This window comes from Balaenoptera acutorostrata, chromosome 6 (genome assembly GCF_949987535.1).
Source record: "Balaenoptera acutorostrata chromosome 6, mBalAcu1.1, whole genome shotgun sequence".
In the NCBI taxonomy this organism is placed as follows: Eukaryota; Metazoa; Chordata; class Mammalia; order Artiodactyla; family Balaenopteridae; genus Balaenoptera; species Balaenoptera acutorostrata.
The window spans coordinates 12,571,057-12,715,235 of NC_080069.1; the positions used below are offsets into that span (position 1 = coordinate 12,571,057).

At 39.6% G+C, this 144,179-nt stretch overlaps 1 protein-coding gene and 1 non-coding gene across 4 annotated transcripts; one reads left to right on the forward strand and one right to left on the reverse strand.

Annotated features, from left to right (window-relative positions):
* Positions 1-6,348: 6,348 nt before the first annotated feature.
* PPP2R2A (protein phosphatase 2 regulatory subunit Balpha) lies at positions 6,349-93,093 on the reverse strand. 3 transcript variants are annotated; one of them, XM_057547903.1, is made up of 10 exons: positions 92,782-93,093; positions 90,851-90,925; positions 38,082-38,176; positions 23,363-23,528; positions 16,795-16,907; positions 15,895-16,072; positions 13,582-13,746; positions 12,489-12,658; positions 9,919-10,010; positions 6,349-7,346 (listed from the first exon to the last, which is right to left on the reverse strand). In XM_057547903.1, exons 1-10 carry the CDS (start codon positions 92,786-92,788, stop codon positions 7,067-7,069), a joined length of 1,341 nt encoding a protein of 446 aa, XP_057403886.1. In that variant the 5' UTR covers positions 92,789-93,093; the 3' UTR covers positions 6,349-7,066. The 3 variants fall into 3 exon arrangements, with proteins under 3 accessions (XP_057403886.1, XP_007192822.1, XP_007192823.1); XM_007192760.2 differs by having other exon boundaries at positions 38,082-38,179; XM_007192761.3 differs by lacking the exons at positions 90,851-90,925; positions 92,782-93,093 and adding an exon at positions 54,122-54,260 and having other exon boundaries at positions 38,082-38,179.
* Positions 93,094-136,737: 43,644 nt separating this feature from the next.
* Positions 136,738-136,844, forward strand: LOC114239207 (U6 spliceosomal RNA). The gene has a single exon (XR_003624393.1). It is a non-coding gene; the product is annotated as a U6 spliceosomal RNA (small nuclear RNA).
* The last annotated feature ends 7,335 nt before the right edge of the window (positions 136,845-144,179 follow it).

Consider the following 144,179-nt stretch of genomic DNA (forward strand, 5'->3'; position numbering starts at 1 on the left):
AATTAACATTTTTGAAGATACTGTGAGGAAGCAAAATGTCACTTGCAAAACTTCAAATTATGGTGCTTCATTCCGCGGACTCTGCTGAGAGATTCAGAGAATAATAAAATAATAATACATTTCAATTCTCAAAAGGGACATATATTACAGTTCTCTTTGTAGAGTGACTCACAGCTAATGTAACCCTTGACAGAACAATTTTATATTGTGTCATCTTTCAAATGAGGAGTTTGGTTTAATGACATTTGAGGTCCCTTTAAGCAATAAAGTAGTTCTTTATTGATGTATATAGATCAAGATTAATTAATGCTAATGGGGCACATTATTTGGTATTTTGGAATGAATACTTCACCTATAACAATTTTTACCTCTTATAACCTTCATGGAGTTCAGGATTAGAACATCACTAATAGAAATGAAAATACAATGAAGGAATAAAATGATTCATAATAAAACCATCAAACATAATAATGAACATAAAATAACTTTTTCTCATTTTAAGTTGGAGAAGGACTTTCTAACCATAAATAACTCTTTGGTTTGACTATGAAATCATAAATGAAAACCCAGTTTATGGTATTTTGTTAAAGTAGTCTGAGCAGACTAAGACAAAGGATAAGAGAATGTTATGAATAACTGTGCTCATAAATGTGACAGCTTAGGTAAAATGGACAGTTTCCTTGAAGGGCAAACTGCCAAAACTCATTTAAGAAGTGATAGATAATTTGTGTAATTTTATGTCTTCAAAACAATTGAATTCAGATAACAACCTTTCAATAAGGAGGCCCAAGTGGCATCACTGGTGAATTCTACCCAACATTTAAGGAAGAAATTATATGAATTCTACCTACAATCTTCAATAATATAGGTGAGGAGAGAAACATTTTATGAGGTCAGTATCACACTGACCAATGACATTAAAAAGTAAGGAAACTATAGATCAATATCTCTCATGAACCCTGAAGCAAAAATACTGGTTCCACAATTAAAAATCAGTGTAGGGCTTCCCTGGTGGCGCAGTGGTTGAGAATCTGCCTGCTAATGCAGGGGACGCGGGTTCGAGCCCTGGGCTGGGAAGATCCCACATGCCGCGGAGCAACTGGGCCCGTGAGCCACAACTGCTGAGCCTGCGCGTCTGGAGCCTGTGCCCCCACAACGGGAGGGGCCGCGATAGTGAGAGGCCCGCGCACCGCGATGAAGAGTGGCCCCCGCTTGCCGCAACTAGAGAAAGCCCTCGCACGAAACGAAGACCCAACACAGCTAAAAATAAATAAATAAATAAAGTAGCTATTAATTTAAAAAAAAAAAAAAATCAGTGTAATTCACCATGTCAACATTATGAAGAATGATCATTTTAATAGATGCAGAAAAAAACATCTGACAAAATCCAACATACATTCATGATTAAGAACTCTCAGAAAACTAGGAGTAAAAGGGAATTTCCTCAACCTGATAAAGACCATCTACAAAAATCTACAACTGATACACTTAATGGTGAAAGACTGCATGCTTGCCCCCTAATATTGGTGACAAGGCAAGGATGTGTCTGATATCACCACTCCTTTCACCATCATACTGGAAAGTCTAACCAGTGCAGCAAGACAAGAAAAAGAAATAAAAGGCGTTGGAAAGGAAAACTGGAAAGACTGGAAAAAAATAAAACATTTATTATAAATAATAATAATCTGCAGACATGACTACGTAGAAAACTTTTAAAAAATCTACATAAGTGAATCTGGCAAGGTGTCAGGATACAAGGTCAAAATACAAAAATCAATCGTATTTCTAGATATTAGCAATGAACATTTTGGAAATTGAAAATTTTTGAAGTACCATTTACAAAAGCACACACACAAAAACCCATGAAGTACTACTAACAATATATGTGCAAGATCTGTATGCTAAAATCTAAAATCACTGATAAAAGAAATCAAAGACCTATATAAATGGAGCAACATGCTGCATTCATGGATTGGAGGACAAATATTAAGACGTCCACTCTCCCTGAACTGGTCTATGGATTCAATGCAATCATTATCAAAATCCAAGCAGGTGGTTTTGTTCTTATCAACAGGCTGATCCTAAAATGTACATAGCAAGGCAAAGGAACTAAAATTAGCAAAACAGTTTTCAAAAAGAACATAGTTGCATTACTTATGCAAAGCTACAGTGATCACGCAATGTAGTATGGGTGAAAGCTCAGACGTATAAACTAATGGAATAGTTCAGAAATAGACTAATGCTGTGTCAACTGATTTTCAACAAAGGTGCAAAGAAAAATGAACCTCTATATATGGTACATATATAATTTTTATATGTAAACAAATACAAAAACCAACTCAAATCAGACGTAAATATAAAAACTGAAAACTATTAAGCTTCTAAAAATATTAAAAATTTTTGTCACATTAAGTTAGGCAGATTTCTTAGATATGACACCAAAAGCATAACCCATTAAAGAAAAAGTTGAAAAAGTGGACTTCTGTGAAAATTAAGAATTTCTGCTCTTCAAAAAGCTGTGAAAAGACAAGCCTCATACTGGAGAAAATATTTATAAAGCACATGTGATAAAGTCTGGTATCCAAATTATAGAAAATAATATCTGACTAGAAATATGTAAACACAAATTGGGTTACCATTTTTGACTTTTTCTGATTGACCAAGTAAAACACGAGGTTCTTGTTCATTATTCAGAGTGTGAAGATAGGGGTGTATTTGTGATGGAACTTCCATTTTTGGAACGGAGATTTGACAATATGTACCAAATCTTAAATACACCCATATCGTTTAAATACAGTAATTACAGTTCTAGGAACGTATCCTAAAAATCTTACACACCAAGGCTGGTATGTATGGTCACTATTCCAATACTTCCACTTGCAAAAATGAAAATAAAAATCAATCTTGATAACAGGCACTAGTTAAATAAATAAAGGATCAGCCACAGATTATGAGGCTATGCAGAGGGGAAATCTGGCTTAAAGTATGCCCAGAAGAGAGAGAACAAAAGAAATTCATACAAATGTGAATGGGAGTTTTCTCTGCATGATTAACTGCTGGGGTATTTTTTCTTTTTTTGGTCTATCTGAAGAACATGTATTCAGAAGGCAGAAGTTACCTTTTTTTAAAAGGAATTTAGACATTCCAGAGTTTAATCAGCATAAACGTGCAACATGAAATTCCTGGTCTCCTTGTAAAGGAGAAATCTAACATGGTACATAAGGATCTGATTTTGCAAGGGGAAGGGGGCAGACTGAGTAATCTATGACTGAGAGGGCAGTTCATAATTCTCTTTCAGTTTCATTTTTGCTACTTCTCCCATAAGGTATGACCATGACAGCATAGTTGATATTTGGGTTCCCCCTCCATCACTCACTCCAGGATCATGAATAGCGGTTTTATTTGGGCATAAATACACTTCAGACTTTCCCTTTATCTGGTTCCCAATTTGGTTTCTAATAATGAAGCTCTTTCAATATAGAAACAGAATCTCATTTATGCATTCATTCCCAAAAATACAAAAATTGTGTTGGTCAAGGCTTAACTGGTGTCCCCTAGTGGGAAAGTCCTCAAATAATTGGCTGCTGTTCATGTAAGTGTAGAACATTTTAAAAAGGTAAATAAATACTAGCTTTCTCCCTTTAGGCCAGTTTAATTATGTTTGCCAAATTCCTCCTTTTGCAGGAAACTAAATTTTGTAGTGCCTTCCTTTTTATAGGTACGTGCTAAGGTGGGCCGTTTCATACGTATTAACTTTAAGCCTGCAAGGTGGGTGTTCCTTTCTTACACAGTAGGTCACAAAGTTCAATATCATTATGCAATAACATGTCAAGGAGACAAAACTCAATTTACCATTACACTTAAAACCAGCATCTGAGAACCTCAAGACTTTGCAAATTCTCTAAGCTTTTGATTAATACCAAAGAATGAGACATAATGTCTTGACCTTATATGCGTAGTTACAAGATGAAGCGGAACGAGTTTCCAAGGCTTTCTGGAGAGGAGGGGTGTATAGAAAACCTCTTTTAACCATGGTCTCTCTCACACACACACAAAGCTTTAATTATCAACCGTCTCAACAGACAAATATCTAAAATAGTAGTGCTCTCAAATACTACAGTAAAATTGACTTGATTCTTGATTACCTAGCATATACCTGGTCTTTTCTTTCTTTTTTGGGGGGTAGTGGTTGGGCTTGGCTTTGTTCTTCCAGAAGTGCACATTATTATCTCCCCTTGAATTTTTATGTGGCAGAGAGAAGATGCTGAAGCAGTGTTCCCCAACAAGGTAATGGTTTAAATTTCACTAAAATACTTTCATCAGTAACTGTTTAGCTTTCACAAATAATTTTCCAAGAATAAACACGTTACTTGTATAAATACTGTTACAAACTAAAAGAACCTGTTTTATTATTTTTAGTTTTCCTTAGGAATGCCTGTGAACAGAATAATTCTCACATTGAAGGTTTTTTTGTTTTTGTTTTTAATCCTCACTTAATTTGAAAGGAAAAAGACTGTGTGAATGTGCTTTTCTGTTCCAAAAAGTCTCAGGGCTTCACAGAAGAAAGCTTAATATCCAATAGTTAAGTTATATAAACATGAGTTTATACAGATACAGATTTATATAACTATTGCCCAGCCACTAAATAAAGATCAAGAGATTAACAGAATGAAAGTTCTTTTTCCTACCATAACTTTTCAAAAAGGTTAAGACAGGGGGATAGAATATGTATATATTTGTAGGTGTCAAGAGAATAGGAGAATACAAGCAACTTGACAAGACTAAGTTTATTCTATAAAAGATTAACCACGACCATGAGTAGCTGGGCTTATAGTTTGCTACACCAAAGAAATTAAAAATTGATACTTGAGAATACTGTTACAATAATTTATAATAGCATTCCTTTATATTCCTATATAGAAGCGATGCTTCTCTCTTAAATATATAAAACTAACCCTTAGTGTCATGGATGAGAATCATCAGAGCTACTGCTAAATGAAAGAACAATTTCCAAGAGCTGTTCGATGGTGTTATTTCAATACCTACACCCAAACTTTAGGGAAACAATCTCCCAAAAAGATCTTCTGGAAAACTGCCTGATCAGAGAGAAAGAGTATCAGTGTCTGCTCATGGCAGGGGAGTAGCCCACTTCCAAGTCAAGCATGAAGAAAAACACAAATTATGAATGTACCCAAGATCCCCAAATAAATTAGTAAAAGTGCCATTATTTTAAGAATTATCAGACATATAATCAAAGTGTTTAAATACAAATTCAAATTTGTTAAGTCCAAAAGATACAGTAATTTTATTACATATAATTTCTCCTGTGTGCTAAAAATGTTAACTTACAAGACATAATATCTGTATAAGTGTAGAGGGAATAACGGTGGAATTCTTTAATCATTTTTCATTGGTGAGAAGAGAACAATAAGGTAGTGGACAAATAAGAAGCACTCAGAGTCCTCTAAAATTCAAGGCTGTATATTACTGCTCGACCAAAACATACTACCATTCTCTAATATAAATGCCTACTCATTTATCTTTTAAAAATAAAGGTCATTCTTTCTCCATTAAAGCTTCTGCAAGATTGACACAAAGGTTCATTCTACCTATTAAAAATAGGGGTACTCTTCATCTTTGGATAAGGTATCACCCATTTAGGGAAAATTAGTCATATACATATTACTAAATTTTTATTTGAGGCAGCTGTTGGAATCCATTAAGCACTTTTGGAACACTGTACCTTTAAAGTTTGTCTTTAACATTAATAGCTTTGGAAAACCAAAAATAAAAGAAAAACATCTATGACAAAGTACATTTCATTCAGATTTGATAGCAGTAAAATACAAAAAAAAAAATTTAGTGCAGTGTCAACTTTATGTAAATCACTTGAGGATAGTTTTATGTTAACGGTTTATGACTGATAAAAAAAGTTTTAACTTGTTTAAAAAGTTTAAGACTTTGACTTAGTAATGCAAAAATGAAATTAAGCACTGTAAAGTCTTTAAAAATGAAGTTCTACAAATTTGGTTCCCATTTACAACAGTTTCATTAACAGATAATGAACTAAGTGTAGATACAATGTATCCAATACCCTTATAACTACAGTAAAAAAAAAAATCTCTAGTAGCATGTATAGATCATGATATCCTTAGTAATATCAATATATAGTCAAAACATGTTCATACAAAACCAATACCTCTCCTCCTCCATGTAAAAGAACACTTATTAAAAATAAACAAAAATAACCCATAAAACAATGGAACCTCATTTCATTTCACTGCACCCAAAGCTATGACACAAAATATTGGCTTAAAGAGGTAGATTAAAAAGAAAAAGAAAACCAGATTCTCCATTCTTTGTCACTTTTATTCAGTAGTAGTTTTTTTTTCCTTATTTTCAGTGCCAGACACGGCAAGGAGTGATTACAGCCAACTGTTATTAAAACATTTGTTCGCAACATATACCCCCTTTACCACTGACCCCAAACTGACTCGTTTTGTGTGCTTTCGTTCTTTCCTTTTTTATACCACCACCAAGACTGGGTGGAGGGGCAAGGGTAAGAGAGATGAAGGGGAAGAGTCCAGGAGGCCAGAAGAGGAGGAATGCTACAAGCCACAGTAAGAATGAGCTGTATTTAATTTAAAAAAGGGGGGAGGGGTGTACCCCACAAATGATACAGTAATGAGGATACACAATTAAATCCCATAAGCATGACTGAAGGCTTTCACTGTGTTTGACGTCATCACAATGGAAGGCATAAAAAGTGGAGTAAATCAATGTTGACACAGTCCAATCTAGTCCATTAGGCAAGATGGTGCAAGAAGTCATTTAAATTAAAAGTGCCCTGCCCTCACCTAGATGGCTAGCAGACATGGAGACCGCCACAGGGAGGAGCCCCCAGAGCTCTCTCCGCGCAGCTGTTAAAAACGTGTTGTCGGATGGCACATTGTCAAACACTGGAAAAGGGGCGCCGCAATGGACCTCTCTCTCTTTTAAGTATGAATGCTAGATTCAACTATCTCAACTAAGCAGGAAGTGGGCTCTTCTGCTAGGAATGCCAACCCTAATTCACTTTGTCTTGAAATATATACAGATTGTTTGTAGTAGCTACAGCAATGATATTTTCCTTGGGGTGCCAGGCTGTATGAAGTATTTTCTTGTTGAAGTCTAGGCTGTCAACGCTTATTTCATCTTTCTTTCGCTTGCCACTTGCACACACTTTGCGTGGCTTCAGAACTGTGCGAGGTTTATTGTTTTCCCGTGATGCTTCTAGGGTTATGTCTCGCTTTGTGTTCCGGTCAAACATTCTGAAGAAATTATTGTAAGATCCAGTCATGACAACACTGTAAAAGTAGACAGAGCACTCAGTCAAATAATGAACATTAGTTTTCATTGGTGAAACCTTGCCTAGTACTCCAAAGAAAGAGCTACATCAAGCAGATGTGGATTTAGGGAGGGGCGGCTGACACCAACCCAGGGGACAATCCCTGGAATAAACTAGGAATACAGTATTAGTAAACTTGATTTTCTATTAATGGCTCTTTTTCACGACTACCAAAACTGTCACCAAAGTTGAAGGCATCCTCAGGTAAAGCTTATAAGTAGTACTGAATTATCTTAGTTGAATATTTTTGCAACTTCAGTCTCTGCAACCAACCAGACCAGCCAGCTTCTACCAACCAACCAACAACAAAAAAACAAAACAAAACTATGGTATACAGCTTTCTGTAAGAAACCAATGCTTTATTTTATGATTTACGTTATAAGCTATTTATGTTCCCAGGACACTGTCTGGTTCAGACAGTAACGTCTTATGTATGCTTACAAGAAATCTGCTTCAGAGTATAGAAAGAAAGTAGCATATACAACTTTTATTAACAGAAAATCGTTTAACCTATATAACACTAAATATATTTTAAGCAAGTATTTTTTGACAAATATTTTTAATAGTATCAGTTTGCAGGGGCACCACATTCTTGCCCTGCCTAAGACAATTTCTCTGTCAGTCCTACTCGCCATCCATCACGGCTCAACATCTGCTAAGCAGCCGAATGAGCAAAACTTCACATGTTTGAAACCATTAATAAAGTACTTACATCCTTCCCACATGGTTTAAATTATTATTGTAAATAAGATTATAGGACACCGGGAACTGTTTAAAGTAATGCTTGAAAACATCTCTGAATATTTACAAATATTATACATTATACAGGGTCACATATTAAATACAAATGATTATGACCTATTCATTAATGTCAATTCTCCCAAAGGACACTTCACAACATTTTAACCAAACTCAGGTCGGTGCATATACCTGAAAGTAATAAAACTGTATTTCTTTTAAAATAATTTGTGTAGTTTAGACAGGCATCCCCATGTTAGCTGAATTTGTGAGGTTTTTAATGGATTAGGGCACCTAATCTATGCTATTTTAAAAGGTGTTGTTAGGCAGCATTTCTGTGGTATTCTTGCCAAAAATGTATAACTGGAATCTAATCACGAGAGAATATTAGACAACACTCAAATTAAGGAAAATTCTACAAAATAAATTGCCTGTGGTTTTCAAAAAAGCCAAGGTCATGAAAGACAAGGGAAGAATGAAGAACTTTTCCAGATTAAAGGAGACTAATGAGATGTGACAAATGAAACATACACTTTTGGATTGGATACCAGACTGTTTTTCTCTGCTAGAAAGGACATCATTGAGAGAACTTGTGTTATTTATGGGGATCTGTGGATTAGATGGCAGTACTGCATCAATGCGAATTTTTCTGCTTTTAGATGCCAGTACTGTCATTATATAGGAGAGAGTCTTCCAAAAAAATTTTTTTATGTTAAGGGAAATAATTTTTCCTGACAATGGAACACGACGCTTAAAACACTACGAGGACGAGCTGGCCGTAGCACTGCGCCATATCCTACTCCATCAGTGTCGCCTTCCCTTTCCTGTCTCCTTGATGCCTCAGGGTGAGCAGTGGCGTTCAAAGACGCAGCCTGCTTGCTCCTACTCCAGGTGTGCTGTGGCCAGCCTATAGGGCCTCATATTATAATCAGATAAAAACAATTTAAAAAATCAGACAAAAGATGAATTATCCAAGTTCTACTATCTTCAACAGCACCATGAAACCTGACTCATATCAAGCTTCAGTGATAAAACTATTGTTGAATAAAATACTCTAATGAGTGAGTACCTTGAAAGCAAGTTTAATAATTCCAGAATTATGTTTTTACTATTGTCTGTTCTATTGGAACATAATAAATGATAAATAAATACTGACATTTAAAAATGGAATGATTAAGACTTATTTATCCTTCGAAATAATGGTACACATTTTGATGACATAGTAAAAAGCAATCATACTGTGGCAAAGTTGTGGATTATAAAAAGCTTAATTACTCATGGTAATATGGTTAAAATAATACATGGTAATTACCTCTTCTCTTCTATGAGGTATTAATGTAGTACCTGGAAAAACCAGTGTGTAACGCTGCAAATGAAGTATCTACTGCCTAAATATTTCTAAAATCAATTTAATAGCAAAGTAACAACCAAACTGAAATTTCACCATTTTAACCACTGACATGTCAAAAATGTGATTGATCTGGTTCATAAAAGGGAAAAGTTTAAAATTTATATCATAATTTATTATGTCTACAATTTTTTGGTATACTTTCACATTTACTAGTGAAACATAATGTTTAATTTTTATCTGCCCATACTGCTGTAAGATTACTAAATTTATTTCAAGGAGACCCTAGGGAAAATGAAGTTGGGAAATGTAATTTATGTCAGTTTAAAAACACGCTGGCCGTTAGTAAATGTAGCAACCATACTAGGAGTGAAATAGTAAATTTCTCTCCTCTAATGAAATTCAATTTGAATAAGAGGTTCAGTTCAAATTAAAATCAATTTACCTGTCAGATCCATTCCAACAACATTCAAATTTGTCAAATATGCAGTCATTTTCATATAGTGAACAAAGTTTACTTCTGAGGTATTCATGCACCTGGGGAAAAAACAAATATATATGTATACTTAGCTTACACCTTAAGATCTGCTGCTCTTGAAATTAGAAAATGGTTTAACAAGTCTATATTTTTTTAAGGCATATACAAACACGTATACATACCTTTTAATCTCATTAAAACTCAATTCTCAAAACAAACAAACTCAATTCTCTGAGAAACAGTAAAGGTATTTTATCCTTTCACGGACATCTGGTCCCCCTTCCATGAACACACATTTTCCTCTCATACAATAGAGAAAAATACCCTTCTGGGCACAGCACATGTACTCTTTACAAGCTCGACTGAAATATTTAGGCCAGAAAACATTTAAAACTCGTACAGATAAGAGACTAATTAAAGAATATTATAGCAATATTTGAATTTGCTAACACTTGATTTTCAGCCCATTAATTGTTGATAAAAAACATGCAATACTGTGGCTTTACTTCCTTTTTAACTACCATTTTTGGGGCATAAATAACTGAAGCCTACAATATCTTATTAAGTGCATATGTTATGCATTGCATGACCCTGCCCTAGTTTGGTGATAAATTATATGGTTATTCTAGGTATGTATTATGGAAATATTTGATATACTTGTTATTACCTATACAATATCCAAAGCTAATGATAATGTAGCTCTGTTTTTTGAAGTATAATTCTATGTTTACTCACTAGTATTTCACAAAGGGATCAACTAGAAAATAAATTAGTTACATAAAAAGTATTCTGAGAAATGATACAATTCTATATTAATATTACTAAATTACAAAGGACAGTTCCAAAGTATTTGTTGTGATCATAAGGGAAAAAAAACAAGTTTCTATCTCACTATTCTTCTTTACTTAAAGAGAACCTTAGAAAGAAGTAATGATAGAAAAGTACTGTAGGTACCTTGGGACTTCCCTGGTGGCACAGTGGTTAAGAATCCGCCTGCCAATGCAGGGGACATGGGTTCAAGCCCTGGTCCGGGAAGATCCCACATGCCGCGGAGCAACTAAGCCCGTGCGCCACAACTACTGAGCCTGCGCTCTAGAGCCCATGTGCCACAACTACTGAAGCCTGCGTGCCTAGAGCCTATGCTCTGCAACAAGAGAAGCCACCGCAATGAGAAGCCCACGCACCGCAACAAAGAGGAGCCCCCGCTCGCCTCAACTAGAGGAAGCCCGCGCGCAGCAACGAAGACCCAATGCAGCCAAAAATACATAAATAAATAAATAAATAAAGAGTAGGTACCTTCTCAATGCTTAGAATTCTCTATGAAACAACCTAAAGTCATTTTAAGTGCCCATTTCAATTATACATATTCAATAATAGCTGAATCTGCATATGCTACATTTGAGAATGATGTGACTCTACTCCCAATCACTAATCTAGTTCAGCATAGGTAGAAAAACTGCAAATCAGGTAAAATTAGGTAAATCATGATAATTCAGCCAAGTTTTAGAGTGCACATACAGGGTTTCTCACCAAACAATGTAAGAGAATGAAGGTAAGGTTCAGATCAATTATTCTCAATGGGAATGGGGTGGTGGTGTGATAGTGAGGGTGGTGAGGATCACTAGGAGATAGAATCTTGGCAGTTACACAAATGTAATTTAAAGACAAAGCAATATTGTATCCCTTTGTTGTTGTTTCAATGTAGCATTTATTTTGAAATTTCAAATACCATTAAGGAGACTCTTAAGTGGTTCATGTTTGTCAAAGAGGATTAAAAAGTTTGAGAAGCATCCTTCTAATTTTACTGAGAACATACAATGTAAAGAAGGTACCATTTATAAATTCTGTGTTCCTAAAGCAGTGTTAAATGTTTTCTACACTGCAGCTTAGGGCATAACACAGGTTTCTACTGGCCCCCCGACCCTGCTCCCAGCTGTGCACATCTTCATTCTCTTCTCCAGAAGAAAGGGATCCACGGTAGCGGCTTGGCTGACAAGAAGAGAATCCAGAGCTGACATCCTACAACAGAAAGGCAGCTCCTAAAGCTGTCTGCTGGGTTCTCACAAGCCCTTCTCCTTTAGGTTAAAGACAACAGTTATTAGCCAGAAGGAGAATGCCAGTTCACCTGACTGGGTACACCAAAGCTAAGCTCTAGTTCAACTAGCACGATCCAGACTCCATCCGGGACACCTCGACTAGGACTGACCATTCTCCCCAGTCCTCTTCCCCCAGACCTTGATAGAGACCGTAATTCCATCCTCACTTTAAATGTAGATAACAGGGAAAAAAAGTTATTACCGAACCAAATTGGTAGCTTTACACTTTAAAACTGAATAGACAACACAACCTATAAAAGTATATATAAATTTAACATAAGGAAAGGCAGTGTACTAATGGATCTCTGAAGGAAAAAAACCTAATGGTGAACATACACTGCACTGTACTGGGATTAACACATAGTACAAAATCCTTCTCTATAAACACTTAAAAGTAAGTAAACAGGTTATATACTCACTGAAAGAAAAAATTGCAAATACCTGGTATGTTTCCACAGGCCTGTTTTCCATATTTAAGTCCCAAATTTTGACTGACAAATAGTCTCTAGTCATCATATATCGACCACTATGGCTGAATTTTACATCAGAAATTGAAGAGATGATTTCAGAAAAAAAGGACCTGTTACTCGGATCTTCAGGTTCTTCAAACACTAAAAACAAGCAAAATAGGAGGGCTGAGGGCAATTTGTAAATATTCTGGCTTGGACAAAGCATTTACTCAAAACACCATTCATCAACTTCCTCAGAGTGAGCTAAAAATGGCAGGGTGATAAAGAACCGAAAAACATCTCTCTAGCTATAAGAACATACCCTCCCTGAGAGTTTAAGAGAATCAGAGCGACTTAGTACTGAAGTTGAAGATGCAGAAGGACGTATGCAGCACAGCACCTTCCAGAGTCATTCAGCTAATTCAGCAGAACCAGACTGACTCAAGATGTCTGGCTTCAGTGCACCAATCTGAGGTCCTGCATATACCTCACTGACTTTGCCTGTACTGTCACCATGAGAAGCACACCATCCTCACCATTCCAACTCATACCCGCACTTTATTTTTTTTAGTGGCCTGGTAAAATTATTTTGATAAGCAGCATGTACCTATCTTCATGAGTTTTTAAAATCTTCAACAACTTGAAGGTAAGAATAATGCAATCCTTTAATTTTTTTAACCTGGTACTTTTCAAACTTGTTTAAGCCAAAGAAACCTCATCTCAGAAGAAATCTTCCTAGGAAGCTCAAAACAGAAAGGAAGAAAGGACGGGAGGGAGCAAAAGAGAGAAGGGAGGCAGGGAAGAAAGGAACTGCTCTACTTGAATACAGGACTGGAGAACCCAACCCAAGTTCCCAAAGAATAGCATTCCATTAAAAATACATCCACTGGGACTCAACAGACATGCCCCCAAGAGAGCCTTCTGTGCTCTTCCAGTAGAATAACCTATAATCCCTCATGTTGAGTCAGGCAGCGTACCAAAGGGAACAGGAGGTTTAAGACTTGCAAACCTATGTAAATGTTGTTACCATGTCTGAAGACAAACAGAAAATGTTATCATTTGAAAACAAGATGCAATTAACTTACGTTTAGAATGCCTATCACAGAGGGCGGATGCCCTCATGTCACATAACCGAATAGTTCCTTTACTGCTGCTGTATACAAATGTGTTACAACTGTTTGGATGGAATTCTGCTGCTGTAATCACCTCTGTCAGCTCCTCCATATTGGCAGGCTTGATATCCACAATATCTGGACAGCATTTTATTAAGGAATTTCCACTTAGAAAAAAGGTCAAGCATAATTTTATATTTTTCAAATCTAAAATTCATTCATAGACTTAAGCACAACTATTAATTCTAAACTGCATATTACTACTTACATGAGTATAAATCCCAGAGGGATCAAAACTCTTAATGCTTGGAAAAAAAGTCTGAGACGAAAACACGGGCGAATTTTAAATCACCTTAGAATGTAGAAGGTCTTTTTTTTCTGAGTATGATACAAACCTCAGAAGCCATAAAAAAAAGACTGACACACCATCTTCCTAAATATTAAGAAGATATTCCTAAATATTAGTGTATACTTCAAACAAAAGGAAAAATCTGAAAGGCGGCAAAAAAGGGAAACTGTTTGCACACAAAGAATGGAGCTGATTTACTTGATGTCAAAAAGGTGCTTTAAAAACAAAGAAATTCCAATAGGAATATATGTAAATCCAACGAAAAATATGGAAAAGAACAAAAAGAAATATAAATGGTTGAAAAATATGAAAACATGCTCAAATCTACTCAGGATGAAAGAAGCGAATCAAAACAACGACAGAAGTTTTCACTAACTAGACTGCTAAAGGTATAGGAAAACAGGCTCTTTTATACACTATAAGCATACCTCGTTTCATTGTGCTTCGCTTTTATTGAGCGTCACAGATACTGCATTTTTTTATAAATTGAAGTTTTGTAGCAACCCTGCATCTAGTAAGTCTATCAGCGCCATTCTTCCAACAGCATTTGTTCACTTTGTGTCTCTGTCACATTTTGGTTATTATCACAATACTTCAAACTTTTACATTATTATTACATTCGTTACGGTGATCTGTGATCAGTGATCTTTGATGTCACTACTGTAATTGTTTTGGGCTGCCATGAACTGTGCCCACAGGATGGTGAATTTAGTCAACTGTTGAAAGGACAACCAAGGGCTTAGAACATTACATAAACTTAGTTGATAAAGCAGCAGCAAGGTTTGAGGGTACTGACTCCAGTTCTGAAGGGAAGTTCTACTGTGGGTGAAATGCCGTCAAACAGCCCTGCAGACTACAGAGAAATCATTCATGAAAGGAAGAGTCAAAACTGACGTGGCGGGCTTCCCTGGTGGCGCAGTGGTTGAGAATCTGCCTGCCAATGCAGGGGACACACGGGTTCGAGCCCCGGTCTGGGAAGATCCCACATGCCGCGGAGCAGCTGGGCCCGTGAGCCACCACTACTGAGCCTGCGCGTCTGGAGCCTGTGCTCCGCGACAAGAGAGACCGCGATAGTGAGAGGCCCGCGCACCACGATGAAGAGTGGCCCGCGCTCGCTGCAACTAGAGAAAGCCCTCGCACAGAAACGAAGACCCAACACAGCCAAAAATAAATAAATACATAAATAAATTTATAAAAAAAAAAAAAAAAACTGACGTGGCAAACTTCGCTGTTGTCTTATTTCAAAGAAGGTGCCACAGCTCCTCCACCCTTCAGCAACCACCACTACAGGGATGCTTGTATTGGTAGAGTATGAATAATAGTAGAGTGTTAATTTTTCAAATGATACCTATTTGGAAAGACATACATTAATACTAGTTATAATAACTAACATTTATCAAGAACTTAAATACTTAAAAACAAACATATATACATTTCTATATTTATATGTATATAGTATATGTGTGTGTATATATCTCATATATCACACACTTGATTATGCACAGAAAAATTTCAGGAGGATAACAAACAATGAAAATGAGGATTGGGAAAGTATTTATACTGTCATGCATCATGACTTGTATGAATTTCTTTTTCCAATCTTATTTTTATAATTAAAAACATTTTTTAAGGATAATACTCCACATATTTGTTTCTGTTACAAGAAACAGCTATTTAAAAAGTTTTCTATTTTCATAGGTACAAACAGATGAATTCCTTAAAATTCTAAGAATCCAATTTTTAAATTGATACATTATGCTTTTTATCAAATAACTTCAGCCAGTGTTTAATCACTTAAACACAAAGAAAAAATGGTATAAAGTGAGAAGCTACTATAAAAAGAATCAAAACACACTAAGGAGAGATGAAAATAAATCCAGTATGGGCACAACATGCATTCTTTACCAAACACCGAAAAAAAGAAACCAAATGGATACTAAAACTCCTGTCTGTAATTTCCAGGTGCCAAAGATTAATCCGCAAATCATCTGCAGATAAATACGTTTCATAATCACTATTAATAGAAATTGAGTTGATGTGATATGTATGAGCATTGGCAAATATTCGTCGTGGACTGGCTTCAACCATTAGATCCATGGGCCTAAAGACCGGCACCTGTCAATAAGACACATGAAAAACCGTGATTACAAAATGTTTATTGTTTACAAGAGCACTGAAGGTCCAGAACACTTCATTACTCCAATTTTTGAGGGAACATAAAACAGTATAATATTACACAGATTTAGTTTTATAAAGCAACTGATGTTGACTGCTTATTTAAAGTGTTAAAATGGGAAGAAAAATAAAAAATCTGGAAAATTTACCTCCTTTTACAGATAGCAGTACTATGAGAATTTGCAGTTTTTCCCAGTTTCAATCTTTTGCTTGAAAGACTTGCAAAGCTAGTAAATGTTTATAATTTAAAGTGGCTAAAAAGGAAATTAGCCCAAAGCATCTAATTCTTGGTATTTTTTTAATTGCAACTAGAAGATTTAGTCCATTTCTACTTTTTTGATCTCCAAAGAAAGTTAACCTTGAAACTTAACCTTCTAACAGCTGGCAAACCATGAGCGCAAAAGAGAGCATGGCGGCACGTATACAACACAGGCTTGTGCTGAGTCCTGGTTCAGCCCCTGACCACAGTGAAACCTCTCTGTAGATCAGGGTCTGTTTAAAATTTGAGTTATTAATGTTCTATCTGGTTACCGAATCTTGGGAAGAAGCAGACTGTAATTATTCCTATTCATGTTCTGCTGAGTATCTATAATATATAACAGGAATACAAAACACTATTCATCAGAATTAGAACCTTTTTTTTTTTTTTTAAATGTACTTACACGTAGTGTAGTGACTGTAGTAGGATCTCTATACCTTCCATCTTCCTCTTTCAAGTTATACCCTTCTGGTCTTTTGTCCCTTTCACTGATTTTCCATAATTTTATTGTTTTATCTGGGGAGAAAATAAAGAAAGTCCTCAAAAAAAAGATTAAAACTGATAGAAGAAGAACATTTTAAGATATATTTAAACACACCATTTCGTATCCCAAGAATAAAATCCCTGATCTGACTTAATGGAAAACAAATTTCCTACCACCAGATGAATAAAAACATCCATACATAGAAAAACAGTACAGAAATCGCACATTTATGTTAATGGCACTCGTAAAATTCCATTTGATATTAAAATCAAGTCAGAGCCAGGTCCTTATCCTTCAAAAATAATTAAAGCTAGAGGGAAAAAATTGTATATTTATGTACATATAAACACATATATGTCTGTACATATATACAAACATATACATATATAATGCTTAATATTTAATTTTTACACAGAGTCGTTAAAATAGCCTACTATTTAGAATAAAAATATCATAAAGAACATCTATCTCCCTTGGTCCCACACTTCCTAGCAGATGCTATCAAACACTCCATAAATTTCTTCATGGGTCTGGAAGGATCTGTTTTTAAAATCTTTCTTTTCCTCTGTTGCATTAGGGATTCAATTCAAGTAAGTAACAGGGCCTGAAAATAATTTACCAATTAAAAGCATACATCCCCAAGTCCTTAGATCCCTGGTCTGGGAAGATCCCACATGCTATGGAGCAACTATGCCTGTGTGCCACAAATACTGAAGCCCGCACACCTAGAGCCCGTGCTCCACAACAAGAGAAGCCGCTGCAATTAGAAGACCTCGCACCGCAACTAGAGAAAAAGCCCACGCGCAGCAACAAAGACCCAACACAGCCGTAAATGAATGAATGAATGAATGAATGAATGAATGTTAAAAGAAAAAAGAGAATATATAGTGTTTTTAAAAACAAGCTTTAATTTTGAAGTAAGTTTTAGAGTTACAGAGAAGTTGCAAAGAGTGTTTCCATATACCCTTCACCCAGTTTTTTCTAATGTCAGCATCTTATGCAACCTCAGTACATTTGTTAAAACCAAGAAATTAACATTCTACATTACCATTAACTAAACTCCAGACTTGAGTCTGATTTCACCAGGTTTTCCACTAATACCTTTTTCCTGTTCCAGGATCCAAATAACACCGTATTAGTTGTCAAGCTTCCTTAGTCTCTCTGACTTTACCAATTTCTCAGACTTTCCTTAGTTTTCTTCATCCTGACAGTTCTGAGAAGCAGTGGCGAGGTATTGTGTAGAATGTCCCTGAACTGGGTATGTCTGCTCTTTCCTCATGATCAGACTGGGATCATGGGTTTTTAGGAAGAGCCCAGAGACGAAGCGAGTGTATACATAGTACCAACGTGACTTTTCCGCTGGTGATGTTAGATGTGATCACTTGGTTAAGGCAGTAACTGCCAGGTTTCTCTCCTTCCCCCCTGCCATACTCTGTTCTCTGGAAGTGAGTCACTAAGTCCAGTCTACACTTAAAAGGACAACGCAGGGGCTTCCCTGGTGGCGCAGTGGTTGAGAATCTGCCTGCCAATGCAGCGGACACGGGTTCGAGCCCTGGTCTGGGAAGATCCCACATGCCGCGGAGCAACTGGGCCCGTGAGCCGCAATTACTGAGCCTGCGCGTCTGGAGCCTGTGCTCCGCAACAAGAGAGGCCGTGACAGTGAGAGGCCCGCGCATCGCGATGAAGAGTGGCCCCCGCTTGCCGCAACTAGAGAAAGCCCTCGCACACAAGGGCTTTATTTATTCAGTCAACCATTTGTATCACTATGGACTCAAGCACGTTTATTTAATATTATACTTTGTGTTACAATCCTGAAACTACACTTATAAAAGTATCACATTCTTAATGGCCCTTCTAAGCAAATGGGTATAACACAGCTGGAAAAAGCAGTGCATAAAGGCACCGTAGAACTCTGTGGTAGAGAGGTAGCAGGGACTCCTCCAGCCTGGCCACCCCTCTCTGCCTGGTGTGGAAGAGCACGCTAAGCTGCCCCTGTGGGCGCCCTTTGCCGAGATGAAGTGCACACAGAGAGAAACTGCTCACTTTACTAACTTGTAACCTAGTGCTTCACCTGAACCCTCTGTAATCTCGTTTTTCAGTTATATTGCAGTTAAGTTATATGTGTTTTCTATGTGCTATTTAGTTTATATATATTTATATAATTTAGGTAAAGAGTGATATATTTTAGAATATTTAACCTGTCCCCAAATCTGTAATATAAATGAGCCAAGGCCTGAATTCTACATTTCGGGAGAAATTATCATCTAAATATGATAAGGATGAACACCCCGCCCCCCGCACATACACACCCCCATGATTATCTTATGGCCTGTTCAAATTTTTCATCCTTACTAAAGATCCAAATAAAGAAATCATGATATACTTATCAAACATTTCAAATAAGACATAATCAGTGTTTGTGGTTCCTAGTAGTGTTATAAGAAGAAAATTCTAAAAAAAAAAAAGAAAAAACTTGGGTAAACAGATTTTTAAAACAAATTAAACTTCAAAACAAAAATTTTAAAGTGATAAAATTTGTAACTTAAGAGACTTTTTAAAACTTTTAATGGCATAAACAAAGGATCCAGAAGTACTACACAATTTTAGTGCGGTGCCTGGGAACAAGGCAGGTCAGGAATTTTTAAAAAATCAAAATTCTTATGCTCTACAGTAGTGACCTTTTTATCTGGAGTTTTTGGTCCATAGTTGGAGGTACATGAGAATAATCAAATTCCATAAAACTGCATGCAAGATTATGTGAATATACTCGTTTTCTGTGAAGGGGATTATTAGATTCCTCAAAGAGAACTGTTGCTTCCAAAAAGTTAAGAACCACTGCTCTCCAGTGTTTCCCTCCACTGTGAGCACTGATAACTAAACAAGCGTTCCCCAAGTCCAAATCCCGGTGCTCCCCTCACCACAGAGGGTCAGAACAGGGAAATCCATGCTACCAACTCTCCTTTGTGGGTATGTAGCTTTTATATAAAATCCAAAAGGCTTCTTAGTAATAAGCTGTTAAAACAACCTGTTTACAAGTGAACTTTGTATTATTCATATATTCAAAGACCCAGGGTCAGCAGATTAGAGTCGGATGTTTTTGCAATGTAGAGAAACTGAGGAGAATTCAGAGAAAGGCAAAAGAAGGTTAAAGAGAAAGAGAATGAAACCACTTGAAGAAACATTAAGTGAATAAAGTTATAAGAAGGTGACTATGAAGTTATTTAAGTATAAACAATCTGGGAAACACTGAACAGTTTGTGATGATCGTGGAAAGCCAATACAAAGGTGAAAATAAGATTAATTTTGGTTATTCAAAGCTGGAACGTTTGGTCCTATTTTCCACCGCTCTCCCCAGTAGTTTCTAATCTTTTTGTGAGTATAAAGACCCATTACGTGTGGGGGGAAAAGGTACTATTATGCTCTATCTCAGAGAGAAAACTATACGAAATAACAGAAAGATACTGCTCAGATTTAACAGAAGTTGACATTTTTTCCATATTTGCTTTCTCTCTTTTGAAAGAATAAAGCTTTTCAGATACAGATTTTTAAGTCCTACTCCTCTCATCCTTTTTCCTATCTCACCATACCCAGGTAGAGCAGTTTGTAAAATGTCCATACTTGTTCTAGCCTTCCACAATGGACTCTATTTTTAGCACAAAAAATACAGCCCCCACCCCAAAATTTGTATTTTACTTAGTATTAATTAACAACAAAAAGACAAAAACCTACAATGCATTGTGTAGTGTCCTTTAAAATAATTTGTATTATTAATCAATGATTTTTCAAATTTACACAGTAATCCTATTTGGGAAACACTGTTGATTCTGTACACAGAAAAATATTACATAGATTCACATAACCCCTGACCCAACCACTGCAATTTCCAGTGGTTTCTCCTTCCACTGAACTTTTGTAGAGTTTAGTGTCTAGAAAGGCTCGTCTGGTTAAATGATGCCTTATCTCAAATCACAGAGGAGCACATGGAAACCTGCATGGAAGACACGTGTGGATATAAATAAGAACTGAAAGAGATTTAAGATTTAATCCATAAGTGAACTGAAATGGGATTTGCTTCCAAATAATACTGAGAAGGAGGGGGAGGAGAAGTACCTGAGAAACACAACTAGTGATGAACTGAGAACTGTTGAAGCTGGGTGTTGGGTATACGGGGCTTCATTATTCTGCTTCAGCTTGTACTTTAAAAATTCCCCTCTATAAAAAGTAAAATGATTTAGCCTATAAGAAGTGAACTGGGACTTCCCTGGTGGCGCAGAGGTTAAGAATCCGCCTGCCAGTGCAGGGGACACGGGTTCGAGCCCTGGTCCAGGAAGATCCCACATGCCACGGAGCAACTAAGCCCGTGTGCCACAACTACTGAGTCCGTGAGCCACAACTACTGAGCCTGCGTGTCTAGAGCCCATGCTCTGCAACAAGAGAAGCCACCGCAATGAGAAGCCCGCACACTGCAATGAAGAGTAGCCCCTGCTCGCCGCAACTAGAGAAAGCCCATGTACAGCAACGAAGACCCAATGCAGCCAAAAATAAATTAATTAATTAATTATTTAAAAAAGTGAACCGCCAAAATTACTAAGAGCAAACACACTTCCTGGGACATTTACTTACAAAGTAGAAACTACGTAAATGGTATAATTACATATTATTTGTGTCAAAGAGCAGTATCTGAAGTGCTATTTGAAATAACTTAGTTACCTATGTAAATTAAAACTGAACCAAGATTAGAAGCCAACATGTGACATGAGTAAACATATACCCTTCATCTAGGATGCTCTAAGTTACAAGCTTTAAATCATTATTTCTATTTATTTTTCTTTCAGTAAGAAGAGAGGGGAATGCAGTTTATGTAAAAAGAGAGGGGGTAGATGGTACAGATTTCAATGGACTTGTTAGGGAGAGCTTTGACAATCAGAAAAATCGGCATCTAAGAGGAAGCAAACATTTATGTTGTCAGCTAGTGGCATCATTCTGGGGAATGCATTTCCAATAACTGGATACAATGGGTGATAAGGCCTAAGGTGGATGAGGGCAGCACTTAATACTGTCTACTGGGTCACCCCCGAAGTCACTTGAGTTTACATTCTGCAAGTGCTAAAGAATGGTGAGGTCTAGGTGCTAAAATCTGATTTTATTAACACCGAGGGGATGAGAAAATGAGAGGTTTTCCCCTATCCTTGTGCCAGCCTCAAAAAACTTTTAATCTGGGGCTTCCCTGGTGGCGCAGTGGTTGAGAATCTGCCTGCTAATGCGGGGGACACGGGTTCGAGCCCTGGTCTGGGAAGATCCCACATGCCACGGAGCAGCTGGGCCCGTGAGCCACAATTGCTGAGCCTGCGCGTCTGGAGCCTGTGCCCCGCGACGGGAGGGGCCGCGATAGAGAAAGGCCCGCGCACCGCGATGAAGAGCGGTCCCCGCACCGCGATGAAGAGTGGCCCCCGCTTGCCGCAACTGGAGAAAGCCCTCGCATGAACCGAAGACCCAACACAGCCAAAAATAAATAAATAAATAAATAAATAAATAAGAAAATCCTTAAAAAAAAAAAAAAAAAAAAAAAAACTTTTAATCTAAATATTTACAGACTATGGCTACCCAGAACACCTGGACGTACCCCTCAGTCACTCTAATGCTTCTCTTTAGACTCAAATCCACAGGGATAAACCAGGTCACAACAACTCATGTGAAAAAAATTTAGAAGAACAAAAGAAATGACCCACTTCTTAACCTGTCATAAAGGACTTTAAATTCTGGTAGAGTGATTATACAATTCTAAACCTCACTTAATAACGTTTCCTGAACAAACAAAACAGTATAAGAAGCATCTTCTTACAGCCATAAGGCTCGCTGGGAAGAAGGCAATGAGTCAACTCCGGTTTGTGTCCTTCTTGGATGAGGATCAAGTAGGAAGAGCGCTCTCCTAGAGAGTATCCTGGAATGGGGGCCATCCTTTGACAGAGTGTTTTGTATTTACAGTTTGAAATACTCTTTGGAGAGTTAGGCACACTTAAAAAGGAAGAGGAAAGGAAATCAATATTTACTGAGCACTCACTATGTACACTAGGAGTCATCACATTTACTCCTCACAACCGTACTGTAACACAGATATTACCATCTCCAGTTTGCAGATGAGGGAAACTTGATTCAGTGTTAGTAAGCTGCCCAAGGTGACTAAGCCAAGAAGTGGCAGAAACAGGATCTGACCCAAACCCAGTGGTAAAGCTCATTCTTTTCACTACAAACCGTGTGGACTAAAAGAAGTGGACACCTGAGGATCTCTTTCATAGAATTTAAAAACTAAAAGACAATAAAAAAGGGAAGACAAAATAGAAGAGTTTACATTCTATATGGGGAAAAAATATTTCCAAATGTCTATTTGCGGAGATCTCTTAACAACTACTCCTCTTTGAAAAGGGGAAAGCATCCTACAGGATATGTGTACATAGTGGGCATATGAAAAGAAAAAATTTACACTTACCATTGGTAGACAATAAAAACTGAGCAGCATTTTTCTGGGGTAACCACCTAATTTTGTTGATCTTTTCTTCTATTTCTAAACTTTTCAAGTAGTCAAACTCTGGTTCATGGCTCTGAAAGGTGCTGTAAACATTATATTCTCCTCTGCTATGAGACTGGATTTTGTTCTAAAATGGAAACAAAAATATTTGGACCAGTTGAGAAATATTTCAAATTAATCAAACATATAGTCAATTCCAACAGATCCTGAATCTTATATACAATTATATTGTTTTTTATATTTAAAGGCTTTCAAGGAATAAATACAAATGCTTAAAAGAAAAAAAAGGAAAAGCTAAATAAAGCCTAATAATTAGGCCCAATTCATGAGGAAAAGTGTTATTAAAATACGGATCATTCTGCTGATTACTTTACCATTATATATGACATAGTACAGAGGACTACTGAGCATACCGTAACAAAAAGTAAAGATTAAATAAGAAAAGCTCATCAGGAACAGCTGGCTGAGGCACACCTTCTTTCTCTGCCCACTGTCTTAAGGATCAGTTCTCTATCCGTTACTTAACATGATGTATTGTCCTCTTCCTTTCCCTTTCTCATGCCTGCCTTTAGGTCATTTCACTGCTGAAAAACTCTTTAAGAGAAGAGCTCTCATGAATGCAACAGCACATCTGACCCCGACCTCCCCCACCCAAGACCACAGTTACAGGGCTCTATTACCCACCGAGCCCACATTCAGCAATACCCAGCAGGCCTCACCCCATCAACAACTGCGTACCCTCCTTGAATTGTCTTTCTTATATTATGAGCCTAGCACGCACCAACGATTTATTTCACTTAGTATCAGTGTGAGTGAATATAATTTAAGCGATTGGATAAAGAGACTACCTGTGAACTTCTTCAGTTAACACGACCTTAGCAAAAATGAGAATTACAACCATGTTCAGGATTTTACCTTTTAATCCATCATCACATAATCAAAAACCTTTCCACTAAAGACATTAAATGTCTAGTTCAAAAAACCAATGGAAAAATAGTTTAAAAGAAAGATATTATTTATAATCAACTGTTTTAAGTAAAAGTGAATTAGCAAATGAAATGTTTAAGATTACTTGATAATAAGAATGACCCGTTAGTCATTATTATTATTTCTCCTTATAAAAAGAAAACTTTATTGAATCATCATCTTGTAAGTGTATGTTTTGGGTTGTTTTTTTCCAGTAGCTTGATTACCTGGATTGATCATTCATGGTTACAGTTGTATGTGGGTCCTCTGACAGTAGTATCAATTATTACTGAGTGGCTTTGCCAATACTGAGAATGCAAAGCATACCACAGAACATAATCCACACTGGGGATATGGAAAGGGTAAAAATCAAACTCAGAACCTTGGTCTCATTACCATACTCTTACACCAAATCTGATAACCTAACCCATTTAATGTGTACACGCTAATATCTCACCAGAAGAAATTCCGTAAGTCTTCCATTGAAAGTTACTCAGTTTCTAAACGTTTGTCATGTTACTCTCCAAAAAAAGCTACAATAAGTGTTTTAACTTAAGCAAGAGACTACAATACTATGTACACTAGGTCCCAGAGGTATAGAGAAATTTAATAACACAGAATCTCTGCCTTCCAGTAACTTGTGTGTGTGAAACTTTAGTCAAAAGTAGAAATTAAGGTCCATATAATTCAGATAAGCAAAACAAAGAGCCAAGGTAAGCAGGGCCAAGGTATATGCAGAAACTAGGTCTATCAGGGTCACGCTGTATTTGATGATAAGGAAAAGAAAAGCACAACCATATAAAAATATTTTCTACAACAGAAAAATAACATCATCCTTAAGACTCAAGAATAACTACATGGGTCTAAACATGATCTATTACATGATTCAGAAACAAAATCATTGGAGGTGTTTGGTCGTCTCAATGGATTGCCAAGAAGCACTGTTTCTTTCCGACAGGGAAAAAAAAAAAAAATATATATATATATATATACACACATATATATATATGTACACACACACACACACACACACACCCCACACAAGGAGAAAGTTACAGCTGACAAGTTAAAGATACATGAGGCATGTGCACTCTCTCCTGAAACTGCTAAAATTACAGTGAATTTTTAAAGACAAGGATAAGAACAAAAAAATAACAGCAGAGATGACAGCAGCAGTAACAAATGAAAGATGTCATAAAACAGATGCCATAAAACAATGACCGACTTAACGAACTACAGAGAGCCGGACCCTAGCAGACAGTGGGATTTTCCCTAAAACGTGGGGAGGGATGTTTACATTATAATGGTCATGACAGCACTGTTCTCTGCATGCACTAAGTACACTGAGCAAACAAAAAAAAGGAACATAATCCCATGTCTTCAACACTGTGCCACTCGAACAAGAACGCATCAAAGTCAAAGAAGGCTATTTTATTTTCGTTTTAAAAACTCTCCTACAATCAGAGAGAATCATGATACATTCCAGAATGCCTCATATTTGGGTTTTTCTTGTACAGCTTTCCAGAATCTATTTTCTTAACCACACAATCTATTTATGTGAAATCTTCTTAATGAATTTAGAAACGCTTCATCCCAACACCTGTAATAGTATCTGGCATATAACAGGCATTCAATAAAAATTTTCTAAATGAACAAAAATAAAAGCAAAAAGAATGAATAAAAGGTGGCACTAGTATGGTAAAGGGAAGCTGGAATTAACCTGGCAAATGGAGTATGGTGCAGAAATTAGGAAGAATGGGTTAGATGCACACACAGCAAGACAGAAGGTTCTGGAAAACACAGCTCTTAGTGATAAAGTAGGGCACAGAATGAGGTGCAAGACATAGTATTCTTCACATACATTAAAAAACACAGTCCACAAAAACAAAATCACATACTTCAACATGGACACAAACAGAAGCCACAAATACATAAAGGATGCTGTATCATGACCAAGTTTTAAAGCCACAATGAAGACAGTGTGGTACTCACACGAGAACTGACAAATATACCAATGGAAGAGAACAGATGGCCCAGAAACAGGCCTGAATTTGGACAAAAGTGGCACTGCTGAGCCAGGATGGTCTTCTCACTAAATAGTTTTTGGTTAATTGGCTATTCATATATAATAAAACAAACCCTGACCCCTACTACACCTCAAGCCACTCATGTAAACTGATTCCAGGTGAATCAGAAATATAAATGTGAATATGTCTAGTACAACACTGTCCAAGAGAGCTTTCTGCAAATAGTCTGTATCTGTGCTGTCCAATATGGTAGCCACCAGCCACATGTGGTTACTGAGCACCTGAAATGTAGCTACTGTGACTAAGGAAGTGAACTTTAAATTTTACTTAATTTTAATTAATTAAAATTTAAATAGCCACAGGGATCTACTAACTACCATACTAGAGAGCACAGATCTAAAAGATAACAGAAATGTGTATCTTCCTGGACCTTGGGGTAGAGAAGTATGTCTTATACAGGACAGAAAAAGCAGTTAAGTCTAGAGAAAACATTGATATACTGAATTATATTAATATTAATAACCTCTATTGGTCAAAAGATACCATTTAGAAAAAATGAAAAGGTAAGTCGCAGAATGGAAGATAGATACTTCCAATAAATACAACTGACAAAGGGTTCATATATTCAAAAAGTGCAAAAAGCCCACAAATCAATAAGAAAAATGACAGACAACCCAGCAGAAAACAAGTGCAAGAGATTTTAGTAGGCACTTCACAAAAGATGATATCCAATGGCCAATAAACACATAAAAAGATGCTGAACCTTGGCGTTAATCAAGAAAGTACAAATTAAAACCACCATAAGGGCTTCCCTCGTGGCGCAGTGGTTGAGAATCTGCCTGCCAATGCAGGGGACATGGGTTGGAGCCCTGGTCTGGGAAGACCCCACATGCCGCGGAGCAACTAAGCCTGTGAGCCACAACTACTGAGCCTGCGCGTCTGGAGCCTGTGCTCCGCAACAAGAGAGGCCGTGATAGTGAGAGGCCCGCGCACCGCAATGAAGAGTGGCCCCCGCTCGCAGCAACTAGAGAAAGCCCTCGCACAGAAACGAAGACCCAACACAGCCAAAAATAAATAAATAAATTAAATAAAATAAAAAAAGATGACCTGAAAAACACTTGCTCATTTAAAAAACAAAAACAAAAAACCACCATAAGATACCCTCATAACCTCCAAATATTTAAATTTTAAAATTACTGACAATACAAAACATTGGAAAAGATGTGGAACAGCCAGAATTTTCATGAGAATAAAATTGGCAGAACCACTTTTTACTGTGTTGACTACTAAAACTAAATGCCTACCCCCATGACATGATAATTTCAAGCATGACAATGTGCACCAGAAAATGTGATCAAGAATGTTCACAGCAGCATTATTAATCCATGAACTGAAACAACCAAAATGTCTGCATCTATTTATAACAGAATGGACAAATTGTGGTACAGTTTTACAAAAGAACATTATATAGCAATGAAAGTGAGCAAATTATTACACAAACATAAACTGAGCAAAAAGGCCAGACATAAAATACTTACTGTAGATTCCATTTATAAAAAGTTCTATAACTACAAGCCAAACTAAGTGTTAGAAGACAGGCTTACAAGGGGAGGAAAGAGAAAGGAATGACTGGGAAGGGGAATGAGAAGGGTTAAAGGAAGGATGGGAAGTTCTGTGTGTGATAATCCACTAGTGTTCTGTGCACTTTTCTGTGTATCTTTCAATAGAGCTTTTTAAAAAATGCAGCATACAAACTGTGCAGCCACTTTGAAAACTGTATGGGTGTTCCTCAAAAAAATAAAAAATAGGGTTTCGCTGGTGACGCAGTGGTTAAGAATCCGCCTGCCAATGCAGGGGACATGGGTTCGAGTGCTGGTCCGGGAAGATCCCACATGCTGCGGAGCAACTAAGCCCGTGCACCACAACTACTGAGCCTACGTGCCACAACTACTGAGCCCTCATGCCACAACTACTGAAGCCCGTGCGCCTAGAGCCCGTGCTCCGCAACAAGAGAAGCCACCGCGATGAGACGCCTGCGCACCGCAACAAAGAGTAGCTCCCGCTTGCCGCAAGTAGAGAAAGCCCGCACGCAGCAACAAAGACCCAATGCAGCCAAAAGTTAATTAATTAATTTTTTTAAAAAAAGGGGGGACTTCCCTACTAGCGTTCCAGTGGTTAAGACTCCACACTTCCACTGCAGGGGGCACAGGTTTGATCCCCTGTCAGGGAACTAAGATCCTGCATACCACGAGGCACAGATGGGGGGGAAAAAAAAAAAAAAAGAACTACCATATGATCCAGCAATCTGGTATATATCCAAAATAATTGAAAACAGAATCTCAAATGAGATTATTCACAATAGCTAAGAAGTGGAAACAACCTAAATGTCCATCGACTGCTAAATGAATAAAGAAAATGTGGGGGGGGGGTGTGTATAATACACATTTAATGGAATATTATTCAGCCTTTAAAAAAAAGGAACTCCTGTCATAGGCTACAACATGGATGAACCTTAGGGACATTATGCCAAGTGAAATAAGCCAGTCAAAAATGACAAGTACTGCATAACTCCACTTATACGGGGTATCTAAAGTAGTCAACCTCATAGAAACAGAAAGGAGAAGGGTGACTGCCGGGGAGTGGAGGGAGGAAGAAGGAAGTTGCTGTTCGGTAGGTACAGAGTTTCAGTTATGCAGAACTGGGGGGTTCTGTTGCATAACAATGTATATGTGGTTAAAACTGTATTGTACACATGGAAATTGTTGGGAGGTTGAATGTTACATGATATTTTGCCACAATTAAACAACAGCACACAATAACAAAATACAAATTATAAGAACACATTCAAATGGTTATCTATGAAGGGAGAGGTGCATGGGAGAATGGCAGCACATTATGCAAATAAAAGTTAATGTACGTGTGACTACACACGTGCGTGCACGTGTTTGTTTACTTAAAGAAAGGGCCTCGCCATGATCTATAATGGTAGTTTCATGAACTCAAGTATGCCCCTGAGGTTCAAACAAACCAAAACAGAATATAAAACAGCAGTAAAATCCAATGATGTTTGAGCCAAACAAACATTTGGAAAGAGAATTAGAACTTCATTTCTTACACAAAAATAAATTCCAGAGGGAATAATTAAATATTTAAAAGTAAATAAAGGCAGCCAAAAGAAAGTACAATGGCAAATTTCTATATAATTCTGAAGTGAAAAAGAGCTAAGTATAAAAATGAAAGCAAAGAGCAGAGAAAGGTGGACGTCTGTCTGACTAGGTAGGAATATTTAAAGGTTAAAAAACAGTATACTGGGGAGAAAAGTGCATCTTAAGACAACAGTTACTATCTTTCATGTGTAAAAGGTCCTTAAAAATAATTAGGAAAAATATTAACACCCTCCTCTGAAAGATGAAAAGGTCATTTACCTAAAAAATGATCAGCAAATATATGTATAACTACTCATCATCATTAGTATTCAAAATTAAGGAATAATGTTTTGCCTTTAACCTGATGAAGAATAAAAAAAACATGATAATGACCACAGTTTTAATGATGAGAATATGGACAAAGTCATACACTACTGGGAGAAGTATAAATTTACACAGCTTTTCTGGAGGATAATTTGTCCATACTTATTGAAAGCCTTAAAAAGGTACTCAACAATTCCACTTCAAAGTATAACCTAATGAAAAACAATGTATGCAAAGATGTATGAACAACTTAATGCATAAACAGCCTAAGTCAAGTAAATTATGAAATGCTATAGAGCCAATTAAATTCATATGGAGATCAATGTTTCTCAACCATGTTAATTTATGTGCAATGCTTCCTTGCTAATACCTTCTGCAGATCCCACAAGGTACATGTTTGTTAAACTGTGTCATTTAAGTTATAAAGACAGACTATGTTCTTCCAAATGACACATGCATTTCTTTCCACTCAGGGTTTGCAATAGTCTCTTCACTTCCCTGACTGAGACTGAGATTAATCGGAGAAAACATTAGAAGTTACAGGGGCTTCCCTGGTGGCGCAGTGGTTGAGAATCTGCCTGCCAATGCAGGGGACACAGGTTCGAGCCCTGGTCCGGGAAGATCCCACATGCCACGGAGCAACTAGGCCCGTGAGCCACAACTACTGAGCCTGCGCGTCTGGAGCCTGTGCTCCGCAACAAGAGAGGCCGCGATAGTGAGAGGCCCGCGCATCGCGATGAAGAGTGGCCCCCGCTTGCCGCAACTAGAGAAAGCCCTCGCACAGAAACGAAGACCCAACACAGCCAAAAATAAATAAATAAATAAATAAGTAAAATTTTAAAAAGTTACAGAATGATACATACAACATGATACTTTTTCTACAAAACAAAATAGAGCCCCAGAATAAACACAGATACATAAATTGATCTTTATTCATGTGATGGGATGATTTTGGATTTTTATCTTATTCTTTGTGGAAATGATACACAGTTTTCATATTTTCCACGATAAACATATTAAGAATAATCAAGAGTTAAAAATGACTTCTTTGAAGTAACATCACTTGACGTTCTATAACAGCTAATTAATTCTAAATATATAAAAAACTGCCTTGTGTTTTTACTAACTTCCTCTGCCTTAAATGAAACTGTGAAAATACAGAAAATATTTACTTTGCTCCTAGACCAAAACATAAAAAATTTTAGAAAACATTAACTGTATTTTCCTTTGATCACATAAAAATGAGAAAAAAAAATGGACATTTTTTAAGTTTCCAAATAGAACACTACGAAAACTTAGTTACTGTTTTTTAATGCTCCTTTAATCCTATTACTTGTTAGAGACAACCATTTGTTTTATATTTCAAAATATAGTTGACCCTTGAACAACATGGGGGTCATGGGTGCCAGGTCTCCCTGCGCAGTGGTAAGCCCACATACAGCTCGGACTTGGCGCTCTGTACCGTGTCTCCACAGCTGTGGATTCAGCCAGCCGGGAACCCTGTAGCGCTGCGGTGTTTACCACTGAAAATAGCCCACGTGTAAGTGGGCCCACGCAGTTCGAACCTGTGTTATTCAAGGGTCACCTGCAGTTAGTGTAAAGAGTTTTTGAGTTTTGTGAAACAGCAATTCAGGGACAGGGACAGAAATGGTACAAAACAAAATCAATTCATATCAGATAACAAACCATTATCAATGCAGTCAGCAACCTAGGGGAATTTTCTAGAATAAAGCAAAATACAAGATGGGGTAAACATAAAACAAACAAAAAAATTTCTAACGTTTTCCAAGCTGATCACAGTGATGGTAGTTGAAATACTTGAAGATTTTACAGGATCCTATTAAATTATATCCAATAGTAATAAGCTAATGCTCATTCACTGAGTTCTTATTATGTACTATGCTAATCAATATGTAATCTAGAAGAATATCAGTCATAATTTCCTGTTTACAAAACTACAACATAGTGGGAGAGATAAAAAGGATACCTGGTTGAATCAATTAGAAAATCAAATCAAGTGGTATTATTCTTTACCTATGATATTCAAATAAAATTTAAAGAAAATGTGTTAAGTTACAATTAATAAACAGTTGATCCTTGAACAACGCGGGTTTGAACCGTGTAGGACCACTCTTACATGGATATTTTTCAATAGTAAATATGACAGTACCACAGATCAGCAGATGTGGAGGGCTGACCATAAATTATATAGGGATTAACCCCATGTAGTTCAAGGGTTAACTGTAACGCTTTAAAATGTTATAAAATCTAAAATAGTTAATGTGCTATTATTCAGATTATCTAACTACCCAGAATAATTTATTTCTAAACCATGACACAGAATAAGAGCGGGGCATAGAGCAAATAATTTTAATTACTGGGAATATTAAGAGGTAAACTGAAACTAGAAATCTGGATAATAGATGGCTGAACAAGAGGGGTGGCTGGATGAATGAATAAATACAAATGAGGACTAGAACCCAGGTCTTTAAACTCTCAGGGTTTTCAAACTCATTCCAACTTTTCCCTCTCTAAGCCTCTACAGAGAAAAACATCATACCTTAATGGCTACTATTAAAAAGTCTGATGATCAAGTACTTTTCTCATTACTATAAAGTTAATGAAACTGATTTTCTTGTGTGATTTATACCACTTAAGCTCATTACTTAGAAGCGTAAGATTTTTTTTCATTGTGGATATTCATCCCAATTTATACAGGATTAGCTTTTTTTTTTTACCCACTTGACTAGCTGTGTGATCTTAGAGAAGACATTTATCTTCGCTAAATCTCAATTCATTTATAAATCTGTAATAAATTGAGACATAGTAAGTGTGCATAACATCTTCGTTATTTTACTGTGAAGATTAATAAGATTTAGGGAGCTTGGCAGAGGGTCTGGCATATAAACTGTTGTTGCTATACCCATGTCAGAATGGGAAAAGCAACGGACAGGGAATCGGGATATAAGGGTTCACTTCTTTGTTAACTGTATGACTTTCCACGAGTAAACCTGCTGTCTGAGCCCCCCAGTTTCTTTATTGGTAAAAAGAGATTGCATTACCAGAGGTTACAAATTTGGGGCCCACAGACTACTCAACTCCCAAGGGTCCATGGGATTTTATAAACTTGGATGTGGTAGAAATTTACATGTTATTTTTACTAATCTCTAGCTGAAATTCAGCATTTCTTTCAATTATGGATGTAAGCAGCAGGCCACAGTATTAGCAATACCATGACTTTGTCACTATAGAAATGACATGTTTTAAAATCACACTTCAGCTGTTAGTCACAAAAAAACACATACTGCTCAAAAATAAGTGTTTTTAATAAATTGAAAAATATATTTCAATAGTTTCCTTCACAATCCTATGTATTTTATGCAATTAAAACATTCTTGAAAAGTCCACAGACTTTACCAGGCTACTGAAGGAAGCTACATCACAGAAAGGGTTAAGAAGCCCTGCAAACCCTATAAATTTTAGCTCTTAATTTCTATGAACACACCATATACATATAAAGTTCAAAACAGGCAAAACAAATTCACAGTTAGTTCGGGATAGGGGGGTAGTAGTGACAGGATAGAGAGGCTTCTGGAGTGCCAGTAATATCCCATTTCTTGACCCAGATGATAGTTACACAAATGTATTTGTTGTGAAAATTCATAGAACTGTACACATATAATTCTATGCATTTTTCTATATGCATGATCTATCTTGGAAGAACGGTTTAAACATATTTTTAGATAAGATAAACTTGAAGCTGTATTTTGGAGCTTTTATCATTATCCTGGTATTGGAATGCAGTCAATTTTAATTTTAATTTTCTATCAGGTTAAGTCCCCAAAGGAGTTTATAATTAATAAATAAATAAATGAATGAATGAATGAATGAAAAGTGATGGTGTCTCTGGCTTCCAGAAATTCTGATTTGGTGGTTTTTTTTTTTTTTTTTAACTTTGGGTTTATTTTATTTATTTATTTATTTATTTATGGCTGTGTTGGGTCTTCGTTTCTGTGCTAGGGCTTTCTCTAGTTGCGGCAAGTGGGGGCCACTCTTCATCGCGGTGCGCGGGCCTCTCACTCTCGCGGCCTCTCTTGTTGCGGAGCACAGGCTCCAGACGCGCAGGCTCAGTAATTGCGGCTCACGGGCCTAGTTGCTCCGTGGCATGTGGGATCTTCCCAGACCAGGGCTCGAACCCGTGTCCTCCGCACTGGCAGGCAGACTCTCAACCACTGCGCCACCAGGGAAGCCCTGATTTGGTGGTTTTGAAGTGCAATCTAGGAATCTGCATTTTAACATTCTGGTTAAAATTTTTAGGTGGTTAGGTGCATTTTTAGGTGATTCTAACATTTTGTACTCTGAAAGCACAACCTTAGATTTAAAAATTGAATGAAAAATGAAGACAGTTAAAGCCTGGTAGCTTAGAAAAGGAAGCTTATTTTATAGATATTTTGATTTGTAAGAAACCACAGTGGTAGTATTTTCTTGAACTTCTCATATTCTTTCCACAATATTCCTGACAGATGGGCATCCAATTCTTGTGTACTTATTTCCACACACAAAATAAACTAACCTCTTCTTCCACATGAATCCCTAAGTTACAAGACTCTTCGTCGTCTCTTCTTCTCCTGGCTTTGCAGCCTTAGTCCCTTCAGCCGTTCCTCTCCAGTGTTTCTACATCTGCTGCTCTGCTTGGCACACGGAAAGTACTACGCTAAGTGACCAGTGCCACAGCACTCTACAACAGTAGGATCTGTCCCTTCACTTAACAACAAACTAAACCAAGCCCTTCGTATAAATGATACTGAATTCTGTTAAACCACATCTTGATTTTGAGTCCCATTCCAGTCTTTTGCTTTCTTCTATACTCTGTTAAGGAGTTTTGGGAATACCACATTAAGAACAAAAAAATGAGAAAGAAATCCTAGAAAGTAACCAGCAGTCATAGAAAACAGAAAACAAATGCTGCATAACAATCTAGAAAGAAATCAGAAAGGAACCACCTCTCTGCTCACTTTTCTCCTTAACTGTCCCTTAAAAATATCAACCCTCCCCCAACACTTTAGCTTATCATGTATATCAGAAAGCCTCAGAGAAACCTGAAGAAGTTCTGAGCAATCCAAAGCTAACAGGAAACCAACTACTTCAACAACTGCTGATCATTTAACATGAGCACCCATAGAAACAAAGATCCCTTAAAAACTACGGAACACCACAATGTAACAGCTGCTTGGAATCTCCCTCCAAATTATCATTATCAGAAGGAATGTATCGCACCATCCACTCTGTTGTCAAAAGCCATTATATACAAGCTGTGAAAATTAGTAAGACGGGTCAGTTGTTTCAGGACATGCTATAAAGAACACTGGATTAGACTCAAAATTTTGGACTCTGACCATGTGATGCATATGATGCCTCATGGAAATCGATTTACCCTTGTGCCTCAATTTCCCTACACGCCCTGCTTCCATCACAGAGATTCTGTCAAATAGAAAACTATTCAAACGTGTTAGTTATAAAAATACTATTAAATAACAGCAGAAAATGTTACAGGAACACCAGGCTGAAATATACTCTGAATAAATACTCTGAATATACTCAGGCTGAAATAAACTGAATGAAGACCCTGTTTATTGACCACCCAGTTTCTCTGCCTGGGAAACAGAGGGACAGGCAGCAAAGTGTGCCCGACAGGATGACAGGAAGGGGACCTGCCACACCTGAAGGGTAAAAGTGAGACAGAAAGGTGGGTTAAAGATGTCAAAGTTTGATGTGCAAGGTTCACTGCTGCTACAGTATGATCTTTTCTTCTTAATTAAGGGCAAAGAAAAAGTGAGTGGAAATATGTAAATCTCCAGTCAAGTGAATTTTAGCAAGGAACCCTGACACTGTAGACACTGTAGTTCAAACATCATTGTGTTTTGCAGAGAGAGCTAGCATCATCATCAGGGTCTAAGAAATGCTCACTTGTTAAGCGCCAGTGTACCTTGGAATGTATGTATAATAGCTGTGGTTGTTAGAAAAAGCTGGATTAAAATTTAGAGATCCAAGTTCTAATCCCAGAGCTTTGCTATTAAACTAAGCAATATAACTTTGTTATGTAAACTTTTGTTAGGAAAAGACTATCTCTAAACATTAGGAAAAGACTATCTCTAAGTTCTCTTCCAGTTTTTAAATTGTAACACTATTTTACAGACGTATAGCTGTGAACTCATAAAATCTAACCTAAGTATGTTAGGTATTGATATAAATGTAAGGTACATACATTTATAATCAACGACATAGACACTGAATGTCCTGAAGACAGCATTATATTAGAAGCTCCAGTATAAGACAGGGCTTAAAAATGTGGAAAATATATTAGGTAAAATGCATCAGATTAATATTAACAAGATCAAGTTTCAAGAGGGAAAGCCGATAATTTACCATCTTTGTTATTTAATCTATCCCTTAAAAAATACACTGATATTTACACTAAGTAATTTTCAAAAGACACGCTACTAATCTGAGTTTCTAGATAATTAATTTTTGTCTTTAACTCTTAAATGCAGTTAAGAATGACAGACAACTTACACCTTTAAATAACACAAAGCCCCCATTTGAAATGTAGGCTCTCTCAGAAACCCTCAATGTAAAGCCCTTCAAGATGGAAGTGCTTAGGAAGCAAACTTAATTTTAAATGCTTTTCTCCAAACACCCTTCTTTAAAACAAAAGTGTAGACTGCCATTAATTTTCAGTTAAAAAAAAATACACGTAAGGGCAGAAAATGCCTACGGGAAAGCCAGCTCTAATTTCTGAATAACAAAATTAACACTCACATTTTGGTTACCTAACATGAAAGACATTAGAGCGCACTGAGAGAGAACATGTTGGAAGTTCTGGGTTCTGGTTGTTAGCTCTGCCATGAAGAAATCAAGTGATCTCTTAATAGCCTGGCTTTCTCACTTGTAAATAAAGGGAAACGGTAATGACCTGTAAGGTTCCATTTCGACTCTTAAGTATTTCAAAATTCTTATGGTCACATTTTTAGCTGCTTGAATACAGGAAGAAAAACTGATTTTGCCCCCCTTCCCACAAGATCATTCTCTGTCAAGAAAAGCCTGAGTCTTATTTTCATATTTTCTTCCAACCAAAAAAATAATAATAAATAAAAGGAGACATATTTAGTGTTTGTGCATCTTCGAATCAGACACTGTTAATCATTTCTTTTAAAATTAAATTACCTACCTCACTGGGTGTTGTGAGGATTAATTCATTAGTGTTTGTATAGCACTTTGAGATCCTCAGGTCAAAGGCGCTATAGAAGTGCAAAGTAGTAGTATTATTACTAGATTCTTGCTTATTTAAGGAATTTCACAATCCTTTAAAAGCTAACTCTGTGTTATGATTTAGACATCTATTTGTAAAACCCTGCATTTTATCCACATTACTTTTAACTCTTCTTGAATATCTTATAGATAGACAGGGGCAGAATGTTTGGAAACAAATGATAAAGGTTTAACTTTGATCTACAAATGGAGGGAGAGACTAAGGGAAAATCCATTGTGACAAATTTTGTTCAGCATAAAATTTTAGTGAGAAATCTTGTCAATCAGATTTAGAAGTGTGCCTAAGTTGTACCCAAAACAAAACCAAACCCTACTTTAATCACAGATTCTGCAGTGAGAAATTCCTTTCTTCAAAGAGAAAAGGAAACAATTTTCAAATCGACTCCACTTTAAGAGGGGTACTGAGCTTATAAATTACGTTACATGCGTATACATGCAACTGTCATTTAAAACCTTTATACTTAAATCCCAGTAATAGTATTAGTATAAACTGATGTCAAAATAATTGAGCAGCTTTTTCTTTAAACTACGCTCCCACCCGCAATTACACAAAGCAAACTATGCACTGAAAAGAGGTCAAAGCAATTTTAGTTTATGGAATTTTAAGAAAAAAAAAGAGGGCCAAGGCTTTTAAAACCAGTTAAAATCTTTTATTCCACACTTCCCACCCCTTTCTCTAACCAAATCTTCTCACAATTAAAACAACACACACACGTACACATACACACACACAGAGCTAAGAAAACCAGAGCCATCTATACATTGGATACTCTGCTCGATAAACACACTTCTTTAAAAATCTGCCAACATCCTCTGATGAGATTCTCCAGCATAAGCTCCAGTCCCAAGAGCAAACTGAAATTTAGATATTAAACTTTAAATACTTACCTCCTGCTCCTGTTGAAAGATGACGACTCTACCACCTTTATCTCCGGTTGCTAGTAATTCTCCAGAATGATTAAATTCTACTGTAGAAATTATATCTGCTGTATAATTGAAACAAAAATGAAAAAAAAGACATTAGTTCTTCTTTCCCAACTCACTACAGAGTTTCTTAATGAGAACTTAGCATGTTTCTCCTAATATATTCCAAGTCTATATATCAACCTGCCATCAGAAATAAAGTAAATCTAAAGTTCTTTCATGGATATTTTGGTTCACCCAGAAGAAAAAAAAACTCCCCAGAGTAAACCAGTGACACTATTTTAACAAACAGGAACACAACAAATAATAAACACTAGTGCTTTATTAATATTTCACTAAATTCATGAATGTAAAGAAATCAACAATTTGTGAAACATTCTATGACAGCACCATTAAACATTAATATCGATAATTATTGTGCTAATTTTCTTTCTGATATACTTTTGATAAGCTTCTTTATGCAAACCCAAAGATGGTCTATAAAATTAAGACAGATATAAATAAAATGGGGAAATTTTCAAAATGTAAAAATAATTGCAGGTGGAAATTTAACAATCATAAATATATAAATTCAAATTATGGTCTCTTAAACAAATGTTTGCAAATAGAACACACTTATACCAGCAATGCTTTGTGCTATGCACCTTCAATATGCACAGCTCTTCTTGTGGCGCCCAAACACAGCAGGGGCTACTAGAATCAGTCATGTTACACCCAAAGTCGGTGCTAACTTCACAGTCAAGTTCAAATAAAATTATCAGGGTTTTTTCCTTGCTTTTTGACACCAGAGCCATTTTCCTAAAGAAAAAAATCTAAGTTACAGAATTGGGCATTAAGATAAAGCAATTACACTATACAATTCACCATTTTCACAAGCATTATGCCAAATTAGGAAAGACCCCATCATACGCATGTTACATAAACAATCAAACTTTTACTACAGGAGAAGGGTCATCTTCTTGCCTACATTAGCTAACTGTAAGAATTTTAAAATGTGACTTTATATAGTAAAGAACACTGTATACTTTAAATTTTAAAACTTACTGACCAATGTATTGTATCGTATCAATATCCTGTCCAGCACAGCATTTTACCATTTTCATTTTAGTGATTTTTCTAAGTTCAGCTTGATTTTAGAAAGCTTTCTTTGCTTCCTCCATTGTCTAGGTCCAAGGCACCTTACCTTTTTGGAACTCTCTGAGAACCTACTGAAAGTTCACATGCTCTCCCAAGAAACTGTACATATTTAAGTACACACAAAAATTTGCATATAATTTTAAAAGGTTTGGACAGCATCCCACCTCCAGGTTAAAACCTTTAGCCCAGACAACTCACCGTGGCCGGTGGTGGTATCAGGAGGAAAGAATAAATCTAGTGTTTATACTACATGCATATGTAACACCACGGTGTAAAACTGAATATACTGTACTATTCTGTAAAGCCCAACATCAATAAATACTTAAAAGCCATTCTATTAGGTGCTCTGTACTGTATTTACTCCTGTAGTGAATATAATAAAGGATTAAAAACATACATAGTCCCTGCACTTAAAGCACATTATAGTATAGTTACAGAGAGAAAGTAAGTAGGAGCTAACAATATCAGAACAAATAGTTACACCTTATTTGAAGGTTAGATTCTAAAATCAGGGAATAAGGTAAAAGCCATACATAGTAAAAATTATCTTTAAATTCAAATCCCTCAGACAGGCACCACTTTGGAGATGCAAACTCTTTCTCTTGTTCTTTTAAGTCCAACTCAGCCAATTTTCCCTACAGCACTGATAGTTTGTGATTTCTTTGGCTAACTCATCAAATGAACTAGTTAATTTGAATATAAAGTCATGCTTCACCAAAAACACCTTATCTCTCGACTCTAGTGTATGCTCTTGGCTTGGTGAAATGCTCACACCTGATACCAACTCCAGATTCATTCTCCTTTTCACTCAATGGAATAACAGGAAGAGTAGGCTCAGTATTTAAATTATTTCCTCTTTCCCCAGGTCCAAATTGTTGCAGCCGCCTAAATTAATTCCTTGTTAGGTAGATGAACTATTACAGATAAGACTTAACAGGGCATATGTCAGTGATCACGGTAGGACCAGCCTGGCTGGCCTCTCTGTTGGGCAGTAGTGAAAAGCAGGGAGGACAGAATGCTGCAGGATGGGCTCCATTTCTAATGGGGAGAAATGTCGATCTTCCTTAGGTGAACTGGACAGGGGGAAATCTAGAGGTGATTAAGTCAGTAAGGAGATCATTATAATAAGAGGATTGAGGAGATCTGGGATGGGGGTGGTGGCGGTAGGGATTTCACACCTGTATTAGTCTTACAGACAGAACAAGAATCAAGGAATAAAACAGCAGGCACAATACCCCCAAGTACTGAAGACATTACTGACTCACATAGCTGGTTATAATGAGGTCACTGAACATCGGATGGGGAAGGGAAGGAGACGTGTGTGCACGTGCATGGTGGGAGCACATGCATGGGGTGTGGAGGGGAGGAAGGAGAGGAGGAAAAGACCAATAATTTAGTGCAGGACGCAACAGGAATAGTAAGACATCTGCTCTTACAATGTGTCACTTCTTATCCCAAGAATGGTTATTTTACAACAAGAGCTGCAGAGTAAAGTGAAATGATACGTGTTTAGTACCAAACCAGCTTTGCAGCAAGGGTACAAAACTCTTAGAGGTACACTTGAGACAGGCCGAGGAACCCTAGAAACAAATGGCCTACACAGTGAGAGGCTGAACGTCAGGAAACGACAAGAAACAAAGATCTACACCATAAAAGCCAACGCACTTTAAATCCTTTAGGGAGAGAAATATTGAGCGAAAGGCATACAATTTTCTCATTTTAGATATTTTTAAGACACTACTGTTTGTGACTATCTTGCCAAAAGCCAATGAACGAACAGAAAATTTTAGAAATAGCTAACCAAGCCACTGATGCTTAGTGAGTAGTGTAGAGGAATTTTATTTGGGGGAGGGGTGGGCAGGCAGACTCATGGCCTCCTTGCTGTGATTTTTATACTGCATATATTTAATATAGCCATATTTCAGATAGGTAAATTACTTTCCTGGCTTGTATGATGAAAGTAAATAGGTACCATGCCATGGTGTTCCCTCCTCCTTCCCCACAATAAAAGCAAGGGGAGAAAAGAAACACCATGATTTCTGGATGCTTGGCCATCGCACATGTGTGAGAGAGCCACCATATACACAAGCACCTATTAAATCTCCAAGTGTATGACTGCTTTTAGAGTTTTTCTGAGCTGTAAAATGCGGAGATCTCACAAGGTCTCACTGGGAATACGACATATAAAAGTGATGAATAAAAGGGAGAATAAGATCAAATTCTGCTTTGTAGACCAAGAAAAATATCCAGGAATCCATTACGGAGTATGCTACGAACCTGAGCTCTGGGCTGTAGGTATGTGCTTCCACGCCCTGGTGTGCCAGCAAGGGGATACGGGTTTGCCTGGGTACTGCAAGCACCCAGACCTGTAACCTCCAGTTTTGAGCAAGCTCTTTCCCTCAGTATGCCATACAAACATTTCTGTTTTCAAGTGTGCCAGGATGTGTAAAAGATGAGGAAGCATGGCTCTAAAAATAGTGCTCCCACATCACGTGCACTGATACCCAAATGAGGTTGGTCAAATACTGCTATCTATGTTTTTGAAAGTAACAGTAACTCTGCTCCTAGAAAATATTCTTCTAATGTTCTGATTCCTATGCCACTGAAAAATATTACAGAGTAGATGACTGCAGGAAGTCTACAAGAGCACTGTTCAACAGAACTCTCTTGTTACCACGGAGGTGTCCTGTATCTGCGCTGTTCAATACAGTAATCACTAGCCACGTGTGGCTCCTGAATTTTTAACTTTAGCCATGTGTCTAGGGGCTATCATCCTGGACAGCCGAGGTCTAAAACGTTATAGAGCAGACACTGACTTCTACTGCAAAGCCAAGAATGCTGGAACTAGGAGAATTTTGAACGTTTAAACAGTGCACTATGGGTAAAATAAAACTACCGTGCACACACACACCCAGATTGTTACCTCAAGGAGCAGGCTGAAAATATAAATGCATTTCAGGAAAATTTAGATTCCTGGATACTATTTTTAAAACAAACTGTTCATGAAAGCCTCAAAAACTTGAGAACACTTTACTCTTGAGATTAAAGTCACTATCATATACTTTAAAAAGACAAAGACATTAACCTCACTGTTAGAGTCATATTACTGGACTCAAGGCAGGGTCCGGTATAACACATCAACTAGGTCTGTTCTCATAAAGCAACAAAAAACTTCAAAGAACAAAAAACTTCCTCTTCTAAAGAGAAAAATAAGAATCTTTCCTACGACCAATAAAAATGTTATTTCACAATGGAAAAAAACACCTGTGTTAATCATCTAAAGAACATTCTAATACAGTTAATAAAAAGGAAGGACTCTATCAGAACATCAGTCAACGGTCCTACTGTGCCTTAAGTCAACACACAGCCATTTTAGGCACACACTAAAGGCAAGATTTAAAAGGCACAATCTGATTTTTGGTAAGAAAACACAATGTTTTTGACCTTTGTTATGAAATTCTATATACTATTAATAAAAACCAAGGAATTTATAATGTGTTTTACAAAATGGAACTCTCATTTCTTCCAACCTCTTCGTTCTAGACTGTCAGTGCCCAGGTTTCACCCTAAGAAGGTGAAATAATCACTTTCTTTTGGGGGTGGAACAGCAATTGGTGGTGGTGGGAATGACAACAGCGGTGTTACTGGTCTGTTTTCACTTCATCAGGCACACCACACCGTCCCCTTGTTACCTACCTTCTCTATTTCTTATGTACTCTAATAAGCAGAATAGGACACAATCAGACAACCGAAGGTTCAAAAGTATAACATGCTCAGCATAAAAATCAGATGAGGGAAATTTAATAGATAGTATCTATAAATGGTAGTAATTAACAGTAATGACTAAATATTAAGTGACCAAATTATTATTAGCTCTGACATCCTCTAAATACTTCAACTCCTGCACTGAAAGACACTTTATAGGGTTACTCATTGATTTTATAATTCCATTTCAGGACTACAGTCCAAATAAATAATTTGAAAGAAACCAATTAAAATTAGTACCAACACGGTTATAGATGAATTATTTACATACAGGCATACTTCATTTTATTGCACTTCCCTTTACCATTCTTCACAGGTACTGCGTTTTTTTACAAATTGGAGGTTTGTGGCAGCCCTGCGAGGACGAAGTCTATCAGCACTATTTTTCCAACAGCATTTGCTCACTTCATTTCTCTGTGTCACATTTTGGTTATTCTCTCAATATGCCAAACTTTTTCATTATTATTATTATTTTATTTTTAACGGTGATCTGAGATCAGTGATCTTTGATATTACTATTGCAAAAAGATTACAATAGTTAGCATTTTTTAAAAAATAAAGTGTTTTTTCATTAAGGTATGTACATTGTTTTTTTAGACATAAATGCTATCGCACACTTAACAGACTACGGTATAGTGCAAACAACTTTTATATGCGTTGGGAAACCAAAAAAATTCATGTGACTCTATTTACTGCAGTCATCTGGAGCCAAACCCTCAATATCTGAGATGTGCCTGTTATGAAATAAGCTGAACGTATTTCACACATCCGATAATGAGGAAATATAAAAGTAACCTCTAGTACACAGGTTGGAAAATTATGGCCCACCAGCTGTTTTTGTAAATAACGTTTTATTGGAACCCAGCCATGCCCATTTGTTTATATATTGCCTTTGGCTGCTGTCACTTGACAACAGCAGGGTTGAACAGTTGAGACAGACTGAAAATATTTACTATCTGGCCCTTTACAAAAAATGCTCCTCAACCCCTGCTCTAGAATATTAATATAATTGGATATTAACATTAAATGAACAAATATGGCTTATGTGGGTACAGAGACACAACAAACTAATGTCAAAGCACACACTGTCTACAGACAGGTACAACTATAATGTGCCAAGCACTATACTAAGTGAGCATTTACATATATCCTCATTTAATCCTTATAATACCACTATGATACAGACATCATTTTCAATTAATAGGAGTGTACGAAAGCACGGAGAGATTAAGTAACTTGCCTATCACACCTCTGTCTAGTGTCAGAGCCAAGATTCAAATTTAGCAGGTGTGAACAATCATATGGATAAGGTAGCAGCACAGAATCCTATAAATCACTGGATGATGAATAAAGAAATAATATATGTGTTCAGTTTACTGCTGCTTTTTCATTGCCAAAATGTCTGTGTTCAATAAAACATTTAGAGTCAAACTACATCACCTTTATACTATTTACTAATGACCCCATTACAGTTACTTGTAGCCCTACCATAAAACTGAGCATTTTTTTAAGCACCTGCTATATTCAAGGGGCTGGGTGATCCACAGTCTAAATTCTACCCTCTAAAGAGGCGTATAAGCAGAATGTAATCACAACAGATAAACAGTTAACCAAGAAAAGATTTAGTAAATGTTTAAGAGAACCAAAGAAGGAATATTGTAAGGCAAAAATAAACAATTATAAAATGAATTCTACGACATAAAGACTGAGTAAATATATAAAGATGCTCCCTTCGTTTTAAAAATAAAGGGGGAGGAATCAACTAGAATAAGCTGCTTACATATTTTTACCCATCTGGATTATAGATTCCCAAAACTTTCACTTGAAACAGTTAACATAGCATCCACTGAATGCTGACAAACCTGATTCTGTTATTTTTCTCAATATGATTAGTCTTTATTTTTTAAATTATTTTTTACTGACCTAAGAGAATTTTTATTAAATAAAATATGTTAAATATAGATACACTTTTTAATGAAACAAGAATGTGCAGTATTTTTTCAATAAAATTATGTCAGATCACAAACATTTTTACTTAATCCTAAGTTTAACTTAACCTGGTCCAACCTGTTATTCTTATTCCACCCAGAAAACAATGCATATACTTTAACCCGTGTCGCAAATTCACTTGCTCACAAAAACATTACTGAGCACTTACTGTGCTATCACTGAGACATCAGTATTAAGAGCCCCCCCATAAGAGCAGCTCATACTTACACAGTGGTGGGTACTGTGCTAAGTACCCCTCAATATGATTAGTCTTTAAAGCTAACTAACACAGAAGAAAATTTAAAACGTTAAAATTCATAAAATACTATAAACATTGCTGCAGCAAATAATTCTAAAAAATTCAGGCCTATCTACTTTATGCATCACAAGATAGCATAAATCTCATGACAAGAGGTTCACAAAAATTCTATGAATAATCACTATTTCTTAAAATTCTAGATTTTTAATATTATCTCAAAAGGGACCGCTCTGGCGGAAAAAGCAAGTATCTGTGAAGACTTGCTGCAAGAGCAGCTGCCAGCGTGGACTTCTAGGTATCAAATGAAACTTTCACGCCTGGAAGAAAATGAGCTTATTAACAAGTTGGCTATGCTGAATCTTGACTTTTTGCAAATAATATTTAATTTCCCACAAAACTCTACTAGGTAATCAGTCTCCTTTCCTTTTTGTTACATTTCAGTAAAAACAAAGGTTAACAAAGAACACTACAACTAACTGCATAAACGAAGGCGTCCCAAAAAAGTACCAATAAAAATGTGAAGTAACTTAGCACTTCCTCTTTCAAAAGGCTGAAGTGAAAGACAAAAGTCAAAATTAAAAATCTGTAATTGGTCTTCCGCTTCTGGCCATGGGGGAGTAAGACAATCTAGATTCAGCCTCTAGCTATGAATGACTAGAAAATGGAACAAAATATATGAAACTGTTTTCAGACAACAGACAACATGGAGTTTAGGACTGTGAACTCTTAGAGAAGAGTAAGTGAGCCCTGTATTTGCCGTAACTTACCGCCTGGACAGTGCAGTGAGTCAGAAAGAATCCAAACAGAACAGCAATCTCACCGGGTTGTGGAGTCAGAAACTGGGGGTTAGGGAAAGCCAAAGCAGCTAGATTTTGTGGATAGAGTACAGAGAGAAAGTTCAAGGGATCTACAGAGATCACTTAAAATCTTTGGTTTAATACTGATCTGAAGACATGTGGTGTGCTGCTCCACAAGGCCTAGAAAAGAACCATCAGAAAGCTTACAAGGGCTCAGAATAAAGAGGTCTCCCACTCAGTCAGAGTAAAGAAACCTCATAATCAATAAGGCATCAGGTAGAGTCCTCAGAAGGGTATCACCTTAGGTGAGACTAAATCAGCACCATATTGAATTTGTCTTGACAAAGCTTAAAAGCAAACATTGAAAAACTGATCTCAAGTAACTTAACTACGTGCAAGGACGGAATCCGACAACAACGTAAATTCACGTCTGGCAACTAAAATCACCAGGAATGTAAGGAAGCAGGAAAATATGACCCATAACCAGAAGAAAAACAAACCAATAGAAACAGAACCAGAAATGACAAAAGTGATGGAAGAATCATTTTTAGAAGATAAGGGCCTTAAAATAGCTGTTGTAAATATGCTCCATATGCTCAAGACAAAGAAGGAACATCTGAAAATGAAAAGTACACAATTTGAAATGCAAGATACACCGGATGGGAGTAACAGATTAGATGCTGCAGTAGAAAAGGTCAAGAACTTGAAGGCCTAGTAACAGAATCAAAATGATACAGAGGGGGTGAAAAAAGGAGAGACTTGACTTGTAGGATAATATCAAGTGTTCTAACATACGTATCACTGCAGTCCCAGGAAAAAAGGTGGGGAATATTTGGAAAAAAGACCAGTATGTAAGTGCTCAAGCATGATGACAGTATATGTAGAATAATCAAACCAAGGGATAAATGCAGACTTACAAAGGTATACAGTAGTGGCAACTCAATAAACTTCATTAGTTTTTTGTTAGTGATGTGACTGCAAAATCATGAAGAATTCCAGCATTTCAAAGCATAATCTTCCCCTTACTTACAAAGTAACTTCAGTATACACATTAAACACATACTAAAAGTACCAAATAGAGTTGGGTTTTAGGCTTAGAAAATAAAGTCTTTTTCAACACCACGAACATTTGGCAGAATATTCTAAATCATGCAGACCATGGGACAACTTCTTCCTGTTCAAGACTGTCCTGCAAACTGCAGAATAGCTAGCATACTCGGCCCATGCCTAGTAAGTGCCAATAATGCCTTTAATCATTGGTAAAATTAGGTAAAAAAAGAATTCAATAGGACTAGAGTTTATTAATATGTATATATTTGATAAAAGGTAGGGTGAAGATGTAATGGTCATAAATCTTTATACTCAAAGATTTTTACTTTATACTTCATATACTTCAGAGTTATTAGGAATAGAAGAGTTGACAATAATTATAGAAGCTGGACAAATCCTTTTCCACGCCTGACAGATTAAAAATAGGTAGGGAGGCAGGGAAGGGAGAAAGAAAGTACAGACACTTGAAAAATATAATTGATACACACACACACACACACAGAACTTTATACCAATATAAAAATACGTATTTCTTCCAAAGAGCTTTGCAATTTAAAAAACTCAGGTGCAGCGACAGAGCCCCTTAAAATATTCTACTTATAAAGACCACATTCTCAATCACAATAAAATTAGCTAAAGATTAATAACCACTGGTTCTAATCAACCACTGAGTAACCTTAAAACTCTAAGGGCAAAGATAAAAATCAGTACTGCAATAAAAATATTTTAAAAGATTTACAGGAACATAAGTATATAAATATTTAAGATAGTATTGTTCTTTTTTAAAAAAAGAGATACAATGATCACTATAAAACTAACCAACTGGGCTTCCCTGGTGGCGCAGTGGTTGAGAATCTGCCTGCTAATGCAGGGGACACGGGTTCGAGCCCTGGTCTGGGAAGAACCCACATGCCGCGGAGCAACTGGGCCCGTGAGCCACAGCTACTGAGCCTGCGCGTCTGGAGCCTGTGCTCCGCAACAAGAGAGGCCGCCAATAGTGAGAGGCCCGCGCACTGCAATGAAGAGTGGCCCCCGCTTGCCACAACTAGAGAAAGCCCTCGCACAGAAATGAAGACCCAACACAGCCAAAAATGAATATAAATAAATAAATAAATAAATAAATAAATAAATAAATAAATAAATAAAAGATTACTATTAAAAAAAAAAAAACTAACCAACTTATAAAAACTGAAAGAATAAAAAACCTGAAATCCCACCACAAGGGATAACCATAAGTAATGAATGAACAATCTTTTAAGCAAACTCATGCAAATTGCAAAATATGTATCAGATGTATTGAAATTTATATATGTTATGACTTCTGTAAGACCAATTTCAGTAATGGAATTATAATTAAAACTAACTTTACTCTTTTTTTTTGATCACACAAATAACTACTTTGTAAAAAACTATAGTCATCTACTCTTAACCCCTCTTCTGAGAGAATTTCAGTATAGTATATCCTTCCATAGTTTGTCCACATGTACTTCCCATGCTCAGTACAAAAAAAAATCTACTGTACTGAGAAAGAATGTTATCTACATTATATCGCTGAGTTAAAAAAAAGTTACAAATCATATTTGATCCTACTGGTATAACATAAACAAAACGATCAGAGCATTATGGAATTGGTGACAAGAGCTTAGACAGGGAGACCAGGTAACAGATACACGAATGATAGACGAATCTCTACAAACTAAAAAAAAGTAATGAGGTTGCACTACACACCATTCAAATGACTAAACTTTTATTTAAAAATTGACAATGGCTGGTGCTGGTACTGAGCAACTGGAGCCCTCACATATAGTTGGTAGGAATGCAACCCACTTTGGGGGAAAAATTTGGCAGTTTCTCATAAAGCTAAAAACAAACACCATGCAACCCAACAACCACATTACTAGATGTTTACCCAAGTCAAATGAAAACTTATATTCACACAAAAATCTGAATGCAAATGTTTATAGCAGCTTTATTTGTAATCACCAAAAACTGGACACAAACCAAATGATCCTCAACTGGTGAATGAATAAACAAAATGAGGTATATATCCATGCAGTGAAGCACCACTCAGCAAAAAAAAAAAAAAAGGAACGAACTACCAATAGAAGCAGTAACATGGATAAAATCCAAAATGTATTACGCTAAGCGATAGAAGCCAGATTCAAAAGGCTACACACTATATGATTCCATTTATCTGACATTCTGGAAAAGGTATAACTACAGGGATAGGCGTGGGGTAGAGGTTGACTACAAGGGAACATGAAACTTTTTGGAGTGACGGACCTGCTTTTTATGTTGGCTATGGTAGTGACTGTATGGTTTTTATCAAAGCTTGAAGAACTATACATAAAAGGAGAAATTTCACTGTATGTAAATTATACCATAAGAAAACAAGAACAAAATCCAACTACTGGAATCTCATCTCAGACATGCCAAAATCTGTCTCTTACGTTTTACTTACTGGTTACAAGATGCTTTCCTGCTCTAAAACCTTCAAGGTCCTCTAAGGATTACCAGAAGATTTTTGAAGTACTGCCTGGCATTCAATCTCCTCCACAGTACGAAGACCTCCCTTAGGTATACCATCCTACTTCCTAGTACCATAGCACTCACCAAATTCTCTAGTGAAGCTGATGTTTTTACACCTCCTACATACATACTTTTGCCCACCCTCACTACTCCTTCTTTAGCTTGGATATATTGTCTACCTTGCCTGAAATACCTTCTTTCCTCTCCCCCTTCCTTCAGCCCTTCTGTATGTGCTCCATCAGGGGAAAAAAAAAAACAAACAGAATTAATTCATATTAGATTTCTGGAGAGGTAAAACTACACCAGAAGATTAAAATCTATAGATGTAATAAAAGAAAAATGTGATTTTCACACAATAACTAAATAGAAGACAAGTGGACTAGGAAAAATACTTCTATTTCTAGAAACAGTTCATATGACATAGGAGAACAATTCACAGAAGGGGAAATACTAGTAAAACATAAGGAAAGAGCCAGTCAAAGCAAATTAAATAAATTTTTTAACAAGACACCATTTTCCATCTCCTAAACTAGAGGGAAAATACTAATTGTTCATAAGGCTGGTATCTGCCTACACTGTAGACAGAAGTATATATTATTACCGTAGAAAACTACTTCATAATTTATATCAGAAGCCACAAAGCATTCATTCCCTTGGAACTTCATGTCACTAAGTCATCCTACTGAAATAATCCAAAAAAATTTTTAATGTATAAAGATACTAATGTCTTTAAAGTATCTAAAATGTTAGAGAATATAAGAAAACATCAAATGTGCTTATTCTGCCAATATCCTTTCACATTTTGCTCTAATTTTCCCTGAAATCCTCCTCTGATTTCACCCTTTCCCTACAAGCCCTGGCTCTTCATTAACCATTAGGGAAGAGCAACAAGAACCCTGGGGAAACAGTCTCAGCTCTGCTATTAAGTAATAATTTGACAGTGAGTAAGTCGATTAATCTTCATGAACTTCAAATTCCTCATTTGCAAGGAAACACTGATAGATGATCTCTTCAGAGGATTTGTCTTTCACAGAGCATGTACACAACATGTACTCAGACACTTAAACTCAACACATCTAAGGGAGGAAGAAAACAGAATACTGACTGGAGAAAATTAACATGCTTTTACTAGAATGCATAAACTTCTAATATGCAAAAAATTGAAGACCTAAAAGAACAACACATTTGCAACAGTTGCATAACTCTACCCGTGACCACGGATCTCTGCTAGAGATCTCACTCTGACAAAAATGGATCCCAGATTTATTTCTTAACATGGAACTCATCAACAATAGTGATTTAATGAAAGCTACTTCCAGTTAGTTTTAAGCTAATCAATGATGAAATAGGAATGGAACCCAGACAATGAAGTTGCTCTGCTCAACTTCAGCCACTGCTGCAGCAGTAAAGCACCAGAGATCCTCGTGTCATCTGTCGTTAACTCACACACCTTCACGAGATGGTATCTTCCTTGCTTTTATACACAAGTCAGAAACTACTTAATACATGTACACATAACAGAAAAGTTCCCCATTTTTCAAGCGTCATGGAACAAAATCTACATAACACAAGAGTTAACTGAGCTGGATCTTTTCGTCTTCTATAAGTTTATTTTATCATAATTTTGGACTTACAGAAGAGTTACAAAGACAGTACAGAGCGTTCCCATCTACACTCACCTAGTTTCTCCTACTGTTTACATCTTACATTACTATGGTACATTTGTCACAACTAAGGGATTAACACTTGAATATGATTACTAACTAAACTCCACAGTTTTGTTCAGATTTCACTAGTTTTTCCCTACTGTTCTTTTTCAGTTCCAGGATACCACATTAGCTTCCTATGGTCTGTGACAATTTCTCAGGCTTTTCTTGTTTTTGATGACTTTGACAGCTTTGAGGAGTACTGGTCAGGTACTGTGCAGCATGTCTCTCCATTTGGGACTGTGTTTTCCTCACAGCCAGACTACAGTTATGGGTTACTGGCAGGAAGATCACAGAGAGGAGGTGCCGTTCTTATCCCATCACCTCAAGGGTACATCCTACCAGTATGACGTATTGGTGACAACCCGGATGAGCTGGCCCAGGTACTGTCTGCCAAGTTCCTCCAGTCACTCCAACCCCCTAGAATGTACTCCTCAAGAAACCACTAAAGGGACAGAGAGAGAGAGGGAGAGGGAGGGAGAGGGAGTGTGTGTGTGTTAAGCTCCATCCCTTTGAGGGGGAGTAGCTAGTTAAATTATTTGGAATTCTTCTGTATAGGAAATTTGTCTCTTCTCCCTCATTTGTTTATCCAATCAATCATTTATCAGTAGGAACGCACAGGCATTAATGTCATACTTTGGGTTATAATCTAATAATATGTAATTATTGTGTTGCTCAAACTGTTCCTGACTTGGCCACTGAGAACTCTTTCAGACTGGCTCCTGGGTCCCTCTGACATATTCCCATCCTTCTGGTTTTTTTGAGCACTTCTGGAATATTTTTTTTAATGTGTAACTTTCAGATATTCTTAATATTACCACAAATTAAAGATGACTTCTAACTCATTCTATAGTTACATACTAAGTTTTAAGAACTGAACTCTCTCAGTTCTGAAGAGAAGTATAAATATACTGAGAACAAAAGGAATAACTAGAGCACCGTAACTAACTCTCATCCTTGGATTATCTGACCATGACTGAGATTTCTATCCTGGAATAGATTCTCATTTGGTCAGCTGAGGTTCTAAAAGTTAAGAAACGGTGTGTGTTAGCCTTCTTAGAAGTTTTAGCACATGCCTACAACTTGGATTTCATAATTCTAATCTTCCGGTACTCACTGCTTTTTTTTCTTTTCAGATGTTGGGGAAGTGGGGTGAGAACACAGCAGGCAAACTACTCTCCATTATAGTCAAGGGCCTGCTGTCAAACCACCCTGGCACATAAAGGCACAGAAATTAATTCTCATTTTGATCCAGTTTGTTTCAACACTTAAGAGTTCTCATTAAGAAGCCTGTTATCTTGTAAAGCAAATAACGTCTAATAAAGATGTTAAAAAAATAAAATAAAATAAATGTAAAAAAAAAAAAAAAGCATGTTATCCTTGTTCAGACACATGACCATTTTCACGGTCTTTTCTCCTCTCTTCATTCAGTATATACCCTATGTGGAGAACACTACACTTCAGGATTGCCCCACACAGCTAAGCAGAATATGATTCACCCAAATTTCTTCTCAAAGGTAACTAATTACTCCCTAGCATAGAAAATACTTTGCTGGATAATGCAGCTATAAAATGCTAGTTTTTTGATAAAGGGTAGGCAAGCTGAAGGTATAGTTATTTCCCTACAGACCCCTATGATGTTCCTTTGTCACTGTTCACCTCTAGAGGGAGCTCAAAGTTCTCGTTACTTTTTCCCAAAGGTCAGGACACTCCTCCCACAAGTTTGCTGTGGTCAAAATTTAAGAACATTTTATTTCGGCACCCCAAAAAAGAAGGTTAAGTGTATGCCATCCCTTTAGCGATGTCTTGCCCCGCAGAAGTGAGTAAGACGTGCCCTGCTCACCTGGCTCCTGCAGTGAGCAGGCCCCAATGACTTCTGCCTCTCTCCCGCCCCGACTCCTCTCTCCTACGTTGCATGGGCTAGGGCAGATCACCGTAGCCTGAAAGGCTGCAGGGAGGGCGGCACTCCTGCTGCCGGTAGCAGCCAGTGCACCTCCACCTTCCTCCCGCCAGGGCACGCTGGCATGGAGGTGAGGGGAGGCTGCTCGCGTCTGCTCCGAGGACTGAGGGATCATTACCTTAGCACACCTCTACCACATTCTTGGGCCACATCTGCAGGGAACTTGTGCAGGAAATGACCAGAAGTCAGACTGGTCATTTCCCCACTGTCAAATTGCCATTTCTTCTGTCTGTATGACCCTAAGGAAGTAACTCAGCCCCTTGAACGCTTAATTTCCTCATCTTTAAATACCTACCTCAGAGTTGCTTTTAGGACTAAACAAGCCATAAATGCAAAGAAATGATCCCTGAATAAGGCACACAGCAGGCAAACTGGTAAAAAGAAGATGTGGGCTGGGGTTTGGGCTCTGTTGCACAAAGCAGAAACAAGCAGTTTCCCTTGTTTCTAGACTATTCCAGTCAATCAATCTAGCCTAGGTAAAAAAAGTTCCCCAAATGGTCCAGCTGAGCTCCCAGGAGCCTGAGGCTAAAGCCCAAACTAGGAACAAAGTATTGCAGCTGCCGGGCTTGCTGCTTCTTTGTAGATACACTCAAGAGGCCTCAGGTTGAAGCACAACTGGTTGAGGATACGATCCTGTACTTCTGTCTCTTGGTCAAAATATCACCTCGATTTTACCATGATTTCCAAGAACAAAGTAAGTGCTAACAGCCTTCATAATAACCGTTTCTCAACCTCTGACTCAGTGACCGGGAACACGTTATGAGATAAGCTCAACAAAGACCGCTGGCTATTGATGCTCATACAGAACCTACATTGTAATGTTGCCATGAGAGTCAGGGTCCATAAGGTGATTTCCAGAGATGTGTTCTGGAACCAGCCTCCCTTCTTTTTTACTTGTTCCTGGATAATCTGATATCATGTTTGGATAAAATGGAATGGAACAATACCCTCCTGCAACAAAGAACAGAAAGATAAACAGTTGCTAATACATTTAGTCTACAGGGGTGATTTAACAAACAAGGCTTGGTGTATTAATGTTATATATAATGTTAGAAAGAAGAGCTCTAAATTGACCATTCTAAGCCTAGTTACCATCTTCATTAGATGTTTACCAACTTTAACGGACTCATAATTAAGTCCACTAAACAAATCATCTCATTAGGTTGCATTATCAAAATAAAATGCAAATCGTTTCTCGTGGAGATTATACAAACAAGCAGTACTGCACAAAGCTCCTGCATCTACGCATGCCTTATTAAGATATTTTTATAACCAGATGGGTATCTGGTTATTAATATCTGCCTAAAATCTTTACAAACTAGGATTATCATGGCCACGCTATAAGAACCTGAAAGCACTTCACTGACCACCCAGCGCAAATTTGTTTTCTGATAGAATTCCTTCAGCTCACCTACAAACTGGGTACAAAGAGGCAGAATATTTAGAAAAAGAGGTTAGAGAACTTTAAGATACAATACAAATAATGTTATCGACTTTATTCTGATGACAAAAGGAAGCCCACTGGGGAGTTTTAAATATGAGTAATCCAATTAGACATGCACCTTAGATTACTCAGGCTGAAGTGGACTGGGAATTGGGAGAAGGGTAAGTAGAGGGAAGTCCGGAGACAAATCGAGAGTTACTCCAGAAATCCTGGTAAGCAATGAAGGTGACCTGAGGGAATCAGTATTAGTATAGTAACAATATTATAAGTAGCCAACATTTAAAATTCACTTACAGTATGTTAGGTATTTAATCTTCATAACAAATCTATGAAGCTAGTGGTACTAATATACCCATTTAACAGATGAAGAAACTAAAGCATGGAGGCAAAAGAGGGGACAGAAGTGTACAGACTTTAAACTTCATTTATGAAGTATATAAAGCAAGCCTTGATAATTAGTAAGCTGTGGAGAGCTGAAGATGAAAGCAAGAATAATGTCCAGGTTCTCATGCTGGCTGAATGTACTTATTACCATCAATGGACAGATATTTTACCTTACTTTAGGTATTCTTTAATAGCATCTAAATGGCAGGTCCAACTTCAGGTAAAAGAAAAAAGCTAAGCACCATTGGCTAAGTTCAAAAGAGTATGTCATGAATGATTTCACCAAAACTCTTAAACAAAAGGAATACATCATACATTACTACAAAAAAAGTAATTTCGTTCAGAACATTCTTTTTCCTCATCTTTCCCTTTTTTATCCTTTTCTTCTCAGTTCTGCTAGGTTAGTTTGCTCTTGGTGATAGTTCTCTGACCTTGTTTCAATTGTATTTACACTGCAACTCATTGTTTCCGCTATACTTTTTAAACAATTATAATCGTATTTTTCAAATAATTTGAAATTAATTTCACGATTCCATTTTCAAAGATGCAATTTCTTTCATGAATCTTACTCAAAGAGAATTAAAGTTTTTCTCCACTTACTTGAACTAGAAGTTCACTCCTCTGACAACTGATCTTATTTTTTATAAATCCTGCACATTTTTGTTGTTTTGCTCATTCCTTCAACAAATTAAGAGAGTCATTCCTTTAACAAATATTTTACTGAGCATCTAATACATGTTAAGACACTCCAGGTTATGCCAGCGTTTCTAGGTGCTAGGGATATGGGAGTTCATAAGACAGACCAAAAAATCCCTGCCCTCATGGATCATACATTCTAGTGATGGGGTCATATGATAAACAAATGAATGATAAATATAAAATGTACCGGGTAGTGCTAATAAGTACCATACAAATACAGTAGGGTAGTCAAAGAAAGCCTCCCTGAGGAGACGACTTAGGCAGAAACCAAAATGAACAGGGAATTAGTCATCCAAGCTTGTAAAGTAAAGCATTCCAAGCAGAGGACCTAAGTAGAAATGAGTTTGCCAAACTTGATAAGACGAATGCAGAATAACGTGGTAGAAAAGATGGAGCATTTAACAGAGACCAAACCATATTCAGCCTTGTAAGCCATGGTAGTACTGTGGATTTGTCGTAAGTGATAAGAAGCCATTGGAGAGTTTTTAATTTATGTTTTAAAGTGCTCATCTGGTTCATAAGTTATTGCAGTAGCCTGAGTAAGAGATGATGATGGTCTGAACTCAGGTGGCAGCCAGAGAAATGGATGAATTCAGAATACAATATGAAGACAGCACTGCAGAACTTGCTGAGGTTTCAAAAGAGGTGTCACAGGATGATTCCAAGGTTTTAGAACCATGTCCAATGGAGGAAAGTCAGTGCCATTTACTGAGGAGAGACAAACCAAGAGCGAGCAGGTTTGGGGTAAGAAAGGAGCCAAAAATTCCATTTTCACATCTTTGGTGTTGATTTCGACCAGACACACATGTAGAAACGTCATCCAGGCAGCTAGACAGATTTGACAGTTTATGGGAGGAAGAGGAGATATAAATTAGAGTATCATCAATTCGTAGAGGCATTTAAGGACTAAATGTGATTTCCTAGAGAGCAAGTACAGATAAGAAAACAAGGTCTGGTCTGAGGACTGAGCCTTCAGGCTCTCCCACCATTAGCTGAAAAGGAGAAAGCAGCTAGGAAAGGAGAATGCACCAGTACTACTGGTGAGGTAAGAAGAGCTTTTCTGGAAGCCAGGCAAAGACAGTCTTTCTGAAAAGAGGCAGTGATGGGGACTTCCCCGGCGGTCCAGTGGTTAGGACTCCGCGCTGCCACTGCAGGGGGCAGGGGTTCGATCCCTGGTCGGGGAACTAAGATCCCACATGCCACGCGGCGCATCCAGAAAAAAATAAGTAAATAAATGAATAAGTAAAAGGAGGCAGTGATGAACTGTGTCCGAAAGTGCATAGACATCAAGGGAATGCTGAGAATTAAACTTGGATTTGGTGACATGCAGATTTTGGGGGTGATTTTGACAAAAGTGGTTTCGGGGGGTTGGTGTCCTTAAAATAAAAGTTATTGTCTGTGGCTTTATTTTACAGTTGTCAGGAGAAGCAGCTCTGGCACTGAGCTGTATAGGTTGAAATCACTGCTCTAACAGTTTGAAATTTGGCTTATGAAGGGCATCCTCTTTACGTCTGACACTGATGAAGATTTTCCCATACTTTTATATGTCTTGGATTATTCTGGGAAACAGGGGGTTAAGCAAACACTGAAGCTGACTCATCATGCTCCAGAGTTGCTGACTTCTCAGGGGGCTGGGTATACTGAGTGTAGTATTTTTTCAAGAAAAGCACTTGAGTGATACACTGGGTCATTCCAAGCCTGGAAAATGCTATTCTATTGCCCTATGTGAAGGATAGTTTCACCAATTTAAGATTCTCAGTTTACACAGTTTTTTCCTCAAAGTTTTCTACATGGCACTCCACTCACTGTCTTTTAGCACAGCAGGGTTCAACAAAACCTTCTGTGATCACAGAAATGTTCTATTCTGCACTGTTCAACATGGTAGCCACTAGCCACATGTAGCTATTTACTGAGCACTTGAACTGCCAGCGGTGAGAGAACAAATTTATTCTAATTAAGTTTAATGGCTACACATGGCTAGTGGCTACCACTAACTGGACAACTCTAGCATACAGAAGACAAACACAATGTCTACTTGATATACCTTCCTTTGCCAGTAACCTGTTTCTTGTCTCAATACTTGTACTATTTATTTCCACATCTTAAAATTTAGAAATCCACTAGGCTATTTCTAGGTGTGGATCCCATTTATTTTGCTTGGTATGCACTTCAGTTATCTGTAAAAGAATATAGTATCAACAGACCCTTCCACATGGAAGTTGTGTAGAGATTTTTAAATCAGTTTCAACTTGCCAAACACGTGGCACATAGTAAGTGCTCAATAAATGTTAAATATATTCCCTGAGCCCTTTTGATCTGTTCTCTCTGACCTCTCACTCTGAACTTATATTCTACATAGAATCTATTATTTGTATTTCTTGTATTTTTGTCTGTAATATTCATCTTATTTTTTCCTCTGACTTGCAGGAGTATTTCTACAGCCCTGTTGCTTCCTGCCTCCAAAGAGTCAATAGTTAAGAATCACATATTTCACTTAAGAATTCCTTTTTCTGCTCTCTGATACTTTTTCTTCAAATGCTCAAGAGTCTTGAGAATATTAATTAGTTCTTCTTTAAATTTCAATGTCTTCTCTTGTTTCTTGCAGTAAGTCTGTCACCTTCTCTTAGACTGCATCTGTGTCTTTTTGTGTATTCAACTTTAAAGAGAGAGGTCTATGTTTATGCAATATTGGGAACTGTGTTGGGTTCAATCAAAAAACACTTAGAACCAAGTTCAAATCTTTGGGGATGGGGAGATGTTTACATTGTTACTTCCTGTATTAGTTCTCAACTGCTGCCTAACAAATTAGCCCAAATTTAGCAGCTTAAGACAGTGAACAAGTATTATCTCACAGTTCCCGTGGATCAGGAATCTGAGTGTGGCTTAGCTGGGTGCATCTCACTCAGGATCTCTCAAAAGGCAGCAATGTGTCAGACAGGGCACCTGCCATCTCCAAACTTGATGAGGGCCAGTGGGGGAGCTTGCAAACCAAGCTCGTGCACACGGCTGCTGGCAGGCCTCGGGTCTTCAAGGGCTGCTGGCCGCATGAGCTCCACAGGGAAGCTCACTAAGTGGGAGATGGCTTCCCTCAGAGCAAATGACAGGGCCGCCCAAAAGGCTTTGGTGGAAGCCAAAGCTTTGCTGTAACCTAACCTTGAAAGTGACATCCCATCACTTTTGCCACACTTGTGGAAGCAAGTCACTAGGTCCAACCATACTCAAGGGGAGGGACATAAGTACACAAGGACATGAGTGGGGGGCAGGGGTCACTGGGGGCCATCTTAGAGACTGTCTGCCACACATTATCCTTAGTCAGCTTATCAATTCAGCAATATGTGGTCAGAAAGCAGGATTACAAGGCCAGAGAAGGAAGCTTTAGAGCAGGGAGTTTTAACATTGTGCTTCATGGTTAGTCTCTCTCCTACAACCATGGGTAGCCAGCCCCTCTCAACTGGTCACATTCCCCTTGGTAAGAACCATGCTGATTCATTCAGTGTTTAACTCTGCTTCAAAGTACAAAATACCTCACCAACCACTGCCCCATGAACCACCTTCAATTCTAGCTCTGGCTGCTCAAGGTAGGTTCCTTTAGTCACACCCCAGGAGGGATTCTCAACCACATAAATGAACCCAAGTCAGCTAATGAGGACTTCCCTCACTATGTTTCTCATCTGTACCGTCTCTTGCCAAAATTCTTTTCAGTTTTGTTACAGCACTCTTCCAGGGTTTCCAAGGAAACTGAACTCTCCCCATTATGCTTCTTGGTCATTTCAGTGTGTTTGTCTGTTTGTTTTAACACATGGGCTTAGATCACCATCCTCCACTGGAAGTCAACACAGCTATTTGTTTAAGTAAAGCACTTTACACATTCCTTCAAAGACTCTGTTTTGATAAATATGACAGGAAATACTTGTTGGTTTTCTTAGTCATATAATTCAATCCTGTTGTTGGATAAAACAAAGACGTTTCAATCTACACCAGTTCCCAAGATATATTCTTCTATGGTAATTTAAATAACTAAATTTTGCTGATTTCTAAAAAATGTAGTGTCACCAAACTTAGTTCAGTTTAAGATGTGACTAATTAGAAAACTTAGCACAGAAACGCTTTAACATTATCTTTAGAGGAATCACACACACAGCTGCTCAGCAGGATGAACTAATCAGAGAGCGTTGTAAAGAAGCATCTACCACTATGTGTCCAGCAGGGGGCACCTAGCACTATGGGATGGACATAACACTTTAAAGACAAATCTGAAGTAAAAAACACCAACAGCATTCTCACTCACAAACGAAAATATCCATTTTTGGTTTAACAGTAAAAAAATATTTTCCTATACCACATTATTCCTATACCCCACCCTCATTCCCAGGAAGATAATTTATTCACCCTATTTCCTTAGCATACTAGGAAAGTGGGTAGGAAGAGAATCAACAAAAAATCACATATCAACAAATTTCCTGATGTGATGCTCTGGTACTGGATAATCGGAATTCAGGTTCTTTGTCTTCTGCTGATGAATATGTGGAAAACAGAATTAAGAAATACCTTAAGTAAACACAAGGCCACCACATACTGCTGCACAGGATCTAACCTACACAAGCAGCCATCCAGTACAGACACAAAAGGCACAGTGCCTGAGGCTTAACCCTGTATCTGATCTCATAAGATTTCTAGGTGATATGTTCTGAGTCAAACGGGATTTTCAAACATTTTAGCACTTCACTTAAGGAATAAAATTACTTGTTATCTTAGCAAAGTTGTAGGATACAAAATCAATGCACAAAAATCGGTGGCATTTCTATATATTAAAAATGAGCAATACAAAAAGGAAATTCCTTTTACAATAGTATCAAAAAGAATAAAATATTTAAGAATAAACTTAATAAATGAGGTGAAAGACTTACACAAGGAAAACTACAAAACGTTACTGAAAGAAATTAAAAACATAAATGGAAAGACATCCCATGTTCATGGATTGGGAGATTTAATATTGTTAATATTGTTCAATATTACCCAAAGCGTTCTATAGACTCGATGTAATCCCTATCAATATCCTGATGATTTTTTTTCAGAAATAGAAAAATCCATCCTAAAATTCATGTGGAACCTCAAGGGACCTGAAAAGCCAGACTAATCTTGAAAAAGAACAAAGTTGGAAGTCTTACACTTCCTGATTTCAAAACTTACTATGAAGCTAAGAAATCAACAGTATGGGACTGGCATAAATGCAGACATATATAGCCCAATGGAATAGAAAGCCCAGAAATAAACACTATTCTACTCCAAATCTGGTCACACATGACCCTTCCACACATGGTCAAATGCTTTCTGACAAGGTCTTTTCAACACATGGTGTTGGAAAAACTGGATATCCATGTGTAAAAGAATGAAGTTGGACTCGTACCTTATACCATTTACAAAAACTGACTTAAAATGGATCAAAGACCTCAACATAAGACCTAAAACTAGGACTCCCCTGGTGGCGCAGTGGTTAAGAATCCGCCTGCCAATGCAGGGGACAAGGGTTCGAGCCCTGGTCCGGGAAGATCCCACATGCCGTGGAGCAACGAAGCCCGTGCACCACAACTACTGAGCCCACGTGCCACAACTACTGAAGCCTGCGGGCCTAGAGCCTGTGCTTTGCAACAAGAGAAGCCACCACAGTGAGAAGCCCACGCACCGCCACAAAGAGTAGCCCCCCCTCGCCACAACTAGAAAAAGCCTGCGCGCAGCAAGGAATACCCAACGCAGCCATACATACATACATACATAAATAAAATAAAATAAAATAAATAAATTTTTTAAAAGACCTAAAACTGGGCTTCCCTGGTGGCACAGTGGTTAAGAGTCCGCCTGCCAGTGCAAGGGACATGGGTTCGAGCCCTGGTCCGGGAAGATCCCACATGCTGCAGAGCAACTAAGCCCATGCACCACAACTACTGAGCCTGTGCTCTAGAGCCGGCGAGCCACAACTACTGAAGCCCACTCGCCTAGAGCCCGTGCTCTGCAACAAGTGAAGCCATAGCAATGAGAAGCCCACACACCGCAAAGAAGAGTAGCCCCCACTCACCGCAACTAGAGAAAGCCTGCGCGAAGCAACAAAGACCCAACGCAGCCAAAAATAAATAAAATAAAATAAATTTATAAAAAAAAAAAAAAAAAAGACCTAAAACTATAAAACTCTTAGAAGAAACACAGGGGAAAAGCATCATGGCAGGCACTGGATTTGGCAATGATTTCTTGAATACAACACTGAAAAACAGGCAAAAAAAAAGAAAAAATAAATTGAACTTCACCAAAATTAAAACCTTTGGTGCAAAGGACACAAGTAACAGAGTGAAAAGGCAACACATGGAATGAGAGAAAAACGTGCAAATCATAATCATATAAGGGATTAACATCCAGCATATATTAAGAATTCCTACAGATAAACAACAAAAAAATCCCCAATTTTAAGACAGGCAAAGGACCTGAAAAGACATTTCTCTAAAGATATACAAGTGGCCAATAAACACATGAAGATTTGCTCGGTATAACTAATCATCATGGACATGTAAATCAAAACCACAGTGTAAATCAAATCCACTTGACATCCATGAGGATGGCTATTATCAAAAACAAAAACAGAAAATAACTAGTGTAGGTAAGGATATGGAGAAATTGAAGCCCTGTACAACATTGCTGGTGGGAATTAAAATAGTGCAGCCACTATGGAAAACAGTACGGTAATTCCTCAAAAGTTAAACACAGAATTATCTTATGATCCAGCAATTGCAATTCTGGGTATATACTCGAATGAATTCAAAGCACAGACTTGAACAGATATTTGAACACCAGTGTTCAAAGCAGCGTCATTTACAATAGCCAAAACGTAGAAACAACCCAAATGTGCATGACAGATGAATTGGATAAACAAAATGGTATATACATACAATGGACTATTCAGCCTTAAAAAGGAAGAAATTCTGACACATGCTACATACAACATACAACTTCGAGGACTGTTATAGATGGAACGTTTCTGTCCCCCCGGCCCCCAAAATTCGTATGCTGAAATCCTAACCCTCAGTGTGATGATCATTAGGAGGTGGGACCTCTGGGAGGTGATTAGGTCATAAGGGTAGGGCCTTCATGAATGGGATTAGTGTGCCCTTATAAAAGAGGCCCCAAAGAGCTCTCTGTCCCCTTGTGCCATGTGAGGACACAGTGAGAAGACAGCAATCTGTGAACCAGACACAGAATCTGCTGATGCCTTCATCTTGGACTTCTAAGAACTGTGAGAAATAAATTGTTATTTAAGCCACCCAGTCTCTGGTAGTTTGTTACGGCAGCCTGAATAGACAAAGACAAGGGGCATGTTAAGTTCAATAAGCCAGTCACAAAAGAACAAACACTGTATAATTCCACTCTTATTAGGTACCTAGAGTAGTCAGATTCATAGAGACAGAAAGTAGAATGGGAGTTACCAGGGGCTGGGAAAGGAGAGAACTGGGGAGTTACCATTTAATAGGTATGGAGTTTCAGTCTGGTAAGATGAAAAAAAGTTCTGGAGATGGATGGTGGCAAAGGTTGCACCATAATGTGTCATGTACTTAATGCCACTGAACTGTACACAGAAAAATGGTTAAAACAGTAAACTTACGTATATTTTTTTAAAGTATTTTTTTAAACGTTTCTTTAATTAATTTATTTATTTATATTTATTTTTGGCTGTGTTGGGTCCTCGTTTCTGTGCGAGGGCTTTCTCCAGTTGCGGCGAGCGGGGTACACTCTTCATCGCGGTGCGCGGGCCCCTCACTGTTGCGGCCTCTCCTGTTGCGGAGCAAGGGCTCCAGACGCGCAGGCTCAGCAGCTGTGGCCCACGGGCCCAGCTGCTCCGCAGCATGTGGGATCCTCCCAGACCAGGGCTCGAACCCGTGTCCCCTGCATTGGCAGGCAGATTCCCAACCACTGCGCCACCAGGGAAGCCCAACTTACATATATTTTATCACAATAAAAAAATTAGTTATCTCCCGTAAGAAATTCCAAGGTAGGGCAATTAAATCCAATGTTAGTTAATTCACCAGATTATTTAATTAAAGATCCAGGTTCTTTTCATCTTTATATTCTGACAAAAGATAGCTACAGGGTTGGGATCTAGAGTTCTTAGTGTGGGAGAAAAAAGATATAAATACAGAATGGGAGAGGTAAGCAAGAACTCTGTGGTAGTCAATTGAAATTGGTCGATCAGTATAAACTGGTATTTTAAAAATCTTATGACAGAGTATTTCAGTCATATACGAAAGTAGGTAGAGGAGCATAGTATAACAAATTCCCACGTACCCAGCTTCAGCAATCACAAACTCATGGCCAATTTTGTTTCATCCATAAAGTCATCCCATATTATTTTTTGCACATCCCAGATATCAAATTATTTCACCCTTAAATATTTCAGAAGTTATCTCTAAAAGATAAGACCACCACTTTTAATATAGTCAAACATCATACCTGAAAAAAATCAATCGTACTTTATCACACCTGAAAAAAATCAGTATTACAAATATCAAATATCCAGTATATGTTCAAATTTCCAATTGTCTTGCGTCAAAAAAAAAAGTTTAACTATCTGAATTACGATCCAATGCGGTTTTCAAACTACAATGGATTGATACATCCTTTAAGTTTTTTTAATCTATAGGTTCCCCCTCTATTTTTTTTCTTGCAGTTTATCTCTTGATAAAACAATGTACTGTAGTTCATCCTATATGAACTCACGATTTAAAAACAAAACCCAGGACTTCCCTGGAGGTCCAGTGGTTAAGACTCCGCACTCCCAACGCAGGGGGCACGGGTTCGATCCCTGGTTGGGGAACTAAGATCCCGCATGCCTCACAGTGTGGCCAAAACAAAAACAAATACGCCTTTTACTTTCCTAGTTCTGTCTACAAAAAAATGACAGGGCCTAGGAATAAAGACATTCCAGCAGTAAAGAATACACTTAGTACATATGATGGTTTCCAAATACCATTCTCTACTAAAAGAAGACAAAATTTCTTAGAAAAATAATTCCCAGTATGGCAGGGGAAAAAGTATAACTGGAAACATCTCGTGTCAAAAGAATAGGGAATATTAAAAGACTGACTGGGACATGTAAAGGGAAGAGACTTGATGGGTCTCTCACTGGCCAAATTTAGGACAATTTGAGCATCAAAAGAAATGGTGGCATTAACAGATTGGGTGGCATTAATAGATTGTTAATACATGGAACAAAAAAGAACCTACAAGTCCACATTGATACTAAAAAGGAAAAGAGTTGGGAAATTAGAAGATCACCATTCTGCATCCACCAATGTAATAACTGCCTCAGGCAAGGACCATCAGTGATTCACTTATTAATTACAAAGGAGGGAAAAGGGCCTTTTTTGAGAGATCTAGTATATACTATATGACCAAGAGATCAATCATCAATAACAGGACAAATTTATTACATGATTTGATGTACCAGGAAGCACACTCTATGTACTCTTATGTAATATGTCTTGTCAAAAATGTTTAACATGGATTTAATTATGAGGAAACAATTGGTGAAATCCAGAAAGTGAGGTATTTTATAACAAGCTTTGACTCTTCAAAATTAACAGAATGCTTTGATTGGATCCTGAATTGAAAAAAATAAAATTTTTTTTTTAAAGGACAGTTTTTGTGTCAGTTGGGGAAGTTTAAAAATGGACTGTGTAATAGAGAACATTTCTGAACTAATGCTAAATTACTTGGCTATCATAATGGTATTGTGGTTGTGTAAGAGAATATTCTTGTTCTTAAGAGATAAAAGCTGAGTTATTTAGGGGTAAAGCATCATGCTGTTTCCAATTTACTTTCAAAAAATTTAGGGGCCGGAGTGCAGGTATAGATAAAGCAAATGTGGCAAAATGTTTACAACTGGTGAATATAAGTAAAATAAAGAATGGTTATCATATTTATTTTTCAATTTCTTTGTGGGCTTAAAATTTTTCAAAATAAAAGTTGGAAAAGGAAGGGATAGAGGAAATAAAGCAACTCCAGATACATTCTCGTACAATGGCAGCAAAAAAGGAAGCTCTCTCCTCTCTGGGTTTCTTTTCAATGGGCTGCAAAGCCTTTCAGGGAACCACCCCTCTGGTTCCTGCCCCCAGCAGAGACCTCTTCATATTTCATTGTATAGATCTAATATTATCTGTCTGACCTCATTTCACATTTAGCTTAGTCCTAAAACTATGAAGCCACCTATAATGGAAAAAAAAAAAAAAAAAAAAAGCCAGACTGGCCTTTTCCTATCTAACCAGCGTGAAAACCAAGATCTAAGCTGGCATGTTTCTCCCAAATCATCACTAAACCAGAAAATCTCCCCTATTCTAACCAAGCTACCTATATAGGGCACCCATGACTGGGGGAGAGGGATTCATGCCTCTTAAAAAGGAGATGCAGGCCTACTCCACCCCACTTCAAACAAGACACAATCAAAGTTGAAGATTTTAACTGTTACTACTCTAGAGCCTATTCCATTCTGCATTAACCAACATTTTATCTGACAATGAAAGTTACAGTAGCATTTTTAAATTTTTTAATTTCTTGAAGAAGATATCTAATGTTAGTTAGGTGCAGATGAGGTAGGAAGGAAAGAACACTGAACTAAGGAATCATCAGGCCTGAGTAAAAAGTCCTAAGACTGACCCTGCAAGTGGCCATTTCCGCCTTTCTCCTTTTAGTAACAAAACACCCTGATTCTCCCCACCGGGGGCCCTCCACCCGCACCCCCAGCAAAACCACGCACAAAGTTTGAACAGGAAAGTAGAGGTTACATTTCTTGGGCTCTTCTAAGGCCATGTGACCAAGTTCTGAACAATGGGATATGAGTGTAAAATTTCCATAGCACATCCTTAAAAAGAAGCTCCTTGTCCTCCTCTGTCTCCCTCCCAAGGGCTGAACACAGATGTGAACCAGATCTGGCCATGCAGATAAGGGCAATACACTACGGAAGAGTAAAGACAAAGACCTAAGAAATCTGGGGTGCTGGATGATCCCTGGAAAAAAGCAGCTTATCCATTTCCGACTCCTCTCTACCACTGGTGGCTTACATGAGAGAAAAAAGCTTCCAATTTGGGGAACCACTGGGTATTTGGATCTTTTACAGCAGCTTGGTCTATAATAGCTTGTGTGACTCAGGGTACTTTTCTGGGCCTCATTTTACTGGTTCACAAAACTGAGAAGAATGATATGAATGCTATTAACTTCTTTAGCTGGTTGTATTTTGTTTTTAAAAAACTAGTATATACATTTAGTAAAATAAAACACTGAAGTTTTATATATGTTTAAAGAAATGGGATGACATGTGAAAACACGCTGCACAATTTATACACCCTTTCAACAAATAATTACAAAATGCTCACTGAGTGCGCCAAATACTGTTACGTGCCTGAGATTATTCAAGATGCTAAGAATAAAGTGGTAGAAATAAAGAAATAGAGTTCATTGCCTCATGCGTGAAAACTTTAAACTTGAGAGAAGGCCTATAATAAGCAAGCAAACAATAAATTATTTCAAATAATAATGCGGGTGAAAAAGAGGAAAAAAAGCAGATAACACTGAGTGTACTTTGGGGTTGGGAGCGGACTCGAGTTAACTTACACTGGTAGTTAAGGCCATGCAAAAATGTGGGTAATGTACATTCCAGGTTAAAAAGGCAAGTTGAAAGCCTTCAACAAGAACAAGACTACGTATGCGTATGTTCATGGAACACATGGAGGAGACGACAGAAAAGACCTCGGAGGTAGGCAGAGGCAGCCTGGTTACTAAGTATACAAATGGTATAGTACTAACATCAGAGGATGAGTGCTCCTGATAAAAAGAGAGAAAAATTATTACTCCCTTAATTCTGTCTTGGTTTCAGGAATAAGTGATGTTCCCAGTAGAAAATTATGAACTTAGTTGCCCTGCAATCAGTAACTGACTATAATCTTATTTTATTCACTTTGGGACAAACATTTCAACTAATTACAAGTGATTTTAGGAGTAGAAAAAAAACCTTAAAAGTCATTAATATCTAATAAAGCTCAAGCTTTCTCTTGACATTTTAAAGATGTGAACAAATTTCACATATGCATTCAGTCGACAAATATCTCAAGAGCTTCTACTATACGTATGCAGACACTGCTGCAGGTGCTGAAGGTATCGCAGAAAATAAAGACCTGGTCCTTGTAGAGTTCAATGTATCAAAATACACTTCAAAGTTTAAAAATTATAATAGTAAATTTTTAAAAAACTCACTCCTTTTGGCTGATTCCTTAACGTCTAAAATTTGGTTTGAAAATAGTGTCTTTTACTTTAATTTTTCTCATTTTTTGCCCTAATTGAGGGAAAGATTCCACAATTTTCCAAAGCTTATAGTATATGGAGACTAGTAGTACAGAACATTAGAATTTAAATATGAGAAAACAATTAAGTCTACCTTTACATTAAAAGAATTAGAAATACGAATTCTGTGAATTCTCCTGTTCCATGGCAGAGAAAGTGATTACCAAGTGTCCTGCCACATGAAGGAAACAGAACTATATTTATTGATCTACCTGTTAAACATGGAGATTCCAAACACTTCATTTAACTCTCCCCTTTAGATCCCACTAAAATGACAATAAATGAATAAAACAGTTTAAGACAATGAGAACAAAGGAACATGTAGGGCAACAGCAGAGGACAATAACAAATGTGCTGGAAAATGGAAAGCAGGTAACTTAGCAAAATAAAGGAAACTGAAAACTAAAAGCACGTGGAGGGGGCTGCCAAGGAGAGACGAGCAGATTCACCCCGCAGACCGCAGACCATGCAAGGGGCCAGCACAGGACAACAGTGAGACATGGGGCTCAAAACAAGGCTACTGGTTGAAACATCTACATAACATGCAGAGAAGTCCTACTCTCAAGGAGAGAACTATTTAGTTTCTGAAGAAACTGAGCCAGAGAAGATATCGGTTGGAGGTGAAGGCGAAGTACCAAACTGAAAACGAGATCAAGTGAAAGGATGCATACTCAGCAATGAGCTGACCTTCCTGGCTCTCAGGATGTCAGCAGCCAGGCTTAAGCTATGACACCCCACACACACACCTGCCTCTGAAAGTGTTCCTGCTGTTGAGACGCTGAGAATCCCGGGCTCATCACCTTCACTGAGCCCACCAGCTGATTTGCTCTGTCAAAGGAACTCAAAGGAAATGGAATGCCAAGATTAGATGGGTCTTCTCAAAGATACTCCGTCTACAAAACAGAGGTTGCTGAAAAAGGAATACTCCACAAAAAGCTTTTAAAAATATAATAACTGAAATTGTAAAGATCAGTGAAAGAGTTGGAAACAAAATTGAGGAACTCTCCCAGAAAGAACAAAATGTAAAGATGATGGAAAATAGAAGGGAAAACCCCCCCACAAAAACTAGAGGATCAATGCAGAAAGTCCAAGATTCACATATTAGGGGTTGCAGAAACAAACAGAGAAGAAAAAAACTAAAGGAAATGAATCTGCAAGTTTAAAGGGGCCAACGAGTATTAGCCCAACCAATGAAAAAGACTCACACCATAGCACATCGTCCAGAGAGGAAAAAAGAATAGTGTGCTACAGAATAGCAACAGGCTTCTCAAATTCAACACTGGACAGTAGCAGACAGAAGAAATGCCTTCCAAATTCTGAGGAAAAATGATTTCCAATAACCAGACAAACCCAAAAGTGTGAAGGCAGAATAAAGACATCTTTTCCAAGCAGGTAAGATCTCAAAAACTACCACCCATGAAATCTTTCTCATGACATACTAGATGCTGTACACCACTAAAATGAGGGAGTAAACCAAGAAAGAAAAAAACATGGCATCCAGGAACAAGGAGATCCAACACAGGAAAGGCAAAAGGAATTCCCACGATGGTGATGTGAAAATGATAAGAACAAAGGAAAATCCCAAGGCTAAGCAATAAACTTAGAAAACGCCCAGAGTATCAGAGGGACAGAGCTCAAGGCAAAAGTGAAACTGGTAGAACATCCAATGTGCTTCAAAACACTGTCGGGAAAGCTAGTCTCCTGTCAGAGGATTTGAGGGTGATTCAGTGATAGATTCACAGAAAATGAAGCAAATCACTTCAGACTGAAACAGCATGATGGAGAACTCCAGGGGTCGAGGGGAGAGAAAATAATTGATTACCTGATTCTTTTGACCATGTAGAAAACAATATTGAAAGGCTACTGAAAGGTGTAGAAAGAAAACAGTGATGGTAGATTAAAACAAAAAAAAACAAAAACAGGGCTTCCCTGGTGGCGCAGTGGTTGAGAATCTGCCTGCCAATGCAGGGGACAGGGGTTCGAGCCCTGGTCTGGGAAGATCCCACATGCCGCGGAGCAACTGGGCCCGTGAGCCACAATTACTGAGCCTGCGCGTCTGGAGCCTGTGCTCCGCAACAAGAGAGGCCGCGATAGTGAGAGGCCCGCGCACCGCGATGAAGACTGGCCCCCGCTTGCCACAACTAGAGAAAGCCCTCGCAGAGAGCCGAAGACCCAACACAGCCATAAATAAAATAAATAAATAAATTTTAAAAAAAAACAACCAAAAAAAAAACAAATGGAAAAACACGGTAATTATTATCCCTAGAAAAAACAATGTTATAGCAGAAAGGATATAATCATAATTCATTACCTGGCAGCGTGAACAGTATTTATATGGACATAATAATGTTTACTTTTGTATTTGTTTCCTATGACCACTGTAAAAAATTACCATAAATTTGGTGGCTTAATACAACACAAATTTATTTACTTACAGTTCTGGAAGCCAGGAGTCCAAAACCAGTTTCACTGGACTAAAGGTTTTGGCTAGGCTAGCTCCTTCTAGAGACTCTAAGAAAGAATATGGTTTCTTGCCTTTTTTAAGCTTCTGGAGGTCACCTGCATTCCTTGGCTTGTAATCCTTTCCTTGCTTCACTTCAACCTCTTGCTTCTGGGGTCACATCTACTACTTCCTCCTTAGATCTTCTTATCTCCTCCTCTTTTCCTTACAAAGTACCCTTGTGATTACATTTAGGGCCTAGGAGGATAAGCCCAAATAACCTCCCTGTCTCAAAAAAATCCTTAATTTAATCACATCTCAAATCCCTTTGTCATATAATATTCACTCATTCCCAGGGTTACAAATTGGGTATCCTCTTTTGGGAGGGGGAGGGAGGCGTTATTCAGCCTGTCTAAACTCACTCTAACATTGGTTTAAACAATAATAATGGCACAAAAATCCTGAGGAAACAGAGCAGGAGCAGTACGAGGGACAGAACGGAGCTCAACTCGTAGTTACTATTTACACCTGAGGATGTCTAAACTTGATAAAGAGCTCTATGAGCATACTCCTTAGAAACAGGAAAACAAATACCAGAAGAAACTGCTAGAAGAGTTTGAAGAAGGGGAGTCAAGGTCAGGATAGGTGAGGAGGGACAGAAAACTATTAATCTTCCTCAAAAGCATTGTGAAACTAATGACTTGTTAAATTATGTACATGAGCTATATGGATAAAATGAAAATCAGCCTAAAACAAAACTAAGATTAGGTGGCCGGGGAGGGAGAAATCCTTATTGGAGACTGAAAAGGTCACTCAAGGCTAATGAAGCAAACAGAAGAATCACAAACATAAAAATTAAAAGGTTAGTCATTCACGGGTTCGAGCCCTGGTCCAGGAAGATCCCACATGCCACGGAGCAACTAAGCCCGTGTGCCACAACTACTGAGCCTGCGCGTCTGGAGCCTGTGCTCCGCAACAAGAGAGGCCGCGATGGTGAGAGGCCCGCGCACCGCGATGAAGAGTGGCCCCCGCTCGCCACAACTAGAGAAAGCCCTCGCACAGAAACGAAGACCCAACACAATCAATCAATAAATTAAAAAAAAAAAAAAAAAAAAAAAAAGGTTAGTCATTTATACTTATTGAAACCTGTGTTAGAGATTATGAAACAACCGATTAAGGAGTTAAGATTTCACTTCTTAAACTCATCCTTTTCACAGCACTGGGGGACAATCTACTTATAAAAGCAAATTAGCAGGGCTTCCCTGGTGGCGCAGTGGTTGAGAATCTGCCTGCTAACGCAGGGGACACGGGTTCGAGCCCTGGTCTGGGAAGATCCCACATGCCACGGAGCAGCTGGGCCCGTGAGCCACAATTGCTGAGCCTGCGCGTCTGGAGCCTGTGCCCCGCGACGGGAGGGGCCGCGATAGAGAAAGGCCCGCGCACCGCGATGAAGAGCGGTCCCCGCACCGCGATGAAGAGTGGCCCCCGCTTGCCGCAACTGGAGAAAGCCCTCGCACGAACCGAAGACCCAACACAGCCAAAAATAAATAAATAAATAAATAAGAAAATCCTTTAAAAAAAAAAAAAAAAAGCAAATTAGCAAAAGCAAGTCTGTAAGTATAGTAAGATCTTGGCCTGCACTAAACTGAACTTGCAAACATGGATTTAACCTAACAATTAGGGATGGCTAAAGTGTAGTACTATGATGCAAGCTGTTCTTTTAACAGCTAGTACAAAGCTTCCCAGGAGGTGTTTATTCATTTATTGAACAAATGTTAACTGATGTGAGAAGAGCACAATGGATCTATTCAGTCTGTCAGAAATGCTGAGTAAAAGAATTAAGAGACTACCCTACCTGTTCCCCTTCCCCTAAAGAAGGCTATCAACTGCCTTGTCGCTCAAAGTGTGGACCGCAGACCACCAGAGCAGCAGCAGCAACATGGCGGTCACTGGAGCTGGTTAGAAGTGCAAAATCATAGGCTCCACCCGAGACCTACATGCAGAATCATAATCTCCATTTTAACAAGATTCCCAGGAAATTCGTAAGCACATAAAGCTTGAGAAGTACCTGTACTGGGCTAACACCATCCCTCTGACAACAAAACAGCACACCTCTGAATAAGGAATGGAGGAGAGAAATAGGGTGCTCACTGGTACAATAAAACTTGCTTTCTCTTCAGACGCCTGTAGAATTTTTTACGAGCTATCCATATATTCGTCAGCCTACTCAAGGTTTGGTAAAGCATTCAGATCATCATACAAACAGCTGAGGAGTGGAGGAAAGAAGAGTGGGAAAATACTTATAATATAAAAGAATAATGTACTTATAATGTTGCCTTAGATTGGGGCAGGGGGTACGCGATAGGGCTTTTTTAGAGCCTCAGCAATTAGGGGTCAATACCTGTAATGGGATTTTCCTGATATCACACCTTCAGGTGTCCCAAGCTCCACTCTTACCTGCTCAGGGAAAATGAAACTAATGGCGAAGGATGCTTTGGGCTCTACTGCCTGTTCCAAGTTCCCCCTCACTCCCGAATTATATTATTCTTGAGAGAAGATGCAGAGTATACAATCACAGGGAAGAACACAACACTGGAGGAACTTGAGAAAAATGGGAAGATGAGGCAAAAAATTAAAAAAAAAAAAAAAAAAGCTTGAAATTTTGTTGACCCACATATTTTTTTAAACATCTTTACTGGAGTATAATTGCTTTACATTGTTAGTTTCTGCTGTATAACAAAGTGAATCAGCTATATGTATACATATATCCCTATATCCCCTCCCTCTTGCATCTCCCTCCCACCCTCCCTATCCCACCCCTCTAGGTGGTCACAAAGCACCGAGCTGATCTCCCTGTGCTATGCGGCTGCTTCCCACTAGCTATCTATTTTACATTTGGTGGAGTATATATGTCCATGCCACTCTCTCACTTCGTCCCAGCTTACCCTTCCCCCTCCCCGTGTCCTCAAGTCCATTCTCTACGTCTGCGTCTTTATTCCTGCCCTGCCCCTAGGTTCTTCAGAACAATTTTTTTTTTTTTAGATTCCATATATATGTCTTAGCATATGGTATTTGTTTTTCTCTTTCTGACTTACTTCACTCTGTATGACAGACTCTAGGTCCATCCACCTCACTACAAATAACTCAATTTCACTTCTTTTTATGGCTGAGTAATATTCCATTGTATATATGTGCCACATCTTCTTTATCCATTCATCTGTTGATGGACACTTAGGTTGCTTCCATGTCCTGGCTATTGGAAATAGTGCTGCAATGAACATTGTGGTACATGACTCTTTTTGAATTATGGTTTTCTCAGGGTATATGCCCAGTAGTGGGATTGCTGGGTCATATGGTAGTTCTATTTTTAGTTTTTTGAGGAACCTCCATACTGTTCTCCATAGTGGCTGTATCAATTTACATTCCCACCAACAGTGGAAGAGGGTTCCCTTTTCTCCACACCCTCTCCGGCATTTATTGTTTGTAGATATTTTGATGATGGCCATTCTGACCGGTGTGAGGTGATACCTCATTGCAGTTTTGATTTGCATTTCTCTAATGATTAGTGATGTTGAGCATCCTTTCATGTGTTTGTTGGCCATCTGTATATCTTCTTTGGAGAATGTCTATTTAGGTCTTCTGCCCATTTTTGGATTGGGTTGTTTGTTTTTTTGATATTGAGCTGCCATGAGCTGCTTGTATATTTTGGAGATTAATCCTTTGTCAGTTGCTTCGTTTGCAAATATCTTCTCCCATTCTGAGGGTTGTCTTTTCGTCTTGTTTATGGTTTCCTTTGCTGTGCAAAAGCTTTTAAGTTTCATTAGGTCCCATTTGTTTATTTTTGTTTTTATTTCCACTTCTCTAGGAGGTGGGTCAAAAAGGATCTTGCTGTGATGTATGTCATAGAGTGTTCTGCCTATGTTTTCCTCTAAGAGTTTTATAGTGTCTGATCTTACACTTAAGTCTTTAATCCATTTTGAGTTTATTTTGCCACACATTAATTTTAAATTAGTCAAGTGAATAGGCAAAGTGCCAGAACCCAGCCTGACCCCAATCCTGATGAAATTAATCTTCCCACTTCTGTCTTTGGATTTCCCAAATTCCTAACCCAACCAAACTACAGTTGTATTCATTAATGCAACATACACTTATTCAAAGTGCCTGTAACCTGCCCCAAATCTCAAAACCAACTAGATTTTTTTAAATTTACGGACTCATATAGGCTTTTATTCTTCTGTTAATTGTTAATCTGCTAGCATTACGTAACTAAATGACTGCACCTACTAAATTTTCTGAGCACTTATTATGTGTCAAAACTAAGCACGCACATACATTTAATCCTCTGAATAACAAGGCAAGTCTATTAATTACCCCCATTTACAGATAAGAAAACACATAGTAGTTCTCAAATGTTTGTTTCCTTACCCTTTGGCCTTCCTTTGCCTGTCAAAAACACACAAAAATCACTTCTTTTAGAAAGTTTTCCCCATCTACTCTAGACCCAAATTATTTCTTCTTTGTGCTTCCATACAACCTCCCTCAGGTATAATATGATGCGGGGTGGGGGGTGGGGGAGGTGGTGCTAATACATATGAATAAGAAAGACAAGCACCCCCAAAGAACAACAGACAAAGGACAGGGACAGAATCTACACACTTAAACACGCGCAAACAAATAAGTGGAAAAGATATTTCTGAATGGTAGTATTGTGCCAGACATTGTCATCAGGTCAGGAAATGGGCACTCCCATTCACTGGTGGAGGAAGGGAAACCCAACACCACCTTTCTACGGCAATTTGGTAATACATACCATTAGCCTTAAAAAAAAGATCACACCTTTTGACTATTATGTTCTACCGCTAGAAATATACCCTAAAGTAATGATAAAATTCTCACAAGGATGTTCATCATAATTTATAATAGCAAAAGTCATAAACAAATGAAATGTCCAAATTAAATATACCAGACATCCAATTAAATAACATACAGCCATTTATCTTCTTAAATGTTAACTGGGAAGAAGGCATAATACAAAACTATACGTGTAATGCCAGCTTTGAAAATATACATTCACAGCAGAAAAAGGACTGTACACTGGAAAGATCTATGCCAAAATGTTAATAGACGTTATTTAAAAATGGTGAGATTATATGTGGTTTTATTTTTTTCACTTACTTATGATGGTTTTGAAGTCAGAAGAAACCAAGGTTCATCCCCTGGCTCCCCCACTTACCAACTGTGTGACCTTGGTCAAGTTACTTTATCTAATCCTTGATTTTCTCATCTATAAAATGAAAGTGATAAGACCTATCCTCAGAGATTAAATGAGATAATGCATACAAAGTGCTTACACTAATAGGCAATCAGCTAAGTTTTGTGAGCTCTTATTTTTTAAAATATATCAACATTTTATGTTTATATTCAGAAAGTTATTTTTCCTTAAAAAATAAAAATTTATAACATTAGCAAATTACCACATAGCAAGAATTTGATAAAGCTGTATTCTCATCAACTGAGCAGTATATAAATCAGGACATTTTAGCATTTTAAACAATGTTAACCAAATTCCCAAGAAATTCATCTGAGAATTAGAGATGGTGGATATGTGAACAAAAGGACCTATGTATTTACTGAACAGTCAGAAAGACACAGTAGAAAAAAAATTAGGCCCTTGGGATCTAGCCTACTCTATAATAACTACTATAATCTTAATTAAATAATCACCAAAAAGACCAGGTCACTTCAGACTCTACCAGGAACAGTAAGATTCAATTCCAGAAAGCTCAAGATCTAATTTAATAAGGGGTAAGGCACAGACCCCAGGTATCAATGAACACAAACTGTTATTTTTAAAGACTTTGATATCTTAGACATTAATAATTATAAATTTTACTTAGCTTTATTGCACACTAATTGCACACCTAGATGCACATCCCAAACATATACAACCTTCTCAGCAACTCTTCAGGCTGAAGATATAGAAATCACAGACCAGTTAAAAGAAATTGGTAGCTAAGGGGGCCTACAGACCTTTCCTATCATGGATTTCTGGAATGTATTTTCCTGCTTTTAAATCTAAAATGATGAACAGGCTCCATTAAGTTAAAAATATGCAAATATGAAATACTTCTGGAATAACATATAAGAAATTTGTGACAGTATCTCCGGGGACACAGAACCTGGGAGAACGGGGTAAAAGGGAGACATGCTTTCTATGTATACCTCTTGTACTGTTTGGCTTTACCATTGTATATGTCTGTGTGTGTGTGTTTATATTAAATTCTGGTTAGTAAAATACAAAAATAATTGCCTTACGTTTGGTTTGTAAAAAAGATATGCAAACTAGATTTGCTTACTACAGTGGAGAAAGTCAGATGTAGATGTGGTCTGTATATGAGAAGTACTACAAAATGAAAAGTTTTTTCTTTTGTAAATGGGAGTTTTTAATTGGCTCTAGAAATTTTTTTAAGAAACAGAATCCTACCTTGTCTCTCCTGTTTATTTTTTAGTTTATTTACTATTATTATTTTTTCAAATTCAGTGTACAAGTCAGCAGTTTTTACTGTATTCACAGAATTTTGCGACCATCACCCCTATCTAGTTCCAGAACATTCTCATCAACCCCTAGAGAAACGCTGTACCTGTTGGCAGCCACTCCCCTTACTCCCACCCTTCACGAGTCCTAGCAACCACTAATTTACTTTCTGTCTCAATGTATTTGCCTATTCTGGACATTTCATATATATGGAATCATGTAGTATGTGGATTCTGTGACTGGCGTCTTCACTTAGCACGTTTTCAAAGTTCATCCACGTTGCAGCATGTATCAGTACTTCATTACTTTCTGTGGCTGTGTAATATTCTACCGTATGGCTACATCACCTTTTCTTTATGCATCACCAGTTGACAGACATTTGGTTTGTTTCTACTTTTGGGCTATTACGAATAATGTTGCTATAAACATTCATGTTCAAGTTTTTGTGGACACAGGTTTTCAATTCTCTTAGATATATACCTAGGAGTAGAACTGCTGGGTTACAGAGCAAATCGGTGTTTAACTTTTTAAGGAACTGCCAAATTTCAAATGAAGGTTTTGAAACACAGGATACAAAGGAAAGGGACAAAAGGGCTTGTAAGCTACCACGAACATTTGCCTGGAGAAATCTCCAGTTATATTCATTAGTAAATTCAACTCATGACCATCTGAAACCACTGAAAGACATATTTATGTCTTAAAAAGACTTGAGACATGCTTAACAAGTATGTGTTAATAACAGAATGCTCCCAGAGTAGAACTGAGCATTCCCGACTTAAAGGACTATAATTCTAACAGTAAAGGAACTTCCAAATAACTTCAATTAGCTCTCACTTTATTTCCATGAGGCCTCGGGCATCAGTTACATAAATAAAATACAACACTTCAAAGTTATAGTGGGGTTTTCTTTCTAGTTGGTATTGGATATTCTTACCATCATAGCTATAAATAACATATACAAACATCTCCATATGCCTTCAACCTACACCCATGACAACTGTCATCTACTTTCACAGAATAAAGGCCCTCCAACTGATAACAGCTTATTTGCAGTTAACTCTTTCAAAAATGTGGAAAATGCTCATGTTATGAGACCTCAGAATTAACACTACTACTTAATGTTATATACTACTAGTTTCTCTAAAGCATAAATATAGACATCTCATAAAAAAAAAAAACTTGAAATATATGTGATTCTTTGAACAACCAAGTATGTGTACTACAACACCATCTCAATATCAAGCAAAGTCAAGTCAACTTGGAAAAGGGGAAATGATTTACTACTCATATCCCAGCATTACCTATAAAAGTTTTACATACGATTAGTCAAGGATCTCCCGGTGACATGAACTGGTTAATACCAAAGGCTACAACGTGTTATGGAGAATGCTTATTGTAATAAAACTGACCTTCCTTAATATACCTAAAGTGATGGACTCATGTCTTCTATTTCTCTCACATTCTCCAAAATACTGGGCACTCAACAAGTACTTGTTGACTTGTAGATGAATACCTAAGGTCTCACCTTAGCACCATTCCCTATGAGAACCCGAGATTTAGATTTAATCAAATAGTATTTTTTTTAAAGCTGAACCACATAGAAGCAACGTGGGAGCCTAAAAAGTAGATAGAACGGTTTTACTAACTCATAATCTTAGATTAACATTGCTCAACTTCTTGGAGCTTCAGTGCCCTTGTGTACAAAATGACAATAATGTCTACCTCAAAGGCTATTGTTAAGAAACACAACCTTGGTCATTCTTACCTACAATTTCATTATAAAGAAATGCAATGCAGTTATCAAATTTTCCTATTATGGTGACGACTCTGCCTAATTATAGTACACACAAAACAACGTACTGTCTTTACTGTTAGTTTTACAGTAATGAAATGTGACTTACAAAATCTATGGGATTTTCTATTTTTAACCAGAAACCGCAAATGAGGTGAAACTTTGGTCAAAAATTTAGATTTTGCCTAATCTTATCCTGAAATAGCCTACAAAATAAAGTAACCCAGTTCTTGTCCTCAAACTGTTAATCTGGGCTAACAGATCTGTATCACAGCAGTACCGATCTGTATTCTTTAAGATCCTCTAATCTGATACTTTCCTGTTCTGCTTAGGGCTCTCCTGTCCACCTCCAATCACTTACAGAAAGTACTTATAGGATGCTCCTCCCCACAGAGCCCCAGCTATATATAAAAAGGCTGGAAGTACACAAGAGCTAAGAGGTGGAAACAAACTAAGTGTCTGTCAAAAGATGAATGGAAAAACAAAATGTGGTATATACATAAAATGAAATCAACCTTAAAAAGGAAGGAAATCCTGTCACATGCTACAACATGGATGAACCTTGAGGATATGAAATAAGCCAGTCACAAAAAGACAAACACTGTATGATTCCACGTGTATGAGGTATTTGAAGTAGTCAAACTCACAGAAACAGAAAGCACAGTGGTGGATATCAGGGCAGAGGAGAGAATGGGGAGTTGTTGTTTAATGGGTCCAGTATCAGTTTTGCAAGATGAAGTTCTTCTGGAGACCTGTTTCACAATAATGTGAATACAGTTAGCACTACTGAACTGTACACTTAAAAATGGTCAAGATGGTAAACTTTATGTTTTTGTGTTTTTTTACAATGAAAAATACATAAAAACATTAGGGAGCTAAAAAGTACTTCACTTAAAGATGTGGTTCTGCTGCTAGAAAAAAATAAGAAGACTAGGAGCAATCCTTTCCCCACTACCAATTCTTATAACCATTTTTAATGTTGCATCCCTACATAAGGAATCTGACAAGAGTTACTGATTGCCTACAACAGCTTGTTTTCTTGAAATACAGCCTTCCCAATCTATTAGCCAACAGAAAATATTAAAAATTCCTCTTATGCTATCTTAAAAACATATCTACTCCAGGCCCAGAAGACTCTCACCTTGTGGTAAACTGGGAAAGAAAAAAAAAAAAAGACATAGGGAAACACCAAAAAGGTTGTTTCCACTTTCATAGGCAGCAAACCTGAAACTACAATGGCAACTTCTAAAAAGTAACATTGTTCCAGATTTTCAAATAATTTAAAAAATGTTCCCACCAATCCCTTTTACCTACTTCGGTTTCTCTCTTAATACAGACCACTGAAGAAGAATTTAGATTCCTTCTGAATGAAGTATAAACAAGCAATTAGATAAAAATCCAATATACTCCTGTAATATTTTTACCCATGGTTAAAGAGACAGCAGTTTTTTAATTTAAAAAAAAAAAAAATCAAGATGGGAATACACTAAAGCTGTCAGGTCCAGTATCTTAGAAGATTCATCCCTCTAATATTATATCAGTAACAGTAAGTACTAAGAAGATTCCTAAGAAAGAATACCCTTTTAATAGTCTAAAAACTATCATTACCATATAAAATATCCTTGACTCCTCCAACTTAAGCATATAGGCATATAATCATAGACAAATTTTTAGATTAAAGCAGAGGTTCTTAAACAGGGTCACTGGTCCATGAACCCCCTTGAACTGGATAAAAGAGATCATTCAAGGACTTCAGAAAAGAAAATTCCACTTGATATCTGAACATTCAGAGAGAAAGTCAACCTATAGAAACTAAAATTACAAGAGCCTGACCCTTGGTACAGTGGCACACAGAAGCATTCAATAATGAATTGCCAGGAACTCCACATATGCCACAGGCAAAGATCTAGATGACATTTTAATCAGCTACAGCTAACATTAACTAAAAATGTCCATATTAATAAAAAATTAGCTGTTTTTAAACTAAACTCAATGTTTATTTTAATGTTTAAATGTTTAAACATGAATGGAAAATTGGTAAAGCTAGTTTTAAAAGTCCTACATACTTTGACAATTTTTTTAAAAGGGTAGAAAAGTAGCCACAAAAAAAAAAACTGAAAATACTAAGCAATAAATAGTTGATACTGCATTCTTCGAATGGGAAACTCAGCAACTATTTAAATATAGAATTATGCTGCATTTTAAAGTAGAATTTAAAGAAAAACACTGTTCCTTCTCCGTTCCTCCCTTTAGTGGTTAAGAGTTGAAAATAGTTACCATGCCAATTCTGTGCCTTTCTTACAAGAAAAAAATAACACATCAAACCACTACATGTCGGGTTCAAAATAAAACCCAATGTCAAGGGCACCAACTCATTTCTAATGACCACGCAGCCAACCCAGAAATGGCACTAGACTAGGCTTTAAGGAATTTAGTAATCCTACATTAAGTATTAATGATAGCTGGACCTCAGCAGAGATAGTGAGAAAAACCCTAAAAAACTGAAGGCAGATTTAATTTGGTACCTAAAGAACAGCAAGGGAGTAAGTAGGCTGAAACAATCTGAAGTCATAGGAAAGCTTTAAATACACATGCACAAAAGCAGCACTTTATGATTCTTTCTGACCACTTATAGTTCATGAGATTCTTTTAAAGCAATAGAACAATGAAATTAACAGACTAAGCCCACAGTTGTGAGGTATTTCTGGATGGCAGGATTTCCTTATACTATTAAAATCTGAAGACCCCAAAGATATTTTAAATTTTCAAATACTTACTTATTTAAAAATGTAATAAGCGGGGACTTCCCTGGTGGCACAGTGGTTGAGAAGCCGCCTGCCAATGCAGGGGACAAGGGTTCAATCCCTGGTTCGGGAGGATCCCACATGCCCCAGAGCAACTAAGCCCGTGCGCCACAACTACTGAAGCCTGGGCGCCCTAGAGCCCGCGTGCCGCCAACTACTGAAGCCTGCATGCCTAGAGCCCGTGCTCCGCAACAAGAGAAGCCACTGCAGTGAGAAGCCCATGCACCACAACGAAGAGTAGCCCCCGCTCGCCGCAACTAGAGAAAAGCCCACGTGCAGCAACGAAGACCCAATGCAGCCAAAAAACAAGAATGTAATAAGCAGCCCTACACATTAACAAAAAAGTTATAAAAAGAAAAAAAAGAGACTATTGCCCCCCCCCAAAAAAATTAGTGAGAAGAATGGCATTGTTTTACATTGCTGCAAATCTTTTTAATGTCTGACTTAACAGAAAATGCTGAGATCCTCTTCATCGCTTCTGCATTCAACATACTACACTATGCTGTGTAGGTTAAATATATGAAGAAATCCAGTCTTACTCAGGTATGTAGTTGGGAAGGGAGGAATAGTTTCCTTTTTTTTTTTAAATAGATGTTGCCTTTTATTTTTTTTAAGCTTTATTTATTACTTATTTAATTTTATTTATTTTTGGCTGTGTCGGGGCTTAGTTGAAGCATGAGGGATCTTCCGTTGCAGCACACGGCCTTCTCTCTAGTTGTGGCGTGCGGGTTTTCTCTTCTCTAGTTGTGGCGCACAGGCACCAGGGTGCGTGGGCTCTGTAGTTTGCAGCACACAGGCTCTAGTTGAGGCTCACTAGCTCAGTAGTTCCGGCGCAAGGGCTTAGTTGCCCCGAGGCATGTGGGATCTTAGTTCCCTGACCAGGGATCAACCTGTGTCCCCTGCATTGTAAGGCAGATTCTCTACCACTGGACCACCAGGGAAGTCCTGGGAGGAATAGTTTAATAGGCTTTTCAGGTAGTTATGGATATCTCTTTGATACTACAGCAAAACTCAACACTTGATAGTTTCTTAAAGGTTTGTGGAGTCTGAAACCATATCAGTTGTCTGTTATATTAGAATCCAATGCTCTATCTTGTACTTTTACTTATGCATAACTTTTTAACATCACAAGCATTGGCCATTCAGTTATGCAGATTTTCCAAATGTTGACACATTTCATTACACAGTATTAAAAATCACAATCATTAATATTACTACTGATCTCATCTAAAATATCTGTAAGTATTCAGAAGTTATCAAGCTCAGGAGGTACACGTTTTCCAAAACTTTGAGTTTTGCTTGAAAGCTCAGATTTTATCATGGGCAACAAATACTGTCCACTGAGGTAACAGATTCACCGTTCACTTGAGAAAATGTCTGCCAAATATACAAGTCTGAGTAGTTTGTCAGAAACTCTTTCTAGTAAAAATAATGTTCCATGAAAAGAGCAACTACTTCAGCTTGAAACAAGTAATTGCACCCATGCTTTTCCTTCAACCACTGTACTCTGTCTAGTCTATAACATAAGTGCTTTAAGTGTACTTTCCATTCTGTCACACAGAATGTTCAACACACATGTACTCAAGAGTCAAGACTTTCAATAGCAGAGACCTGACAAAATTAATTTTTACTGTTTCATCAAAGACACTACATAAAACTGGCATTTTAAAACTGCTGGTACATGGCAATGAAGATTACCATTGGTACCATTTGGTACCAAGGCCTTGATACACGCTAAGATGCCAGCAGATTTACCAACCCTTGCTTTTGTACCATTGGTGCAAATGTCAACACAGTGAAAAAGGTAAATATTATCTTAGTATTATTATGAAAACAGTTTCAACTTCAGAGACCTTCTGATACAGTTGAGGGGTTGCCAGACCACATGACAAAATGGAATAAATGATCGCTGTTTTGACAGTGGTTACAGACCCCCTGTGACCAGAAAAATGCACCTATGTACAAGCACACACATTACAACTTTACATACAACTTCAGAAGGTTCAAAAATCCCTTATCGAATGTCCTAGCTTAAGAATTCCATTAGCAGAAGATTCAGTAAATCTCCAAGTTGGATTTAATTACTTCAAAACAATAATCTACTCGGCATTACAAATAAACTCTAAACAAGTCACATTCCAACAACCTCAAACACCTTCACCTAAACTAAAAGAAGTAGCTCAAGTTTTTAAATAAATAAAATTACATTAGGGAAATGTAAAGGTTTGAGTTAAGAATCCCAGCTCTACCACCTGCTCAAGGATACAGTTAGTAAACTAGCCTTCCTAGCCGAGTTTCCTGTCTCTATGGAAAAACAACAGCATCTATTTATTTCAAAGATTAATAAATTAATATCGATAAAGCATCTAAAACAGTACCTGGCACATAATTGAGAAATCTAATTTATATATTACCAGACTTTACTTCTCTTTCCTTCTACTAAGGAAGCAACTTGCAGACCTTTGATTACTCAATTTTAATTTCCACTATCACCTACGGGAAAAGAGACTGTAATTGAGAATATTAGCTAAAACATCTATCTCCAACCCTTTAATTTTCCTATTTAACAGCATAAGAAGCTTAAAATAAAGTTTACCTTTCCTCCTGCAACTCAACTAGACAAATATAGATGTATAAATATGTAATATATGGTAATCTTTTTACTGATTTAATAAAATTAATTCTTTGTTTCAGTCTCTCATCATTGTGCTTATTCCACAATTTTCAAAAATTTTAAAATATAGTTCACTAAAAGAGAGTACTAAAAACTACCTAAGTGTAATTTTTGGTTTATTTTAGTAACCTGAGACAAAATGCCATTATCTCTTGTAATTTTTTTTTTTTTTTTTTTTTTACCAATAAAGGGGTAAGAAAAAAATTTTAGCATCTTAAAAGAAAACAAGGATACTGCCTAATACTAGATAAATATGATCATTCATGTTATTTAATGGGTGAAGTTACACTACTTTAAGTGATGGTACTGCATTAGTACCAGACTTCTGTCAGCAGTAATGCTAGTGCTGAGAGAAAGAAGTGTGACATGTGAAACAAGGTAAGAACGTTAACTAAGACCTTTGCTATGAGTCATTACGTTCTGGAATACAGCTGATGTGCCAATATTCTGAAATTTGCAAAAAATGGGGTTCTACTATTTTCTTCTACTAATTGACCCTAGTGCCTAAATCTAACATGCATACTACTCTAAGAAACACAGAACACAAATGATCTTAAAATCTATTTATACTGTAGCATAAAACATACTGAATGGATTTAAAACCCTCAAATTTTGTGTGATACCCCAAGATTATTTGCCTCTCAAATTTTATTTATGTCCTTATTTGGGGAGTATTTAGACTCTCCCAATGAAAGTTTTTTTTTCCAAGAAGCAGTCCACAAGTCTAAGTCCAAAAATAAACAGGAAGCAGTGTTGAAAAGATGCAATACATTTGGATCCAAGTTTCACTGACTTCATGTAATAAAATCATACCCTAAAATAATATCCTATGAAAGAAAGTTTAAGAATGTCAAATATGGAGATGAAGAAAATTATACTTACATTTATTAATGAAAATAATAAAAATTTATTATTTAAGACTTAATATTAAATAGTGAAAATTTGCATTAAAATAATTAAAATAACCATATTGGTTAATTTCTCCTTATCTTTCACCCAAAATTACACACTTCAGATTATCCACGTGTATTTGAATTTTTAATAATTTTATTTTCACAAGTAAAATTTGAACAAATTAACAAATTCTCAGAATTGCTACTGCAAAAAATCATGAGGAAATATTCCTTACTGTTTCACATTAAAATGATGAACTTGGTTTTCTAGTTTGTTGAATCTAGATTTTAAAAACAAAACCAATAATATCTCTATTAGTAAATAACAAAGAACTGGGAAGGAGTCAAGTCATGCAAGTTATAAATGGGACAGCACTGGCCACATGTTGATGTTGGGTGATGGGAATTCATTATACTATTTCATCTTCTTCCTGTAATGTTCAAAATCTCCATAATGAAGTTTTAAAAAAAAATTCCAAAAGAACTAGGCAAATTAAAAAACAGGCAATTATTAGCTTCAGGGAAAATGAAGGGACGCACAAGAAATGAGCAACGCTACAGTGCAGCACCGGCTCAGTAGAGAACATCTGCATCCCCGTAACAATGTAAGCACTGACTTCTAATTCAACCACAACATATGATGTAACGCTGGGGCAAAGGGACAAAAACGTCAACAGCTTAATCTTCATCTACCATGGAAGGAAGTCAATTGAAAATGTCTAAAATTGAAAGAAATAGAAATATCATTTTATTCACAAAAAATGTAATTAAGCCCAAGGAAATACAGCTGGAAGAAGGGTTCAATACATAAATTGCCTTTAGGAGAAGGGCTACGGAGGATTAGGGAGTGAGTGTGGAAGGGATTGCCATTTTTCATTCTAAACCCTTTAGTACAGTATGGGATTTTTTAAAAACCTTTTTCATTGTGAAGTCTAACAAATATAGAAAATCAAAATCAAAACAACAATCTTCACGTTAACCAGTTATTACAAACATCTGTACAACCACCATCCAGGTCAATTTGCCATCCCATGAGCCTTCCCAGAACCCCTGGCAATCACAACTGCCTATCACTGCTTAAAGATAACCACTATCCTGGCTTTTACAGTTAATTACTTTGTAGCTATTCTTTATAGAGTTTTACCAGCTTCATATGTGTCTCTAAATCTATGGTTTAATTCTAAATGTTTTTGAACTTTATATCTGTGGAATCAAAGAATATGTATAAAACATACACATACCATTTTCCTCACTTTGGCTGATGAGAAGTTTTTAGTAGCCTTTAAAGACAATTGCCCAGTTTCCTCATTCTCCTACTCTCCCTTACTCATGATAAATATTCAAGTAATAACAATAGCTAAACCCTAATTATGTGCTGGGTTTCTGTTTTAGGAATATTAACTCATTTAATCATCAAAACAACATCCTAAGACAAGTTTTACTGTCATCCTCATTTTACAGAGGTGGAAAACAGGCACAAAGAGGTTGAGTTAACTTGCCCAAGATCACACAGCTAGTAGGTGACTGGGCAGGATTCAAATCATGGACTTTGTGCTCTGACCTACCTTCTCATGGGAGAATAGCTATCAATAAAGGAAAAACTAAAAGTTCAGGATATGATAAAATGTTATTACTGTTACTATGAAGGTTAAAATAAAAACTACATGAGAATGATTTTAGTGCCTCATCCTTCTCCCAAACAATTAGCTACATCAAAGGTAAACTACTTAAAGTGCCTGAAGAGCCGTGTGCGTAGAATAAGTACCCCAACACAGGCTGTAACTGTCCTGAAGGGCTTACCTGGGCCAAAAAACAATGAGAGTATCTGATCAAATGTCAAAATTCTGTCTTAGTTCTGTAATGTTATTTAAGGAAAAATTCTGAGCCTTGAGTAACTAAGTCCACTGTCTTATTTTTAAATTAAGGCCCCCAGAGAGTCTAACATCTCAAACAATTTAACTTACCAGTGGTAATAATGTGGGGCTGTCTCTTTTCTAAGACATCTTTGAGAGTTAACAAGATTAAGAGTACAAGAACAACCGAAATCACCTAATCCAGTTCTGTTTTCTTAAGGCTAAGTATATTGGAACTCAGAGGAGTACTTACCCAAAGTGACATATACTAGTCTGTCACTAGGATAGAAACCCAAGGTCTCCTCGCTTCTTTCTACTACACGGCTATATACCATCAGTCCACTTACAAAGCTGCTAGGTAAATAAATTCATGATTGCCAAGTGTGTCTCAGTCATGCTACCTTTCACCCATACTTGTCCCCCTTCATAACCTCATTATAGTAAATTTTCTTCCTCCATTCAATAAATACTGGACACCTACTGTGTTCCAGGCTTTCTTCTAAGCAGAGCAGTTTATATATAGAATGTCCCACATACAGCTCACAGTACAACAGCAGAGGTTTGGGGTACTAATATTATAAATACAAAGTGCTACAAAGGAAGATTCTTAAAATACTTCCGAAAAAGGGAGATGAGTGAAAGGGTTACAGGCGTGACCTGAAGGATAAATATGATTGTGATAAGAGAACTGTGGCAGGAGTATCAGGCATTCCAAGGTAGGAACAGCAAAAAAAACCCAAAAAAAACCCCACGAAGTCCCCAAAGTAAGAGTGTACAGGACTTGTTTGAAGAACAGTATCCATTTAGCTGGATCGTAAACCGCACTAGCAAATAAACTTAGAGAAGTAGGGGCCATACCAGTGAGAAGTCTCACATTCTAGGCTAAAATATCTGAATGTAATTCATAAGCCTGTGGATACAGTGACCACTAAAGATTTCTGAGGAAAATAAAACTGGGACGGCATTTAAGATTAACTTAGAAGCAAAACATGACAAGAAGCAGGGAATCATTTAGGAAGTTAGAGCAATCCTGATGAGAGATAACTGAGAACCTTACCCAAGGTAAAAGTGGATATGGAAAGAAGATTAAAGCATTACAGAAGTAAAAAGAGTATGCCATGACAGCTGAATACATGTAGGAGGGGAAAGACAATTTGGAGCCTTTGATGGAAAAGAACTTAGGATGTACTGTTAACAGAAAACAGGCAAGCTAAACTAAAGGTTGAGCCAGATGTAACCCATTTAGAGACTATACTCTAAACCAAGGGGGAAATGTATTAATCTTACTTTATTTCAGAAAAGTAAACCTTCTCTTAGTAAAATAAACATAATAGACTATGATGTGCAAACTACAGTATGCAAAAAACCCAAATTAAAGCTGCATAATTTGAAAATTGGGTGCTTTTTATACTTATTGCATTGGTATAGACATAGGTACTAGAATAAATCATGTTTTTATTAAAATATACATACCAAGCTTCAGCATAATATACTAGGAATGTACTGTATACGTAATATTTAACAACCACAGATGAAAATTATTTAATGAATCAGTAGCAAAATGCAATTACTAAGTATTAGCAGAAGAAAACTACCACTGATCCATCATACATGTCACAAACTATCATTTGGTTCAGTTAGTTAAGTTTGGAATCATCAATTTCTTCTGATTAAATAAAATGCATGTGGTCTTTGCCCGTTTAACAGTGAACTACGCGCAGGGTTTGTATTCTAGACACCTTGGAGCCCTAGTGCTCAGCATTTAGGAGGCCCCTAGAAGATCTTTGATAAAGGGAATAAATGGACATCAACAAAGGAATGTTTTTCAAGTATACAGCACTTTTCATAACTTGGCGAGTATTACACAACAGCACAGAACTAATGATCCAATATCTGAGTGCCTACTGTTCGATAGGTAATGGAATTACAAAATGAGTAACACATGACTCCTCCCTTGAACTTAGGATTTATTTCTCTGAACAAGCCAAACACCACAGGCTTCATCAGAAGACCCTGATTTACACTATTTGTATGACCATCAGTGAGTCTCAACTTCTTTAAGCTTCCAGTTTCTCATCTGAAAAACAGATGAGGATTCAATAGAAAGAAATGTGAGAGTGCTCTGTATCAGAAGTACAATGTATGCTAGTTGGCTCCCCACGCAACTCAGCAAACTGATCAGGTACTTAATTAAGAATGACATTGAGGACTTCCCTGGTGGCGCAGTGGTGAAGAATCCGCCTGCCAATGCAGGAGACACGGGTTCGAGCCCTGGTCCTCGAACCCTGGTCCGGCAAGACCCCACATGCTGCGGTGCAACTAAGCCCGTGCGCCACAACTACTGAGCCTGCGCTCTAGAGCCCGCGAGCCAAAACTACTGAAGCCCTTGTGCCTAGAGCCTATGCTCTGCAACAAGAGAAGCCACCGCAATGGGAAGCCCGCGCACCGCAACGAAGAGTAGCCCCTACTCGCCACAACTAGAGAAAACCCGTGCGCAGCAATGAAGACCCAACGCAGACAAAAATTTAAAAATATAAATAAATTTAAAAATTAAAAAAAAAAACAAAAACGAACAACATTGACACAAGCAAATCCAAGCATTCAACTGGCTCAACACAAGGCCATCATCCTACCGTTACCTGGAAAAACCCTCAAAACAAACAGTACACTGACAGTAGGTCAGAAATAGGATCTTTTTATGAGGACAACACAATGTAGAGACAGATAATTTATAAATTTTCACTAGACGAATTTTTGAAAATTAAAAGTACATATTTAATTTATCTGAGTATTAGAAAATTCCTATTGTCATTCAAACACAATACTATTAAAATTCAAACTTTAATATTTCTGAACAATGAAATAATAAAACTCCTTTATAGAAAATAATGTCTCCTCCATCTCAAGACTTCCTCCATCTAAGACCATCTCAAATGAATGCAAAATCCTGAAGTTTCAAAACTTTAGAATTTTGAAATACACTAATAAACAAATCTGGTGGAAAACTAAAGCCCTTCCACTGATCAAATCGAGCTTCAAAATACACAACAATAAGCTCTCCAGAAGACATGCTATATATCTATAACACTGTTATTTTCTTAGCCACCTAAGTTAATCTTTACAGACAATTAAATGCATCATTTGAGCCAGCATTTCTTCACAGAATATGCCAATCAACACTACACTATCATAGTAGGCAAGTGCAAAAAAAACTAAAAATCTCCCCTAAAAATGGAAGATGCTATCAAGAATATTTCTGAGCTAAATACTGATGGCACCTATTTCAACTAAATTTTCTAAAAACAGTGTACAACCATGAAAATGCATCACCATTTATTTGTACGTGAAACTTACACAGCAAGGACACCTTTACCGCATGGACCTTAGATTTTTCTTGTGACGGTTTTATATATATCATCATCTAGTGCTCCTTATTTTATTCAGGAAAAAATAACAATAAAACACGGCATCAGTAATAAAAGATTTAAGACTATCTTCCAGAAAGCTGACTTTTAAAACTGTTCTTTCCCTGCTTGGACAACAAACATAGAACTTAAACTAGAACAGACTCAGCTGAAAGGAAATCCTTCAGCAACAGAGATTTTGAAAAGATTCTATATCCAAATTCTGCATTATTAAATGCTTTCTTACCTTCTGCTACATCATCATCTACTGCTCCTTTCACCTGAGAAAAACACCACTGAATATCATTCCCTCCTCCAGCTCCTGGAAAAAGAAAACATACCAATTAAAACTGAGTTCTACTCATGTTTACTCTCATAAACACAGAGATGGCATCCATAGTTGGCATGATACTAACAGCCTGGTACTGCCCACACATACAACCACCACCCCACAGCACTAATTTGGAAAAAGGTTAGTCCCCAATAGTTGGTATTGCATTAAAAAAGAGAGAGAGATTCCAGGTCTGAAATATTTAAAGGCCATGTACTATCGTTACCATTGTACATCAGTTCAAAAGTTCCCTTCCATTTTCCCTTCCCCTCAAACACAGTAAAAGCCTTACTTCAAGCAAGACCTACCAGAAAAAAGTAAATACCGAAAGTTAAAGAGTTTTCCTTTAAGGCTACAAAAGGCTGCAGGAGAGTTAATAAGGTTAAGCTACCATAAAACACGGAACGAAGAGAAAACTTCAGGAACATTACTGCCTGGGTGAGGAGCGATGATTCATATGAACCCTATCACCACAGCGCACATACAGCAAACACAACCTCACCACCCATTTCTTTGCAGTTCATTACCAGCAAATCACTGGCTCCAGAGAGGAAAAGAAACTGAATTGAATGTTGGTGAAGAGATTGCCAAAAAGAAGCTTGGTTTGCCTCCCTTCACCTAATCCCTCAGAATCCAAAGGACCTGGCAAAGAATTAATTTCGCTCATTTGTCATCATCTTGTGCAGAACAATTTTAATTTCACTTAATCATTCAACAAGGCCAAGAAGCAACTTAGGCATAGCAAACCCTAAGTCAATCCAATATGTTAACTTTTTTACAGGTTTAATTATCTATCTAAATATTGATAAAAGCACGGAAAACTGGTTTAGTCCCTGAATGTTTCCATTTCACTGCCAAGCAGGGAGGGGGAAATGTCCTGGATCTATGGAGAAAGAAACTGAATCTAGATCTAGGACTGATTCTACTAGATGAAGGAAGATATTCAGCAACACCAAAATGTACAAAAATAATCCTCGAAGCAATTACCTTTCTCTTCCTTCACCTCCATTCCTTGCTAAATATTCCAACCTGGTTTTCTCTCTGCATCTCCCCCCCTCCGCCCCAAGCTTTTACCTAAATCTCTCTTCTCTTGGCTATTTATATCTCTGAGCTCCACAACTATTTTAACTAACTCCATGAAACCCTTTTGGGAAAAGGACATCTGCACAAAAGCTAACATGCAAAACGGAAAGTTTAAATTACATTTTTCACGCAACTCGCTGTATTAGAGGCCTTGCACTCTTTGGACCTAAAGGGTAAAAAAAAAACGAAAGGGAGATGGTTCCAGACCAAAAAAAAAAAAAATTCAGGCTTACAGTCTCAAAAATATACGTACCCACAGTGGAAAGAAATACACGTTATGTCCCCATTGTATTTTAACTTATAAAGCACTCTTCCTTCTCAGTGCAAAATATGTTTATTTGTAGGAACACCCAAGAAGGCTTGCAGCAGGGAGAAACACAGGAATTAAAGGCAGGAAGAGCCGCAAAAAAGCCCCCAGAGGGGGGCGGGGGCGGAGGTTCCAGCGGGCTCCCAAGCGCAGGGACGAATCGGCACTCGCCCCTACCCCGCCCCACCCACGCCTTACCCCTCGGCTCGCCGGCACACACCCCACCCCCACCCATGCCCAGGCTCCAGCCCTCCCGTTCAAAGCCATTTCGATACCACAGCGACCACTCGCCTCCCCAGAACCCACCCCACCCCCACCCCAGCCCACTTCACCAATTCCCTGAAATCCCAGGGGTGCCCCGTGGCTCTCCGAGAGGCGCAAGCAGTCGCTAGGGGGTGATGGAGGGAGGAGGAAGGAAGCGGTGACTTGTCAGTGGAGAGGGCGATTTCTCCTTTACCTGCCATGTTGCGCTGCAAATGGTGACCCTGCTGGGTTCCTCGGGGTCTCCGCTTCCTGAACTCACCCCCCTCACCTGGGGATGGGGGGGTAGAGAGGGCGGATGGAGGCGGATGGCACCTGTGGGGGGAGGGGGCGGGGGTCGGGGGAGAAGGAAGGAGGGGCTGGCAAACCAGCCGGCGGGATGGTGGATTTCACTCTTGGTCTTCCCCACTCTTGCTCTTTCTCCAGCGGCGGCGGCGGCGGCGGCTACGACAGCGACGGCGGCGGCGGCAGCGGCAGGGCAGGCGACTCCACTTTCAAAATGGCGCCGGCTGGCCTGGCCAGTGACGTCACCAGGAGGGCGGAGCCGCAGGCCTGGGCCGGAGGGGCGGGGCGGGGCGAGGGCTGGAGCGGGGAGCGGAGGGGGAGGGGCAGGGGAGCGGCCCGGCGGGCTCCTGGCCCCGCCCCTTCCCGCCTCGCCCCGCCTGCTGCGTCCCCTCCGGCCTGGCCCGCGCGCTCCCTGTCTCAGGCGGTTCCCCCCCTCTGCCCGCCCTGCCAGTCCCAGTCCGAGGTCCTGCTGCGCATCGGTGCCCACACCATCGCGCCAGTGCCTGGACTCTGGGGCCGGCTCAGTGGTCCAGTTAACGTGGTCGCTCGTAGAGATTGGTGGGGTCCTGTGTCTTTGCAGAGAATACCCGTACTGTATTGCTACTTAAAATAATGACACTGCGGGGCAGCCCCGCGGCCAGTGAAATACGGGGACGGTAGCGCTGACTCGTTGCTCAGCCAAGGTGAAAGTTCGCGGATCTGAGGAGGACGTAGCTGGGCTGGTGCCATCTGGGTGAATTAAATTACCTTCTCAACACAGCCAAAAAAAAAATAAAAATAAAATAAAAATAAAAAATAAAAAATTACCTTCTCATGGGCCCTGGAACTGAGGCGAGAGCCCTTGGCAAAGGAAGGCAGTTACGAGTAGTTTCAAAAAAGAAAACTCAGCTTGCTAGCAGCAGAATATGCCCGAAAGGGTGGCCCAGGTCTGTCCGGCCAAAAGCGCAGAAATAGTAGTTGAGAGCTGGGCTCTGAAGCCAGGATGCCAAATGCTGACTCCACGCACGAGATGAGGGTAACAATCCTACCTTATAGAATTGTTTCAAAGATTAAATGACTTAATTTGAGTACATGATAAACGTTAGCTGCAGTTATTATTAGATTTGTATTGAAAGCATCTTCAGTGGAGTTAAAGGGTATAAGGAAAAAAAGTGGAAACACCAGTCATCAGTCAAGAGGGGATGTGTACTTCTTTCAAAGATGCACTAAAGGGCCTCCCTGGTGGCGCAGTGGTTGAGAGTCTGCCTGCCAATGCAGGGGACACGGGTTCGAGCCCTGGTCTGGGAGGATCCCACATGCCGCGGAGCGACTAGGCCCGTGAGCCACAGTTGCTGAGCCTGCGCGCCTGGAGCCTGCGCTCCGCAACAAGAGAGGCCGCGATAGTGAGAGGCCCGCGCACCGCGATGAAGAGTGGCCCCCGCTTGCCACAACTAGAGAAAGCCCTCGCACAGAAACGAAGACCCAATACAGCCATAAATAAATAAATAAAATTAAAAAAAAAAGACGCAGTAAAGATGCAGTCACTATATACTGTACACTTTACATATCTCACTTAATCTCCACAATACTCCTGTAAGATAGAGAACCACAGTTTCCACATGAAAACTGTGAAAACATCCAGGATTTAACCTTCAGGCAGAAAGGAGTGATAAGGCATTCAGAGACCAAGGAGAAGTTTACTATTATTTACACTTCCTCTCCATTATCTCTACTTTCTGCCTTATTCTTGATCTGCGGAGCAGTTCGGTTTCAAAATTCCTCCACGTGGAACAGCTGCACCGTTGTATTATTATTCCTCCGTTTCTACGTTAATATTTTTCATCTAAACAATGAACAAACCAAAACTAAAAATCCACCCTGTATCTGTCATCTTTCAGCTACCTGAAAGATACAAAACTCTAATGCAATGTGTGCTGTACTGACTTCTATTTTGGTTGATTTCGTAAATGTATTTCTCTGGATATGCCTTTACTCTTTGTTTTCCTTTTCATGTTCTCTGACCTTGTTCGATAGCTCAATCCTATACTCTCTAAAAAACCTTAACCAGAAAAGAGAGAGAATAGATCATTAAACTAGAGGACTGGCACCCCTATATACAAGTCGTTTTTCTTTTTTTATGCTTCAGTTTTTGCCATGTGTTAAGATTTGTGTCTCCACACTTCCTGAAAAATAATTTGGTCTACATAAATGATTTGTTCTTCTTAGGCACCAAAGAGCTTGCCTAGAAATTGGGATAATTTTAACAAAAGTTCATATAGCACTGACTATGTGCTGTGTGCTGTTCTAAGAACATTACATAGAGTCTTGACAGTACTACATGTCTGTGGAAGCTGAGATGAGCCTAATAAGCAAGGATCAGTGCCCCCTGGAGCCCTGGTATGAGTGACCTGGCTCTTTTTGACCCTGGGCAGTCATTTCGGTGGACCACAAACTCCTTCCCTTTCCTTTGAATGGCAGTTAGGAAGAGAGGCCAGAAGACCCATTAGCCCAAAGACAAGAGTTGCTCTTGTTCATCTCCCTGTCCTTATCTTACATTCTATCTTACATCCTCTGCACTACGGTTCTGTCCCTGCTACTTCACAGAAACAGTTTCTGTCAAGGTCATTAACGATCTTCAAGTTACCAAATGCAATGGTCACTTCTTTGGTTTTCTCTTTCTCTACTTCCCCAGAGCATTTGAAGCTGCTGATCACCCCATGCTTAATGAGACCCTTTTTTTTCTTGACACATTATTGGTTCCCCCCAAACTTTCTAGGCACCCCTTTCAGCTTCCTTTGCTGGCTCCTCCTCCCAGACCACCCTCTAAATATTAAGGCAATCTGTCTCTCTGGGTCTTATTCTCTAACTTCACACTCTTCTGGGCAACTTCATTCAGTATTTACAGATATTTACAGGTGTAAGTACCATGTATTTACCAGTGACAGCCAAATCTAGATCTCCAGCTCTGTTCTTGCCTTGGAACTGCAGACACACACCTCTACTTGCCTACGTGACATTTCTACAGATGTCCAATAAACATTTCAAACTAGGGACTTCCCTGGTGGCGCAGTGGTTAAGAATCCGCCTGCCAATGCAGGGGATTAGGGTTCAAGCCCTGGTCCGGGAGGATCCCATGTGCTGCAGAGCAACTAAGCCCGTGTGCCACAACTGAGCCTGTGCTCTAGAGACCATGAGCCACAACTACTGAAGCCCGTGCACCTAGAGCCCGTACTCAGCAACAAAGAGAAGCCACCGCAATGAGAAGCCCGCGCACCGCACCAAAGAGTAGCCCCGCTCGCCGCAACTAGAGAAAGCCCGCGCACAGCAATGAAGACCCAACGCAGCCAGAATAAATAAATTAATTAAATAAATAAATTTATTTAAAAAAAAAAATTCAAACAAGCACTGCCAGAATATAAGTCTTAATTCCGTGTCCCCTCAATACCTTGGCAGACACTGTCTCTTTCCTGGAACATCACCATCCACTCACCCCACCCCCACCCACATGCCCATCCCTCTTTCCTTCCTCAGCCAACAAAACGCTTTCAGGTTATTTAAAAACCAATGTAGAGGGCTTCCCTGGTGGCGCAGTGGTTGAGAATCTGCCTGCTAATGCAGGAGACACGGGTTCGAGCCCTGGTCTGGGAAGATCCCACATGCCACGGAGCGGCTGGGCCCGTGAGCCACAGCTGCTGAGCCTGCGCGTCTGGAGCCTGTGCCCCGCAACGGGAGGGGCCGCGATAGTGAAAGGCCCGCGCACCGCGATGAAGAGCGGTCCCCGCACCGCGATGAAGAGTGGCCCCCACTTGCCGCAACTAGAGAACGCCCTCGCACGAACCGAAGACCCAGCACAGCCAAAAATAAATAAATAAATTAATTAAATAAATAAATTTAAAATAAATAAATAAATAAATAAAATAAAAAAAATCTCTTTAAAAAAAAAAAAAAAAACCAATGTAGAGACTTCCCTCGTGGTCCAGCGGTTAAGACTCTGCGCTCCCACTGCTGGGGGCCTGGGTTCAATCCCTGGTCAGGTAACTAGATCCCGCATGCCACAACTAAGAGGCCACACGCCGCAACTAAAAAGATCCCACATGCCCGCAACTAAATGATCCTGTGTAGGGACTTCCCTGGTGGTCCAGTGGTTAAGAATCCACCTTCCAATGCAGGGGACGTGGGTTTGATCCCTGGTCGGGGAACAAGATCCCACATGCCGTGGGGCAACTGAGCCTGCATGCCACAACTAGAGAGCCCGAGTACCACAACTAGAGAGAAGCCTGTGGACCGCAACTAGAGAGAAGCCTGCACGCCGCAATGAAAGAGCCCACGTGCCGCAACTAAGACCCAGTGCAGCCAAAATAAATAAATAAATATTAAAAACAAACCAAAAAATGTAGATGTAACTACCTCCAGGAAGGCTTCCCTGATATTTTCCCCATTTCCTACCCACCTTAAGTTGTGTTAGATGCCCTTCCAAAATATTCTCATAAAATCTAATGCACTGGGGCTTCCCTGGTGGCGCAGTGGTTAGGAATCCGCCTGCCAGTGCAGGGGACACGGGTTCGAGCCCTGGTCCGGGAAGATCCCACATGCTGCGGAGCAACTAAGCCCGTGCACCACAGCTACTGAGCCTGTGCTCTAGAGCCCGCGGGCCACAACTACTGAAGCCCGCATACCTAGAGCCCATGCTCCGCAACGAAGAGTAGCCCCTGCTGGCCGCAACTAGAGAAAGCCGGCGTGCGGCAGCAAACACCCAATATGGCCAAAAATAACCAAATAAATTAAAAAATAATAAATTTATTTTAAAAAATCTAATGCACTTCTCTCTTACTAGATCATGTTAGAATTATCTAAATACGTGTCTGTTACCAGACTGAGTTCTGTGAGGGTAGGAAGTATGTCATATTCACCTCCACATCATAAGCCACATAATTTGTTGGATTGATGGATGAGTGAACAAATCTCTCTGGCTTGGAAAGAAAACCACTGACATGTTGGCTCCTTATCATTTACTGTATCATAAGTGTTTTCCCTCACCCTTCTTAATCCTGGAAGAAGGAGACATTTTACAAATTATCTTGGTCATGCTGATCTACATTTGTTAGGCAATAGTTGGTTAAAGATTTAAGTTGCTTATAGGCAGAGTCCTTCCCACTACTTCCAACTGGTCCTTTGTCCCCGAATACATATTATCTAAGAGAATCCCATTGGACACCATTCCCTCACCAACATGAACCACATGCTATTATGCAAGCATTTTTCCATGTGAGCCTGAGCCAGAACTTCAACAACTGGCCACATGTCAGATGCACAAAGTAATAGTTCCTAGCAGAGCTGGGTTCAGCTTAGGCACACCAAGAGGAAAACTCCCTCTGGGTTTTCCTGATGACGTCCTTCAGAGTCTGTAAGGCCTGGAGGTGTTTTGCTTCCAATCTGAGCTGAAAGGCACTAAAGGACACCCACAATCTCACCAGCAGAACAGAGCTAACGGGACTCACCCGTGGGTTTTTGCAAGAAGGCTTTTTAAAGAATGTTATATGATGCGAGGAGAATCACTTGAAAGTTGTTCTTTTCCTTGGAGTTAAGATGAACACAAATCTTCTCCACAATAAGTAGAAGTGGCACTTAGATGCTCCTCTCCTCTAGGCAGTTAGAACTTGGGGTGTCTAGGAAAAACCATCAACTCAAACGTAAAAGGCGAGGTCCCTGGTACTTCCCTGGTGGTCCAGTGGCTAGGACTCTGCACTTCCTTTGCGGTGGGCACAGGTTCAATCCCTGGTCGGGGAACTAATATCCTGCATGCCATGTGGCGAGGCCAAAAAATAAATAAATAAAATAAAAACAAAAATAAAAGAGAGAGGTTCCTGATTAGAAAATGATATCGTTTAGGAACTATATTCAATATCCTGTGATAAACCATAATGGAAAAGAATATGAAAAAGAATACATATATATGCATAGCTGAATCACTTTGCTGTATAACAGAAATTAGCACATTATAAATCAACTATACTTGAATAAAACAAATTTTAAAAAGAGAAAATGATATGGTTTAAAACTCTAGCAAACCCGTCAGAGCCATGCTTTCTGATGTGGAACAGTTTCAAGGGCTTTACAGGGAATATTATAAGCAGATGTCAGCTTTTTACATAATTTCTTAATATCTATAAATTCGGCCTGGAAGACAGTTTCCCAAGACTCCCCAGAGTCTAGATTATAATGACAATTCACCCCACAATGTTCAAGGTGTAGAACTCACTATGAAATCACCAAAATATCCTACACTAGCAGGTGTTTAAGAAAAACAATAGTGAATCCACCAGGAGGATTATTATGTCATCAAACGTTTGGGAAAACAGAGGAAATTGCTTGTGCTTTAGGAAAAGGATACAAAATACTGATACAATATGATCAAAGTAGTACAACAAACATACACCAGATATGTAGACTGGAAAATACAAAGGAAATGCACAAGGTGCTCACAGAAATGTCTCTGGGCAGTGGCACAATGAGTAATTTTTTCTCCTTTGACACTTTCATTTCTCCAAATATTCTATAATCTGTATATATTAGGGAAAAGAATAAACTTAATTTTAAGATCCATTCTAATGCTGGTAGTAGAGCATGATGATAAAGTCTATGTTCCAGATTTCCCACATTAAAGTAAAGGTTGTAGTGCATTATAACCGTATACACAGATGTGATTTAATCCATGGCTTTACCCTAAAACTGAGACATTTCTGTTTTGGTCTTTTAACATTATGTATATTTAAAGATGAAGGAAAGATTAGTAAATTCATGCCATTACCTTCTGTTTATAAACTGCAACCAAAAATCTTGTCTTATGCTTTCATGGGAGGTACGGTCTATAAATATACAACCTGAAATCTCCTTGGTGTGAAATGCAAACTTTATGAAATTAAACGTTATCTCTGAAATCTACTTTCAGTGTTGCTTATTAAATGATCATAACTGCTCTGTAACGTAAAGTATTATTCAAAAGGCCTATTTGTTTGAAGTATGTCTATTTCCATGCTGTAGATCTTCAAGGTGGCCTTTGAGTTTAGCTATGGCACAAGTACATGTTTTACGCTTAAATAACAGAAATGTATAGGCTCAAAGGTGAAAGGGGGCTTCCCTGGTGGCACAGTGGTTGAGAATCTGCCTGCCAATTCAGGGGACATGGGTTCGAGCCCTGGTCTGGGAAGATCCCACATGCCGCGGAGCGACTAAGCCTGTGAACCACAATTGCTGAGCCTGCGCGTCTGGAGCCTGTGCTCCGCAACAAGAGAGGCCACGACACTGAGAGGCCCGCGCACCGCGATGAAGAGTGGCCCCCACTTGCCGCAACTAGAGAAAGCCCTCGCACAGAAATGAAGACCCAACACAGCCATAAATAAAAAAAAAAAAAAAAAAAAAAAGTTGAAAGGAAATTCAGACACTAACTAGCCCAGTTCTCACAATGGATACTTGAATTTCCTATTCAAGATGCCCTCCAGCGTTCATTCAGCCTTTGCTTAAAAACTTCCAACTAACCAAGGACTAAAATCTATTCTATTCTTAGATGGCTATAATCACGAAGTCATTCTTCCCTGTATTGTACAGAAATGTACCTCACTGCAGCTGTATTCTGCAGAGTCTGGTTCTCCCATCTGGGACCGCTTCAACATGAACACAAAAGTGGTTTAGATATTGGAATATAATCATGTCTTCCAAATTTTCTCTTCTCCACAGTAATTAACTTAGCTTCTTCAAAGCTTCCTTCCTTGATCCAGCTTTGATCTATGTATCAGTGTATTATCTCAGTCAATATCCTCTGCATATAGTCTAACTGTTCCAAACCGTCATATAATGATGCCCAGAACTAAATATAACGATGCAGGCCTGACAATTACCCATCTGAGTGAAACTGTTACCTGCCCTCTTCTGCAAACCATATTTCCATTAGCCAAGAGTGCATTGGATTTGACAGTCACATACTGTGATCTGGGCCCTTTTCCATGCATAGCTGTTAATACATACACAGCTCCTTAGTCTTTTTTCCCAATGGTTCATTTTTTGGATTGATACATAATCTCTGGAACATAGTAGGAACTTGATAAATATTTGGATAAACAAATAGAAGGTTTTATCTTATTCTCTATTAATTGTTTCCTTCATAATTGAAATTTTATTGGTAGTAATTTGATGATTAGTTCATAGAAATTATGAATAATTTGTAAGAAAACCTAAAAAGCCATGTAGTTGTAATTCTTTCTACGGAATTATTCCAAATACTTTTCAGCTTAAAATTTGGTAGCAAAATGTTTTTTATTTTTATTATATTTTAAATTTATTTATTTCATCTTATTTATTTTTGGCTGCGTTAGGTCTTCGTTGTTGTGCGTGGGCTTTCTCTAGTTGCTGCCAGCCGGGACTACTCTTCGTTGGGGTGCGCGGGCTTCTCAGTGCAGTGGCTTCTCTTGTTGTGGAGCACAGGCTCTAGGCACGCGGGCTTCAGTAGTTGTGGCGCATGGGCTTCATTGCTCCGCGGCATGTGGGATCTTCCTGGACCAGGGCTCGAACCCGTGTCCCCTGCATTGGCAGGCGGATTCTTAACCACTGCGCCACTAGGGAAGCCTGCAAAATGCTTTTTAAACGAGGATTTCAAATATATTATCTTAAGGCATTGATAAATTCTTACATCTGGAGCCCCCTGATTTCATGATTATCAGTCATACTACATGCTCAAAAATTTATAAATTACACATTAACAAATTATTAGGAAAAAGTGGACCACCACACCCAAAGATATTACTGCTAGCTCATATGTTTGACAGGGGTGCCTCTTTTTTTTTTTTTTTAATTTTTTTTATTTATTATTTATTTATTTATTTATTATTTTTTTGGCTGTGTTGGGTCTTCGTTTCTGTGCGAGGGCTTTCTCCAGTTGCGGCGAGTGGGGGCCACTCCTCATCGCGGTGCGCGGGCCTCTCACTATCGCGGCCTCTCTTGTTGCGGGGCACAGGCTCCAGACGCGCAGGCTCAGTAATTGTGGCTCACGGGCCCAGTTGCTCCGCGGCATGTGGGATCTTCCCAGACCAGGGCTCGAACCCGTGTCCCCTGCATTGGCAGGCAGATTCTCAACCACTACGCCACCAGGGAAGCCCCGGGGTGCCTCTTTTTTTTTCTCTCTCTCTTTTTTTGGCTACACCACATGGCTTGTGGGATCTCAGTTCCCCAACCAGGGATTGAACCCTGGCCCCTGGCAGTGGAAGTGCTGAGTCCTAACCACTGGATCACTAGGGAATTCCCAGGGGATGCCTCTTAAAAAGAGAGCTTTCAGGACTTCCCTGGTGATCCAGTAGTTAAGACTTCCCCTTCCAATGCAGGGGGTGCGGGTTCAATCCCTGGTGGGGGAGCTAAGATCCCACATGCCTCGTGGCCAAAAATCCAAAACATAAAATAGAAGCAATATTGTAACAAATTCAATAAAGACTAAAAATGGTCCACATCAAAAAAATAAATAAATAAAAATAAATCTGGGCTTCCCTGGTGGTGCAGCGGTTAAGAATCCGCCTGCCAATGCAGGGGACATGGGTTCGAGCCCTGGTCAGGGAAGATCCCACATGCCGCGGAGCAACTAAGCCCGTGCACCCCAACTACTGAGCCTGCGCTCTAGAGCCCGTGAGCCACAACTACTGAAGCCCACGTGCCTAGAGCCCATGTTCTGCAACAAGAGAAGCCACCGTGATGAGACGCCCACGCACCGCAAGGAAGAGTAGCACCCCCCCACTTGCCGCACCTAGAGAAAACCCGCACAGCAATGAAGACCCAAAGCAGCCAAAAATAAAATAAAATAAATTTTAAAAAAAATCTTTAAAAAAAAAAGAGAGAGAGAGAGAGTTTTCAGGGAGTTTCCTGGTGGCCTAGTGGTTAGGATTCTGGGCTTTCACTGCCGTGGCCCGGGTTTGATCCCTGGTTGTGGAACTGAGATCCCACAAGCCACGTGGCCAAAAATAAATAAATAAATAAAAATAAAGAGAGAGCTTTCAGGCTCCAACTCCAAAGATTCTAATTTACTATGTCCCTTAAGAATCTTCCAACCATATGATCCACCAATCCCATTTCTGGGTATATATCCAAAGGAAATGAAAGTAAGACCTCAAAGAATTATCTGTGCTCTCATGTTCGTTGCAACATTATTCACAATAGCCAAGATATGAAACAAATCTTAGAGTCTGTCAACAGAAGAATGAATTTTAAAAATGTGACGTATATGTAGGGATATTATTCCGCCTTAAAAAGGGAGATCCTGCCATCTGAAGCAATATAGATGAACCTGCAGGACATTATACTAAGTGAAATAAGCAAGACACAGAAAGAAAATACTTAATGATTTCACTTATGTAAATCTAAAAAAGTCAAACTCATAGAAGCAGAGAGTAGAGTGGTGGTTGCCAGGGGCCGGGAGGGAGGGAGGAATGGGGAGATGTTAATCAGAAGTGTACAAAGTTGTAGTTATGTAGGATGAATGACTTCTGGAGATCTAATGTACAGCATGATGACTATAATTAATAATACCACATTTATCATATACTGAAAATTTGCTGAGGCTTCCCTGGCTGTCCAGTGGTTAGGACTCTGAGCTTCCACTGCCGAGGGCAGGGGTGCAACTCCTGGTCAGGGAACTAAGATCCCACATGCTGTGTTGTGCAGTCAAAAAAAAAATTTGCTAAGACAGTAGATTTCAGATGCTCTCATCACACACACACACACACACCAGTAACTGTGAGGAGATGGATATCTTAATTAGCTTGATTGTAGTAATCATTTCACTCTATGTGTATAAAATGCCATGTTGTACGCCTTAAATATATACATAGTTTTTATAAATCAATCTTCTAGATGAATCTGATGTGCAGTCAAATTTGAGAATCACTGATGTAGTATATCTACACATTTGATCAACATGCTATAAGGTGTCTGATGGAAATTATTAATAGGAAATGTTAAGGGGCAGGCTACTTACAGCACACCCACAAAGGATTCTATGGTCAAAAATGTTGGGGAACACGAGGTGTAAATGGGTTCTTTACTGTGTGATTTTTTAAATATACAGTTGACCCTAGCACAACACTGGGGTTAGGGGCACCCACCCTCTGAACAGTTGAAAATCTGCTTGTAACTTGCAGTTGGCCCTCAGCGTTTGCAACTCCTCCAATCCGAGATTCCCAGTCACAGATTGTGTTGTACTGTAGCATTTACTATTGAAAAAAACCTGCTAATAAGTGGAGCTGCACAGTTCAAACCTGTGTTTTTCAGGGGTCACCTGTACATTGTGAATCTGCAGCAGATGAGATCTAACATGAAGCACTCCCCCAAACGTAGAGGACAAGAGACTGATCCATTAGCTAGCGTTATTTGAGTATAATCATTCGATAGTGAAGTATTAATTTAAATGAAGAAGAATCTAAACCCACATTTCTCCATATTTTCTTATAAATAAAAAAAATTTCACTGCAATTCCATTTATTCTTTCTTTTTTCTTTCCTTTTTATTTTTTTTATTATTTTTTTTATCTTTCCCTAAAGATGCTCTTTTTTTTTTTTTCCCTAAAGATGTTCTTTCACTCATAGACTGTGGTTGCTGGAACGAGCTTGTACTGGCTCTTAAGAGCTGATTGTTAAACTTTTTAGGAATTTTGTGAGCTGATTGTCAAAAGGCAGACATTATTAGAAATTAAATTATGTAAACATACAATTAAATCGTGTATGTTATAAACAAAGGTAATAAATACTCAAATCTCATCACTTTATTATTTTACTACATTTTACTATTTACTAGGTTCTTGGGGTTATTTACATCTATTGTAACTGTGTGGTGGGAACTGGTCATGATGGGAATATTTGTACCTCAGAAATAAGCAAATGCTAGAAATCAGGGCCCCTCCCATCCCACATCAGAAAGCTGGAAAAAGTTGTTAAACATTTACCAGCACATCATTGCCCATGCATTGGGTAGTGACTTTCCCCCATAAGTAAATCTCTGTCCTACAGCTGTACTCTGCTTTCCTTCCTAAAAATCAGCATATTTTTACCCTAAAGTGTTTCCTCCCATTGACATGTTCCAGTTATGATGACCCTCATCTCCATGATAAGTCTGAACTTTTTATTTTAATATTTCAGTTTTAAGGGAGTTTCCTGGCGGTCCAGTGATTAGGACTCTGTGCTTTCACTGCTGGGCCCCAGGTTCGATCCCTGGTTGGGGAACTAAGATCCCACAAGCCACTTGGTGCAGCCGAAAAAAAATTCAGTTTTAGGATGTTTACTAAAACATGCTTGTACATTGGATGTGAACCTTTTTTCTACTGAGATGGCAAAATAGTGATGTTGGAACACGTGTGGTCACGAATGAAGATTGACTGAACAACCTCAAAAGAAATCAATGCTTACACATAAATGTTGGTTTTGAGTTGCAGTAAAGATCGATTTGGACATGCTAGAAGCTGTTACTTATTCATTTCTAACCCTACTGCCAGTTAACATTGCTTCCATAATTTCCCCCCAGAAGTCAGTCCACAACTCTGCTCCAATGTTTGATAACGTACTTTAGGACTTATTTAAGTTATTGTTTCTGTGCTTCAACCTCAGTTTGGACATCCATTTTACTAGGTTTATTGTATCTTGCCATTATCCCCTCCCTACTCATATCTAGCTCAGTGCCTTCTGTAGTTGAGTCACAAGAAATTCTCTAGTGCTAATAGTTCTTCTAAGCCCCTGGTGGGAGATTTGGCACTGTCCTTCATTATTCCACTGGACTCATTGACAACACTGATGAAACAGCACTTCTCTGAGTTCTTACTTACACACAATTTCCTTACTTACACACATTCTTAGGCATGGAACATTCAACCCCCAATCCTAGATCTTTGATGTAGGATGAATAGACCTTCTATTCATCAGTTTCACACTAACTATTTAGATAAGCTATTGGGTCTGATACATTCAAGAACCTGGGAGTCCTCTAATATTGATTACTGGATCCTATTCAACCATAACCAAGTTCAGTCCAAGTTGCTTCTAGGCCCTTCAGCAACAAATAGTTTGTCACTTAACCATCCAGAAAATAGCCTTTGATATTGATACATACTTCCCAATGTCCTACCTCAACAATAGCACTCCTGAATTCAAACGCTGGTCCAACACTGAGTTTGCTTCAAGCGCTGAAAGCCCCCGAAGGGTACAGGGAAAGAGATGCCTTTGCAGGTCTTCCTGTGTTCGCCTTGTGCATTTTTGAGTGAGCCAAAGCCCTGCTCATTTCAGTTTTTACCACAATTCAGGTTTCAAATCTCATGTTATTATTCATGACAACAAAATCAACAATAATATCCTGCAACTGGATAGTACATTCGCTTTGTCATGTATATTATCTCAAAGATGTTCATAAGATAAATGAGGACACATCGGGGTTCTAAGAGATTAAGGCATTTGTTATTAAATGCTGGTAGCTTGCTTGAGGTCACCCAGCTGGTTAGTGGAGAGGCTGGGAGCTGGGAGCCAGTTTTTGGCTCAATCCACTCAATTTAATGTTTATTCTGTTATCCCACCCAGCTGCTTGTTTCTCTAGTGTTTTCCTCAGTACCATACTTTGGCCCAGAGCACTTACAGAAGATACATCCTCAAACACACACATTTTAAAAACAATCTAACTAGAACTGGCTGAGTAAAAATTCCCTGGGGGGGAAAACATGTAAACTCACTTATGAGGGTCCAAAATAGTAGTCTGGTATGAGTGTATCCCTCATCTTTAGAGCAGACTCTCTCACCTCCAAAAAGCTTATGAATGCTTCCACCAACACTTGAATATGGCTTTAGAGAAAATTGAAAGCTTAATGAATCAAATCCAGCTTACACTTAATAGACCTGCAAAAACCTCTCTGACATGGTGTGTTGGTAGCTTTTTGCAATAAAAATGTTAATTTAATAACTTCTTAATTTGGAAGGCAATAAAGCTATGACAAAAGATGAACTTCAAAATTGCTTTCAGCAAGGGAAATTAGGTGAGGTACCACTCTGCAAATGCTATTTGAAGCACCCGCCTCCAGAACCTAACCTCCTCCGCCACAGCAAAGTTTGCAATCCCCACCATGTTGCAGAAGGAAAAGTATGTGGTTCTTTGGAAGGTCACATGAGGATGCTGTCGAGTGCCCCACCTATGTCTCCTGCCAGAGTCCTTTCCAACCTAAGAAGATTTACCTCCAACGCAAGTACCCGCCTCCACAATTTAGCCTCTTTTATCACTATAGGTTTCATGGCCCCAAGCAACTCATCTAGGGGGAAATACTGCTTTGTGTCAGAAGAGGGAGGCTAATCAAAATCAAGACAACATGATAAGGTAGGAATAGCTCCAACAAAGTTGGAAGACAGTGCCACAGCTAAAGAATAAATGGGCTTAAGCTACTTCCATTTAGCAAGATCTACAGTAACAGCAAACTAACTGAAGAGCCTCAGTGCTTGATAAGCCACTCATTTAAGATCATTGAATTAACCAGATGCGATGTTAGGAAATCTGAAGACGAGACAGCAACAGTTGGGTGGACGTTGAAGTATTGATAACTGAGATCTAAATATTTTAAAGGGATTGTGTAGCCTTGACTGAGTCCTGTTCCCAATTGGTCCCAATCTTGATGAGAAATGGAGACCCAAAAGGCAATCTCAAGAGTTTTATACTAGGAGTTCACTCCATGTCAATGCAGGGAGATCATAAAGGGCTTACCAAACATCTCAGAGTCTGGTAACTACATTCGACCCCTTGGGGAAAAACCCAGGTGGTGCAGGAGAGATATAAATTAGCCCATTTGGAAACAGCATCCCTCTCAGATAAGGAGACGGTGCTCTGTTCCTGGAAGGTCCCCAAAGTGTAGAAGTGTAACAGGGTAACTCATAAGAGCCGCACCTATGGAAAACTGACTGGAGGTCCCACTGATATCACCGACCAAGATTTGGCAGATATTAAAATCCAGCCCTTGGTGGGGGGGAAGGGGTGGTGGTGGGATAAATTGGGAGATTGGGATTGACATATATACACTAATATGTATTAAATAGATAACTAATAAGAACCTGCTGTATAAAAAAATAAATAAAATAAAATTCAAAAAAAAAAAAAATCCAGCCCTAAGCACACAGAGCCTAATTTGGAAAGAGGGCGGGTCTGTCTTTTTTTTTTTTAATGAATTTATTTAGTTTATTTATTTGTTTTTGGCTGCTTTGGGTCTTCGTTGCTGCACGCGGGCTTTCTCTAGTGGCGGTGAGCGGGAGCTACTCTTCGTTGCAGTGCGCGGGCTTCTCATTGCGGTGGCTTCTCTTGTTGCAGAGAATGGGTTCTAGGCACGTGGGCTTCAGTAGTTGTGGCACACGGGTTCAGTAGTTGTGGCTTGTGGCCTCTAGAGCGCAGGTTCAGTAGTTGTGGCACACGGGCTTAGTTGCTCCGCGGCATGTGGGATCCTCCCAGACCAGGGCTCAAACCCGTGTCCCCTGCATTGGCAGGAGGATTCTTAACCACTGTGCTACTAGGGAAGTCCCAGGTCTGTCTTTTAACAAGCAAAAAAAGCAGCAGAAATCAAAGCATCGTCTTCCCAAAAAGGAAACCTCTGGTGGGTAAGAGAACCAGTGTGCTCAACTGGGAAGCAACACTGCATTTCTGGGAAGGAGAGAAGTCAACCCAGAGAGGCTTCCTATGGAGTGAAAGTTTCATAACCGGAAACTGCACGAGGAAGGAAGTGGAGTACAAGATACAGGACACACATCTGAGACCTTACTACCACTGAAAGTGTGTTCGTGAAACCGTTCTCTCAAGAGTCCACGTGTCACCCCACTGGAATGCTAGGATCTAGACGAAAGATGGAAAAAGAGCAGTAACCAGAGTTAGAACCAGCCAACTTTTCTTTTGATTGACAATTTGGTGTTCTCAATGGGAAGAGCTGGCAGATGAGTTGAAGGGCATTGAAAAACTATTAGTAGCCACTCTCCACACAGCATAATTGATGGTAGAATTATCAGTATGGTGACAGGTAATGTTAAATGACAGATAATGGTAAATGGGTTTTAGAGGGAAGTAAGTCCAGATTTGCCTGTTGTTGTTATTTTTGTTGCTGTTTTTTCTTTCAAAAGTGTCTAGGTTTGGCTGACAAGGTGTATGGCCACCTCATTAATGAGTTACATTAGCTTTCTCTACTCACCTGGTCTCTCTCAGCCATAGGAGCCCCAGTCAGCCTGGCATCATAGAAGATGAGAAAACACTGAATTCAGAAGACCTGGGTCCTGTGCCTGACCCTGCCACTAACAGCTGAGACCTCAGGCAGGGACATCACCCACTTGGATTGCTTTCTCATCTATAAAATGAAAGAAATGGCACTTGAGTCTCTCAGTGGTCTCTTTGAGTTCTAAAATTATGACTATAGGAAAAAACCTTTTGTTTTCTGCCTACTCAACCCCACCTACTCAGTCTTCACCTTACTCTTCACCTCCTACGATGAAAGGAACATCGCTCCTTAGATGTTTCTGCCTTGTCTCTGGACGTCTTCACTCACGCAGATTTAACTGAGTCATCTACCTCTTCAAAATCAGCTTAAAAAACTTTTTTTTTGGTCCCCGCCACCTCTTTGTCTTCTGCTCTTTCGGTAAAGCATGTTCATGAGATCGGATGGAGTTTAATAATCCAGGGCAGCTTTGGTTTTCTTTTGCTTCTTTTTCTCCCCATTATAAGCTCTGAGTCAGATAAAGTCTTTCTTAAGTGGTGGCTGAAGAATACATTTTTTAGTTGACATACTAAGTAACATGAGGAGAAAGGCGATTATTAGCTTAAAGAGGAAGTTGTTATACCCCACACAGAAAAGACACAAAGTCACACAGGAAGACACAGAAGACACAGGGGTTTGTAAGGGGCTGGAATGCCCAGATTAACTGAATTATGCTCTTAATTATGGGGAGGCGGTAGAATAGTATTTCTCAACCTTGGTTTAACATCCAAATCACCTGGGAGCTTTAAATACTGTTGATGCCTTGCTCCCACCCTCCAGAAATTCTGATTTAATTGATCTGGGGCGTGGATTTGGACACATCTTGGGATTTTTAAAACTCCCCTTGGGATTCTAACATATAGTCAAGACTGAGAACCATTGCAAGAAGAGAAGTTGAAAATTATGCTAAAAACAATTGGATCCAGAGATTCGTCTTATAAAGGTGTGGCCTTGGAATTCGGCATTTGAAACAGTCACCATGGAGACGGGCCTCAAAGAATTTTGGAAAGAAGATCCATTCCAGAACTTTCGTTATCTAATCCTCCCATGTCTATGGGAGAATCCTAACTTGAGGTCAGTGAACACCATGATACTGCATGCAAAATATTCTCTGCATATGTGAATGTGCATTGTTCCGAGCACAAGACCCATAGTTTTCATCAGATTTTTAAAGAAGACCATGACCTGAAATATTAAAAACCTCTGATTTATTGGAAAGAAAAAGATTATATGAGATGATTACTTTGGGATAGCAAATATCCTTATATTGGTTGAATACTGGTCCTTTAAGGATTGTCGCTGGGGGGGGGGGGTCAGTGGTCCTGGTTAAAAGAAGTGTCACTCACAATAAAGTAATGTATTTAAAAATTTTTTAAATTTTATTGAAGTATACTTGATTTACAATGTTGTATTAATTTCTGCTGTACAGCAAAGTGACTCAGTTATACACATATAGACATTCTTTCTTTATATTCTTTTCCATATGGTTTATCACAGGATATTGAATGGGGGAGGTGGGGAGGGAGAGGGACGGAATGGGAGTTTGGGGTTGGTAGATGCAAACTATTATATATAGAATGCATAAACAAAAAGGTCCTAATGTAGAGCACAGGGAACCATATTCAATATCCTGTGGTGTATTTTTATTAGGTCCTCTACTCTGATGAAATGGGGTTAATGCCACCTGTTCTGTCCCACAGGTGTGTCACGTGACGCAGCAGCATGGCCAGTTTTGCTGTTGGTGCTAAGTGGATGAATTGCTTTCAGGAGGGAATAACAATGGCAACAGAAGCAGCAAATATTTACCTTGCACTTACTAGCAGTGCCAGACACCCATCTAAGCCCTTGACATACATTAACTCATTTGTGCTGCACAACAGCCCTAGGAGGTAAGAACCACCATCCTCCTTTTACAGGTAAGAAAATGGAAGCAGAGAGTGTAAGTAACTCAACAAGATCTCTCAGCAAATAAGTGGCAGAATTGAGACTCAAACGTAGGCTGTCTGACTCCAGGGTCCGCCTTTAACTAAGTGTCACAGAAATGAAATGACCGATTGGACAACTAGTAACAAATGTTTTGAAAAGCTTTCACTACTGCAAAGCAAGTCATGCACTTTACCCTCATCGCCATTATTACCAGGCTAGAGATTTAGGGTGACAATCATACAACTAGAATGACAACACCGTAGTTGAGGGAACTGAAGGCAGTGAAATACGCTCTTTTTCTATTTGTTTACCAAGAATTTCTACTCAACAGTTGCTGCTGAGAACATGACCTTCCTTCTAAGTGCTCATGAGAGACATGTCTTTGAAGAAAGGCAGACCTATTACTCCAAACCTTGAAGATGACACACAGCCTGCTTTGGTTTGACGTGGCAGTCATCCCCACTCTTCTTTGTCACTAGACTGAATTCCTCTGCAGAAAGTCTGAGAGCACAGTCATGATAAGCGTGCGATTTTATACCACCACCATCCGCTGGCGCTCCATAAATGATTCCACGCTAAATACAGGTCCTCCTGATTACCCAAGGAGCTACCGCCTCCAGGTCGTGCTGGGAGACATGCTTCACAGTTTTGGACCTGGAAGGAGAAAGAACTTGGACGTCCTTCAGGGTGAGCTTCAGGTCCTTCCAGAGAAATCGACTCTAGGGCCAAATGCAAACTATCCGTGACCTCCATCATGTCACTCTAGCTCCTAAACGTTGATAGAAAATGCTATGATATTCATCCATGTCGCGTTCTTTTCTTTGGTCAGCCAAAGCTCTGCAATTTGGAATTTCACTGTGAAATCCTGAACCTTCTTCTGCAACTCAATGGCATGCACTTGCTTTACCAATGACCTCTAGGAGGCCAGTATCCCCGAGGACTTGCTCTCCTCTGTCACCAAACAGAACATCCTGGGGAAACTGTGCAGCCATGTTACTGATCTTGTCTGCCTGTGTTGCCCCCAGAAGTCACAGAGTGACACAAACAAAGCACAGGGAAATGGAAAGGCAGACATGTGACATCCTCACCCTCGCAGAGGAGTTGAACATGTTTCTGCAAGTGTCAGAAACATAATAGAACTGTCAAAAGTTGACTGAATAGCTTATGTGTTGTGAAATGTCACAGGTTTTTTGTTGTTCGGTGACAATGTAAAAACTCCAAGATTTTTCATCCAAATGGAAAAGAAAAGTGAAGAGTAACTATAAACACACTGGTATAAGTCAACAGATGATCACAGTACCTGTGTTGTCCCATCCCCACTTGGATGTCACCACCATGTTTGTTTATATATCTGCTTACAGGCTTTGCATTTTTTTTTTTTTTGGCTGCACCACATGGCTTGTGGGATCTTAGTTCCCTCACCAGAAATCAAACCCAGCCCCAGCAGTGAAAGCACTGAGTCCTAACCACTGGACCGCCAGGGAAGTCCCCAGGCTTTGCATTTCTACGTGCACGTGTTTCTGACTCTCCCTCTTGACCACCTGCTGAGAGATGCCGAATCTCCAGAAGGTCTCCTGGGATTCTTTCCCCCAGTTACTTGGTTTCTTAGAGGATGCCCTGACTAGAGAGTGGGAGGGAATTTGATCCAGTTCAAAATAAGCCTGCTTCCTTCCTCTGCCCCCGAACTCCTCATCCCCCACCTGCAATTACATAATGGATGAAGTCCAAAATACTGACCTGGGAGAGAGAGAAAAAATATTTGTGGGGATGTAGAAGGGACCTTTTTGTTATATGGTGAGTCTGTCTCACATGTGATGAGGACTAATGGACCCGCCAGCCAGCGGGCTACCTAGGACATCAATCTAAAAGGTATACTCAGGGGACTTCCCTGGCGGTCCAGTGGTTTAAAATCTGTGCTTCCATTGTCGAGGGCATGGGTTTGATTCCTGGTCGGGGAACTAAGATCCCGCATGCCTTACGGTGCAGCCAAAAAAAAAAAAAAAAAAAGGTGTATTCAACCATCATTGGAGTAGAGTTGAGCAATCCCACCCAGTTAGAGCACCCAGTTATTTCACCTAAGTGGTGAAATGTAAATCAGCCCTGCTACCACCAAAGAAGAGCGTGCCCTGGAAGAAAAACAAAGCCCTTCCCCCTTGTACCTTCAGCATTTTGTGGCACGTGCATGTAAGGTCCAGGTACAACTTTATTCAGGTCCATCCCCAGCCTTGAAGGCAGCCAGCTGACAGTGGTCTGAATAATGGATGACACTGTGTTGTTTACCTGGGACAACTTATTTTTATTTAAATTGGAAACTATGTTCTCTGCCTTCTAAGGAGCTGCCTGGTTCAGAAATTCAGGGGAAAAAAATCTCATAAATCTATTATTTTGAACATAAAGAGGTGTGCACTATGTATTATTTCTTTTAAAAAAAATGAGTTCCTCTTTAACCCCGCTAAATAGATGATATTAAAAAAAAAATACATTGGTTTAAAGGGTGCATAATCACTAGTCTGCCTGAAGCTGACTAGTTTACATCTATAGATTCTATAGATTCTATAGTTCTATAGATTCACATTATATCAGCCTGGTAAACCACTCTGATGATCTGTAGTCTTTTGAAAACAGTCAAAATGATATATCAAATCATACTACCTGAGAAATGTTAGAAATACCTGGTATAGTGAGGCCTACATTTTGTTCTGTACCAGAATCATGTGGAAAGCTTTTCTTCTCTTTTTTTTTTTTTTTTTAGAGAAAGTCTATTTATTTATTTATTTATTTATGGCTGTGTTGGGTCTTCGTTTCTGTGCGAGGGCTTTCTCTAGTTGTGGCAAGCGGGGGCCACTCTTCATCACGGTGCGCGGGCCTCTCACTATCGCGGCCTCTCTTGTTGCGGAGCACAGGCTCCAGATGCGCAGGCTCAGTAATTGTGGCTCACGGGCCCAGGTGCTCCGCGGCATGTGGGATCTTCCCAGACCAGGGCTCGAACCCGTGTCCCCTGCATTGGCAGGCAGATTCTCAACCACTGCGCCACCAGGGAAGCCCTTCTCTTTTTTTTTTTTAAACTACAGATTTATAGGTCCTAGCTGAGACCTCCTGAATCATTCAGAAACGGAGTCTAGGAATCTCTATCTTTTAAAATCCCGTTGCGTTTCTTCTAGGACCCATTGGAGAGCCAGGATTTGAGAATCACCAATTCAGTCCACGGACCCCGATGAACCAACCTTATACAGATGACGAATGTGCAACTCGGGAAGGTCCCAGGCCTTTATTCAGCACGTGCCTATGGAGTGTTTGCTTTGTGCCAGGCACTGTTCCATGCGCAGAGGCTACATCAGCAGACAGAATAGGAACAAATCTACTAGCTCAATTGTTTGTTCAAAGTAATTCATTAAATTATCACCTACCCATCATGTATTTTTTTAAGCTAAGTTCTGGAAATACGAAGATAAAAGAGGCATTGTCCCTGCCTTCGAGGAGCTTTTAGTCTAGTGAGAGACAAGTATGGAAACAGATCATTACAACACAATAAGATAAATTCTATATAGTAGAGATACACATGAGGCAGGACAAAAAACAAGTGGAAACAGGGAGGACTAGAGGCCATTCACGCCCATGATGATTTTTAACGTCACTCTCTGTTTTTATGCAGTTTTATTATTCTGTTAGTATGGCGTTTAGTTAGTCATTTGGGAGCTACTAATGAGATGTAAGACTGGAATGCTGATTTAAGTTTTCGGTGTCACTGAGGCCTGTATGATTAAACTACAGTACAACTGCGTGAAATTAATTGCTAAGCTGGTAAGGTACTAATAAAAAGTGCCATGGGGCTTCCCTGGTGGCGCAGTGGTTGAGAATCCGCCTGCCAATGCAGGGGACACGGGTTCGAGCCCTGGTCTGGGAAGATCCCACATGCCGCGGAGCAACTAGGCCCGTGAGCCACAACTACTGAGCCTGCGCGTCTGGAGCCTGTGCTCCGCAACAAGAGAGGCCGCAATAGTGAGAGGCCCGCGCACCGCGATGAAGAGTGGCCCCCACTTGCCACAACTAGAGAAAGCCCTCACACGGAAACGAAGACCCAACACAGCCATAAATAAATAAATAAAAATTAAAAAAAAAAAAAAAGTGCCATGGAGGGGTAGACAGATAGTAGTGTGAGTGGGCCTGGTAGGTGGAGGGAATCCAAGATGGGAGGGGAAGGGGAATGGACTTCTTTATGTACCTGTTATACTCCCAGGGCACATCACACCTGCTACCTTGTGAAAGCCTCATTGGAACCTTCAAGGCAGTTATTATTACCAGTCGTCCCTCCTCTGACAGAGGAAGATACAGAGGTTCAGAGAGGCTGAGAAACTTGCCCAAAGTCACACAGCTCCTAAGCGAGAGAGCTGGCATGCAAATTCAGGTTTTCCAGGACTCCCAGCCTTGGGACTCTCCCATTCCACCTCCCAAGGGTCCTGCATTTCCCGAGGTTCCCGTCACTGGTCTAACAAAGCCCTAGGCACAACCCTCTGTGCTGGATTATTGACTTGGAAGTTGCATTGGAAAGGAACGTGAACCATGCACGGGGTGCCCTGAACCTCTAAGCATGCAGCTTTCCTAGGCACTGGAGACATCACCCAGGGTTCAGCCAGAGGAAAGCATTGTTTGAGGAACCAGGCGCCGGCGATGGCCGGGGTGAGATAAGGCTGCTGACGATTGCTGAGAGGCTGCTGCAAGGGCCTGCTGCATTCAAGCAGGAAAATGTGTCACTTCCTCCTGGCTCCTATATCATTTCTCTGCGGGGGAGGAGGGGGAAGGAGCCAAGCCTTGAAAGAATTTAGAATGGGGCTGGGTGGGGTGAGGGGGAAGGCCAGTCGGAGTGGAAGAGTAGGGCTTAACCGGCTCTGGCTACACCCTATTTAAAAGCCCCGGCATATTTTTACTTCTTGGCTCCCTCGGCAGCCTACCCTTCTAACTGCGTCCTCATCCTTTTTTCAATTCAGTGCTGGAATCTCAGCACATTTACTCCTCCCCCACCTCCTTCTCATATGCAAATCTCACTCCTCAATCTTGGCTACATTTATTTTTCTGCAAAGCCGAAACATTTAGAGCTGACTGAATGCATCCCCCCTTCTCCACAGCCCCACCCAATAGAAATGTGTACACACACACACACACACACACACACACACACGGCACCCAGTACCTGGTTCCCACAGAACAGCTATTTTAAAGAGTCCTGGTTTCGCTAACAGCTCCACTCAGCTATTTCTCCCTCGTGATCTCATTGGAAAAGTAGTGAAAGGAAAGGAAAAAGTAGGGTTAATGCTAAATCAATTTGCGTTTGCAGAGGAGCTCCAGTAATTTGGAAATGGAAGAGCTTATCGTGTTTAACTTTCTTTCTGCAGAGGAGAAAACTGGGGCCCGCGGAGATTAATTGACTTATTCCCAGGCTCACAGCTGGTGAGCGGTGGAACCCAGGCTGCAGCCTGGGTCCCCACGGTGGACTTTGCTCTGTTGTTAGAGATCAGGCCAGAGGGGGCTTCGACAGGCGGGCATTTCCAATGCCCACAGCTCTTCTTCCTTCTGTAATTCTCTACGTGTGCATAATTGCACCACTAGAGCTTTTGTGGCATTAAAGGGCCTTCCTTGAACCCCGCCTTAAATGGCTGTCTCCTCAAACATCCTGAAAGCTGGGCTTGCCGCTCAGGTGCCTTTTGAGTTTCACAGGAGGTAACTCCTTCAACCTTTCATTCTGAAGCCACCTAGACTTTGGCAACAACCAGCTTCCTTATTTGCCCTGTTCCTTATTTGGAAGCTGCTGAGCTTTCCCCCAAACATGTTGGGACCATTCTAATTGGCGAGGTGTGTGTCAACACATGTAAACTCACCGGCCAGCTTGCATTGTTCACCTTTCAAAGTGCTTCCAGGAGAGAAGCCGGTTCCCTTCCCAGCCCTCGCTCGATACCACACACACCCAGCCCACGGGATCAGAAGGGCTTGTGCAAGGAGAATTTCCTGTTCTGCTGACTCATCTCCTGCAACGAGATGGAAGACACGTTTATATTTTCTTTTCCAGCTGTTAAAGGGCAATGGGAGTCTTACAAGTTTGGGGCTCTTGGAGATGAGGTCCAGTATAGGCAGCACCTGGCACATAGTAGGGCTGAATAAATGAGCGTTGTTGAATGGATTCATGGTGGCCCCAAGAGCCCACTGAGAGTGGTGAGTGCTCAGGGAGGGGTGCAAGGCTGGCTGGGGGTGGAACATCACAAAGGGGCTTTGAGCTTCCATTTTGGAGGGAGGCTTTTGACTCTTGGCCAAGAGGACAATTTAAAGAAGGCATGCCTGGGTTTCATTTGTGAATGGGTAACAATGCAGCAGCCAGACTTGGTACCCCATATGCTTTCCGACTGAAAACAAAGGCATTCCTCTTCTCCAAGCGAACCTAAATCGAGGGAAGGATGATTCAACACAGTGTAGGAAACAGCAGGAAATCCGTCAATAGCATTTACATCTGGGAGGCAATAGAGCCAGATTTTTTGGCAAACGAGACTGGAATTAAGGGGAAAAAAAAAGGATCCTGATAAGATTTGTGCATTTCAATGTATGTACATTTTACCTTAAAAAATTACGTACATACTAATGGAGTAGGGGGTGGGGAGTGATGGGTACATGAGGTTGTATTATAATATTCTGTTTATTTTGTAATGTTTGAAATTTTTCATAATAAAAATATTTTAAACACTTGGATCCTACCTTTTGGCTCTAATTTTCAGTGCTTCTTCATGACTTTTATTTCTATACTTCAACATCTTCATCTAATATAGGAATATCTCAATGTATTCCTTCTTGGTAAGGATATTCAGAGTATTTGTGAAATCATGTATAGGAAAGTACTTGGTAAATTACAGTGGTCTAAGGAATGTATTAGTTAGGAAAGACACATGTTTACACGGTAAAGGTAATCTGAGCACATACTAAAAAAAATTCAAGCCGAACAAAGATATAATGTGGAAGTTTCTCCCAGTGCTTTCCTCCGAAAGCAATCATCGTTATAATAGGCATTCCATGGATATGAAATTTCTTATTTTCACATGAAATTTTTAAAGTAACCTGAAACTTCTAGGCCAGGGGGCTCTCAGACTTTAGGAGAGATTCATTGAGGTGGAACCCAGAACTGCACATTTCTCACCAGCCTTTCAGGGACACAGGAATCCCCTTGTTGCAATGCAGATTCTGACTCAGTAGGTCAGGGGTGGGGTCTGAGAGTCTGCATTTCTAACCAGCTCCCATATGATGCTGGTCCAGGACCACACTTTGAATGGCAAGGCTTTGAACATTTCTTACTCTGCCTGGAGAACTCCTTAGAGAAGGGAGGCTTATTCCAAATACTTGCAGTAAAGTAGTGAAGCCCATAGAATTCTAAGAATCAAAACAATACTGGAAAACGCCCTGAAATAGATAAACTTCCCGTGCAAAGTCACCTCAGACATGCTCTGGTCCTGAGAACCAGTGAGCACCCACTCAAGGAGGGCAGGTTCTTATAACTTCATTTCTTCTGGGCTCTAGACTCTACAGCAAAAATGAAATCCTCTGTGCCACCCAACGGGTGCCCCCCAGGTGCAAAATCACATTTTCTACCAACATACAGCTCCTAATTTTTTCACTTCACTGCTCCTCTCAAATGACAACTGATCTCAAAAGATCTTTTGAGCTTTTAGCTTCAGCTTTTGGTGGGCTAAAGTCAAACAAACAGATAAGGTTCTGACAAATTTATATATTATATACATATATATATGTTATAAATAAATATGAAATTGGGGACTTCTTGTCAGGAGGGAAGAGGTTCATTTGGCACATATATTGATTAAAGTTCGGGGAACTATTACAGAGAGCACTGCCTTTAACATTTGGAAGAACATCTGTGAAGTAATCCACAGTGGCATAAAAATTATTTTGAGCTGAAGACATTGGAGGATGAACAGATGCAACAAGAAGCTTTGTCTGACCACCCCCCAACCTCCCCCTCTCCCATCACCTTATCCGACTAAAAGAAAATTCTGGGAGTGAGGCTGTCATGATTCCCCTCTTCTCCAGGAAGGAGACCTAGAATGAAACTCCCATAAATTCCTTCTCCGAGGGAGTTTCATGCCCCCAAAGAAGATGAAGAGGACCATTCATACTTGGATAAACAAACATTATTACAAACTATCTTATCTCCCATTTTGTTCTCCTAAAAGCTTATTTGTTTTTCCTAAAGAAACCCATTTGTTCTTTCCAAAAGAGCCCTTTTCTCCCTCCTCCCTTTTCCCTATTAAATTATTTAAATAAACCCCTAACTTAAGGTATTGAGCTGAACTACTTTCTGTATGCGCTCCTGAGTACCTATGTGAATAAACGTTGTCTTTTCTCTTGAAATTCTGGCTTTTGTCAATTTAATTCACAGGCCCTCAAGAACTTAACTTACCTCCCTGACACCTATTAATAGTACCTCATATTTGGTAGAAAACTCTTCATGGAGAGGAAGTATTACTTCTTTTCCATTTGAAAAAAAATTTTTTTAATTGTGGTGCAATACACATAACATAAAAATTACCAGTGTAACCATTTCTGAGTACAGTTCAGTATTATTAAGTATAAAGTAAGTCCCTGATATACGAACGAGTTCTGTTCTGAGAGTGCGTTCATAGGTCCAACAAAGTTAGCCTAGGTACCCAAAGAACACAGTTGGCTGTATAGTACTGTACTGTAATAGGTTTATAATACTTCCCACACAAATAATACATAAAAAAAAACACAAAAAATAAAGAAAACATTTTTAATCTTACAGTACAGGACCTTGAAAAGTACAGTAGTACCAGTTACACCACCGCTGCTTTTATGCTTGCTTCTGGACATCCTGGGCTTGAAATAAAGTTATTATACTACTATACTCTATACAGTACTGTACAGTAAAGTACACAAAAGCACAACCACTTGTAGAGGATGCACGCACGTGTCAGTGTACACCAGACACGTGAACTAACTTAAGTTATTGGACATGCAAGCGCACATTTGCATCTTTGAAAGTTTGCAACTTGAAGGTCTTCATGTTAGGGGACTTACTGTATTCACATTGTTGTATGATCCACCCCCAGGACTTTTTCACCTTGCAAAACTGATACTCTATACCTATTAAAAAAAAACCCAGCTCCCCCGCGCGCCTAGAGCCCGTGCTCCGCAACGCAGGAGAAGCCCGCGCACCGCAAGGAAGAGTAGGCCCCGCTAGCCACAACTAGAGAAAGCCTGTGCACAGCAACGAAGACCCAATGCAGCCAAAATAATAAAAACAAAAACAAAAACAAAAAAACGAACAGCTCCGCATTTCCCTGTCCCCCCAGCCCCTGGCAACCACCATTCTACTTTCTGTTTCTATGAATTTGAATAATCTAGTTGCTTCATATACATGAATCATACAGTAGTTGTCTTTTTGTAACTGGCTTATTTCTCTTAGCGTAATGTCCTTAAGGTTTATTACTTTATTTGAAATGTTTTTAACAAAATGAATACTCATTCATAGAGGTATTCCAGAGTCAGTGCCCCGTGAAGTTTCCTCTTGTCAGGTTTAATTTTTGTAAGGATGAGCTTTAGCTGAGCGTGTGTGCTCAGCTGTATGCATGTGTGCCTATGTGCTTACACGTGTGAGTATGCATGCACTCACATGCATGCCTTGTGCCTGTCTGTAGGATTTGTTTTATTTTTCTTGTCAAGGCTGGTACTTCACCATCTGAAAGGCTCTAAGTGATTCATGTCATCTTTCCTCACACTATTCCTGTTAAGTCATGAAGCTAAAATAAATAGACATTTCAGAAACAAGTGAGTCGTTGGTTGAAAGTCAGATGGCAGGGCAGTTCTGTTTGTGACTGAATTGTCTCCAGCGCTGTTCTAGGGGAGACAGTGTCTTGGTTGCAATCCCTGAGTAGGTCAGCCTGGTGTGTTCCGTGGGCAACATAGCCACTTCTAGCCCTGCCCCCCTCTTGATTCACAAAGGGGGTGAGTGACCATGGGAGGGCTGTCTCTAAAATCACCCAAGGCCTGTGTCCTATGGCCTCTGGGACACGGCATTATCACTACAAACAAGGACACATTCATGTCCCTGGCTTCCTCCCAAATGTCCTTCGATTCCTGCCAGAAGGAACTGAGAAAAATGAGGCTCTATCTTCCTGGAAATTGTCTTATTTTTATCACGCTGAATGCTGATCCTCTGAGGAGGCAAGGCCAGGGGGCCCCGCCAAGGGGACTGCGATGGAGGCAGGAGGAGGACAGAACCCGTATTCTAGCCTTGGCACTGCCATTCACGTGTCCCTGATGGAACCCACCCGTTGCTGCGCCCCAGAGCTTGGGCCATGCTGGACACATGGTAGGCACCTAGTAACTATTTACTAAGAAAAAGAAGTGAGTTTTCCCACATAACCTTGGACAAACCAGCTAACCTCCTTCATCTTCAACTGCCTTCTCTGTGAAATGAAATAACGGGCTAGCATGAGCTCTGTTTTTCCTCTCAACTTGAGTATTCTTTGATTTGAGAAAGAGCTATCTAAATTTAACTGTTATCACTTCTATGTCAGCATGTTCTGGGTAGGGATAAATTTCAAGAGAACGGTTTTTAAAATTTATCTTCCCAGAGAAATAAAATGGCTTTTCTCATTGGGTTAACACTTCAGAGTTGGAGGTTGGGTGGAGAAAAGAAGCAGAATTTTGGAGATTAGTCATCAGCCTAGAATAAGAGTCTAGAGATGATTGCCTGTCACTGCCTCGGGTCACTTTTGGGACAACAGGAATGTCCTGGTAAGGAAGACACAAAGATGCTCTATTAAAAAAAAAAATCTCTTTACGAAAGTAAGGAATCAATAGTCAAACAATCCAAATTATCCAGAAAGGATACTATGTGCTTGTATGCATTTGAAAGACCACCATGCTTTTCACAGTTTACTGTATATATTTGTTATACAGGATTTGATTAGTCTGTGCTTAAAGCAATTTGCTTTTAGAACAAAAAACAAAAAAGAAAGGAAAGGAAAGGAAATCTGTGATAGGCAAAGTTTTTTGTTTGTTTGTTTGTTTGTTTTCTCTTGATACGTCGATTGTTCTGTGAAATGCTGGGTAACTTACCACGACTGCTGCCTTATAGCAGGACCATGAGACAGCCTGTTGTGGTCCTATTTTATAGCTGGGACATTTCTGGTGTAGGCAAATTTGGTATAAAATGAAAGTATAATCGTAGTGCTGTTCAAAATGATGTTATTTTCACTCCTGGAGAAGGATGTGTACTTGTCATTACCAAACCCTGAGAAAGATACAATGGAGCTAGAAGTAAAGATGCTTGGACGCTCTGATTTGAGCGTTATTCTTTCCTGTATAATTATCAAGCGCTGGCATTACTTAAAGGGGATAGAAGGAGGCACAGAAATCTGTCGGACAGACACTCAAGAGACCTGGCACGGAGCATGCGTCTGGGGAAGGGAGTCGGTGACTGGGAGACTGAAGTAGGGGTTGAGAGAGAGACACTCAGGTTTCATAAGGTACGTTTTGTATTTGAATTTTTTGAAACCATATGCATGGAGTATATTTTCAGTTTTTACAAAAAACCATAAATCACTACTCAAACTGCCAGGATAAAGTTTGGTGTAAAAAACATGGACCAAACTGTCAACAGGCTAATATGTAATAAAGCATAATCAAACTGTAGAATCAAAGTTGAAAAAGACACCATAGCATGTTGAAAACAACGTTGGCATAGCTGTCAAGAGAGACTTACAGCTGTCTGGTTTGGTTATTTCTTTTTTTTGGTTCTCAGTTGCCCCAGGGAATAAGAGGGGGTTGATCTGGGTCAGTGGTTCACAATCCTGGCTGTGGATTTTTCTACCGCATTAGAAAAATAGTTTAGGAGGGAGGGATAAATTAGGAGTTTGGGATTAACGTATACACACTACTATATATAAAACAGATAAACGACAAGGTCCTACTGGATAGCACAGGGAACTACATTCAATATTTTTTTAATAACCTATAAGGGAAAAGAATCTGGAAAGGAATAGATATGTATATGTATAACTGAATCAATTTGCTGTATACCTGAAACTAACACAACATTGTAAATCAACCATACTTCAATAAATAAATTAATTAATTCATTCATTAAAATTTTAAAAATAGTTTAAAAAATAGTGTTGGGAATTCCCTGGCAGTCCAGTGGTTAGTACTCAGCACTTTCACTGCCGGAGCCCTGGGTTCAATCCCTGGTTGGGGAACTAAGATCCCACAAGCCACGCAGCACGGCCAAAAGGAAAAAAAAAAAGCAAAACAGTGTTGCTTGGATCCCATGCCTAGATTCTGATTTACTTGATCTGAAAACACTGGCCTGTCAGCGTCTCTCAACGTTTTTTTCACTATCTCACCCCTAAGGAACCCTTTTAAAGATATATTTTTGCTAACTGCCCTTTCCCATAAACTTTTCATACCACCAGATATACTGTATATCTGTTTATGAACTGTATGTACATTTGTGCTTTACATATAAAATGAGTAAGATTTTTTTGGCCTGTGTTGAGAATTCATGATGTAGATGGAAGTCCCTTGTAAGTTTACCAATTGTATAACTCTGTAAGTTTAACTTATCTGGAATAATGGAAGAAGGAAATAAAAAGAGGATACGCTACAGCGTAAATTCCAACACTGTCTCTGCTGGGTTTTGTTATCCAGTCATATAACACACACATGGGTCCTGTGCCTTGTAGAGTTGGACCTACCTTGGCAGTTCAAGACATTACACTCGATGAAGAAAGCAGACTGGTGTGGGGGACAGAAATTTCAGACAAATATTGGGAAGATCCATCTCGCCCCTGGGATGTTTCCTGACCACCCTTGCTGTGCATTACCAGACAGAAGGGCCTCACCCGGTAGTCATCTGCCAACACTGGGAGTGGTCAGACAGAGGCCAGATGTAAACGAGAATCCCAGAATTCATTGGGAGTTTGAGCGCAATAACTTTTTTTTTTTAAGTTTATTTATTTTATTTTTTTAGTTTTGGCTGCATTGGGTCTTCGTTGCTGCGCGCGGGCTTTCTCTGGTTGCGGCGAGCGGAGGCTACTCTTCGTTGCGGTGCGCGGGCTTCTCATTGTGGTGGCTTCTCTTGTTGCGGAGCACAGGCTCTAGAGCGCAGGCTCAGCAGTTGTGGCACACGGGCTTAGTTGCTCCGCGGCATGTGGGATCTTCCCGGACCAGGGCTCGAACCCGTGTCTCTTGCATTGGCAGGCGGATTCTTAACCACTGCGCCACCAGGGAAGCCCAAGCCCAATAAGCTTTTCTTTTCTTTTTTTTTTTTAAAGGAATTCCTTTATTTTTATTATTTATTTTTGGCTGTGTTGGGTCTTCGTTTCTGTGCGAGGGCTTTCTCTAGTTGTGGCAAGCGGGGGCCATTCTTCATCGCGGTGCGCGGGCCTCTCACTATCGCGGCCTCTCTTGTTGTGGAGCACAGGCTCCAGACGCGCAGGCTCAGTAGTTGTGGCTCACGGGCCCAGCTGCTCGTGGCATGTGGGATCTTCCCAGACCAGGACTCGAACCCGTGTGCCCTGCATTGGCAGGCAGATTCTCAACCACTGCGCCACCAGGGAAGCCCCCAATAAGCTTTTAAACACAATTCTGTGCCCAAGCAAGAGCAAATAATCGGAATAAAAGATAAAGCAATCTCCTCTGTAGGACTTCATGGCAGGCGGTGTGTGTTAGGTGGTCCTAGTCACCTCCACTTGTACTGCCGCTGTTTCTAAACATGTCTGTGGTCCTCCTATTAACAAAAGGGGCAGGAGAAAAGTTTGGCTGCTGCCCATTTAACGGGTAAGACCAGTAACAGCTATACTACTCAGAGTGTGGAATTACTTCCAGTAAAATGTTTTCAATTAAGCCTTTTTATTCTGAAGGAACCTTTTACACGTAGGGTGGACACCTCATCATAGCATTTCTTTGCTTTAACAACAAAAAGCTCAGAAAAGCCTAGAAGTTCTAAATATGCTTTTGTAAATAGAGTCCTAGTTTTAGAACTCAAGTTTGATCTGAGATACTTGTGATGCCATATTTGTGGACACTGGTCCCGAGTTCTGGGGCTTCCTTCCTTCTGGCAAAACAGTAGCTCTCTGTTCCTCACCTCATTTTCATCTGAATGCACCTGTGAAAACTTTTGGTCTAAAGTTGAAGATTCAGGGTCAAAGGAGAGAGTGGAAGGGAGATGTCAGCCTATAAAATGAAAAAAATAACAAATAAACAACAACAACAATAATAATAAATCTGGACACTCAGGTTGGCTTGTGTTCCCTCAAGGGTCTGACAATACAGTTGGTAAATCAGACCATTTTTATGAAAAGTTGAGTAATAATATAAGATATCATTAAATAGGAGGCACAGATAATAAGGAATTTAGAGGAGGGAGTGCTGAGATCTGGTGTCAGAGACATTCAGGAATGCTGGGGGTGGAAATACCTGCATATGTATGAGGCAGGAACAAAAGCCAGCTGAAGACTAAAAAGGAACAAAGTGCATCGGGTTAAACTATTCAAGAGAAGTTTGGAATGAAGTTTCTCCTCCTTTTTTTTTTTTTATAAATTTATTTATTTATTTATATTTTTATTTTTGGCTGCGTTGGGTCTTCGTTGCTGCGCGCGGGTTTTCTTAATTCTCGTTCTTCGAGCTGCTGCTTCTGGAGTTGTCCCTCTGTCTAATAGTACAAATCCAGAAGAAAATGATGTGCTGTATGCAGAAAGGTCCCTGGGCACCTCTTATGGCCTCCTGGTGGAAAAAACTCCCATGCTCAAATGAGAATCGTTAGCAACTTCGTGGTGGGCAAAATCCAGGAAATGTGGCAGTTGTTCTTGGGGCCAAATGTGACTGGGCAGTTAGATGCCTCTCCTCTGACAATGATGTCCACACCAGGATGTGGGAGGCCCAGTGTTCACCAGTTTGGCACAGTGATGGGGAAACCACTATGGACAAAACATCATGTCACCTACTGAATCAACAATTACCCTCCATGGTGTGGAAGGATGTTGACCATGCCATCCACAGGCTTCTCAAGTACGGAGAGATGTGACCCCCTGCAATTCAAACAGAAAAACCCTGATGAGGCTGATATTATCATATGTTTCCCACAAGGAGCTCATAGAGACTCTAATTCTTTTGACGGCAGAGATGGACCCATCACCTGTGCTTACGGGCCTGGAGCTGGTACCGGAGGAGGCTTGCATTTTGATGAGGCTGAAATCTGGATTTAAACACACCAAAAGCATACATTTGTTTCTTGTTGCTGGTCATGAGTTTGGCCATTCCAAACATCCAAAGGCTACTACGTTCCCCCTCTGCATTATGTTGACCTCAACAGATTTCGCCTCTCTGCTGAGGTCATTTGTGACATTTGGTCTCTCAGTGGAGACTCATAAAGGCAGTGTCACAGCCTTAGACCACGGAACCAGCCACCTGTGGATCCAATTTGACTGTTGATACTATCATTACAATTGGAAGAAAAATTTGTTTCTTTAAAGATGAATTCTTTTGGTGGAAGCTTCCTGAGCTATTAAGCCTCATATGAAACTGGAACCAGGAGTCAAGTTTTTCTTTTTAAAGATTGCAAGTACTGGTTAATCAGTGATTTAAAAACCACAACTCAACTATACCAAGAGCACACATTATCTGGGTTTCCCTGACTCTGTGACGAGATTGATGTTGCTGGTTTAATCCACTCATCTACAAGACCAGCCTCTTTGTGGATAAACAATGTTGGAGGGGAAATGAGAGAAGGTCATTATGGATCTTCTTTATCCCATATTGATTACTGAGAAATTTCCAGGAATTGAACCTAAAATTGATGCAGTCTTCTACTCCAAAAGACTCATTTATTTCTTTGAAGGATGTAATGAACTTGAATCTGACAAGCTATACATCTGTGTCACCAAAGGCTGGGAAGCAATGGTGGTTTTGGTTGTTAGGAATGGTGTAACTAATGGCATTTATCAATTTACTTTGCTTATTGTATATTTATTGCATGTGGGTTTTGTGCCTGATATGCTTTTATTTAGTGGTATCTTAAGGTAAGAAGATAAAAATTTTATATAGACCATAGATTAATGATTATGAAAAATATAAACTGAATTTTTATAATATTTTCTACTTTTGAAAACCTCCAGCATATAGGTTCTTCATTTTCAATTTTGCTTGTTAAGTTTGAACATAGAAACCCTCGAAGGCCAAGAGGATACCTTTTGGAGAATGCTCAATAAGTTGGTTTCTAAAATCCTTGGACTGAGAAATTATAGTTACGCCTCTCTGGTTTGCCTAAAATCATGAAATGATGTTTCAATGACCGTTACATTTTCAACAAGGGCATCATTTTATTTTATTTTATTAATTAGTTAATTTTTTTTTTTTTTGGCCGTGCCACCACACGGCATGTGGGATCTTAGTTCCCCAACCAAGGATTGAACCCGTGTCCCCTGCAGTGGAAGCATGCAGTCTTAACCACTGGACTGCCAGGGAAGTCCCAAGGGCATCATTTCAATTAAGAGTGAAAGCAGAATTCACCGTAGAACTTAAATAAAAATGACAATTATGTAAGTAAACTATTTAAATGGTGATAATATAATTTATTCTGTTTCAAGATTGACTTCTTAATATTACATATAAAGTATATATAAATTAAAACTTTGAAAGGAGATAAAAAAACGGAATCAGTGTTCTGTTTGGATCCCCTAATCCTGTGCCAAAGACGTCATCCCCTTGGCTTTGACCTATTTTGGATTCCTGGTCTCCACTTCCAAATTCATCCCAGGCCTCTTGTAGCCTCAGCCTCCAATAACCAGCTTCGGCCTTTGCTGGTGGACGGCTGGCAGTGAGGCCCTCCCAGGACGCACCTCCACGACCATCTCGCCTGTGGGGCAGGGGCAGGGGCAGGAAGCAACCGGACCCAGGCCTTGTGGGCAGCTTAGGACTTAGGCAAGTGTGGGGATCAGAGGAGGGCTTATATGCAGGGGGGACGATCTGAAGAAAGATGCAGAATGGAACATGTGAGAGGTGTTTGGGGGGCTGTGTGTTGGTGGGTTTGCCTGGAACAGGTGGTTTGCTGTGGGGAACATTGAAGGAAGGCTGGAAAGGGAGCTCAGAATTCTATGGATAGAAGCTTCTGGGTGTCCCGTCAAGGCCTTTAAGACCCAAAGATACAACAGAACTGACCCTCAAGCTCTAGGTACTGTAAAGAAATAAAAAACTGCGGGAGAGGAAGGTAATATTAGCTGCCGATGTCTAGATCCCCAGTTTAGTTACTGGATCTTTTTGCACAATTTTGTAGTCAGGCTCTTTGGGAAGGAAAGGAGCAAAAGCCTGGTATGTTCATTCAGTTCTCCTAATGAATGGGGAAAACCCACATTTCACCCAGTTTATAGAATCAGAGACTCTGAGGGTGAGAAAGGGCCTTAAAGCCCTGATACTTCATGACCTCATCCGTTGTTTAAAAACCTGCAACATCCAACAACGGGGCATTCGGCCTAGGCTTGAATCCTTCCAGTATTGGGTGGTCCCTACTTCTCAGAGCAAGCTGCAACCTTCATCCGTTTCAGCTGGTTCAGTCTCCTTGGGATTCCATGAAGCACCTCTTATTCTCTCTCATGTACCACCAGGTGCCCCTAGATTTTCTCTTTTCCCCTCACCTTCCCAGGCCGAACATCCCCAAGTCCTTGAAATGCTTTTCTTGTGACACAATTTTGAGTTTCCTCCTATTCTCATGTCTGTTCTTGCCATATCTTCCTTTATAAAGAATAATATTTTATGGGAATGGACAGGAGGAAGCATTTATATAGGTTTTAAAAAAAATTTTATGAGACGATATATATATATATCATGAAATCCACAAATTGTAATGTAAATTTCAAACACTTCCGTCCTCCAAAATGTCGCCTTGTGCCAATTTGCAGACACTCCCCATTCCCACCCCCAGCTCTAGGCAACCACTGATCTGCTTTCTGTCTCTAAAGTTTTGGGGATTTTTTTTTTGTAGGGTTGCATCTTATATTAAAAAAAAAAAAATTTTTTTTTTCTATCAGCCATCTGAGAGCCCGTGGAAACAGCTTTATATTCTAGAACATTCCTTTGAGATGGTCCTTTTGGGGGGATTTTTGCCTATAGTTGCAGACAGGGTGAATAAAAATTCATGAATGATTATTCCATAATGGGTTATCAAATAATTTATCTTCCTAATCGCTAAAGATTAGTGATTACCCAACTAGGACAACCAGAGGCTCTCCCAAAATATCCCCTCGAGCTACGGTCCAAATATAGAGTGCTGAATGGACTATTGATCCAACCCAGTGTGGCACTTCAGACGATTTTGATGCTGTGCCCGGGGTCAGGGAATGAGGACGCGATGGAGCACAGAGGTCTCTGCTCTGCTCTCCTAGACCCTCCAAGCTCAGTCCTGCTTTGTTTCCAGCCTCCTCCCTGTATGGAACTCGTTTCCCCCCTCTCGTCTAACTTGAATCCCACCCGCTCTGCAAGATCCAGGTCTCTGATGTCCTCCACTGACCACACAGTGGAAAAGGTCTCTGCGTTCAAACACCACGCATTTCAGTCCCACCAGACAATGCGTATGACCATAAATGGCTTGAGAGTGGGGACCTTGTCATTAAGCATCCCTTAGCTCCCACAGCCTTAGATGATGGCCTGTCTGGACCCCTGACCCCTGACCCCTGATTTCTCCCTCCTTTGAGCCCCTCGAGGTCTTTGAACTTCTTTCATTATTTTCTGCCTAGTTTCACAGTCCCTTGAGTGCTTCATTATGTGTGGGTGTCCTGTGGGCAGTAGTTTCCTCTTCCTTAAGTCCTCCTTCGGGACCTGACACAGTGCTTTGTACATAATAATAACAATTAAATTACGACCACCCACATTTGCATATCACGCCTCAGTTTCCAAAGTGCTTTCGTATCCATTATGTGATTTGGCCCCATGGCAATCTGGTGATAAAAGTATGATTATTATACTTTTACAGACAAGAAATCTGTGCCCAGCGTCCTCGCTTCTAAGATATTCTGATGCAAAGTGCCAGCACTCAGCTACACCGCCCTACGGCTCAATAAATCTCTGTTGAATTGATTTCATGCTACTTGGTTGGTCACGTCGATATGGATGAGGGTACAAGAAGTAAGGAGCAGCTTTGGCTTGTTCTTTGTTGTAGCTTTTGTTGCTGTTCATGTATTCATTATATATTAATCCATTTATTTATTCAACAGACAAGTACAGAGGGCCAACTACATTCCAGTGCCGGGCACTGGTTAAGCACTGGGAATGCACAAAAAGTTTCAGACGCTGCCCTCTGGTTGCTGGTCAAGTTGTGGGGGCGAAGCACAAGTAAACCCACAATTGAAATATAAAAATTCATTGGGGACTTCCCTGGCGGTCCAGAGGTTAGGACTCCACACTTCCACCGCAGGGAGCATGGGTTCCATCCCTGGTCGGAGAACTAAGATCCTATGTGCCCCGCAGTGGGACCAGAAAGAAAGAAAGAAAGAAATGCATAGTGTTAGGGCTCTGGGAACCTAGCGGGGGGTCTCGAAATCATCCTGGGGGTGCTGGCGAGGTTGTCTCAGCACAGGCATCTCCTGTAAGTCTTGAAGGGCAGGCAAGAGTCAGCCAGGGTCTTCTCAAGAGAGACGTGGATGTCCCAGGCTTGATGGACGACAGCCCCGCTGACTGTGGGGAGGTGGGGTGGGCAGTGGTGGGGTCAGATGTGTTCCAGGTCATACAAAATTTTAGCAGGCTAGGAGGCGGTGTGGTCCAATGGCGAAAGGCTTTGATGTCAGATGTAGCTGAAGTTGAATCCTACCTCTGTCATTCATCAGCTGTGTGACTTTGAACAAGTCACTTAATTTCTTACTTAGACCCTTACTTTCCTTATCTGTGAAATAAGTAAAAGTCTTCTCTAGCGGACTGTTGTGAGGATTGTAAGGGAGACTGGGGTGGGGTTACAACACTGGGCACAATGTCTGGCACACGGAAGCACTCAGTAAAGAAGAGAAGACAAGGCACTTCCTTTGTGCCACAGTGGATAAGACTCCGTGCTCCCAATGCAGGCAGCCCGGGTTCGATCCCTGGTCAGGGAACTAGATCCCACAGGCATGCCGCAACTAAGAGTTCGCGTGCCACAACTAAGGAGCCCGCCCGCCACAACCAAGACCCGGCGCAAACAAATAAGTAAATAAATAAATAAATATTTTTAAAAAAGAAGAAGAAGAAGCAGAGAAGACAAGAGTTCTTAGGAAATTGTTGTCGTCCTTTGTGGCATCATTAAGAGATGGAATTAACAAGAGAGCTGAATGGACCAACCACTGCTTTCTCTGAGAAATTCAGCTCTCCCACCTCATGTGCTGCCTGGAAATGCCCATGGAAGCAAAGAGAAGAGGAGGAAGGTGGGAGAGGTGATTAAACCACAGAAACACAGGCGGAAGCACTGAACCAAAACTGAAAGCCGAAAATTGAGATTAAGGACAAAAGGAGTGGGAGATTTGGGGCAAAACAAATTCATAAAGTTCAAAACCAAAAATACTTCTTTTCCTTGGAGTTATAGGAAAGTTTTCATTAAGTCTCTCCTTCGACCAGAAAATTGATCCCGCGCTTGTAGTGTTTGGGACCTCAGCTTGTCTCGTGTGTTTTCTTCTGAATGGTTTACTGTTTCCAGTTTGCAAAGCACTGTCATGTAGAGTGTCTCATTGACCTCTCACAACAAGCCACGATTTTATGCCATTGTGACAAGGAGGCTGCTTCATTTCACAGGCGAAGAAACAGAAAGCCAACTGCTTTGATTCGAAGGGAACAAAAATCATCCTGATTTTGAGTTTCCTCTAGAAACAGCCCTCAGATACACAGAACAGAGCACGCAGGCCAGATTCCTACACAGGAAAAATTCTTTGACTCCGAGCCAGAAGCCCGGAGGAAAGCAAGTATGTTTCTGTCTATCGTTGCTGAGTTTATGGCTCTTTAAACACATCTGCTACCAAAGGCTGCAGGAGCTTAAACACAGTATGTCCAGGAAGCACCAGGGGATCACCGAGGTCAGCATTTGACCGCCAAGTATGTGGTCTTGAAAAGCCCGTCTAGATCAGAAAGATGGAAACCACTTTGGCTGGTTTTCAAGGTGCTTTCTTGGCTTTAATTTAGTTCTGTTAAAACTTTTTTCCCCAGCTTTATTGAGATATAATTGACACATACTATTGCGTAAGTTTAAGGTGTATAATACACACATATATTGATACACATATATATTGCGAAATGGTTACCACAGTCAGGCTAGTTCACACATCCTTTACCTCACACGATTGCCATTTTGTTGCTGTTATGATGAGAACATTAAATCTTTACCCTTACAGCAACTTTCAAGGATACAGCACAAAATATTTTTAAAAGGATAATTTGCGGCTTAAACAGTTTAGACGTTCCTTCATGATACGGTCCTATAATAACCCACAGGAACACTCCACCTGCCAGAAGCAGGTAAAACAGGAGGTTTGTGGGTATGTACGGTGTTTTCATTTCCGTGGCCCACACTGCATGTAACATTCTGTGCCTTCTAAAGCACCTCACGTGTTTGTCTCATGTAATCTTCACCGTAACTCTATGAGGTGAGAATTTTTATTTCCATTTACAGATAAGAAAACTGAGGCCCAGAGAGGCTGGGACTTCTCCCATGGCTCAGAATGCATGTGTGGCCATGACTGGATTCAAAACCAGGTCTCTTTTTCAAAGCCAGGGCCTGTGCTCTGTCTTCTCCATTCATTGTCTTCCAAGGAATTTAGCTCTTACTAGAAACTTTGTGTTATTTTCTTCTTGTTCCTTGATTTCCTGCCTTGATTCCGCCTCCTTTTTGCCACATGACATAATGATTAATTTTTAAATGTAAAACTAACTTTTGTCGAGAAGGAGGTCTTTGGCAATCACTGTGCTAGGTACTTTTTAAACAGTAATTTATAAGGTTGCTGTTATTTTTATCCTTTATTTGTTTGCCTGGGTCATTTTAAGCAATTCCAAATGAAATAGAAGTACATTGGGTATACAAATAGAAGCTGATCAGTTCCATTCTCCTCCCCCCAAAGTAACCATTTTTAATGGATTTGTGGGTTTTCTCTCAGCTGTTTTTCTTAGCATTTAAAAATACATGTGGAGGCATTAGAATGCAAAGCCCATCAGATGAAAGAAAAAAATACATGCTGAGAACAAAGAGAGAGAGAGAGAGATATATATATTTTTTTTTTTTTAAAAATAAATTTATTTATTTATTTTTGACTGCATTGGGTCTTCGCTGCCGCACACGGGCTTTCTCTAGTTGTGGTGAGCGGGGGCTACTCTTCGTTGCGGTGCACGGGCTTCTCATTGCAGTCGCTTCTCTTGTTGCCAAGCACGGGCTCTAGGGGCACGGGCTTCAGTAGTTGTGGCATGTGGGCTCAGTAGTTGTGGCGCACGGGCTTAGTTGCTCCACGGCACGTGGGATCCTCCCGTACCAGGGCTCGAACCCGTGTCCCCTGCATTGGCAGGCGGATTCTTAAACACTGCACCACCAGGGAAGCCCCTGCAAAGATATATTGTTTCCATTTTATGGATGAGGAAACTGAGGTTCAGTGAGGTTGAGTGATTGCCCGAAATCAAACAGCAGGTGAGGGACAGAGCTGGGATCAGAACTCAGGTCTTAAAATGCCACGTTTCAACCTTCAAACCACCACCTCTCTAGCTGGCCTTTGGTCCCAAGACAAGAGTCAAAAAGTGCACTGCTCTTGAGTCAATCATCAATGTGACTTTGACATATTACTTGCTCGCAGATGAACTACTTAGGATACCCTGGGGACTTTTAGTTTGTCTACTTGAGAAAAGAACATAAAGACGCCTTCACCCGACTTCAGTGGGTGCTGAGAGAACGAAATCATGTCTGCCGTGCGTGCTGAACTCCTAGGAAAAGGCACTGCAGATGCCCGGGGTTCTGGGTGGGAACACGTTGTCCCCTGGTGCAGACGTGCCTCTGCGGGCTCCTTTGGAGAGGGGCAGCCCTTGTTCTAGGGTTTCTTTCCAGCTGACTCATCCCGTGACCTTGAGAAAGTTCCCAGTCTCTCTGCACCTTTGTTTCACACTCGCTCTAAAACAAGGCTAATAATACCTTCTACCTTGTTCGTAAAAGAGAGGACATTCACAAACCAGCCCTCACAGTACATTTCTACAGAACTGGGGCCCAAGTTCTAGCACCTGCCCAAGTCAGAGGAGAGTTTTGGCTAAAGCACCGTCCAGCTCCCTTTAGGCAAAGAGACTGGAAAAAGCGACTGTGGGAAAATAAAAGAACACGTTTTAGCTAAAATGTGTTTCTCTAAGGAAACTGAGTGTTTCTTAGATCCTCACCTTTGTGAAAATTTTCACCTTGTGCCTTTGTTAAAATGCTTTGCTTCTCCTGAAATGTCCTCCCCCAGCTCTTGTGAAATTGTTCCTGTCATTCAAGGCCCTGCCAAAATGCCTCATTTCCATGAAGCTTGCCTTTATTCTTTTTTTTTTTTAATTTTTATTTATTTATTTATTATTTATGGCTGTGTTGGGTCTTCGTTTCTGTGTGAGGGCTTTCTCTAGTTGTGGCAAGCGGGGGCCACTCTTCATCGCGGTGCGCGGGCCTCTCACTATCGCGGCCTCTCTTGTTGCTGAGCACAGGCTCCAGACGCACAGGCTCAGTAATTGTGGCTCACAGGCCTAGTTGCTCCGCGGCATGTGGGATCTTCCCAGACCAGGGCTCGAACCCGTGTCCCCTGCATTGGCAGGCGGATTCTCAACCACTGCGCCACCAGGGAAGCCCTTGCCTTTATTCTTTCAGCTAAATACCTTTTCTCTCTCCTCTGGACTCTCTGAACACTGTCTATCCTCCCTTCATCTCATATTCTGCCAAGAATTATAGAGATTTTTAAAATGCAAATCTCATTCTCCTAGTAGATGATAAGTATACTGAAGGTAAGACTAATACCTTATTTCTATAATTCTGTAAACTAGTGACACAGTTTCCTACACATAGTAGTTGCCTAATAATCAATTGCTGAATGAATAAATGAATGGATAGAATATCTGTAGAGGAAAGATTAAATAGTAGTGAAGATCTGGTGAAGACTGATACCACCAAGTGTACCGAAGAATTTTTGCTGATCAGTGTCTACCTGTTAAATTCCTGCCCATTGATGGATCCACTGATGCATCAATCCCTTGAACAAATGCTATCTGAGCATCTCCTTGTGTAGGATGCTGTGCAAGGTCCTTCAGGGAAGAACACTGAAGATCCTGAGTAAGTGAAGTGAGCCCGTGCTGCTCTCATCCTGGTCATCCTGGCTTAGGTTTTTGTGCAGAGTTAAGAATTTGTGTTTGTGCCAAGGCACCTGGCTTCTGGTCTTGGTTCTGATCCTTGCTAGCTTGTCACTTTGAGCAAATGGCCTCATAAATCTCAGTTTCATATTGTGTTTAAAGTTAACCTGATGAAGAGGAGATAATACCGTAGTGCTTGTTTATCTGACTCCCAGAAGTACGGAGGCGAGGGGCAATGACAAAGTGAAAACATTTTACCTTCTCTGAGAGCATATGAAAGCCAAATATAGGTATCTGTATATACACATACATACATATGCACACATATATTTTTTACTTAGGGGATGCAATGCATCATATATATCCAACAAATGATAAACCGTGCCTTAGGTACCTTAGAAAAGCTCAATAGTTTCAATTTATGATACACACTTAGGATACAATACATCACAATTATTTGTTATAGATTTTTGCAGCAAAAGCTAAAAAACATCGAAAAAACAAAATTCTAAGTTTCATTATAAAACACCTACTATTCATTTGGTTCTATGACGTGACATTTCTTGTCATTGTCATTGTACATACACAATATTGCATAGTTGTAATCAATGTGTTGATTCTAGTTGGGGTTCTGGTTTTATTTTTAGGATTGTTTCGAACAGACCATTCCCTATTTACAATTTTAATGTCAGTATTATTCATCTAATTATCTATCTGTCTAATCTCAGAATTTATTTAACTATTTCCTAATTGTTGGTCATTTGAGTAATTTTCAATTCTTCATTATTACACATGGTCTATTTTTAATCGCATACAGACTCCTACCCGTCACCTAACACATTCTTGGCTGGGCTCCTTCTACTGTCAGTTGATATATACCCAAGAAATGCCAACTCATTTTATTATTAGCCTGAGCAAAACAGAATTAGGAAGGAACTACAAATGTTTTATTTTGAAAATCAGATTGTGCATTTCCAAGATGGTTTGCGAATGATTTCCTTTGGGAGAAAGGAGTTCTGGATCCTGGCACCACAGCTTTAATCTCCCAGGGAAGAAGAGTGATGACCAGGGACTTTATACGTTTATCAAATATTTATTGACCTCCAAGACACCAATTCCAGGCTGGGGAAGAAAAGTATAATCCTTACCCTCAGTGAGCTTACTTGTTAGTAAATGATCTAGACCAGTGGGACTTCCCTGGCGGTACCATGATTAGGACTCGGTGCTGCCAATGCAGGGGGCACTGGTTCGATCCCTGGTGGGGCAACCAAGATCCCACATGCCACGCGGCCAAAAAAACAAAAAACAAAAAAAGAGGATCGAGTGCTCGCTTCAGCAGCACATATACTAAAATTGGAACGATACAGAGAAGATTAGCATGGCCCCTGCACAAGGATGACACGCAAATTCGTGAAGCATTCCGTATTTTTAAGATGTGGCACATATATACAATGGAATATTACTCAGCCATAAAAAAGAAATGAAATTGAATTATTTGTAGTGAGGTGGATGGACCTAGAGTCTGTCATACAGAGTGAGGTAAATCAGAAAGAGAAAAACAAATACCGTATGCTAACACATATATATGGAATCTAAAAAAAAAAAAAAAAAAAAAAAAAGAGGATCGAGACCAGCAATGGCAATGCTCATGGCAAAGGCAATGATAATGCAGTGTGACAAGTGTTGCCAGAGCAGTCAATTCAAGTCACACACACAAGGGAGTAACACTAGTCTTGTTGGGGGCCCTGGAAGGAAGGGTCCCAGAAACTGAGGCCCGAGGACCCGTGGGCATTGGCCTGGAGAGAAGTCCAAGCATGGGAAACAGTGTTTACAGAAGCCCAAAGGAGAGAGAGGATATATATTTTTTAGGGACGGCTAAGTCGAGCATACAGTTTGAACTGTATACAGTATACAGTTTGAGTTGGGGTGTCAATGGAGATGAAGGAGAAAAGGTAGGCTGCAACCAGGTTAGGAAGGGCTTTATAAACCACGTTAAACAACTTGGCTTTACAGTATCTGGGGGTGGTGCAGCTACCTTAGAAAACAGGAAAACGGTTTGGCAGTTTCTTAAGAAGTTAAACATAAACTTACCATATGACCCAGCAGTTCCACTCATGTCTAGCCAAGAGAAACAAAAGCATACATCCATACAAAGACCTGCATGTGAATGTTCATAGCAGCATTATTCACAATAGCCCCAAGTGGAAACTACCCAAGTGCCTATCAGCTGATGAACAGGTAAACAAAACGTGGTCTATCCATAGGATGGAATATTATTCAACCATAAAAGAGGAAAGAAGTTCTGATACCTGCTACAACATGGAAGAACCTTGAAAACATTATGCTAAGTGAAAGAAGGCAGTCATAAAAGACCACATCTTGTATGATTTCATTTATGTAAAATGTCAGAATAATAGACAAATTCAACGAGGCAGAAAGTGGATTATTAATTGCCAGGGGTTGAGGAAAAATGGGAACTGACTGCTAATGGGTCTGGAGGTTCTTTTTGCGTGATGAAAATGTTCTAAAATGGATCCTGGTGATGGCTGTACAACTCCGCTAGTGTAGTAAAACCATGGAACTGTGTGCTTTACAAGGGTATGATATGGGATTATATCTCAATGAAGCTGTTAAAAAATATCTGGGAGAGGGGCAATAGGGAGGTCATTTGGTTTTAAGAAGAGAAGTGTCACAATTAGATTTACTTTTTTTGGGGGGGGGGACCACACCATGCAGCTTTGAGGATCTTAGGTCCCTGACCAGGGGTTGAACCCGGGCCCTGGCAGTGAAAGCACCGAGTCCGAACCACTGGACCGCCAGGGAACTCCCTAGATTTACTCTAGAACTTTTGCTCTGGAATAGATGCAGTGGATGGTTAGGACAAGGCAAGGTGAAAAGTGTGAGTCTGGTTAGCGGGCGGTTGCCGTAGTGGGAGAGACATAGGGTAGACAGAATGGAATGGACAGGTCTGAGACTTTAAGGAACAAAACTGACATGACTTGGGGAGTGTCAGAAGTGGGGGATGGGAAGTCAGGGATCTCACCCCAGTTACTGCCTCGGGCCCTTGGGAGGCTGGAAAGGCTATTCATGCAGATAGGAAACCAGGAGGTAGTTTGGGGGGAAAGGATGAGTTCAGTTCTGGACAAGATGAATTGGGGCATCCAAATGGCATTGGTTATGATCTGGAGCCCAGAGGAGAGAGCTGGTCCAGAGGTGGTGAACAAAGCATCCTCTTATTCTCTTACCACCTTATGAGGGAGCTTAAGCCCCTGGACAAGAAAAGAGCTATGGATACTGTAGCAGGTAATATATGCAAGGTTGGCTCTCAGTCCCTTTCCATCAAACTCTAACATGAAACATAGCGATGCTTTTGACTCAGGGCACAAGTTCAGCTTCTCCTGTTGGTTTATTGTAGCCAGTATTTGAATAGCTTCAAGGAACATATTTTTTAAAATTTATTTTTATTTTTTAAAACTTTTTATTTTATATTGGAGTATAGTTGATTAACAATGTTGTGTTAGTTTCAGGTGTACAGCAAAGTGATCCAGTTATACTTATACATGTATCTATTCTTTTTCAAATTCTTTTCCCATTAGGTTGTTACATAATATTGAGCAGAGTTCCCTGTGCTATACAGTAGAGGACCATATTTTTTTTTAAGCTCAAATTAGGTTCTGCCACTCCTTGAATAAGTGTGCAATTAAAAGAAACATTTGAATCCAAGACTCGCTTAGAATGTAGGCTGTTTAGCCATGACGTGTATCTCTCTTGGTAGCACATCCCAGGAAGTAGTCCGGGCTGGTGAACCGGGTGGTCCTCACTGCTTCCTTGTAGTGTATTCTTAGCAAGTTCCCTGATTCTCAGATTTCTCGTCTGAAAAATGAGAATAACTATATTTCCCATGCAGTAGGATTATAAATAAAAACTTTGTAAAGTGTCTGGCCTGGCACAGGGTAAGATCTCAATAAATAGAAGTTTACTATTATTACTATGATTTTCTTACTTAAGTTTTGAAAAAGGTGTTTGATACAGTGCTATAGAGGAAATGTTCTGAGTCTCTGTCTTTTGTACTCTCTTCTAGTTCCTAGATCTGTTCTAGCTACCAAAATCAATCTTGCCTCTTGGTGACTGTTATTTTAAACTGAGTATATTTTAAGTTTGTTCCCTTCATAAATGGCATGATTTTATAAACTGACAGCTCTTTGATCTAATTTGCTGGCAGATTATGCAAGAAATAAATATTTTATTGAAATGCAAAAGCTAGTCAGTTTTTGTGCCCCCCTTCTCCCCCCGCCCTTCCCCTGGGCATCTGGGGAGTGAGGAGTGATAGTGGGCACGGAGATAGGTAAGGGAGAGAAACAGGTTTTTTTTAAAATTAATTAATTCATTAATTTTTACCTGCGTTGGATCTTTGTTGCTGTGCGTGGGCTTTCTCTCGTTGCAGCAAGCAGGGGCTACTCTTCGTTGCGGTGCACGGACGTCTCATTGCGGTGGCTTCTCTTGTTGCGGGGCACGGGCTCTAGGCACGTAGGCTTCAGTAGTTGCGGTGCATGGACTCAGTAGTTGTGGCTCGTGGGCTCTAGAGCGCAGGCTCAGTAGTTGTGGCGCACCGGGCTTAGTTGCTCTGTGGCATGTGGGATCTTCCCGGACCAGGGATAGAACCCGTGTCCCCTGCATTGGCAGGCGGATTCTTAACCACTGTGCCACCAGGGAAGTCCCGAGAAACAGTTTTTGTCTCTGACTCAGACCCAGGTCGGGGGGACCTTTAGATGTTTGTGTACTGGTTGATTTTGGCCCCCATGCTCTCCTCCACCTGCTTCTACACTGTCAGCACCTTCTTTTCTTTAGAGTGAATCTTGACCTCCTGTATCCGTTTCTTATCTGGGGTGTCCACCACTATTTGGGATTTCCTAATGGCCCAAGAGGACAAACTGAGACCCTGGTGGATAACCGTAAGGGCAGAGGGGAGCAGCTAGGGCTTCTCCAGCTGGGGCAGGGAGGCAGGCAGGTGGGGGAGGGTTCCGGGGGGACCTGGCTGGCTTGGCAGCTTCCCATTTGTCCTTTCTCCAAAAGATGCTCCTGGGAGCCAACCAGAAAGCTTTCTGTGTTCATTTGGTAGCCTGAGAGCAAACACGCCACCTTGGCAAGGGAGCATCAGACCTATAATAATAATACGGTTCTCTGACGTTAAAGTGCAAAAACATTTTCCATGACAGCTTAAAATTAATCGCCACCACTTGCTGCTATAGATCCCTCTCCTTTAGGCAGTGCCAGCTTTGGGACAACTGTTAAGGCAGCCACATGGCTTCCAGGGAAAGAGCAAGAAGTCTGCAGAGGCAATTGGCAAAGCTGCTTTTCTCCATTTTCCCTTTTGTCCTGGGGAGGACGTGCTTTCTTGCTCACAGGGAGGAAGATGGGGCTGGTAATTGATCATGGAGAACAAGCCACAATTGACTCTTACGGGTGGGATTATAAATGCATCTGGAGCTCTCAGTGACATTGATAAACCACTGGAGGGGCCTGCTGTGCAGCTGAATGTTCCAGAAATTGTTCCCATGGTCTTTGAACTCACATCAAGGGAAAAGAAAGGAGCTTCCACATATCACTTTCTTTATCCGGCTGATGGAAATTAATGATCAGACAAATTTTACCCAGACACCCTCACAGAATCGTTCAACAAATATTTATTTGTTTACTTTATTATTTAAAAATTTCGGGAATTTCCTGGCAGTCCAGTGGTTAGGACTCAGCGCTTTCACTGCTGGGGCCCGGGTTCAATCCCTGGTCAGGAATTAAGATCTCTCAAGCTGTGCGGTGTGGCCAAAAAAAAAAAAAAAAAATCTAAACTTAGTTCCTGCTCATGGTAAAAGTTCAAATTGTATTGGAGGGTAAACGGTGAGCATGGAAATTCTTCCTCTTCCTCCTGATTCTTTGGTCCCACTCTGCAGAGGTTACCACTATAAACAGTTTCCTGTATATCCTTCAAGAAGTTGTTCTTGCATATACAGGCCTATGTGTGTATGTATATGTGTGTGTGTATATCACTGTTTTCATTTAACAATGTATATTAGACACCTTTTCACACCAGTACCTAGAGGTCTACTTCACAGTTTTTAATGTTACATAGTGTTTCTTGGTGTGCATGTATTTATTTATTTAACTGGACCTCTAATTTTGGATGTTTGAGGTATCTTTTGTTTGTTTTTTTGGTTTGCTACTATGAACAATACCACAAACCACATTTTCTTGGACTTCTCTGTTTGTACTTGTGCAAGCCTATTTGTAAGATAAATTCCTAGAAGTGAAATATTCAGGTCAAAGATATGTGTAATTTAATTTGTAAAAGATTGTGAAATTGTTCTTCAGATAGACAATAAACATATACTGAAAGCTTTCTTCATGCCAAGCACTGTGCTGGGTGCTAGGGACAAAAGGTCTCAGTCCTTTCCCTTGAGAACCTCATGGGAGAGACAGACAATAAATTGTTATGATGTTACGTGGCAAGCACTATAATAAGGGTTTTACAACGCTTATTATTACCTTACTGTGTTAGCTACTAGTTTTAATCCCTCACTGTGATTTTTTAAGACTTTTTACGTGTTTTTTCATTCCACAGTAGTTTTTTGGACTGTGATACGTTTCCCAGGTTAAAAAAGCTGAAAACACAAAAGTCGAGGTGGGCCTGGCAGTGACAGCATGATGAAGTCCAATCAATATTTGAGAAGCTTCCAGGTCCAAACACTCCTGTGCCTGTCATGTCATTTAAGCTTTGCAAAGTTACGCTTATTCCGATTTTGCTGATAAGGAAGCTGAGGTCAGAAGTACGTTAAGGAATTTGCCCCCAAGTCGTACCATTAAAGAATGGTGTAGTTTGGTTTTGAATGTGAGTCTCTTTGATGGCAAACTCAGGGCCCTTTCTCCTGAGCAGTTTGTCGACGGCACAGTGGGTCACACTGTCCCCAGGGATTCTAAACCGCAGCCTCCACAATGACCATGAGATTACTGAACAGAGGCACAGTGCCAGGGATGGAGAAAAACAAGTAGGAGGAGGACCCACGACTTGGTCTTGGAAAACTCACTGCTTCATGGGGAAGAGAGGTCTCCATCTAAATGTATATGATGCATAGGACAGTCACCCAAATTCACGTTATTCCAGACAAATGCTGTAGCCTTGAGGAGAGGAGGATTTCTGGAGTTAAGAAGATTGGTTGGTTTGAGGGCAATAGAGGGAGGGGTAATTGGAAAAAGGTGGTCAAAAGGTGCAAACTTCCAGTTATAAGATAAAGAAGTACTAGGGATGTAACGTACAACATGATGAATATCATTAACACTGCTCTCTGTTATATACAAAAGTTGTTAAGAGAGTAGACCCTCAGAGTTCTCATCACAACAGAAAAATATATTTTTTCTTTTATTTTGTGTCTGTATGAGTTGATAGATTTTCATTAATCTTATTGTGGTCATCACTTCATGATGTATGTAAGTCAAATCATTATGCCGTACTCTTTAAACTTATACAGTGCTATGTGTCGAGTATATCTCAGTAAAACTGGAAGGAAAAAAAGAAGATTGGTTGGTTTGAAGGATGAAAAGGTAGTTCGGGAGGGGAGGGGGAGCCTGGAGCTGATGGGACATGGTGGGCAAGGCATGGGGAGGGCCAGCGTGGTTAGGTGGTTGGATCTTTTTTTTTTTTAATTTTATTTATTTTTATTTTTGGCTGTGTTGGGTCTTCATTGCTGTGTGTGGGCTTTCTCTAGTTGAGGTGAGCAGGGTCTACTCTTCGTTGCAGTGCGCGGGCTTCTCATTGCGGTGGCTTCTCTTGTTGTGGAGCACGGGCTCTAGGAGCGCAGGCTTCAGTAGTTGTGGCTCGCGGGTTCTAGAGTGCAGGTTCAGTAGTTGTGGCACACGGGCTTAGTTGCTCCACGGCATGTGGGATCTTCCCGGACCAGGGCTCGAACCCGTGTCCCCTGCATTGGCAGGTGGATTCTTAACCACTGCATTACCAGGGAAGCCCAGGTGGCTGGATATTCACGTGCATGGGGGTTTACGTGGGACATAAGGCAGGAGGTTAAGTTGGGGCATATTATGGAGATTTTAAGTATACTTTCTTTGTTAAGTATAAAAGTTTTTTTTGCACAGAAAAATGACATGAACTAATCTATATTGTAGAATAATGAACATCAACAGTATGCAGGAAAAATTAGACTGAGGAACCCTGGGAGGAAAGGAAATCAATTAGGGGACCACTGTGAAAGTCTGCACGCAAGGAACTGATGGCTTGGACTGAGGTGATGGCCTTGGAAACTGGACGGACAGGGACAGGTTTGAGAGATGTTGTTGGACTTGACATGATTGGATCTAACAGATTTGCTAAAGGATGGAGGGGGAAAATTAGAGCTGTCTAGACCAGGGTGAGTGGTTAGGCCCTCAATGGAAACAGGGGGGCACACACAAGGAAGAGCATTTGATGGGTGAAGATCAGGAGTTCAGCTTTGGTATGTGGAGTTCGAAACCAGGTGAGACATGCATGTGAGATGCCTATAAACCAGCTGGAAAATACAGTCAGGAGATTGGGAGAAATATCCGAGCCACAAATGTAGATTTAGGAGTTGTGGTTAAAGCTAAGGGAGGTTGTTTGGAAGAAGAGGACCAAGAAGGCCTACATTTAAGGAATTACTAGGGAAAGGAAATATGGAGGTAGGTGAGGATGCAGGCAGTATGGAAACCAAAGGAAGAGTTTTAAGAAGGGATGGTCAATAGTTTGT

Bases quoted from the DNA above. Each gene is read 5' to 3' on its own strand.
- PPP2R2A (XM_007192760.2), bottom strand. The intron at 13,747-15,894 runs GTATCCATTTGG...AATGCTGTCCAG, and splicing joins AATTACAGACAGGAGTTTTA to ATATTGTGGATATCAAGCCT. The intron at 12,659-13,581 runs GTAAGTTAATTG...GCTTGTTTTTAG, and splicing joins CTGTGATAGGCATTCTAAAC to TGTTTGAAGAACCTGAAGAT.